The 141,027-nt window shown below is 50.0% G+C and overlaps 3 protein-coding genes and 1 pseudogene across 7 annotated transcripts; 2 read left to right on the top strand and 2 right to left on the bottom strand.

The window, feature by feature from the left end:
• The first annotated feature begins 365 nt into the window (after positions 1–365).
• On the top strand, positions 366–14,355 carry MFGE8 (milk fat globule EGF and factor V/VIII domain containing). The gene is made up of 9 exons (XM_007194352.3): positions 366–546; positions 3,250–3,378; positions 3,765–3,896; positions 6,101–6,282; positions 6,703–6,858; positions 7,553–7,697; positions 11,995–12,179; positions 13,297–13,452; positions 13,574–14,355. Exons 1-9 carry the CDS (start codon positions 474–476, stop codon positions 13,709–13,711), a joined length of 1,296 nt encoding a protein of 431 aa, XP_007194414.1. The 5' UTR covers positions 366–473; the 3' UTR covers positions 13,712–14,355.
• Positions 14,356–16,814: 2,459 nt separating this feature from the next.
• On the top strand, positions 16,815–33,443 carry HAPLN3 (hyaluronan and proteoglycan link protein 3). Of its 4 annotated transcripts, none has more exons than XM_057543195.1 (6): positions 16,815–16,861; positions 17,277–17,578; positions 27,737–28,105; positions 30,540–30,842; positions 31,754–32,009; positions 33,213–33,443. In XM_057543195.1, exons 1-6 carry the CDS (start codon positions 16,830–16,832, stop codon positions 33,295–33,297), a joined length of 1,347 nt encoding a protein of 448 aa, XP_057399178.1. In that variant the 5' UTR covers positions 16,815–16,829; the 3' UTR covers positions 33,298–33,443. The 4 variants fall into 4 exon arrangements, with proteins under 4 accessions (XP_057399178.1, XP_057399179.1, XP_007194415.1 ...); XM_007194353.2 differs by lacking the exon at positions 16,815–16,861 and adding an exon at positions 25,705–25,886 and having other exon boundaries at positions 17,447–17,578; XM_057543196.1 differs by having other exon boundaries at positions 31,754–33,443.
• An 883-nt stretch (positions 33,444–34,326) lies between these two features.
• Positions 34,327–97,481, bottom strand: ACAN (aggrecan). 2 transcript variants are annotated; one of them, XM_028161913.2, is made up of 18 exons: positions 97,094–97,481; positions 69,827–69,903; positions 67,698–68,081; positions 66,581–66,755; positions 65,140–65,267; positions 63,107–63,400; positions 61,703–62,107; positions 59,607–59,781; positions 58,981–59,108; positions 57,587–57,880; positions 55,580–55,795; positions 49,492–52,734; positions 41,510–41,623; positions 38,129–38,287; positions 37,622–37,704; positions 36,615–36,759; positions 35,621–35,803; positions 34,327–35,246 (listed from the first exon to the last, which is right to left on the bottom strand). In XM_028161913.2, the coding sequence occupies exons 2-18, from the start codon at positions 69,894–69,896 to the stop codon at positions 35,170–35,172; spliced, it is 6,273 nt and encodes a 2,090-aa protein (XP_028017714.1). In that variant the 5' UTR covers positions 69,897–69,903; positions 97,094–97,481; the 3' UTR covers positions 34,327–35,169. The 2 variants fall into 2 exon arrangements, with proteins under 2 accessions (XP_028017714.1, XP_057400008.1); XM_057544025.1 differs by lacking the exon at positions 41,510–41,623 and having other exon boundaries at positions 97,094–97,480.
• Positions 97,482–113,017: 15,536 nt separating this feature from the next.
• Positions 113,018–113,117, bottom strand: LOC114235561 (U6 spliceosomal RNA; annotated as a pseudogene).
• Positions 113,118–141,027: the final 27,910 nt, after the last annotated feature.

Below are 141,027 nucleotides of genomic sequence, written 5' to 3' on the forward strand. Positions count from 1 at the left end.
GCATGCTTGAGCCTGTTCCCGTAGCCTCGCACTAACGGTGCGCTAATAATTTGATACTTGCCAATCTGATAACTGAAACATGGTACTCGTAATTTGCGTTTTTCTTGTTATGAATAAGGTTTAGCATATTTTCTGAAGCCAACAGTTTAAAAAACAAAAAGCAAAGAACAAACAACTCCTTCTGAGCCCTTTCTAGCCCAGTCGACTCAAGACTCAGGGCCTGGTCACCAGCACCACGCGGGACGCCGGGCGTGGCCGGGGCTGGAGTGGGTGGCCGCGAAGCCCTCGGATCCCCCCCATTCCCTCCCAGCCGCGGAGCCCCGCCCCGAGTCCGCCTCTGGCGGGCCTGGGCGGAGCACGTGGCCCAGTGGGAGGTGCTGCGCTGGCTGATTTATTCCCGTCCAGGAGAAGGAGTGAGAACCGCCGGGTCTGAACAGCCCAAGCACCGGGTCTCGGGCCCGCATCCCCACACCATGCCGGGCACCCGTCTGCTGGCCGCGCTCTGCGGCGCGCTCCTCTGCGCCTCAGGACTCTTCGCCTTCTCCGGTGAGTCGATCGCGCCGCCCTCTCGCACTCGCCCCTCCTCTCCGCGCCGCTCGGAAGTTCGCCGCCGCGCCCTCCCTCTACTTCCACTGTTTACAAACTTGGTCAAAGAGCCGGCGCCGAGCGGAGGGGCGACCTCTCCGGCTGCGCCCGGGAGGGAGGCGGGGATGCTCTCGGCCTCTCCTGCTGTATCCGCGCCGGAGGGGTTTTGGCCGGTGATAGAGGCTTGAGCGCTGGGCGGGGACTCGGGACACTGGGTGACAGCCCAGCCTCCCCCAGGGATGTGGCTTACACAGAACAAAGGAATCCGCTGTGTAGGGCCTCTCTTTTCCCATCTGTAAAATGAGGCCACTGAACTGTGTCTGACTCGCGCGTTCCTTCCACCAGGAAGTTTCTAGGACTCTTGTACTGATAAGTCTTCTCCAGCCAACTTTCCCTGGTAACTCCCTTCCCAGCCCTGGCGGCTGGTCAGTTCGCTGGAATTTTATCCTCTGCTTAAAAGTAGGTGTCTGGTCAGATAAGCGAAGGGCTGGGGAGTCGGTGGAATGGAAGGGCCTCCAGGTGGGACCCCAGAGGGGGCGAGGAGCCTGGGGAGGGACTTGGAAAAGGGCTCCCTCCTGAGGTGGCAGCTCCTGACTACCCCCCTCCCCCTGCGGCCTTGGGCTGCTGCTTTATCTTCCTTGGTCCTCCTCCCCTGCCTAGGATACATCCTGCTGGCAGCTGGGCCTCCAGCAGGGTGGTCATGGGGATGCCCCATTTGCTTCACAGTGGGCTGAGGAAAGGGTGCCCACGGGGTGGGAGGAGATGGCAAAGACTCTTCAGGCACCCCCTCCATCATTTTCTCATAGAAATAGGATTGGCTGAAGCAAGTTGGGGGCGGGGGTGGGTCCCAGCTGAGCCCTGGCTCTGCCATCCGGTGCCAGTCTGACCCCCAGGCCTGGAGTGGAAGCCTAAGGCCACTCCAATCTCCCCCGAGACATGGAGAGCTGGCTGGGTCTTAAAAGTCCCTTGCCACTCCTCTCTGGCCCCAGAGCCTGAGCCCTGGCAAAATGTCCCTGGGGAACTCTCCCAAAGAGGGCAGGACCCTGAAATCCCAAAGGTGGTTTTGTGTAGGGTGACCTGGCTTTGTGGGAAGGGGGAAGTACCACAGCTGCAGTGCGCAGGTGAGTCAGTCAAGGGCCTGCCAGGTAAGGGAGACCTTTCCCTTTCCCTTTTTCCCACTCACCTGCTTTGCCCTGGAGCAGTACAGGGAGAGGGCACTTTGGGAGGGGGAGAGAGGGGAGTTGGACCTTGCCAGGTCAGAAGCCCAGGGCTCTGGCCATTCTCAAGCCTCTGCCGTGGCAGTGCCCGCCGCCTGTCAGGTCAGGGAGGGGATTAACCTGCTATTTAAAGCCAATGACTAATAGCTCATTGGGAGCCGCCTTAAGCTCCCGAGGCCCACGCTGAGGTGGAGCTCTGAGGCCTCCATCGCTCATTAACAGTGTTCCCTTCACTGGAGCCCCGGCCCAGGTCTCTGGGGCTTTGGGATCTCAGGAGGGCCTCCAGCCTGGGATGGCTTGACTCTGCAGGGAGGAAAAAAGATGTCTCATGTTTTACCCCAAATGACGGGTTTGGGTGTGGGGTCTGAGGCAGCCCTTCTGGGATGCTAAGGTCAGCTAGAAGGTGCTCCGCAGGCCTGGCTGACCTAGTGAGCTGAAGTTCACTCGAATCAAGGGATCGGGGACAGGCTAACAGTGCACATGTGTCAGCCAGGCCCCCAGCCAGAAGCTGTGATGTCCTCTCTAGCCCTCTTCCCACCTCTAGTCGTCCAGTTTTTCTCAAATCTGTCCTTCCTCCTCACCCCTTCGCCTGACTTCCTGTCTTACCAGGAGCCTGTGACAGCCTCCTTGATGCTCTCCTGGTTTCCTACCTCACCTGCTCCAGTCATATTTCCACACAGAGCCAGAGGGATCTTTGTGTAGCTACAGGATGCCTCCCCACCCTGGGCAGCCCATCCACATCTCTGCAGATGGCCTTTTCTTGACATTCTCCATCCCCAACTAAGAAATGGCTTCCCCACTCCCACCTCATGCTTGAGAATCTCTGACTTTTTTTCCTGGGGGACAATGGTGGGGAGACTAAAGGAAGGTTAAGAACCCTGTTCTGCAGGATGAAAAGTCTAAACTTGTCATTCTTAAGAGTCCCTACCAGTCTCCCTTTTCAGCAATGTCTTACTGTTCTCCAGCATACCATGTCCTCTGTGCTTCTGCTTTTCTGAAGAAAGTTCTTTCCTCATTCCCCAGCCCGACACCCTCCCACTCTGACTTTTTTTTTTTTTTGGCCATGCTGCAGGGCATGTGGGATCTTAGTTCCCTGACCAGGGATCGAACCTGTGCCCCCTGCATTGGAAGCACAGAGTCTTAACCACTGGACGGCCAGGGAAGTCCCTCCCTCTCTGACTTTTAAACTAGCTCAGATGTCCCCACCTCTGAAACTTCCTGCTCCCTGGCAGAAACCATCCTCCGGGGGCCCCTCATGCAGGCTTCTGTCAGAGCTCATGGTCCGTCTTCATTACGTGGTGACTTGTCCGCCTCTTTCCTCTGGCTTCTTGAGGCCTGGACTGCATCTGATTTCTCTGTCTCAGGGGCCCAGGACGTACATGGTAGTTGGCCCCCCAGATATTTACTCGATGAACGACTTGTTCCTGACTCAGAACTGTCATTGCAGGTGACTTCTGTGACTCCAGCCAGTGCCTGCATGGTGGGACCTGCTTGTTGGACCAGGACAGAAAACCCCCCTTCCACTGCCTCTGCCCTGAAGGCTTCACAGGCCTCATATGCAATGAGACTGAGAGAGGTACCCGCTCTGGGCCATGCCTGCTGCTTCCCACTGGCTCCCAGTTGCAGCCCAGGCTGCTGGGCTGAGCTCCTCCTGAAGTGGACACTGGTCCCCAGCACCCCTCCTGTTGCCCACCAGCTTTTCCCTGGAAGCTCCCAGGCCACTTGGGAAGCTGGGTGCTTCCTTCACTTGGGCTGACTCGCCTACCCGTGACCCTTCTTGGCTCCAGGCTGGCCCAGGCCCCATTGGGCAGATTGGGAGGGGGGAGGGACGAGATGGTTGGGGGAGGCGGGCAGTGGGCCGAGTTTGGGCGGAGGGTCCTTTTGGGCTTGGCCCATCTGCTGCTGCCTGTCCCCAGCTCCTTCCTGATCACCTGCCCATCTCACCTGCCTCCCTCTCCCCAGGTCCCTGTTTCCCAAATCCCTGCCACAGTGATGCCGAATGCCATGTGATTGACGACTTCCACCGAGGGGATGTCTTCACCCAGTACATCTGCAAGTGCCCTCATGGCTACACAGGCATCCACTGTGAGATCGGTGAGTATCTGGGGGTGCCTGTTCCAGGGGGCAGACCCTGAGCCACAGTCCTGGCAGCCCAGGCAGTGTGCCAGCCTTATTCCTGCGTCAGGGTGCACTGAGGCAGGGGACAGAGCCTCAGTTAGGCCAGGGTGGTGTGTGGGGAGGGGCGCGGGACCCTGTTGTCCCTCCCCAGGCTTCTTCCTGCCTGGCCCTCTCTCCTGGGACTGCAGGCCAGGCCTGATGTCCCTGCAGGGGAGTGAGGGCTGGTGGTAACCCCAGAGGTCGTGGGAGTGTTATTTTCTGTCACCATGAACCAGACACACAGCATTAGGGTAAAGTCTTGGCATTTTTCTACCAAGAGGGGAAAACCAACAGATTCTTAATCTTTTGGGGCCCAGGAGGTTAGTTAATAAGGTTTGAGCCTCAGGGTCCGACAGTTCTGGCCCAGGTTTGACCTCTGGCTTCATCACAGAGCTCTGGGAAGAGGGAGAGGCCTGGGCAGGCTGGGTCATCCCCTCACGGTCAGGTGCTCAGAGGCCCTGCGTGTGCAGAGGGGCTGACCCGCCTGGCCTGCTTGGTCATCCACGCGGCCACAGAACGGCGCTGGGCGGGTACCCGGCAGACCTGGCCAGCAATGTCTGTGCACGCCGTCTCCCTCCTGGCCTGGCTGGGGTCCCTCCCACAAACCAGGACTCTTCCTCACCTGCTGTGGGGCAGGCGAGGCCATGTCTAGGCGCAGGGGTGGGGGGAGTAGGGGTGGTGGTGCCAGTCGTCTGCAGTCCGGTGGGTCTGTCAGTGAGCACTGCGGGCAGGGGGCAAGCGGTCCTGCTGTCGGCAGATGTGGGGCTGGGCTCCAGGAGGAGGAGGGAGGGCAGGGCCAGCCCCGTGGGAGCCGGCTTCTGGGGGAGAGCAGATGAAGTGCCTGTGACGCCCTTCATCTTAGAGGAGACAGCCCCGAGGGCCTGGGCCCTGGGCCCTGGGCTGAGGCCCATGTGTCTGAGATACTGGGTGGAGGAATGCGGGGGAGCGGGGTCGCCAAGGCCCACGGAGCCCTGGGTGGGGCCAGGTGGGCCCACTAATTACCGTGCTGGGAGCCCAGGTAACCCTGGGTGTGCCTGAGTGGGGATTACTCATCTAGCCTCCTTCCGCTCCTCGGCCTGGGGTCTGTCCCAGGCTGGATATGGCAGCACCTGGGGCAGAAGGCAGGAGGCGACCACAAAGCTGGAGGAACACCCCCAGAGAGACCTTTGCAGCCCCTCCTTATCTGTTACATGGTGTGTTTCCTTGGAGCCCAGCAGGACCCCACAGGCCCAAAGAATGCACGTTTGGGGCCCTCTGGGTGTGGGCATGGGGGCTGTGAGGACAGAGCAGACCTGGGTTCAGGTCTCTGCTCAGCCAGTGGCCGGCTCTGATCTTGGGTGTATGGCCTCCCTTGTGCCTCACTCTCCCTGTGAGAATGTCAGACACCGAGCTCGGCGTGAGCCTGGGGTGTTGGAATAAGAGTGGATCTGTCCTGGGTTCTCTGCTTGGGAGCTGAGCCCCAGGCACACAGGCTCGGCCCCCAAGGACCACATCGCTTGGCCAGGGGCAGCTTCCCAGATGGCTGGGTCAGGACCAGTAGCTAGAAGGGGCAAAGGATATGAGGGAAAACAGAATGGCACTCACACCCCATCCAGAAAACTCCTGCCAGTGGGATTCTAGAAAACTCCAGGCAGATTTGCTTCTTGCTTTATGTGCAGTACGAGTACTGTTCATTGCTGTCTGAGGCATTGCTTCTTCCAAGACCATCCTCCTGGGGGAGCCAGGGACTGGGCTGGATGTGGTGGTCCTCCTGATGGGGCAGGGACACAAAGGAAGAGGAGGCCACGCTGGTATTCGCTCAGCAGCCCACCCCCCCCTTTGAATAATTGCTGCTCCATATCCTGTAAAAACGAGACCACCTACTGCAGCCTGGTGGGGGACATCAGCTGCCAGTCATGGCAGTACCATGAGTGCCGGCCTGCCCTAGAACCTTCTGGCAGCCCAGGGTCCCAACCCCCAGTGACTCTGCCCAGCCCCTCTCTTCCTCACTGTGCACCTTGTCTTGGTACCTCCTCCTTGGCCCTCATTGTCCCTTCATGGTCTCTGCTCTGGGTCCCCGGCAGAGGCCACACTGTCTTGTTCTTGTGTCCTCTGGGCCCCGCCTGCTCGGGTGGCCCTCTGACTGCCCCCTCCCCCCTCAGTCTGCATCTCGCCGCTGGGCATGGAGACGGGCGCTATCGCCGACTCCCAGATCTCCGCCTCGTCCATGCACTTTGGTTTCATGGGTTTGCAGCGCTGGGCCCCGGATCTGGCCCGCCTGCACCTCACGGGCATTGTCAACGCATGGACATCCAGCAACTACGATAGAAACCCCTGGATCCAGGTATGGAAGGGATGGCTCAGGGGTGCATAGCGTGATGGGAATGGAGAAGGCGGGATGAGTGCGCCTGCATTTGGGGGTCACCACGGGAGGGTTCATAACCGGGGTCCAGGTAGCATGGTAGCAGGTTCCCACGGGTGAAGTATCTTTAAGTAGAGGGCAGCTTTGGGGGGCCTGGAGTGCATGGGCAGGATGAGGGGGAGTGAACGCTAGGCTGTAGAGGGGCTCTTTGCACTGTACGAGGCCTCTGGAAGCTTGTCCTTGTGTGCTTCCCTGAGCACTGGGTCCAAAGCCTGGAGAGGGCCAGATGAGAAAGCCTCCCTTATTTGCCCTGCTTGGGCTGTTCTCCTTCTGGGCTGGGGGAGTGATGGGGGTGAAAAGAATCTGGGAGATAGGGGTTCTGTCCTTCCTGTCCTGGTCCAGGTGAACCTGATGCGGAAGATGCGGGTGACAGGCGTGGTGACGCAGGGTGCTAGCCGCGCAGGCAGTGCCGAGTACCTGAAGACTTTCAAGGTGGCCTACAGCACCAATGGGCGCAAGTTCCAGTTCATCCAGGGTGCAGGGGAGTCAGGAGATAAGGTGAGGTTTGTTGTGAGCCCTAAAGAAGGGCTGTGGTCAGCAACCCCTGGGGTTCCAGCGCTGTTTGAGGGCCCCCATTGAGGTGAGGGTGCCCTGGCTGATTGGCCATGAGGTGGGTTTTCAGGTGTATCTTGGTTTGAAGAAATTGGGAAACCCAGATTGTGCCCGTGCTCTGTGGTTAAAAGTAATAGCCCCACTTTATAGATAAGAATAGTGAGACTCAAAAAGGTTCAATGACTTGCTGAGAGTGGCGGTAGTGGTGGATATGGGATGCATTCAGAGCCGTCAGGGATACCATGTACAGTCATACAGGTTGTACACTGCTCAAGGGTGTCATTACTAAGTCAGCACCATTCACATCATGTTTGTGTACTTCTATCTGTGGGAAAATTGTTATAAAAAAGTCTTTTGAGAAAGGAGTACCTTTTCCTAATTTGCACAGAGGCACCCTATAGATCATAGGTGGCCCTGTGCGAAAGACAGGGGTTTATGCCCAGGCCCCGTGGTGACCAAGGAGGATCTGAAAAGGGGAATCTGTGTTGAGGGCTGTGGGGTGGTCAGAGGAAGGGCTGAGCCCCTCCTGGCTCTGCTAAGCCCACCTCTGCCTCCAGGCCCAAAGAGGAAGGGGAGACCACTCCAGGAAGTGGGACTGCCCACACTGACCCACTCCTCCAATCTGCCTCTTCCCTCCTAGATATTTATGGGTAATGTGGACAACAGCGGCCTGAAGGTCAACCTGTTTGAAACCCCTCTGGAGGTGCAGTATGTGAGACTGGTGCCCGTGATCTGCCACCGGGGCTGCACCCTTCGCTTTGAGCTCCTTGGCTGTGAGTTGAATGGTGAGTGCTGGAGGCTCTGTAATCCTCGGAGATGGCTCTCCCTGCCCCCTCTTTTCTCAGCCAAGCTGAGCTGAGTAGGGTGGCAGCAAGGCCCAGGAACCTGGGCTCTCACAGGAGATGGCCACGAGAGGGATCACCTGGCCATCAGCAGTCCTGCCCAGGTGTTTGCTCTTTGCTGGTTGGTAGAGGAAAAAAAGACACCACTTCAATTTTCAAAATATTTTCACTTACTCTGATCGGTTCCTTGAGCTTCTAGAACATGTAGCATTAGTTCTGTTTTGCAGATGTCAGTTCCACGAGGGCAAGGAGTTTGTTTTGTTCACTGCTGCATTCCCAGTGCCTATAACAGAGCCTGGCTCATAGGCACTCAATAAATATTGATGGATGAGTGAGTGAATGAATGAATGAGGAAAATGAGGCCCAGATAAATTGTTTATCAGGGGCACACAGCTGGTAGGTATTAAAAGATGGTCTGAATCCCCGGGCTTCTGACACCTACCCATCCACTGTTTCTACCTCCAGACCTGTAGCCTGCATTCAAGAGAAACATGGGGACTTCTAGGGTCATAGGGCTGGAGATAGTGCTTTTTTTTTTTAAAGATTTTTTTTGATGAGGACAATTTTTAAAGTTTTTATTGATTTTGTTACAGTATTGCTTCTGTTTTATGTTTTGGTTTTTTGGCTGAGAGGCATATGGGATCTTAGCTCCCTGACCAGGGATTGAACCTGTACCCCCTGCATTGGAAGGTGAAGTCTTAACCACTGGACCTCCAGGGAAGTCCCCTGGGGATGGTGATTCTTGTTGCCCTTTCCGGAGAGATTCTCAGATGGAGGGATGGGGGACCAGAAAGGGATAGGTTTCTGCTGAGTCATAAAAAAATCTCACCACTGGTGAGGTCAGGGTGCAGAGCTTGGGCTGAGGGCCTTGTCTCTGCCCAGCTCAGCCCAGCCTTGCCTTCTCTGAGGTCTGATGTTTCCCTCTTTTTGCAGCCACAGTGCCACCTGCTGGCCACCGGCAGAACTGTAGGGCTCACTAGGCAGAGCTGCAGAGCAGAGGTGGCTCTCTGTCTTTCTTGTCTTAACCCAAGACCCACCCTCTGCTCCCCCTTCCACCCTCTGTGGCACCTCTTTCTGTTATCCCGTTTTAGTTACTGCCCAATACCACTCAGAGCTCAGTTCAGTGACTGTCTGCGTTTAGTCTTTTTTTTAAGTATGAACTTGAGCCAACATATTCTTGCTCCCAGGGTCACTGCTTTTTGAGCCTAATTGTTCTTTTTAAAAAAAAGAAAAAAATTTATTTATTTATTTATTTTGGCTGTGCCAGGTCTTAGTTGCGGCACGCAGGATCCTTAGTTGCAGCATGCATGTGGGATCTAGTTCCCCGACCAGGGATCGAACCCAGGTCCCCTGCATGGGGAGCATGGAGCCTTAACCACAGGACCACCAGGGAAGTCCCCCAAGCCTAACTGTTTTAAGTGGGAAGTTAAAGACTTTGCCTTTTGCTAAAAGGAAATTCAGGCAGTTGGTAAAGGACAGAGACAGGTCTGGGGCCCCCCACCCTGGGCTCCTCTCCCTGGAGTCCCTCACTACTCACTGTCATAGTCTGAAGCCTTTGGCTAATTGCCGGCCTAGGCCTGTCACAGCCGGTTACCTCCAAGGCCAAGAGAGGGTGAGTCTGGCGAGCCGAGGAAGTGAAGTTTTTCTGTCTGCTTCCCTCAAGGACTGGACCATCTCCTTTCCCTTATAGGCATTCCGGTCACCTGGGGAGTGTTGGTGTGTGCCTGTGTGCACATGCGTGGGGCTGAGGTCTGGACATTTCTGGGTATGCCCTGCACCAGGATTCCTCTTCACCAGCAGGCAAGGTGTCCTTGGTGAATTGATTAGTTATTTAACTCAGTAGACATTTATTAAGATATTTATTAAGCTCCTTCTGAGTGCCTGGCTCTAGGGAGCAATATAGGTGAGATCCCTGACCTCATGGAAATTGCATTCTAATGAGGGAGGCTGATGTGAGACAACGAGCAAATAAAAGAAAGTTCAGATAGCAGTAAGAACTATGAAGGAAACATGAGAGGGAGATGTGATGAGGGTGACTTGGAGTGAAGAGAGGGAATGGCATGGGGACTGCTGTGTTGGGATGGCGTTTAAGTAGAGGCTGAATGATGGAGATCAAGACGTGTGAAGAACTTGGAAAGGGCATCCCAGGCAAGGAATTGACATATGCAAAGGCCCTGGGGCATGTAAAGGATAGAAGGGAGGCCAGTGGAGCTGGAGCCTAGAGAATGAGGGGGTAGCTTGGTGGGTGATGAGGCTGGAGAGGTGGGCAGAGACAGACCAGGCAGGGGCCATGTAGACCATTTTAAGGATTCAGGTCTTTATCCTGAGAACAAGGGGCAGCCATTGTGGAGGGAGTGCTAATAGGACATGATTAGAGTTGGGTCTAGAAGAGATCCCTTAGGCTGTATAGGGAGAATGGGGGCAGAGGGCCATTGTGAGTGAGGCGGGAGACATGTGGGAAGATAAGGTGGCTTGGATCAGGGTGGTGGAGTCAATGGATTGGGCAGATTAGAGCCTTCTACTAAAGTGAGCTCCATGGACCAGCAGGATGAGCATCACCTGGGAGCTTGTAGAAATGCAAACTCCCAGCCCCACCCTTGACTTTCTGAGACAGAATCCTCATATTAACAAGGTCCCCAGGTGAGCTGTGAGAAGCACTGCTCTGGCACCTCATTTTATAGATGGGGAGTCTGAGGACCAGAGAGGGGAGGGACTTCCCAGGGTCACATAGCGAGTGGTGGAGCTGACAGTCCTGCTCTCGGCTTGGTGCCCTGCCCAGTTGCATTTTATGTGGAAGGCTGTCTGACATGCCATAAGTGACGGGGGCATGAACTGCTGGAAGCAGATGATCTGTAGAAGGTTCCACCGTGGGCAAGTGATGCCTTGGCGTCCTCTGCAGAGTGCCCCAGGCTTGTGCCGGCCTCATGGCCCTCCAGGTCTGGAGCCGTGGGATGAGCCACCTCCCAGCCCAGCAGCCTCTCTTTGTGGGAGCAGGGTGGAGGTTACCTGGTGCACCACCGTCACGAGGAGATGGTACGATTGGTCGGCATCAGCACACTCTGGAGGCAAATTCTTTAGTGGCAAGGGAGCAAGCGTGTGGGGAGACAGTGAGGTAAAGCACTGGGTACTATAGTCAGCTCCCAGATGCAGCCATGACTTTCCAAGCCCACTCTCCCACTCCTGATTTTGCAAAGGGACAGGCAGTTGTGCAGTGGTGATTCTGCCACGTGTGAGACACGCCCTTCGTTCTTTTGGGAGTTTTATCTCCTGCCCGTTCCCAACTGTTCTGGCCACCTGCAGGTGCAGAACAGCCCGGCACATTCCTGAGTGTTTGGAGCAGGCCTGAGTGAAACCAAGGCCAGCTTCTCAGGTAGCCCTCCCAGGCCTCTCTGACAGCATGCCAGGTAGTGAGTGTGTGAAGGCCCTCTGGGAGGGGCTGTGGGGCAGGGATACAGGGTCGTTCCTGAGCCCCAGGAGTTCTGACTTTTCGGCTTCCACCTGCTAGAGAGCAGGAATGTTGTCCTGCTCATCGCTGGGTCACCACCAGGCAGGCCTTCACGGCTCTGGGTGGGTGCAGGAATGGTGGAGATAGTGTCACAGTGTGACATGGTAATTAGGAGTGTGTGTGTGTGTGAGACTTGCGCACAGTGCTTAATGTCTCCCAGCCTCAGTTTTCTCATCTGTGGAATGGGGTTACTAATATCCTCTTCGTTCCGGTTTTTGTGTGGTAGATTAAATGACTAAAGTCGGCACTGAGTCAGTGAGATGGTTGTTATTAGCACTCTTGACGGTTATCCCAGGACTCAGCGCTGTGAATAGCAGCTGTACTGTAGGAGTGACAGAGGAAGTGCTGTGAGTCCAGAGGAGGGAGAAGTCCCACCCAAGTGAGGTGGTCAGGGCAGGCTTCTTGGAGGAGGTGTCCCATGAGTCAGGCCTTGAAGGAGGGTGGAGGTGGTGGATCAGGGCCTGCCCTGGTGCAGAGGGAGAAGAGCAGTGGGTGATCTGTGCAGAGCAAGTGAGGGGCGCGGGGTGGGAGCTGAGATGAGGAGTAGGTGGGGCTGTCGGTAAGCAAATAGAACAGTTGGCCCTAAAAGGCGGAAGGATCTTCCGTCTGTTGTCCAAGAGGATACCAGAGGTCGGTCAGGAGCCACAGAGTTCTTTCCCCTTCACCACCTCACGCTCACACCCCTGGGAGGCTGTGGACCCCAGATCTGGGTGACAGCACCCCTCTTGTTGGCAGGATGCGCCGAGCCCCTAGGACTGAAGAACAACACCATCCCCAGCAAGCAGATCACAGCCTCCAGCTTCTACAAAACCTGGGGCCTCAGTGCCTTTAGCTGGTATCCCTCCTTTGCGCGGCTGGATAATCAGGGCAAGTTCAACGCCTGGACCGCCCAGACCAACAGTGCCTCTGAGTGGCTGCAGGTGGGTCAGGCTCCCCCTGGAGTGCAGGGCTGGGGTAGGCTGGCGTTGGGTGGGTTTGGGTGGGGCTGTTGGATCTATGACCCTGGCCCAACCCAGGCTTCTGCTCCCCAAGAGGGAGTTTCAGCACGGCCTTGTTTGTGTTCGGCTTTGCTCCTTCTTCCTATCATATCCCCACCTTTCTCCTGATTCTGTAACTCCAGAGGGGGGGATGGTAGGGGAGCTCAGTGATGCTTCCACCAAGGCCCCCAGCCCCAGGTGGTGAGTGTGTGTGTGTGTGTGTGTGTGTGTATGTGTGTGTGTGTGTGGTGTGTGTGTAGGGGTAGGGCCACCTCCATTGGCTGCCACAGGGTGATAAGGCTGAGCCCACGTACAGCAGGGCAGGACGGAGGAGGGACACTTCAGGATTTCTCTGCCTGCACTCAGAGGATGCTCTCTAACTTGCCGTCTGAGAACACACCATGTGACAGCCCTTGGATTTCATTGAAATTGGGAAGCACAGGAGAGTCATGGAAAACCAGAGCATCCACTCATTTTATAGATGAGGAAACTGGGTCCCGGCAGGGTGGGGATTTGCCTGGGGCTCACCCGCTTGTTGGCAGTGAGTTGGGTTTGCAGCCTGGGTCTTGGCACTGCCTGCCCAGGGGCAGCTGGCAGGCTCCCTGGGATGGGCAGGGAACTGGGGGGCAGGAGGGGCATCTCTAGGCCCCAACAAGCACATTAGCCTGTGGGGCTGGGTTCTGTGAGGAGCTGCCTGCCTTTGGAGTCCCTCAGGACCAATGTCAGGCTGTGGACAGCCCTGCAGGGGCCTCAGGAGCAGTTCATGTCCCTATAGGCTGTGGCCTCCCCTGTCCCTGTTCCTATCCTATGAGGAGTTGGCAGTGAGTTGGCTGGAGCCCAGGCTCTGAAATCTGAGCTTCATTGCAGCAAAGTGCTTAACAGTGTCTGACAAAGTAGGTGGGATTATTTATGCCCATTTTATAGATGGAAAACTGAGGCTCTGCCAAGTGAAGTAGTTTTCCCAAAACTAGATTGTATGCCCCAGTGTGTCTGCCTTTTCCCACCTTACTGGAGATGGTCCAAGCAAAGAAGATGGGGTGGATTTTTTTTTTTCCTGTAGATTGACCTGGGCTCTCAGAAGCGAGTGACCGGCATCATCACCCAGGGAGCCCGAGACTTTGGCCACATCCAGTATGTGGCAGCCTACAAGGTGGCCTATGGTGACGATGGTGTGAACTGGACTGAGTACAGGGACCAGGGCGCCGTGGAAAGCAAGGTGAGTGTGTGTCCAGCTGTCCTTCCCTCCCCACTCCAGGGGTGCCCTGCGAGTGGGATCTGGGGCCCTGAGGGGAGGAAGGCTGGCTCTGGGGCCCTCCTGACCCCCTCTCTGTCTCCAGATCTTCCCTGGCAACATGGACAATAATTCCCACAAGAAGAACATGTTTGAGGTGCCTTTCCTGGCTCGCTTTGTGCGCATCCTGCCTGTGGCCTGGCACAACCGCATCACCCTTCGCGTGGAGCTGCTGGGCTGTTAGTGGTAGGCCCGGCTGCAGTGACCGCAAGGGCCGTGGGGGCACCTGCCCCTTTCCTGGTCCTCCTGGCCTTCTGGGGACTTGCTGCCTTCTCCACCCGCCCTCCTGATTGTAGCTGGCCTGGGGGTGGGGGTTTCAGTCGTCTCTCCCTCCCTCCTTCCCTCCACCTCCTCCCTCCCTCCCTTCCTCCTCCCCCTCCCCCTCCCACATGCCCCTGGTGCCCACCCCTCATGCCATCCCATTTTCTTAGGCATGGTGGGAGTTGAGTAGGTCTGGGATGGACAGGGAAGGGCGAAGTAGGGCGCGTGGGTCCTCCCTAGCGCCTCTCCCACACCCCACATTCCCAAGGCCCTGGAGGAATAGGCCCTGAGGCCCCAAGCTGGAGAGTGCTGGTCTCCTGCCCCTCAGCCCTGGGGCATGATGCTGCCACTCTGCTGCTGCCACCTAGCCCCCCGACACTTCCCCCTCGTCTCCCTGGAGACCCCTCTTGACCCTCATCCTGAAGCCTAGAGAGAGACAGACGCGGGTGGGGTGGGTCTGTGGAGAGATGGGGGAGGAGGTGGCTGGGCCTGGGGGGCCCTCTGTGCTGGTTCTTCACCCCAGAGTACACAGGCAGCTTCCAAAATATATTTATATCACCCCCTGAACTCTCGCTGTGGTTCATCATTGCTCCGTCAAAATGGGCTTTGACTTGGGCTGGTGTTCCCACCCTGAGTCCTCCCCGAGCCCCAGCATTCTTGTGTCACCTGCCCGACTACAGAGAGGGAGGAGACTACTGGGGGGGGGGGGTTCCCACCAGAGGGGCCAGGACTCTTCCCCTCAATTCTCCTCCTCCAGACCCATGCAGCCCCAGGGCCATAGCTGCTGCCAGGTGAGTGCCCAGGGCGGGGCCTGTGCAGAGGCTGTCTTCACAAATGCCTTTGCTCCCTTCCCACGCCAGGAAGACAGGCAGAGGCTGCTGGTTTTCCTCTGCAGCAATTGCCATTTTCTCTGCAACTGGAGTGGTGGGCTGGAGAAACTATTAGAAACTCAGTGAACCTGGGCTGCTTTCAGAGCTGCAGGAACCCCAGGGCGGGGTGCAGTGTGGGATGGGAGGGGCCAGGGCTCTCCCAAGTGGGCGGGGCGTTTCTGGCCCAGCACACTGGTTCCTGAGAGGCCACTGGCAACTCCACTCCAGGGCTGGGAGGAGAGTTCCATGGGTACCCCTCTCCCCCCACCCCTCACATCATGCAGGGGCCATCAGGAAGTGGCCAGTGGGAGGCAGTGCAGGCCAGTGATCTGGAAGTGGGGCTTGCAGATAAAAGAGGGACTGACTAGCTGGGAAGGGGCATATGAAACCACCCTAGTATTCAACACCTTGGGACACAAGATGGATTTTCCGGAACAGACTTTGGGAGCCATGCCTTTGTACACATAGGCACCTCTAGGCAGCAGATCTGGCCATGTGGCTGCCAAAGGGAGGGTGTGGCATTGTTGGAAGTTCATCAGAGAAATTAGTCTGGAAGTGGCTCCCCCCCCAAGAGCTCCTGTTGCCAGGGCTTCCTGGCTGGGCAGGGATGGAATAAAAGGCCCAGGCTGTGGTCTCTGAATGAACTGGGTTTGTGGGGCTCCCCACCTCTGGGGGTCTGTTGGCTCACTCCTTCCTGTTTCAGAGCTCTCCTCCGTGGAGCTGCATGGGTTGGGTTTGAAGTCAGTCTTTCTGGGTGGTTGCTGGCTTTAGGACTCCCTCCTGGGAGCATTTCCTACCACCCAACCTGTTCAGGCCTCTCCTGGGGACTTAGCAGACAGTGGGAGAAACAGCTTTTCCCCTCCTGCATCTCTGCTCTTGGATGCCTCCCCAATAAGTAACTGCAGCTCGAGCCTTGTTAGAATGCAGGAGTCCCACTTGCAGAAGGGGAAACCAAGCGTCACTTCCAAGCATCACTTCCATCTGTCAATTTGTCCCTCTTTGTGGCGTTGAATATTTTCTGTGGGCCAGTCTCATTGGCTGGTTGGCTGGGTGGGTTGGTGTCACAAGCCCCCCACCCGGCCCAGGAGATCCAAGGTTACTATGGAATTGCCTAAGCCACCTCTCAGTCCCTTCTTCCTGCTCATCTTTGCAGCCTTGGATGTGTTGGCCATAGCCTTCTGAAAGTCCCCTTCCTGGGACCCTGGACCTGGGCCCCCTCCCTGCTGACCCCTTCTGTCTTTGGCTTCTCTCCCTGGGCAGCCCCCTCCACTTCCACAGTGTTCACTATCACCTCCACAAATTTACTTTTTTATTCCTGACTGCAGTCCCGAGAGCCACCTGCTGGCCAGCCCTGCCAGTGGCTGGGACATTAAACTTGCTTAGCTGTTACAAAACTGACCTTCTCTGATGTCCATCCCTCTCCCTACACGTGTGGCTGTCAGCACTGGCATCTGTTGACCCGCCTCTCCCAGGAGTCTAGATTCCTTTCCGTTCCTGGCTTAAATATAGTGGAGTGATTGGGAGTGCAAGGCCTCAAGTTGGAGAACCTGGGTTCAAATCTTGGCTCTGAGTGACCTTGGGCAATTTACTTAAATCTCTCTGGGTCTCAGTTCCCTATCTGTAAGGTGGAAATAATAGAACCGACTCCATGGCCTTGAGACTGATGGAGAGAATGTACATAAGCACTGATGTAAAGCCTGGCCCATCAGAGGCCTCAAAAACTTTGGTCATTGTTGTTAGGAAAGCTTGCAACTTTCCTAATTGGAACTCGTGTCCTATTTCCCCCTCCAATCTGTCCTGCATCCAGTGCACAGACTGGTCTCTCTTCCTTATGGAGGAACTTTCATTGGCTCCCTTTTGCTCATCAAGCTGGCATTCACTTTGTGCAATTTAGCCTTGTCCACCACAGCTCTTTGTGCTCTGATTTGCTCCTGGCTGTGTGTATGTAAAGCGTGCATGCATGTACACACACACACACACACACACAGAGGCTGTCAAGGTGTATTTAGGAAGAGGCTCTGGGTTCAGTGACCACTTGGCCAAGGCTGAAGGACCTCCATAGGCTTTGCTGCTGAGGAAACGAAGGGGCTGTCCAGGCCAGGCCTCCTGTTTGTCTGGAGGGGAAAGAAAACACCCTGTCCAAACAGAGGCATCCTGGGAGGTGGCTGCCGGATGGCTGTGCTGACAGATGTCAGGATTCTAAGGTAGGGTCACCCCTGTTGGAGGACCAGTCAGAAAGGCTTCTGACCGCCCCTGTGGGCTGCTGGGATCACCATCCCCCATCCTGTGCTCCCCCTCCTCCCAGGGCTCATTCAAACCCCACCTCCTAGATCCCTGAGCCTGACACTGAGTTAAGAGGCTGACTGGTGATTTCCTGACGGTCAAACTCAGGGGCAGGAGGGATGTCAGCGCCCCCTTGCCTTCTATAGGGGGAAAGGCGGGTATACAGAACGCTCACCCCTCCCTCTCCTGCAGGTGGGGGGCAGCCATAGTCCACCTGCAGTGTGGAGAGGGGCTCCTCCTGCTTAGTCCCAATGCTTTTGGTAAACCAGAGCGTTCTAATGAGCCCCTCCCTTTACGAACGCTCCTCTTCCATCCTCCCCCACTTCCCTCCCCCAGATGTGACAGCCTCAACTCCTGGATACTCCCTTCCCAGCGCGGCCAGCAGCTCTGCGGGTTGGGTGGTTTCCAGCCGAGTCTGGAGACAGCCCAAGTGTATAGCACCTCCTCCCTTTGGGCCCAGCCCGAGGGAGGGAAAGGGGCGTGTGTTCCTTTAAGGGGCTGGCCCGGCGGGAGCGCGGGGATTTGTTCGCCACCGCTTCCTTTCTGGCCATTCAAGATCCCCAAATCCGCCTGCTTCCTCGGACCCGGTCAGCCCGCAGCCTGGAGCGCTCGAGCCGTCGAGGAGCTGCCTGGGGACGGTACGTGGCTCAGAGGTGGCCGGGCTCCTGGGGCCCCCTGTGGGCCGGTTCCTCCTTTCCCGCTTTGGGTCTCCTGCAGGCCCCACGCCTCCCGGGGCAGGGTTGGGGAACCGGCCGGAGGAGTGAGCTGGGCACCGTGGGGCCGGAGCGGAGCTGGGTTGTGATCGCCAGAGCCGGTGGGGGGGGGGCTCCCCCGGCGCCAGTGGGTTGAGAGCAGCGCGGGGCGCGGGCTGACTTGCGTGGGACCCTTGTGCATAGACCCTTGTTCGCGAGGAGGCAAATGCCGAGGGAAACCAGTGGCCTCCGAGACCACCCGGGTCCCCTCTTTCCCACCGGGAGCCACCGGGTCCCTTCCCGTCTCATCCTGCCGCCGTCCTGCAGCCTCCAGCACAGCGCAACGCCCGTCAGGCTCTGCCCCGGGGCATCTGTCCGATGCTTCCGGGGTCCGCGGTAACCCTGGCAGGGGCTGGGGACAACTCTTGAGGCAGCGGGCAGGCGGACCTGCGCCTCTCGGCCTCTGCCGGCCTGCTCTGGCCATCCCAGGGCAAACGCAATGGCTGCCCGGGTTTCAGGTCCGGGTTCACTGGGGTTTCTGTCTTAGGGACAGCAGAGGGGCAGGGAGGGCGGAGGGTAGAGCCCTGGGTGGGAGATGGGATCGCTCAGGGAGGAATTTAGGGCTTTTGAGCAGCCAGGAAGGAAACAGCTCCGGGCACTTGGACCCAGCTCTGTCACCAGCTCTCTGGGTGGTCTCCAGCAGCCTGTGACCCGGTCTGGGCCTTGGCGTCCAGAGCTGACCTCCGGAGTTCCTTTGCCCTCTGCAGCGGGGGGAGGTGATTGAGAGGCGCCCTGGCCCCTTTCCCGCGGCCTTGCATGGGCCAGTGGGCTGGGAATGCTGGTAGGAAACACCTCCAGCTTCCACTTTCCGGGAACCGCAGGTTTCAAAGGCCCTTGTAAGCCTTGCCCAAACAGGGGGCACCGAAGTCAAATTCCTCTCGGGGAGCCGGGTCAGCTGGAGACCTGGGGGGCAATGCTGCCCTCTGCTGGTGTTTGGGAGACCTGTACTCCCCAGTTGTGTAGTCGGAGTGGTCCCGTGGAGCTCCGTGTTCCTTCCAAGTCAGGGCTCAGCTTATTCTGGTGTGTGGAGGGGTCCCAAGGCAAGTGGTGCTAGGAAAAGCAAGGGATGGGCCGTCAGGAGACCTGAATTTTCTCTAACCTATTTTCTGAAGATAAAGCCTTGGGTCTTCACCTCCCTTGGCCTCAGTTTCCCCAACAGTGGCTGCTTCTCTTCTAGACAATGAGACAGAACAATCTACTGAAATCTTGTGAGACTCACTTTGTAAACTGTTAACAGTAGTAATCATAGCTAATATTTTTTGAGTGCTTGCCCCCTCCAGGCAGTTTTCAAAGTGCTCAGTAGCCATTCTCTTCCTTAATCTTCACAAAAAGCTTTTCTGGTTGGTATTATTGTTGACTGCCACTTTACAGATGAGAAAACTGAGGCTCCAGGACTTTCCCAGCGACAGACTGTTAGTAAGTGGGTGGAACCAGAACTGATTCCAGGTGGCCAATCTGATTCTAGAGCCTGAAGCCTGTCACTATGTCTTCCGCCAATATGTATTAGCTACTATTTGTTGAGCACCTGCTATGTGTCAGGGGCTAAACAAAATTTATCTTTATAATTCTCACCACAGACCCATAGGGAGGTGCTACTATTATTATTTTTTACAGGGGAGGAAGTGGAGGCCCAGAGAGGTTGAGTAACTTGCCCAAGGTCACACAGCAGGATGCAGGTGTGTCCAGCCCTAATGCTGGGCCCAGACCTGTGTGCCCAAGTCTGGGTACCCCAAATCAGCTGGAGCCACTCACTGCCAAGGTGACTGGGCTGGACTTGAACATGGGCCTTCCAGCTGGTGACATCTCTGTGGTGGTCCTGAGGGGCTGATGGCCAGGGTAGCCAGCCTCAGGGAGCAGAGGCCGTCCATTGCTCCCCTTAGTGGTTGTGGTTGGGGATTAGCCCGGGGCAGGGCAGCAACTAGGCAGCAATTGCCACCCCTGATTCACACCCAGGACTCTGTTCTGTGTTTTAGCCTTGACATTCAGGGTGGTCCTTGTCCTCAGCCCCTGAGCCTGTTAGTATTCTGTTAGTATTCTCTGGAGACAAGGAAACTTCTGTTCAGATGAGTCAAATGACTTGCTCAGGGTCACTCCTCTTAAGGAGGGTTGTAGCTCCTGGACACAGGCTGATCTTTTCTTCAGACTCATTTTGTTTTTCCTGGCATCCCCCCACCTATTCTAAGGTTGCTTGACTGCTGGGTTGACATCCCAGAGGGATGTTAACCAGATCACACCTCTCCATTTGCAGCTGTGTTAATAAGCCAGGGAGTAAACCAAGGTGGGTGCTCAGACCGGAGAAGTAATGGAGAGAACTAGGGCTGTTTGTAGCTGGAAAGGAAGAACCAGGATGAGGACATGCACTTGACTGAGGTACGAAGATAGCCAGAATGATCCTTTTAGAATGTAAATCAGATTCCTGACACTCCTCTGTGGAAAACTCTTCCGTAACTTCCCTTCAGGGCTACAGCTTGGGACCTGTGACTGCTACTTGGACCTCATTTCCTGCCACCCTCCCTTTCTCTGTCTCTGGGCTCCAGCCTTACTGGCCTTCAAGCTGTTCCTGCCATAGGCTTTTGCCCTTGCTGTTCCCTCTTCTTGCAAAGCTTTTCCCTGGGATTTTCAAAGCTCATGCCTTCACTGCCCATCCCCTTCTCAGGGAGGCCTTCCTGACCCATCCTGTTGACAGGACCCCCCCCCCACCCCCTGCTTTATCCTCTTCTATCATGTGCCACATGTTCATTCACATCACATTATCCCACATCGTGTTTATTGTCCATCTCCCTCACTAGAGTGTAAACCCCACAAGGACCCCTGGTTTGTAATCCCAGTGCCTAGAACCATGCCTGGCACATGGTAAATGCATGATAAATATCTGTTGAGTGAATGCGGTCAAGTCCCAGCTCCTTCATCTATTACCTGGGTAACCTTGGCCAAGCAACCTAGCATTTCTGAACCTCAGTTTCCTGGTCTATACAATGGGGATAATAATTCTGACATTGTGAGGCCTATAAGCAATGATGTTCATGAAAGTGTGTTGACAAGTAGAAGGCAGCCCTTATGACAGATTGTTATGGAGATTGGCTAAAAAGAGTTCAACAGAGTCCTGCCTCTACCACCTCCAGGCCGTTTCACCTTTAGACAGTTGCTTCATGCCTCGGTGTGTCTGTTCACTTGTGGATTAATTGGGGAGAATGAAATTCTCCTTGCTGATCAGGGTGGGGGTGGGGAGCTCTTGGGAGGATCAAGGGAGCTGTTGGATGTGGAAGCCCTTTAAAAGCCAGGGAGAAAGTATGGTGCCCAGGCTCAAGGTTGTGAGTGTGTGCTGGGGTCTCTGAGGCTGGGAAAGGGTGCCTTGGAGACTTAACGCTCTGCGGTTCTGGAGGGCAGAACCCTGGTTCTGGAGACACCAGAAGGTGCAACGGTCTGTTCTGCCTCAGCACGTGTTTCTGAACTGTGAATTACCTCATCCATGGTTGGTAAGAACCCTGGGGGAACAACGTCAGTAAAACATGGAATCGCATTGGTCTGGTGGTGATTTGTTTCCAGCTCGCTAATGTATTGGAGTGACTGAAACAAGAGTTCTCACAATTACAGAGCAAACCTTAGCAATGTATGAATTCCTTATGATAAATGCTGCCAGTCCTGTAGAAAGTGCCTTTCTTTAGTACAGATGTCCCTCGCTATCCAAATGCTTGCTATTCACTGTCCAACACAGGAACCAACTAGATTTGAATAACACAGCATCCCTCCCTATCTGGATCCCCCAAATTCTCAATATCCAAACTCCTGCCATCCCAACTCAAAGATGCAATAGATTTGGTGACGGAGGAATGCCTGTACAGCTGGTTTAGCTGCTTAACAGAACTTAGCGTAAAGTTTTCTGATAAAAGTTGGAACCAGCTGAAGAAGTTACAAAGACATTTCCTCTGTGTTAAAACGAAACAAAACAAAACAAAACAAAACATTGAAGAAGGTGACTTCACCCTGTGTCAGATTTTTAATTTTGGTAAATCCATTGGAATTTACCAAAATTGGAATCCAATGCCCCCAAGGACCTGCATGTTGAAGGAAGAAGCACTTGCCCCAGTGGTGGGTGAAGTCTGCAGAGGACTGATTGATGGGATGTGGGTGCCAGTGTCAGTGGAGTGTTAACGATGCTGGGTTTTTTTTTTTTTTTTTTTTTTTTAGGATTGCTATTGTTTTTGTTAGTGCTCTGGTTGTAAAGTTGCATACGTTTTGAGTAGTCTGCCCCAAACTTATTTTTCCCCTAACCTTGTTATTTTTTAATGCATGATTTTACAAAAATACACATTTTTTTTTTTCCAGGCAGACAAAGATCACTTTGTGGCAGAAATGCCTGCATTTGCTCATCCTGGGGAAGCCGTTTCTCACTGGGGAGCATCTGTACTAGATGAGGTGCTGGAAAGAGGCTGGAAACGTTGCAGGTGGAGGCTGGGGAGCCCCTCTGCTCCAGGAGGCCCTGGGTGCCCAGGGACAGGGCGGACCCTGGGACATCCAGCCTCTCCATCCTCATTCCACTTTTCTCTGCATTCTAAACATGGAAACCCAAGGAAGGGAAAGGGAACTAACTCCTACGAGGACCTGCTCTGTGCCAGGCACTGGACCATGTGCTTTATACACGTCACTTTCCCTAGTTTGATATTGTGGTTCCAGGCTTTGGAGCTGGAGTGCGTTCAAATCCTGGCTTTGCTGTTTCCTAGCTGGATGACCTTGGGCAGATTATTTAATCTTTCTGGGCCTTGATTTTCCCATCTGTAAAATGGCGATACCAATAGGTCCCACCTCTAGAGGTTGTGGTGAGAATTAAGTGAGATAGTAAGGGCTCATTAAAGTCAGCTGTTAATATCTTTATGCTGATCATAGCAACCCTGTGGAGTTCTTTCTTAGGCCAAGTGTGGCTAAGCTGCGTTCATGAAGAGACTCAAATGTGGTGGCTTAAATACAATAGGACTTTGTTTTTCTCTCATGACACAGTGTAGGTGAGGGAGGTCCAGGGCTGGTGGGGTGGCTCTGTCATTAAGCCTGTGGTTTCCATCTCTGAGTCTAAGGTGGTTACTCTGGCTGCCAACAGGTTGGGGGAAAGAATACCAAGGAAAGCTTTCCCAGATTGTTTTCAGTGTAAGACCTGCATGTGTCATGTATTATTTTTGCTCACTCCCATTGGCCAGCACTGAGTCACATGGCCTCTCCTAGCTGCAAGGGAGGCTGGAAATACAGCCTTCAGCTGACTGGTCACACACTTATGTAGAACTCTCTCACTATGGGAGAAAAGTAGAACATATTAGTGAAAAATATACCATGGTGAGTTTTATGATCTCCATTTCACAAATGAGGAATCCTGCCTAGAACGACACAGCTATTAAGTAGTGGAGATGGGACTTGAACCCAGAGCTTCCTGCTCCAAACTTCTGGGTTTTTTTTCACATTTCCAAATTCTTTTCTTTTTTTATTAACTGCACAGCATACATATAACAGAAAAATGCATTATCAGGGGTCCAAACTTCTGTATTAGGTTGTTTGTGCTTAGGCTGCCCAGATCCAAGTCACCAAGAGGCTTTGTGGGTGTCACCCGGGGATTCCTCTTGGACAAGAAGCAAGGCTCACGGTGTCCTCCTGTTGTGCAAGGCACAGAGGGCAAGTCTGGGCCTTGGGCTCTCTGCAAAGGGGCCTAAGGGAACAGTGGATTCTATCCCTCAGCTTCCTTCACATCCATTCCTTCCTCCCCAGCAAGAGCTCCTAACTGTTCTGGAAACAAGAATGTTTCCTCCACAATCCCACCACCCTTACAGGCCAATGCATTTCTTTTCTTTTTCCTCCCTCCCTTCCTCTCCCTTTCTCTCCTTTTGCTGCTCCCTCCCCTTCTGGTTCCCATTCACAGGCATTCTTAGGGCCACACACTTACAATCATAGCAGAGTGGCAAGTCTATGTTCTGCCTTATCTATTCTAAATGATACCCTAAGCACTTTCCACGTTGCTGCATGATAATCATAGTCATACTTCCAAATGCCTGCTGTCAACTCTGGTCTTGCTGCCCTACTTTCCACTCAGCCCCCAGAGGGATGTTTCTAAGATGTAGGTCTGATCCTGTGGCTCCCCTGCTTAAAGCCATTACTGGCACCCTAGGGCTTTGGGGACAAAGGACAGGCTGCTGGGTCTGACACACAAGGGCATCTAGACTCTGGTCCTGCCGACCCCTCTCCCTTCCTTTCCCCTATATCAGCCAGGGCCTTGGCAGGAAGCAGAATTCACCCTAGATGTTTCCAATAAAGAGATTCTAATGATGTGATGACATTTAGAGAGGAGGGTAAAGGCAACAAACTAGGGAGTTGGGGTGCAGAGACAAGCAATGGCAGTCGGTGTCCCCCTGGCCTCGAGGGGAAAGGGGAGGAAAAAGTGTTACAGAGCCATGAGAGCGGTGTTGGGGAGAGCAGCCGCCCGGCCGAGCTGTGATCCTGACGGGACACGGGTACTACAGAGACACAACCTCTCTCCCCTCCTGCCCATCTCCTGTGTGTGCCTCCTGTTGGCTGAATCTAGCTGGAAGCCAGAGGGCCTGGGGGCCTGGGAGAAGTGATCAGTGCAGGGCAGAAAAGAGCAGAGATGGACCAGGGAGTGGGGGGGTCACAAATGGACAACTAGCAGCACACCCCAGCCCTCCACGTGCTCTCTGGCCTCTGCACCTTTGCACTTGCTGCGCCCCCTGCTGGGCAAACCCTGCTGTCCTTTTCCACCTGGCTACCTCCTGTGTCTTCAGTCTAGTTTTCTGTACCTTATCTTTGTACTCACCACACGATATCTCCTGCCTATGACTCTGCCCCTTCCCTGGACTGAGCTCCTCCAAGGTATGACCCAGCCTTTTAATCGTTGAGAGTACTCAGTAAATGGCAATGAGCAGGGCAGGGATGGGGGAAGGTGAGTGAGGCATTAGCTTCATGTGCAAATTTAAGGGAGGCGAGTGTGTGTGCAAAAAAAACTCAATAATCAAGATATAATATTTTGGGACTTCCCTGGTGGTGCAGTGGTTAAGAATCCGCCTGCCAATGCAGGGGACACGAGTTCGAGCCCTGGTCTGGGAAGATCCCACGCGCTGCGGAGCAACTTGGTCCATGCGCCACAACTACTGAGCCTGCGCTCTAGAGCCCACGAGTCACAACTACTGAAGCCCGCATGCCTAGAGCCCGTGTTCCGCAACAAGAGAAGCCACCACAATGAGAAGCCTGCACATTGCAACGAAGAGTAGCCCCCGCTCGCCGCAACTAGAGAAAGCCTGTGCGCAGCAACAAAGGCCCAACGCAGCCAAAAATAAAATAAAGTTTAAAAAGATATCATATTTTGATGCAATACAAAAAAATAGAATCAACAAACTACAGCCCATGGGCCAGCTGCCTATTTTATTTGCATGTCCACTGAACCTGGAATAGCCCCCCAGAAGTATTCTAGCATGGTATTAAATTTTTTTTTTTTTTTACCTTGACCCAGGATAAGAAATAATTTCACACTGTGACCCCCACCCCCCACCTCATCCCCACAGATGTTTCTGGACTGAAACAAAAGCTCTGCAGTGCAGGACTCATCTTCGCTAACCGTGAATGCAACCTGATGTTTTCTAGTCTAGTCTAGTCTCTTGGATGTCTTTAAAAAATGCTGCTCACAACTTTTCCAGTTCAATCCCGGTGTTTGAAAAATGGTGATACTGTCATCTCATCCTGCTTAATTTTCTCCATGGTCTTTTTGCTGCCTCCTAACTCCTGTTTAGGACTTGTTGGCTTGCTTGTTGCCCATCTTGCCTGCAGGGTGCAGTCCTCTGAGAGCAGGGACCTTGTCTAGCTCATCACCACTGTCTCCTTGGCCTCGAGAACGGTGCCTGGCACACAGAAGATGCTCTACAATTTCCTGTCGATCGAGTGAATGAGTGGGTGCTGGAACCCAGGGGTCCCCGGCCCCCCGCCTCAGGGCTTCCCTCACTGGCTTGTTTTTCTCCTCTTCCCAGTTTGCCCCAGCCCCCAGCCTTCCCCGGGACGCCTGGGTGCTGCCGCGTGCATGACGTCATGGACCTGCCGCTCCTGGTCCTGCTGCTTCCGCTGTGCTGCGTCTCGGGCCTGCCCTTCTACAATGGCTTCTACTACTCCAATAGTCCCAACGGCTGGAACGCGGGCAAGGGCCACGGCGAAGGTGGGTGGCCTCCTGGGTCGACTTCTGGCTCGGCCAGGTGACGAAGACCTCTCCTGGCCCCTGCTGTGATGTGCAGGTTCCAGGTTGGGACAGGGGCGAGGGTATGAAGCCAGCAGCCCCTCCCCCAGCTGTGCAGTGGTCCAGCCTCGTTTCTAAGACGAGCAGAAGAGGGGGTTCTGTTACTCCGTGTTTGCTGGCCCCTCAGATATGGCGCCAAGTGCACTGTAGGACAATCATTTTTGCTTTTTATACTTTCCCCAAAGTCCTGCCGGATTTTCCAAGATTCTGCTTAAATATGACCTCCCCAGGTCTCCCCAGTGGAAAGGGGGTTTGGGGTTAGGGAGATGTGAGTCTGAATCTCAGTTTTGCCACTTACTGGCTACGTGGCTTTGGGCAGGTGACTTTTTATCAGTGGTTTTACACACCTACTATGTGTCAGGCATGCTTCTAGGTGCCTTACATATGTTACCTCGTATGATCCTCACAGGAACCCTGGCATAGGCGAGGCCTTGTTAGGAGTAGCTGTTTTTCAGCATGAGCTCCTCTGCAGGGAGCCTCCCTGTCTGTCTCCTGCCTACCCCCGAGGCTACCCCCTGCCCCCACCCTGTGTACCTCTCGAGTCCAGACCCAAGGTCATGAGACCATGAGGCCCCTATAGAGGGGCTCATGTTAGAGATGGGCCAGCCTTAGCCCATAAGCCTGGTTCTTGTGGTGCATGGGAGGCTCTGTGTTTGTTTGTCCCCCTGAGCCCTGACTATAATCTCTAGAAGTCCTGGCCTCATCTCACCTGTGTTTCCGGGTGTTTGGGAAGAGTCGTGGTGGACAGTGGACAGAGAGTGAAGGGCAGGCTGTGGTCTCCTGTGGCCAGTGTGTTAGGGAAGGAGACTCAGGGGGATTAGAGTCCCAGCCACCCACCCATCTGGGGGTGCTCTTGCTGCCTGCTACACCAGTTTGCTTCTTTTTTTAAAAAAAATATTTTCTATTTTTAATCTTTTTTTATTTTTGGCTGCGTCGGGTCTTAGTTGTGGCACGTGGGATCTTCCTTGCAGTGCACGGGCTTCTCTCTAGTTGCGGCGCATGGGCTCCAGAGCGCATGGGCTCTGTAGCTGTGGTGCCCGGGCTTAGTTGCCCTGCGGCATGTGGGATCTTAGTTCCCCGACCAGGGATCGATCCGGTGTCCCCGGCATTGAAAGGCGGATTCTTTACCGCTGGACCACCAGGGAAGTCCTCCAGTTTGCTTCTTATACCGAACAAACCTAGTGGCTTAAGACAACAGCCATGTATTTTGCTCATGATTCCATTTTGGTCAGCGTTTTGGGCTGGGCTCCATCTCTTCAGTCTTGGCTGTGCTCACTTAATTGATCGTGCCTGAGGTTGGTAGGCAGATCAGCTGGGGGCTTGTTGGTCTAGGATGGCCTCGGCTGGGATGGCTTGTCTCTGCTCTCTGCATGTTCTCACCCAGCAGGTGAGACCAGCCTTGTTCTGATGGTGGTTGGCAAGGTTCCGGGAGAAAGAGTAGCCTCAGCAGGGCCTCCTGGAGCCTCGGCTCAGAGCAAGCACCACGGAACAGTCACTTCCACCACATTCATTTGGTCAAAGCAAGTGGCAGGGCCAGCAAGGATTCAAGGTGGCGGGGTGGGGTGGGGGGCATAGAGTCATCTCCTGATGGAAGGAGATGTAAAGTTGCGTTGCAGAGCGTGTGGATACAGGGATGGGTGCAGCACTGCGGTCATTCATGCAATCTAGAACTCCTGGGCCTGGCGGGAGCTGGGAGTGAGGGTGGGGTTGGCCTTTGCAGGGGTACAGACATGCTGCAGCAGGTCCCCATCTGCACCCGCCTCTCCCCCCAGGCATCTTCAATGGAGTGAAGCTGGTGGTAGAGACGCCTGAGGAGATCCTGTTCTCCTACCGTGGGGCCAACGTGACCCTGCCCTGCCGCTACCACTACGAGCCGGCCCTGGTCTCTCCTCGGCCCGTACGCATCAAATGGTGGAAACTGTCGGAGAATGGGGCCCCAGAGCAGGACGTGCTGGTGGCGATTGGGCTGAGGCACCGCGCCTTCGGAGACTACCGAGGCCGGGTGCATCTGTGGCAGGAGAGGGAGCGTGAAGTGTCACTGGAGATCCGGGACCTGAGGCTGGAGGACTATGGGCGCTACCGCTGCGAGGTCATTGATGGGCTGGAGGATGAGAGTGGCCTGGTGGAGCTGGAGCTGCGGGGTGAGACCCCAGTGGGGGCTGGGTCCTGGGAGCTACGGGAGGAGGGGCCTGAGAAAGCATCCAAACCTCTGTGCTTTCGGCAGATAAACATTTAATCCTCAGAACAACCTCAGGAGGAAGCTGCTCTTATTCTAACCCCTATTGTACAGCTGAAAAAACTGAGGCACAGAGAGGTCAAGTCACTTACCTAAGGTCACACAGCTCATAAATGGCCGAGTAGAGGTTTGACCTCAGGCAGTCAGGCTCCAGAATCCACTACTCTCTACTCCCTCTTGCTCACATCCTGTTCAGAGAGAGGGGGACAAGAGCGGGGCACACAGCTGATGGAGACAGAACTGAGATTCAAGCAGGGTTGGCAGGCAACACAAGCAAATGAGGCAGCCCAGGGTGAGTGATAGGGAGTGGTGGGGACTGGGGCACACTCCTGAGCCCTCATCCCATCTGAAAGGAGCCGCTCTATTCAGGCCCAGCCGATGATGCCACGTCAGAAGCAGGCCTAGTGCAGCCAGATTTTCTGATTTGAAAAGAGAAGCTTATATTTTTATGTGAAATCTAACTGAAAAAAAAAGCAAACCAGTGCTGTGCAAGCCAGCCAAACTCTACACACTAGATCTTATGTATGGGTCCCTGTTGTGATCTCTGCATGACTCCCACCTTCTCTGTCCCTAGGATGGGGCTGTGTGTCCTCATATATCTCCTACCTGTTAGGGAGGCAGCTGGGGGGTATGTAGAGAAGGGTGACCTGACTCAATGTCCTTCCCATCCCAGCTGTGGTACCCTAGGTCAGTGCTTCACCCCCAGAGCTGCAGTCCCCTCACATGTAAAATGAAGAACAAGGGTAGTTCCTCCTTTACCTCCTTCGAGGAGATGAGGATAGATGTGAGTCAAGGGCCTATCAATCAGTGCAGATCTTTGTCATCAGCAGCCGCATCCCCAGTCCACGTGGCTTAGGTGGTGGCCCAGTGGTGGCCCATGATGTTGGGGATGGTGGGGGATGGGAGGGAGCCTGTGAGAGCCATTTGTCTGGGGACCACAGAAGCAGCCTAGAGAAACAGGGAGCCCTCACCGTGTTCCTGCAGCTGGAAGGGCTGGGAATTTGGGACGGAACCAGGCATGAAATAAGCCCCCTGCAAACACACATGGAGGTTGTGCGCTGATTGTCGAGGCCCAGGGGCCTCTCTGCCCCCTCAACCTGGCTCTGCCCAGGGGCCTGGCTTCCTGAACCAGGTGATATTGGGGGTTTGGGGCCCAGATGTTCCCAGGCCCCTGGCCACAGGAAGGAGATTCTAAGGACTCCAGGCCCTGCTTCTAAACAATGCCAGTCCCAGGCACTAGGGACACAGCCTCTCCTTAAGGTTTCATCTGACTTGGTAGAGACTGGATCTAGGGTGTTTAAAAACTTTTTTATTATGATAAAGTTTCAAACATGAATGGTGACTTTTGAGGGAGCCTATGGTACCTACAAGCCCCTGGCACCACAAAGGGAAGCCCCCTGCCCAGGACCTCCCTGACCTTGAGCCTCCCCTTTATTAAGACCTTTTACCATCCCTCCTCTTCCCCTGAATTCCATCTGTCCCACATGGAAACTTGTATTCTCCTAAGAAGCTTCTACATTAATGTTAGTGTTAATGTAGATGATGAGATCTCAGCTACCGACAGGGAGAGCCAGAGCCCAGCAGTGCACCATCTCCTGTAGATGGCAGTACCTCCTCACTGGTGTCTTAGTTCAGGCTGCTGTAATAAAATACCACAGTGTGGGCAACATAAACAACAGCAGCAATTCATTTCTCGCATTTCTGGAGGCTGGAAGTCCCAGATCAGAGTGCCAGCATGGTCAAGTGAGGGCCCTCTGCTAAATTGCAGACTTCTCGCTGTGTCCTCACATGGTGGAAGGGGCTGGGGGTGGGGGGTGGTCTCTGGAGTCTCTTTTAAAAGGGCACTAACCCCATTCATGAGGACTCCACCCTCCTGACCTAATCACCTCCCAAAGACCCCACCTCCTAATACCATCACATTGGGTGTTAGGATTTAAACATCTGAATTTGGGGGAACACATCGAGACCATAGCACTGGGGTTCTTGCAACATCCCTGTGAATTAGGCCTTAGTCTCATTCTGTAGTTGGGGATATTAGTTAGCTGATTAATTCATTACCTTAACAAGCTAATAGTTTTCTGAGTACTGCTGTGTGCCAGTCTAGCTCTGGGAGGGAGGTGTAAAGCAGATATAGGCTCTGCCTCAGATTTGGATTTTGGATATTGGACAGGAGATGACAGGTTTATAGAGTTTTTCTGAAGGATTTTGTGTGTGTGTGTGTGTGTGTGTGTGTGTGTGTGTGTGTGTGTGTTGAGGGGAGCATCTGTCCCAGTAGGTTTGGGTCTCCAATCAGCTGGGCCCGGCCCACCCATTCAAGCTGCTTTTTCCTCCCTCCCCAGGTGTGGTCTTCCCTTACCAACACCCCCAAGGGCGCTACCAGTTCAACTTCCACGAGGCCCAGTGGGCCTGCGAGGAACAGGACGCGGTGGTGGCCTCCTTTGAGCAGCTGTTCCGGGCCTGGGAGGAAGGCCTGGACTGGTGCAACGCGGGCTGGCTGCAGGACGCCTCTGTGCAGTACCCCATCACGCAGGCCCGACACCCCTGCGGTGGCCTGGGCCTGGCACCTGGCGTGCGCAGCTACGGCCCACGCCACCGCCGCCTGCACCGCTATGATGTGTTCTGCTTTGCTGCTGCCCTCAGGGGTGAGTGGAATGGCTGAGCACAGGCCTGCGGGTGGAAGGGCAGCGTCTGGGGAGCTTTCAGACCTCTCTGCCCACCTTGCTGGCACCTTCATCTGGAGGTCTGGAGCACCCGCACATGTTGAAGCCATGTCCAGCTGAGTTTTTTTTTTTTTTTTTAAGTTTCCTGGTGTTCATTAGGGATGCTCTTTATTTTATTTATTTATTTTGGCCACGCCTTGCAGCATGTGGGATCTTAGCTCCCCAACCAGGGATTGAACCCATGCCCCCTGCATTGGGAGTGCGGAGTCTTAACTACTGGACCACCAGGGAAGTCCCCCAGCTGAGTTTTGAGTGCTTTGCTGCTGTTGCTTCACACCAATCATTGGTTTAGTCATTCATCAAACATTTCCTGAGTGCCCACTATGTGCTGGGGCCAAGGCTAGGCACTGGTCATCATAGACAAATAAAACACAATCTGTCCTCACAAAGGAGCTCATTTCATGGGAAGATAAATGAATAAAAACAAACTGGTTCCGTGCCATATCCCAAGCACTTAGAAAAGTGCCTGGCACATAGTAGGTGCTCAGTAAATGTCTGAGTGAATGAGAGACTCTGATTGGTCCAGCAGAGGTGGGGCACCAACCCAGGGTGTAATTAGGGAGGGCTAGGGTGGAGTACTGATATGACTGGAGGAACCCCAGCCCCATGGCAGATAGGATGGCACTCTTGGAGAGGGGATGAGGACTGGGAAGTTATCCCCCAACAGTATCCACTGCAGATGCCCACAGCCTGGCATTTCCCTAGGCTCAGAGAGCTGTCAGGTCTTTGGGGGCTGGTTGGTGGGGTCTGGATGGGCTGGCATTGCTCCAGGCCCTGTTGTCTTCTCTAGCTGCCCACTCCACTGCCCAGCTCTCACGCCCCACATCCCACAGGGGAGGTGTACTACCTGGAGCACCCTGAGAAGCTGACACTGGCAGAGGCAAAGGAGGCCTGCCAGGAAGACGATGCCCAGATCGCCAAGGTGGGCCAGCTCTTTGCCGCCTGGAAGTTCCACGGCCTGGACCGTTGCGACGCTGGTTGGCTGGCAGATGGCAGTGCCCGCTACCCTGTGGCTCACGCACGTCACAACTGTGGGTCCCTGGAGCCTGGGGTCCGAAGCTTCGGTTTCCCAGACCCACATAGCCGCAAGTATGGCGTCTATTGCTACCGACCGCGCTAGCGCCCAGGCTCCAGCTCTGTACTCACGCCTACCCCATCCCCTCACGGGCTGTATTTATTGAGTAGTTCATTTTCCCTTGCAGGTTGGGGCAATTTTCATTTTGTTTTTATACTTTTCAACTTAAAATTTTTTTAAATACTCTTTTTTTTGTAAATCGCACAGATCCCAAATCTTTCCTTTACTCAGGTAGACACCCCAAGGCTCTCCCCCTCCACGAATCCTCCTGCCCCTCTCCTCCAGGACATTTGAGGTTCATGGGCTCACGAGGGCTCTCTGCCATTGCTGAGTCCAGCGCCTTTCCCTGCCCCTGGGAGGCTGGCGCCCAGAGCTGGCAGTGGCACGAGATGCCAGGGCGTGGTGGCTGCAATCCTCCCTCCGCCTCAGCCTGAGGGAGGAGAGGGCATCCAGGGCGGCTCTGGAGCTGGGCTTTGGGCCTTGCAGCCTCCTGCCCTCTCGTGCTTCTTTGGCAAGCAGTTGGCCCTCATCAGCATGGCGGAGGAGCGAGGGCTGGAAGCGGGTCCCTGGCCTTCTGTGTGACATCCCAGGGAAGAGAGAGACTTTCCTCCACATTTTTTCCTTTTCTTAGTTCCAGAGAGTCCATATTTTGTTCTCATTTTTCCCTATTTGGGGAGCAGCCCTCAGGTGTGTGTACTTTTTTTGGACAATAAATGGTGCTGTGACCCCTTCCTCCACCCCGAGTCCCTGCTCTGGGTCTCACTCTTTATCTCATTCAGTCTTAGGGCCCAGCTCCCTGCCCAGTGGGAATGGGGGACAGTTCTGTCCCAGACTTCAAAGGTCGACTGGGTCTGTCCACTGGAGTGGGTGGGAAACGCCATGGGCTGCACCTTTGGGCTGCCTTGGTCTGGCCTTGCCTGCCCTGAGGACACCCTGCCTCGGGGGCTGGCCTAGCAGCTGGAGGCGCTGGCTCGCTCTCCCACCATTCCTACTCCCAGCTGTGAGTCTTTGTGGACATAGCACAAGAGTGGGAGATACCTCTCGGGAGACCAGAGGAAGCTGTGCCCTGCAGAGGATCTTGGAGACCAGCCCTCTCTGTGCCTCACCCTCTGTACCCCCACCCCCTCCATGTCAGCCTCAGGAAACCAGACCTTTTGCCTCTGCACAGGCACACCTCTGTCACCCACAGTCAGTAATTCACTCTATCCTTCACTCAGCCCAGTGCTTCTCAAAGTGTGGCCAGCACCACCAGCTTCACCTGGGAACGTGTTCGAAATGCAAATTTCTGGACCCCACCCCTGACCTGCTGAGTCAGAAACTCTGGAGTGGGACCCAGCACAAGCCCTCTCGATGCTGATGCAGGCTCAAGGTTGAAAACCACTGACACAGTCGTGTTCCCAGTGAATCAGTTAATTAATCAATAAATTGCATGATTATTGCGTTCCTACTATGTGACCATTGCTGCATCCTCTGCTTTTGTCCACTGATCCTTTCCAGAGCTGTAGATAACCTGGGTACACAAAAATATTCACCAACAAATACTCAACCACACACGTACACACCCAAAGAGACACTAGCAGACTCACACTGGCACACACTAACCAACACCCAGACACCTTCATAAACACAGAATCAATGCCCGCTGAGCAAGTGTGATGAGAGGGTGGCGCCGACCTGGCCTTCTAATGAGGAGGCTGGCGGAGGGTCACTGCCTGGCATGCACACTCCAGCTCGACTCAAGGTCTGTTGAGGGAAATCCATAAACAGTCGAAATCGTTTTCGTTGATATCCTACAGCCTACTTAAGGGCAGGATGCCCAGACCTTTGTGCTAGCGGCTAGCTAACCATTTGGCCTCAAAAATGTATACGCAAGATTCACTGTTCCTAGGCTGTCTGCAATTTTTTTCTTCCCTCTTATAAATCCTGATTTTGCTTCTGTTCTTAGACTCTACCAATCGACTCTTCCTATGTGAGCAAACAGTGTAAATCAAAGGACCAAACTCTGGATAGTGGCCAGATGTCTCACTTGAGTTGTACTTTGACAGCATGCCAACTGGCAAATCCATACACAGCACCTGTTGGCTGTCTCTCTCTCTCTCTCTCTCACACACACACACACAGAATCCATCATATGCACAGGTACACTTACGAAAATAAAGCACCACAAGTGTGACTGTCCCAGGCTTTCTGATCAGACAGGATTTACAAGAATTCGGGGTCATTTGATCAAAATGTGTCCCCACTGCCCCCATACCTAAGAGCCCCTTCAGTAGACCCTGGACCGTGGTTGCCTTCTCTTTAAATTAAGAAAAGAAGGGAAAAGAAAAGAAATAGATCTCTTCCAATGTCTTTATTATCATTATAATTATCATAATCTTTAGTTTTCAAAAATATAAATAGGTGCACGGAACCCTGGTGCCTGCACGGTCCCGGGGGTGGGGGAGGGAGGGGGGAGGGTTGGGCGGCACTCCCACCGGGAAGGAAATGCCCCCCGCCCAGCCCTGCCGAGATGGAGATCGACACCTGCTAGGGTGGCAGACCCGGGTGAGAGGAAGAGGGACCCTCGGAGGGAACCCGACCCCCACGCTTTGGAAGATCCCTCGATGGCTCTCTCCTGCCCGCTCACCTGCGGCCGGAAGCCACCCCCTCTCCCCCAGGCTTCTCCCCCGCACAGATGGTGCAGCCCTCCTACTCCGTCTCATCCCATACATTCAGCTGCGGTTCCGCACTCTTCATGCCCTCAGGCCTCTGCCCCGTCCTCCCTCCTCCCTAGCTCTCCCTGGAGGTGAAAGAACCAACGATTGCACTGCTCTTGGATAAGTCAGGAAACAAAAAATTACCTTCTTTATTTAACTTAACCCCTCGCCTTCTCCCCCTGTCCCTGCGCTGGTCCCTGGAAAGGCACAACGGGAGATTGAAGAAACGTCTCTAAACTCAGTCCACGGGTTACAATACGTTTGCTTTGCTTTGGCATTTGGGAGGAAAATTAGATGCAGTTTTGGCGATTTGAGGGGGTGGGTGGGTGCATACACAATGTGGGATTTATTTTTTTTCCTTCTTTAATGGAATTCCTTATATGACAGAAAGCGACAAGGAGAGGACACCATCCCTGTGGGATGTCAGCCTGGCAAGGCTCCTGGGCTCAGCATCCTGGGCACGTCCTGGAAGCTCCTCTCAGTGGGCCGTGCTGGGGCGGCTCCTCCGCAGGGGCCGTGAGCTCCGCTTCTGTAGTCTGCGCTTGTAGGTGGAGGCTGGGGTGAAAGGGAGATGGAAACATCTGGGTGAACCCTGGGAAGAGAGTGGGCCAACCCAGCCTCTCCCCGTCTTGCCCCTTCTCCGCTGGCTCCCCTCCCTGCAGAAACCATGGGCTCATGAAGGCAGCCTGAGGCTTTACCCACTTCTTGGTTTTGATTTTTCTTGGAACCACCTTGGGCTTCGGGGCTTCGGGGCTGGTGTTGAAAAGGAAAGTGGGCCACCCACTTTCATCTTCACCTTTTCAGTGCAAGTGAGCCCCCTCCCTGGGGGCAGCGGACATCTGTGATTGAGCCCAGGAACGGTGCAGACAGCGGGGGACAGGGAGGAGGACGTGTTGGCGGTATCTAATGCTGTGTGGGGCGATGCTCACGGTCTGTGCAGGTGATCCGAGGCTCCTCCCAGTGCCCGCTGGGCTGGCACCGGATGGTGGGCACATGGCGCTGGACAAAGCCCTCGGTGCACTGGTACCGCACCAGGGAATTGATCTCGTACCGGTCCTTCTTCTGCCCGAAGATCCTGGCGTGCTCCACCATGGGGGGCTCTCCGCAGGCCACTGAGGGGCAAACACCCTTCAGAAAGGGCTCTCAGAGGGTCTCCCGTGATGCCCCATGCTGGTCATGAGCCAGTATGGCCCCCTCTGGCTGTGAGGAGATGGGCTCAGAGCCCAAGGAAGGGGCACGGAGCCTGAACACCCAGCCGTGAGCCCTGACTGCTGGGGAAGGGGTGCTTTCATGCCGCACTAAGAATCTGGAAAACACTGGTTCTAACATTTGAGTTCCTCGATGATTTAGAGCAGCAGTAAGGGAGTAAAAGGGAGAAAGGTGGGGAAAGAGGGCGAGAGCCGGGCAGACTGTCTGTGACTTCTCTATGAAAACAGTGATGCAGGGGAAAGTGGGAACTAAAGGAGGCCTCGGGGGCAAGGGAGGGGAACGAGGCCAGGAGCAGGAACAGGTGGGGAGTGTACTACCCGCACCTAGATGTCCACAGACTTAAAGCTGATGATCAAGGCTGACAACTCCGACTCTGCGACTGATGGGCTTGGGAACCCCAGACAGGGAGGCTCCCAACCTATGTGTGATTGTGGGTGAATTTCTGTGCTGATATCCAAGGCACTGTACGTGTGGAGGGGGTCTGTCCTCCTGTGACCTTCACCCTCTCCCTGTCCCTAGTGGGCTGGCCCTTTCCATCAGCTCTGGGATGCTGGCATTGGGAGTGGCCCCCCCAGGTCAGCTCCAATCTGCTAGTTGGGCAGGTGAGGTGACCTCAACAGCCAGGAGTCCGGGTGACTCGCCCCAGGTCACACAGCAGGAGCCTGGAGTCTTGATTCTCTCCACGCTGCTTATCCCTCCCAGGCTGCTGCTTACCTGTGCCCTTTTTACACGTGAAGGGCAGCTGGTAATTGCAGGGAACGTCATTCCACTCGCCCTTCTCATGCCAGATCATCACCACGCAGTCCTCCCCAGTGGCAAAGAAGTTGTCAGGCTGGTTGGGGCGCCAGTTCTCAAATTGCTGTGGGTGGGAGTGGGGAAGGGGTGAGGAGGGGGCAGCAGCAGTACAGCTTGGCTGGACCCCTGCTTTCCCTCCCCACAAGCCCCTTCCTGGCGGTGGCGCAAAGACTGCTGGGAGTCTGGTCAGGGTTGTCCCAGGTGCCATGGAACCCACGAGCCCTCCAAAGAGCTGCTCACACCGCCTGGCTGTGGTCCTTGTCAGGAACTCAGAGCCCCCAGCACTCACAGTCCCTGTTAATGAGCTGACGACACTCTCCTCTTCCATATGGGCCAATGGGGCTGGTCACCCAGGCTGCCTGCTTGGGCAGGACTGGGAGGGAAACATATGGCTCCCAAGTCCAGACTCTGCCTTCCCAGGCTTCTCCCTCTAGCCTGACTCAGGGACAAACAAGTCCCCTTTCCTCTAATGTAACTGCTCCCCTCCCACATGACCCTGTTCATATTCGCCTCTTCCAGGGAGCCTTCCCTGAGGTCCTTTGCTGACCCCCATCATTTACTATGTGTACTGTTCAGCTGGCATCTATGTTGCTTTCTATCTGTCTGTCTGTCTTCTTGAGTGGACTCGAGTCCTCTGTGGGCAAGGAACCACTCTAAAGCTTCCATGTTCCCTTTTGGTGGTTTGCCTTCCTTCATTCATTGCCTTCCTCATCCCTCACCCTTCCTTTCATGCCATTATTCAGTTGTCCAGCTCTGGGCTGGTCTCTAAAGGGACAAGAACGAGACACAATCTCTGATCTCAGGGCTCCCGGTCCAGAAGCTGCTCAGTGAATGTTTGCATGTGATTTGAATGTGTCTCTCTCTGGGGGTCTTTATTCATCTCCTCTGGGCCGCCAACTATCCCGGGTGCCCCCAGCAGAACTCACCAAGGAGTGTCCATCTGACCAGCGGAAGTCTCCTTCGATGGTCTTGTCATTCAGGCCGATCCACTGATAGTCCTGAGCATTGTCTGGAGAGAGGACGTGGGTATGGGGCGCCCTGAAGGTGTCTGAGAAACTTGAGCTCGTAGAGACAGAGGGGATGGAGGGGTGGCAGGAGCTGGGAGGGCTCCTAGGAGCGTGACACCTGCCTCCAGGGTCCTGACAAGGGTCTTAGCACCTGCATGTTTGGAGTGCATTTGGACCATCTCCCTGAGCTGACATGGACTGATGACAGAGTCGGGGTTAATCCAGGGCTGACTCTGACAGACAGTGGGCTGTCCTGGGTGCAGCCAGAGCCCTTGGCCCCTCAGGCTGCGGAAATGCCCTTCCCTCCCTCCCTGCCCCCGGCCCCTGCCGCCTCACTGGGCCCAAGTCCGCTGACTGCTGCCAAGGGAGATCCTTCGCCCATGTGACCATTCTCCGCTTGGGCCCCTGAGGCCCGGCCGCACTCACTGTTGACAAACTCCTGCTCCTCAGGGGTGACGATGCTGCTCAGGTGGGACTGCTGCTTCCGGCACTGGCCCTCGGCGTCCACCCAGGTCGCCCGGTCGGGGAAGTGGCGGTAACAGTGGCCCTGGAACTTGGTCCAGCCCTTCTCACACAGCTTCTGGTCTGCAACACAGGTCAGGGGCTTGAGGAGAGGGCCTGGAGGCCGACTGGGGATGGCGTCTGCTGCCAGTCTCAGGGCAGGGATTCCTGCGTTCACCCTGCCTTCCGTGTCACTCCCCAAAGGAAGGGAGAGGCCCGACTGGATCGGGGCTCAAGTTGGAAGCCAAGAGGCCTGGCCCTGCCCCCTCCTGCCCCAGGAGCCTCTGGGAAATGCCAGGGACCCTTTCTTTTCCTGATATTGCCTCCCACCCCCAAAGCTTTTCTCCTGTTGAAGTCTGCTCTGTAGGGCTGGCAGAGCTCAGCAGCCAGGTAAAAAGATGTGGGAAGGTAGGAGGTGTTGAGGCTTAAGGAAAAACATGGCTCAGAGGCTCTGAGGGGCTCCAGGGAGAGAGGGAGCTGCGGGGAAGTGTGTGAAGGGGGCAGCAGCAGGCAGTGCTGGGGGCATGAAATGGAAACTTGGGTGGGGACAGAGGAGCAGAAATGTCTGCTTTGGGTCCAAAGAAGACACAGAACTCTAAGTCTATCCTATCTGAGCTGGCTCTAGCAGAGCACACGATACTGCCTCAGGGTCCACGACCCATGGACCCTGGCTTTTCATTTTATTTCTTGGTGGCAGATGAGAAGAGGGGAAGGGCTTCTCTCCTCCCAAGCCTACATTGGTAATGGATTCTGAGTGCAGCAGAAGGGACTGATGCGGATCTCTTGGAGCAGCCTAGAGGGACAGACAGAAGCAGGTGCGTGCTGGAACTGGCTCCTTCAGGCTTGGGAAAGCCATTAGGAGTGTGTCTTCCCAACTCGGCCTTTATTTTTTAATTTAATTTATTTATTTAACTATTTTTGGCCACTCCGTGCGGCATGCGGGATCTTAGTTCCCTGACCAGGGATTGAACTCGTGCCCCCTGCAGTGGAAGCACGGAGTCTTAACCACTGGACCGCCAGGGAAGACCCCCAACTCGGCCTTTAGTGACATTACATTGGTAGCTTTAACTGGCCCTCATGAGAGTGTTATACCCCAGAAATTGGCAGACGCTACAAATCAGGGATCCTCCTTCCTCTCTGAGAGTCAGTTGTTAAACATCTGCCAGCACAATACTGGACAGAGGGAATTCCAAGACCCTCTTTTCTTTCTTCCCCTCGTGCCTCACAGGTGAAGGGCTGTCCCTAGGGCCCTGGGGCTGAGTGTAGGGCCATGAACCCTTCAGGCTGTATGGCAGTCTCCCTGGTCTGGCTGTTCCAGGACGAAAGGACCAGTACCTGAAGGGAAGGATGCTTAAGCTGAAGGGGTGGATGCTGGGCAGGGTTGGAAGACAGACGCTTGGGCAGAGCAGAGAGAGAGAAGAGTTTGAGGCCAGCAGCCTTTGAAGAAAGAGGCAGCGCAGCAGGAAGGCTTAGGAGGATGCTGCCAGTCGCCTGCTGCCAGTGCCTTCCCCACGGGTTTGGAAAGAAAGGCAGAGAGACTTCAGAGGTAGCTGAGCACCTGAGGAGGCCAGAGGCATATCATCCCAGGGCTGATTGTGGGGTCCATTCTTGGGCCACCTGAGTGCCTGAGGGCTGAGCTGGGTGGGCAAAGCTGGAGGCAGCAGCTGTGCTGGGAGGGGCCAGGGCCATGCAGGATGGAGGCTCTGGGGCAAGAGCAACAGAATTCCAGGAAGGCTGCAAGAAGGAGCAGGGCCAGAGCCAAGGCTTGAAGCACCCTTGGGGTGGTGAGCGCTCAGGATTGGAGTAGGAGAAGAGATGCAGCCCTGCTCAGTTGGGCGCCCAGGCCCAGGGCCCAGTTCAGGGGCTCTGGCACCCTCTGTCTGCTCCATCAGAGTGCAGAGCCCTCTGCGGGCCTGGCCTCCACTCCAGCAGGGCACTTCCTCTCCCAGTCTGACACCCAAGAGCTGTTGTCTGCGTGGACATTCCATGCCCTTCTCCCTGTGGCAAATATTCTGACACCCTGGGGAGGAAATCCTTGTAATCCTCCACTCCCACCCCAGACAAGACCCCATGCACCAATTTCTTGGAGTCTTGGGGTGAAGGTGGAGAATGGGAGGCTGCAGGGAAGGAGGGTCCAGGCCAAGTCTTTTCTTCCAGAAGTTCCTCCACCAGTCTGTAACCTTGGCAGTGCCTCCAAGGAACATGCAATCCAAAACTACCTTCCCACTCTGATTAGGAGTTTCAGTTGCTGTCTGGAAGTTTCTGGGATGTCTAAATTGAGAGTTCATTGAAAATGGTTTTGAGCCCCTAAACACTTCCAGTTCTGCACAGACCATTGCTACTAGCAACTGCAAGCTCCATCTCCCCCTTTCTGAGTTGGGGTGGCCCTGAGATGGGGAGACTAGGAAACACTGAAGGTGAGAGGGCTGTGGGCTCAGTCTGGCCTCAGGAAGTTCCTGGCCCACAGCTCCCTTTGGCAGGGCCTGGCCCAGGTGCAGAAACTGAGGGGTTGGCAAGGCCCAAGAGAGGAAGCTCAGAGCCCTTGCAGCGAGGCTCTGTTCTCTCTGGCCAGCCTTTTGCCTTGCACAAGGGAGGGAGCAAGGAAGCATGGACCGGAGTGGCACTGACGTGGCAGCTGTCACGGTGGCAATGAGGACAAGGTGACATGCAGCTGTCCTTGTGCATGCATGACTTGAGCATGCTGGTGACACGGGAGCTCTCAGACAGACAGACCATAGCTCTTGCCAGAGAAGAAGAGGAAGGCAGCTTGACCAGTGTGGCACGGTGGCTCCCAAGGCCATGGAGGGGCCACCGAGGTCCCGTGGGCAATACGGCAGGCAGACACATGCCCATGGCCATGCTGGGAAGATCCGGGGCTCTCATCCGGAGCAAGAACCAATGACTCCCACCCATAGTGTCCTTCAAGACAAATGCATGGAATTGCCTCTGTCTTCTTAGTCTGATGCATGCACCAACTTTGCTGGTGGCATCTGGAAGCCCTGGAGCAGGTTAGTGTTTGAAAGGTGCCCCAGAGCCCCACCTTCCAAAGTGCAGGCTGGCCCGGCCTGCATGTCTCTTCTGCAGTCAGATCAGCCAGTGCCCCAGAGGAGGGTTTCCGCAGGGAACAGCAAGAGAAGGAGTGAGAATGAGTGGGGCCGACTTCTCACTTGTGGCCCCTGAAGGGGCTGTCTGGATGGATCTTGGGGGCCCCACAGGGCCTAGAACCTGTGGTTAGCAGGGAAGGATGAGGGAGGAAGAGGGGGGTGCAGCAGTTAGTAACATTAGCTGAAGCCGAGACGGTCGTACCGATCTCACACAGGTCCCCTTGGTAGCTGGGAAGGCATAAGCATGTGAAAGAGTCGATGGCGTCCACGCAGGTGGCTCCATTCAGACAAGGGCTTGCGAGGCACTCGTCAACGTCTGCAAGAAACCAAGGGCCACCATTAGGACTCCTGCCGGCAACTCCAGCTTCACAATTGCACTGCAGCTTCTTTAGGGGTGGCCAGCCCCGCTGCTCTCCAGAGCCCTGGATTTCCTAAGGACTGTTGCTGCTGCTGCTGCTGCCGCCATCGTGGAGTGCTGAGCCAAAGATCCAACAAGGGTTTTCTCGGATGTGTGTGGTTCTGGATGGGCAAGCTTGGAGCACTGGAGCCAGGTTTCCCAGTGGGTGAAGGGATCTGCTGCTTCTGAGGGCAAATGCCTACTGTGAGAGTGAGCTTGGAGTTCCTCCAGGACGTCTTCTCTTGTGAATATTTCAAGAGGCCTTGAGGTCTGAATTGGCTCTCAAACATGGCGGTGAGCAAGGACACTGGAATTCCAGTTCTTGAAGCTTGGTTCCACCTCTTTCTTTTCCTAGCTTCTTCTGTAGTTATGAACCAAGGAAAGAGGACAAGGCCGTGCAGTACTAGAACAAAGAAGCTAGAAGTGGTTCACAGAGTATAGGATCATGAGAAAATGGCAGTGTGGGATATCCGCATGAGACTTGTTAGATTTTTTTTTTTTTGGTTGCAGACACCTTCTTTGTCTTCAGTAAATAAGATTCTAGAGTATCTTATAAAGATGAAGCCAACATTGTTATCTTGGGGGAAGGGACAGAAACCCAGCCTAATATTTCCCCATGTAATCTCCTTCCAGTTTAAGGCCTCAGAAATGGACATCTCCAATGAGTCATGATTTCTAGAAGGGCTGCATCCTGGCCAGCGGGAGGCCAGTGTTTGAAGCCAGAGAGGCGTTTAGTAAGTGGCCATCCACCAGCACCAGCCTGGGATACTGGCAGGTCCCCATCAGCCTCTGTTCCCCAGAAGACTCTTCTTTCCTTCTGTTCTTCTGGTCCAGGATGTTCTTTGTGATCCAACTTCTTTGTGGGACTTACATTGGTAAGTCATTGGCCTTTGCCTCAAATTTTCATCCATTAGCCAAGGTGAGAACTGAAACTCCTAATCTGGTCTTTCTGCACTTTCAGAGAAGCCAGAGACCTACAGGATCCGTCTACTCTCTTTGTATTCGTTCTCCAAAAACACCGGCTGGGTTACTTCCTCTGGGAACATGATAAAAGGTATTGTGAAGCTCCTCTTCCCAGGGGATTAATAAAATTCTGGAATGAAAGGGTTCCACTGGCTTATGGGGGCAGCATGATACGTACAGCTATGTTCATACAACCTTCAGGACCTGGCGTGTCTGTGGGTGGTCTCCACGTAGGCAGCTCCCTGAATATGTTCCAGGACTTAGTTCTTACCTCTCATAAGAACAGACTAGATCTTAAAGTCAATCCTCTGATAAGAAGATAAAAGCACTTTCTTCTGGATCCTTTTCACTAGTGCATAGCCGATGTTATCTAGACCAGAGCTGGGTTTGTGCAATGGGAGGCCTGAAAATCTCAAGTCCTCAGGTATGTCTCTCTTCCCACGAAGTTCTTGACTTTATTTCAGGGAGTGTACACCATGGGCTAGAAACCAACAGTTCCAAGTTTGAAACTGTTCCAAGCAAAACCAAAATGCATGGAGGAACGGACTGAAATCCCAGCATGCACTTGGATTCCCAGCATGCACCAGGATTCCCAGCAGCAGCAGTAGCAGCAATAGGTCAGGCCGGTGGGCGGAAGCTGGGGGAGGTTCTCCTGCTTCAGAAAAGCTACTGTTGTCTTTCGTCCCTTAGCGTCATTATGGAAGATGGGAAGCACTGGGCAAGGGGGTATTAAGCAAATGTAGGCGCTAAAGCAGTTGTACAGAGCAGGGGACAGGAGTGGCCCGTGGGGAGAAGAGCCAGACATCAACCCTGGGGCCTCTGGCCAACCCACGTGGGAGAGGGCGGGAGGGCGGAGGCCCCGAGGGAGTTCGGGCCAGGTAGCTTCCGGTGGTACCAGAAGCTTATTTCACATCACTCGCCCCCGCAAGGCAGCATGAGGTCCGGGACAGTTTTCCTTTGGTGTTTGGCCAGGGCACAGGATCTGAGAAGTCTGCAGGGACTGAAACCCAAGGAACCAGGTTCCCGGGCTCAGAAGCTGTTTTATGCAGGGCCCTGGATTCACAGATGAGGAGGAAAGGAAGGGCCATAATCCTGAAGACCAGAGCCTGTGAGTGGCACTGGGGCAGCTTAGAGAGGCCTTCAGCAGTAGGGAGAGGGCTGAGCATCCTGTGTGGGGCCTTCTCAGGCTTGTGGTGCGTCCTCTCCCCTTCCACTGGCTGGAAGAGCCACTCTGGCCCTGATTTGCCCACCTCTTTCTGTGAAGGCAATTAGAACATTGCTTGTCTTCTGGAACCATGAGAAGGGTTGGGCTGGGCCCTGCTGTACTTTGGGTACCCCAGACAAGGTGACGGCAGATGGAGGACGGGAAGGGCTTTGGGCAACGGGCAGACGGTGTGAAAGAAGAGAGGAAAGAGAGGGATCCAATATCTCCCAAAAATCTTCTCTGAGCCAGACACTATGTCTCTCACACACTTATCCTCCCAGCGGCCCTATGGCATGGACGTCGCTGGGCCATTTTACAGATAAGAAAACAAATGAAGTGACCTGCCCATGCTGGTAAGTGGGGGAGACAGACTGGAGAAGATGGAGGAGAGAATTAGACCATGAGGATGAAAGCTGGGCCTCTGTTCCACATGGAGAGAGAGAGAGACACTGGAGTCCTGGATCTCAGCATCTCATTACCATTTCTGCTTCCCCAGCCAAGGGCTCACCGGTCATCACTAAGCAGGGACTTTGAGTCCTCTTCTCTCTACTCTAATCAAAAGGGATGGTTTGTTCCTGAACAAGGCCCTCTAGTGATATCTCTAACTTAAGGGAGAAAATAACTGAGAACCCTGGTAAAGGTGAGGGAAATAAAGTTACTTGCAAATAATCACTTTGGCGTCTGAATTGGAGACCACAGGTCTCCACCCTGAAGAGGTCTTGTCCAGCTGTTGTCTGGGTCAGAGCCCAGGATTTCCAAGTTAGAGCTTACTTTGTTCATAGAAAAGGTTGAATGAAGTGACAGCAGGCGCTTTTACTCAAGTGATACCCAACCAAAGGGGTTGCCACTCGTAAATAGCATGGTATGAATGGTACCCCTCAAGTTGTTCAGTGTACAACCTGTGCAGCTGTATGTGGTGACCCTGGACATGACTTTCCTGGACAAGGATAGGGGGACAATCTCCTCAAGAAGCACAGAGACAATTTCTTAGCTCAGTAGATGCTCTGCACCCTGCAAAGGCCTAAGATCAATCAGGATGAACAGAATTGAATACGTACACTCACTTTCTGGTGTATCACAATCGACAGAAGGATTACAAGAGCATATTTATCAGTTCCAATTTGCTTTAAAAACAAACATGATTAGATTAAAAGTATGTTATAGTTATTTATACTATCAAGTTGTTGATGTTATGTTTTTAAAGTTTGATCTTGAATGTAACTTTAATATCCTGCTAAATTCAATTAGTTGCCTGTTAAAATCTGCCCATGGACTTCTTGGTTAAGTCAAGTCAAGAAGGTGTAATTTGTATTTTCACTTGTAACCCTGTATTTTCACTTGCTTGGAAAGCACTTCCCCCCACCTCCCAGGGATAAGGTGTCACTGGAATTCAAATATCACCCCACTAGGGGGAGAGACAGGGTCAGGTCATCGATCAGAACCCCAAGCCCACAAAGTAAAAGATGTCAGTTAAACAGAAAAGAGGCTGATTAAATTTTAAGTTCATGCCCTTCTAACCAAGGAGTTTAGAGAAATCCAGGCAATGCCAGTGATTGGTGGGAAATTGGACGTGAGATCTGATCTCTCAAATTTAGCTGCCCATTAGAATCACTGTGGTAGTTAATCTTTAGATTAAAAAAAATTACCAACACCATCAGAGTCCCCCCCCCCCCCCCCCCCCCAGACCAAGTGAATCAGAATAGCTCAGGGCGGGGCCCAGGTATACTGCTTTTTAAAAACATCCCAGGTGATTCTAAGGAGTAACCAGGATTGAAACCTCAGAATCAGAAATCTAATCCCCACAGGAAGTACTGTATTAGCAATGGAGGTGGGGAGGATGCTTCTGCTTTTTAAGTGGATCCGAATAGGATAGTCCTGCTTTTTTTTTTTTTTTTGGCCACATTGCTAGGCATGCGGAATCTTAGTTCCCTGACCCCCTGCAGTGGGAAGCGCAGAGTCTTAACCACTGGACCGCCAGGGAAGTCCCCAGTCCTGCTTTTAATTGCTAAAGAATCTAAGTATTCATTAAACATATTTATTTTGATGTAAAGAGTAGAGATTAATAATTTATCAAGAACTTATTTAAGGAACGCTGACTAAACAAGATGGCACTGATCTATACGGTCTTTTAACAACCTGTGGTTCCCAGTTCTAGAGCCAGATGACAGGTGGGTGATCTGTGGATACTGGACACCTTCTGCAGTCCTTTTGGAAGCACCAAATCTTGAGCTTGAATTGAACAGGAGCGACTTGGGACACCAGGGGTAGAGTCATGGGCAATGAGACCCCAGATTTTGCATGTGGATGACTCTTACCACTTGCCCTTTAGAGATGACAAAGCTTTTTGTAATCAGTGGCTTGAGAGATGGGGAAGGGGAACTGGTCAGATGTACACAGACGATCTTAATCCTCATAGCAGTGTTTCTCAGCTCTGCCTGCACACTGGAGTCACTTGGGAGTTTAAAAAACCCCAGTGCCAAGGCCACAGGACCATTCCAATCAGAATCTGTGGGGGTGGGGCCCAGGCATCAGAATTTTTTAAAGCTGAGAACCACTACCTTTGACCCTATTTACAAATGAGGTAGTGAGGGCTTGTCTGTGAGTGTCTAGTTGGACCAACTCCAATTCTACAGCTATTCTTCATTCTGGTTCCCCTGAAGTCTGGCTTCTAGCTCTTTAAGACCGACAACCGGTTGTTATGTTCAAGAGAAGGCTTCTTATTTAACCGAGTGTGTTAAACAGCGAACACCTCAGTTCTTGATTGGACTTGCTCAGTGAAGTTAGGCAAATCACTTAACCTCTCTGTGCTGCAGTTTCAAATGGGGATGATTACCAAGCTCTCAGAGCTGCCTAGGAAGAAACTGTGGGAAAGAAAGCCCTTTGGAAATATACACCATTAGAGAAAAGTTGTCCTTATAGCAGATTAGTTAAGGCCCATTGTCACCTACTTCTAATTTCAGAGGTGCCAGGACATGAGGATTGCTGTGTGACTTCTGATACCAGTGTTACATTTTTGCTTCAAGCATCAGGTTGGGGAAGCAGTTGCTAAGAATGGAGAGAGGTGTCAGAAGATACCAAAAGAGGGCAAGGGGTCCTGGTGGCTGTCCCCACCCCGGAAGTCCTGTCGGGCTCTGAGTCTGTTCCTCGCTGACCCAGGCTGAGCTGGCCAACAGAGCTGAGCTCCACAACACTTCACCCAAGATGGGCCCCCTGCTGCTCTCCACCTGCACACCCAGACCCAGGGGGGGACGTGTCTGCACACCTGGCACGATGCCCCCCAGAGGCACTGCTCACGGGACAGACAGAGCCACTCCCACTGCCGACTGAAGACTTTGTGTGCTGGAAAGCGCACAAGGTCTCCCTAAGTTTTCATCAGGGGTGGGCTCTCCCAGGACAGAGCCAATGCTCTGCCTTCCCCTTGGGGGTGGACGACAGAGGGGTATGTCTATAGCCCCTGGGGTCACTATGGCTCAGTGGGAACACTGTCCCCTCGGTAGAAAGGCCAGGACCTTCCTAGGAGAGCCTACCTTCTCTGGCCACGGAGGCCCATAGTGTTCCCAGTCACGGCCCCCCACACGTGGGCAGAGGCTGACTCCAAATCGGGAGAGAGTGAATAGGTATTCACCCTAGTGCCTGTTTATATAAACATATATATTTCCTGTCTAAGTGCCAAGGATACAGCGTCTTTATATTATGAGTATATAATGTATTATGAGGTGTTATTTTGCATATATATTAATGTCTATAAACACAGAATGCTTCTTTGTGTATGATGTAAAGGTATTTTGCATGTGTCCTAGGTATGAAGCCCTTTTAGGGAAGGCCTTGGGTCTCTGATGCCTGACTTCAGACAGGGCGGGGCTAAGGGCCTGGGAGCAGCGCAGAGAGCTAACCCAAGAATCTGAGCGTGGAGGGGACTGGGCGTTTCTTTTCTCAAAGGTGGTGATGTTAATGAGCTGAGATGTCCTCATGGCCACAGGCCTCAAGGTGTTTAGGGAGCGACAGGTAGATTCTAATCATCTTGTTTTCAGGGCCACCTCCAATCAGAGGATCCCCCAGGCTCCTCACTCATCCCACAAGCTGCTTGGGCAAACAGGGGCCCCAGGGTGGTGGGTGCCCAGGGGTGGGGCACTGCTGGGTCACAGCTGACCTGCAGCCATGAATCCTGGAGCTGGGAGCTGGGACAAGCTCTGTCTGTGTCATCTCCTTCAGGGCAAGAAGGGGACCCAAACCCCACCCAGACGCAAGCGTGGAGGGGACCATAGGGGCTTTCCTGGAGGGCTCCACTCTGTATGATGCAAGACAGCCCCCATGGAGATTCTCTCCCGGGAACTGCGGGGCGTGACGGGGTCTCCTCAACACACGCCCTAGCTCAACATTTCTTTGAAGTCTCAAGTTTTATCTTCAAAATTCCAGCACGTTTTGCATTCTACTCATAAAACAATCATTGGCTTGACAAAAAAAAAAAACGAACTACTTCTCAGTTTAATTACTTGACTTTTTTCTCCTAAACCACCATGTAGACCGGACGCTCTAGAAAGACTGCTGTGTTTACCCTGTGCCTGCTACCCAGCACATCACCGTGTACTCTCCTTCCCAGTGTGAGAAGCCTGAGCCCCAACTGACTTTGGTTGCCTCCTCCCAACCCCTCTGCCTGCACCCCCATGGCCTATGAGGGTCTTACCTATGTCGCAGTGCTTGCCAGTGTGGCCGGGGGGGCACAGGCATATGACGTGTCCCTCCATCTCCTGGCAGGTCCCAGCACCGCAGGGCTCCTTGGCACAGGTGGTGGGGTCTGCAACCCCCAGGGAGAGGCTGAGCATCAAGAATGTAGCTGCCTGGGGTACAGCGCAGCCTCTACGACCTCGAGGGTGGGGCCTGAGGCCCCAGAAGCCCACAAGGCTGGTTCTGGGTCAACACGCTTCTGAGGTCTCTGTCCCTCCTGAGCCCCAGCATCTGGGAGCGGTTGGGGGCTCTCTGACTGGGGAAGGTCTCTCAGTACACAGGGGGAGGCAAGGGATTCCACACAAAAAGCAAAGGAAAATCATCAGCCTCTGGTGCCCAGTGCCAGGTTTGTGTCAAGGTGAGGCCATCACTATAGTACAGAGGATTCACCTGCACAGGGTGAGGGTGGGGAGGCAGGGTCTAAAGACAGGACACAGCCAAAATGACGCTTCATAGTTCCTTGAACTGTGCAGGTTTTCACCCTGCACAAAGCAAATACTGGGGCATAAATGTCATCAGTAGATTCATTCTCTCATCTCACACTCACTCCATGGAAAGGGGCATGAGCAGAATTTCCAGCACTATCTAAATAGTGCTTCTCGTGCCAAGTACAGACAGTTGAATTCACATATAAATGTTTGTGTCATGTAACTCCACTGTAACAGTAATCACGCATCTACAAGTGTGCACTGTGTGCAAAGTATGATGCTTGTTCTCTACATATTTATATCTTGCTTAATCTTCCTTGGTACTATTCCCATTCTACAGATGATGCTCAGAGAGGTTAAGAAACTTACTTGAGGCTGCACAGCTCATCTGTGCTCAGAACGTGAATCTACACGGCTACAGTCTGAACTACCCAAACCCATTTAAAGGAAAATAATCCCAACAATACCTGCCATGGTTGCCTCTGATTCATCTGTCCCTCCTGGAGAGGTTGGGATGGAAGCATCAGTTGGGGAGGTGGGTATTTCGGCTGTTTGGGTCTCTTCTCCTGAGTGCACGGGGCTTGAGGACTCGATTTCTGGATGCGCCTCTGCAGGGCTCTGGGTCTGCTGAGTCCACTTGGATTCCAGGATGGTGGTGCTGATGACAACATCCAACCCCGAGGTGTGACCAGACAGGTCTCTGCTGATTTCAGTCCTGTCTCCAGAAGCCACGGGAGTAGCCGAAGGTGAACCTGATGCCTCTGTGCCCACATCATAGGTGGTGGTTGACTCTCCACTCACTTCCGGGGCAGCCGAGCCCTCCCTGGGGCCTTCCTGAAAGGCTGAGGTGCTACCTCTCACTCCCAGGCCTGAGGCTCCCTCCAGATCAGCTTCATGGAAGGCGGAGGTGGTTTCACTCAGATCAGGGGACCTGGAAGTGCCTCCGCTGGCCTCGGGGGCAGCAGATGCTCCCACCTCAGCCTCAGGATAGGCGGACGTCTCGCTGCTAGATTCTGGGACTGATGATGCTTCTACCCCAGACCCGGGGAACCTTGGTGCATCTCCAGAGGCAGAGGCTTCTCCACTGGACTCAAAACGCTGGGGGGTGTATGTTACAGGGGGTCTTTGGCCCAGTTCCTGGGAAACAGTTGGTTCAGTAACACCCTCCACGAACTCAGAAGTGATTAAAGTAACTTCTGGAAGTCCTGAGGCCTCCCCACTTGTGCTCGTGGGTGCAGAGGATTCTCCGCTTACATCAGTGGTGCCAGAAAAGTCCCCACTAAAATATGGAGTACTTGATGGCTCTCCACTGGGCTCTACCAGTCCAGACTGAAGTCCACTTCGGTCCAAAAGTCCCGAATGGTCTCCGGACATGTCTGGTGCCCCAGAAGGGGCACCACTAAGTTCCAAAATGCCCGAAGGCCCTTCTCCTGCTTCTTGGGCTGTTGGAGCCTGGGTTACAGATTCCACCAAAGTTCTGTCTACAAGAGAGACAGTGGAGAAACCAGATGGAAGTCCACGGCCGTCATATTCTCCGGAGGGCAGGCTGCTCCCACTCTCAGCTCCAGAGGACTCGCCACTGACCTCAGCTACTCTGCTTGGCAGGCCACTGGATTCCGGAGGCTGGGGTGTAAACCCACTGGAGTCAATTACTCCAGAAGATAGTCCACTGACATCCACTATCCCAGATGTGCCTGAGAGATCTGCCTCTCCTGAAGGGAGGCCACTGAGTTCCACGGACCCTAAACCTTCTTCTTCTTTAAATGTAGTTGGGGTCACTTCAACCAAACTGGTGTCCACGAATGTAATGCCAGAAGATTCACCACTGCCACTCACAGCACTGGAAACCAGGTCAGGGATTCCGGATGTTGTCCCACTGAACCCTGGTAACCCTGATGGCTGCCCACTGAGATCAGGGATCCCGGACGTTTCTCCACTCAGGTCAGTTATGCCAAATGGTGGACCAATGCCAGAAAGAACTCCAGAAGCTTCTCCACTGATTTCTGGTTGTCCGGAGGACAGTCCACTAAGCTCAGTCACACCAGATGTTTCCCCAGAAAACCCTGATGGCCGCCCACTGACTTCGAAAAGCCCAGATGTTCCCCCACTAATGTCAGGAAACCCTGATGGCTGTCCACTGACACCAAAGAGTCCAGATGTTTCCCCACTGATGTCAGGAGACCCAGATGCCTGGCCACTGAGTTCAGCTCCTGAAGAGAGTCCGCTTGCTCCTCCACTAATGTCCAACTCACTGAAGGGCAGCCCAGATGTTTCTCCAGCACCACTGATGCCAATGGTTCCCCTTCCTTCTAGTTCACCTGCAGTGGTGGCTGTGACCACTTCCACCAATGTAGTATCCACTAGGGAGACAGTTGGGAACCCAGATGGAAGTCCACTGAAGTCAGGAAGGCCAGAAGATGGGCCACTTCCAAGGTCCACCCCAGAATACTCACCACTAAATCCAGAGGGAAGGCCACTTGCTTCTGGAGCTTGCCCACTTCCTAGAGTTCCAGAAGGTATTCTGCCAAGGTCCAAGACTCCAGAAGCTGACCCAATCAAGTCTTCTTTTCCAGAAGTCAACCCACTAAGATCCTCAGCTCCAGAAGCAGAGATCTCCAGACTTTCCCTTCCAGAAGGAAGTCCACTAAGGTCCCCTACTCCAGAAGCAGAGGTCTCTAGATGATCCTCACCTACAGAAGGAAGTCCACTGAGGTCCTCTACTCCAGAGACAGAGGTCTCTAGACCCTCTCCTCCAGAAGGAAGTCCACTGATGTCCCCTACTCCAGAGGCAGAGGCTTCTGGACCTTCTCCAGAAGGAAGCCCACTGAGGTCCCCTACCCCAGAGGCAGAGGTCTCTAGACCCTCTCTTCCAGAAGGAAGTCCACTAAGGTCCTCTACTCCAGAGGCAAAGGCTTCTGGACCTTCTCCAGAAGGAAGTCTGCTGAGATCCTCTATTCCAGAGGCAGAGGCTTCTGGACCTTCTCCAGAAGGAAGTCCACTGAGGTCCTCTCCTCCAGAAGGAAGTCCACTGAGGTCCCCTACTCCAGAGGCAGAGACTTCTGGACCTTCTCCAGAAGGAAGTCCACTGAGGTCCTCTACTCCAGAGACAGAGGTCTCTAGGTCCTCTCTTCCAGAAGGAAGTCCACTGATGTCCCCTACTCCAGAAGCAGAGACTTCTGGACCTTCTCCAGAAGGCAGTCCACTGAGGTCCCCTACTCCAGAGACAGAGCCCTCTGGGACCTCACCTCCAGAGGGCAACCTGTCAACTTCAGGAGTGCTGGTCCACGTAATTCTATCTTCATCTCCTGAAGCCAGTCCGCTTTCCACAGGCAGGCCTGAGACCACTGTAGAGGTGAGCCCACTGAAGTCAAGGTCTTCAGAGGGCAGTCCACTTGCAATTTCCCCTGAGGGCTGCCCACTGGACTCTAGGTGTCCTGAAATTTCTCCACTGCCTGTGAAGTCACCACTGACTTCAGGCACCCCAGATACCTCCCCAGAGCCTGGCAGCTCAGTCCTGCTGGGCACTGGAGCTGTAAGTGTGGATGGTTCCTCTGAGGGGAATGGCTCCTCTGAGGGGAATGGTTCTTCTGAGGGCAACGGCTTTTCTGAGGGCAATGGCTCCTCCGAGGCTGAGGGCACTTCCGTTGCAGAAGGGCCTTCTGTGCTCTCCTCTGTTGCTGCGCTAGTGGGAAGCCACGTAGGAGGGATCTCTGGAGGAAAGGAAGAAGAAAGATGAGGTGTGGATTTAGTAACTCTGCCCCATTTTAAGCTCATGCAGAGAAGCTGAACTCCATTCCTTCCACAGTAAAACTTTTCTCTCAAGAACTCAGAGATGTGTCCAGGCATTTGCTAATGGAACCTCGCACAGCCTCTTGGGAAGGATGGGGACCAGGAAACTCCCCACCACCCTCAGGCTATGCTTTGTGAGGCCCTCGGGGGCGCCATTCACACTAGTCACAGAATGTGGGGGACTGGCTGCCACTGAAGACAGCCAACGTCACCTTTCAAGTACTTCCACATTATTACCTCATTTATCTAAAACCATAATTTTTAAAGTGTGGTCTCCGGACCATCAGCACCAGCACCACCTGGGAGCTTGACAGAAAAGCGAATTCTCAGATCCTACCCCAGCTCCACTGACTTAGGAATTCTGGGGCGGGACATGGCACTATGTGTTTTAATAAGTTCTCCCTACCATGCTGATACTCCTTGAAAGTGGGAATTGTTCATCGGAACCCATCCCTCTGAGGCTGAGAGGGCCAGGTGATGTTTGCAAAAATACATCAACTTTTTCAATTCTCAGAGCCCTATTACAGAGGATTTGGAAAATATAGGAAAAAAAGAAAAGAAAAGACAACCCCACCATCCTAAATAATCATGGTTACATTATTTTCTTTCTGTCTTGTTTCCTTTGGCATTTAAAAATAACTAGCTGGCATTATACCTTGCATGTATTTTTGGGCTAATTTCCCAGGCAGAGAACATGAGCACAGAGGGTACTGGGTCCCAGTGGGCAGGTTTACAGCCTACTCTCACTTAAAGGAGAATCCTGGAGGGGGGTGGGGAGTTCGATATAGCAGTGGTGACATGCAAGACGATTTTAGATGGATATATACACACACACACACATACGTGTATTGGGTTGCCCAAAAGTTCGTTTGCGTTTTTCCGTAAGAGGCTATGGAAAAACCCGAATGAACTTTTTGGCCAACCATATATATATATATATATATATATATATACACACACACATATATATACATATATATATACATATATATGTATATATATACACATATATATATGTATACACACACACACAGCACATACCAGAAAATAGCCACTTACAGATATGATACAATGTTTCTCTTTGAAATACGTCTACCTTTCTTTTCAAAAGGAAGTCAATTTAAAGAAAAAGGTACAGAATTAACAGCAGTAGAGATGGTTCCCTGATAAGGCTCAAATCAGCGAGGTGGTGGGGAACTGAAGAAACATTGGAAAACATTTCTATGGGGCCACTGGAGTCCCCTCCCATGGATAACTCCCGTTAGTGGCTTCCCGAGTCCTGTGCCAAGCCACATACTCATGCCAAAGAGGACTTGGTTATTCTTGTCCTGGTGAAGGTCAAGGAAAGGGCCTCAAGCAGGTGTGGCTGCTGGGTGAGGTCTCGGGGTTAGAATCCCACCTGCTCCACTGATGCACCTTTACCTTCTGGTTTTGCATTTCCAGCACCCAGAGGAGCACTTGGTGTGGCCAGATTGCTTGGGAACTGTGCACTGAATGACTGGATAAATTATTGGGAAGCCTTGATATATTCCTTTCTTCAAATGCATGTACGCCTGGGCGAGCTGACTCTAAAAGGTGCACACAGGTTACTGTGCATTGCTCTAATTCAGCCTTACCCAAAGGGGGCCATGTTAAAAATGCTCCATGAAGGGGCTTCCCTGGTGGTGCAGTGGTTAAGAATCTACCTGCCAATGTAGGGGACATGGGTTCGAGCCCTGGTCTGGGAAGATCCCACATTGCTGCAGAGCAACTAAGCCCGTGCTCCACAACAACTGAGCCTGCGCTCTACAGCCCACGAGCCACAACTACTGAAGCCCGTGCACCTAGAGCCCGTGCTCTGCAACAAGAGAAGCCACCGCAATGAGAAGCCCTGAGAAGCCCACACACTGCAACGAAGAGCAGCCCCCACTCGCCACAACTAGAGAAAGCCCATGTACAGCAACGAAGACCCAATGCAGCCAAAATAAATAAATAAATAAATAAATAATAAACAAATAAATAATTTTTAAAAAAAAGAAAATGCTCCGTGAGAAAAAAAAAGACCCTGTGATCAGATTCATTTGGCACACACTGAATACATTGCCCCCCTCTGCCTTACATATTAGCATATTAGCATATCCAAGGCTCTGATAAGGTCTGCAGTAGGGGAAATCTGTATCTTCCTGTAAGCCAGGATTTCCCAAACCTTATGGCTACAAAACGCTTTTTCCAATAGGGTTTGGGGGTCTTCAGATTTCATCCCATCAAGTCCCATCTGATTTAATCATAACAGATGTTGCTCAGCAAGTTCTGACTGGGGACGCCTGGCCCAGAAGAGGGACACGGAAGGAGAAGCAGGGCAAGGAGACAGGTCACAGTCAGATTGCCCACAGCCACCCCCTCCCAGGCCCTTTCCCCTCTACTGGAACTCCTCCTGCAAGAGAGTTTTTAAGAGGTTAGAGAGGAGGCGTGTAAATGCAGGAGCACAGAGTGAGAGCCTTCTGACTGATACAGTGCTGGGCATTTGGGGTGTGTAGCTGGAAGACAGTGCGGAGAGAGAGAAAGACAGAGACAGAGAGAGAGGGAAAGAGGTGTGTTTTATGAACAAAGCTGCCCTTTCTCTCCCGAAGTTGCCCACAGCGGCACACTTAGCTAGTGTAAGGGCTGGGGAAACAGAGCACAAGTCCCAGGGAGAGACAACCCTGCCCTCCCCCCACCCAGGGCACACCCTAGGCTGCCAGGCGTGTGATGCATTGGGACGTGCCCCGGACCCCAAGCCACACAGACCTGGCAGTGGGGAAGTGCCCGCTGGCGTGTAGGCGGGCTCCCATTCCGTCTGGTTTTCTGGCTCAGTGGTGAATTCTGGGATTGCAGTCGTCTCCTCCCCAACAGGGACCGCAGCCACGCTGGGCCCCACTTCAGTAGCGATCCAGTCTTCCACCTCAGGGAGCTCTGTGGGTGCGCTACCCTCCTCTTCTCCTGGAGAGGGCGCCGCCGAGATGCCTAAAGGGCATGTGGGTGGTGAGGGTTCCTTCTTACCAGTGACCCGACCCAGGCTGGCCCTTCTTGAGGGGAACTACGGGATTCTGAGGTGGGCCAGGCCTGTGCACAAACCTTACTTGTCCTCGGCCTCCCACCGCCCCGCCCAGTCCAGTAGGATGGCTCTTGTCCTCAATTAATAAGAGCCTTTTGCATCAGCTGTATCGATATGTACACACCATCGGCACTTTATTTCAGGGTGGTCTGGGGCACCTCTTCTGCAGAATCTATTATACCTGCCAGGAGTTGTTTAAAGGTGTTATGTATATAAAATCACTTTATCCCACAATGGCCATGTGAAACAGATACTATTATCTCATTTACAGATAGGGAAACTAAGGCACAGAGTTACGTGACTTGTCCAGTGTCAGTGGCTTCTAAGTGATAGATCTAGTCTTTGGATCCAAGTATCTGGTGCCAGACTCTCTGCTCTCAAGTACTGCAATGATGCTGCCTTTCTTGGGGACAGAAATTATATTCCAAGTGTGTCTGGATCAAAATCAGGAGAGTGCTATTTAAAATGCATGAAGCCATCCTGGCACTGATGGCTGAAGGCAGGATTCATTGACTGGGGGTAATTGTTCTGGTTTAGTGGGCTCGATTGGGAAGGAAGCCAAACTTCTTGGCAGTTATATAAGAGGCTGAGTTTACAGAGGGTTGGGAATGGATGGTGGAGATGCATGGGAGGAATTTACTGGGAGGCTAACTGGCTTGGCTTCTACTTCCCAGAGCAGGGAGAAGGGTACTGGGGTAAGAGACTCATCAAATCCTCTGGGAGGGGATTGGCTTTCTTAGGCTGGCAGAGTGGGACTGAACTTTCTTTGAATTAGGTTTTAAAAGGGGACCTGAAAGTCTGGGAAACTTTAGGGCACTCAGGGTTTTTTAAAAATTAACTTTATTTTGAAATAATTACAGATTCACGGGCAGTTACAAATATACTGAGTTTTGATGTATAATATGTAAAATATGGCAAAAGCCATTACTACAATCTACATTCTAGGCAGTGCATCTAGACCCGTGGACCCTGTGAGAACTCATCCAATCAGAACCCAGCAAGGCCTTGGCCATGCCCTGGCCATGCCCACTGAGTTGTTTGATGACGTCACTCTCAGAACTCTGGTAACATGGCATCAAGTACCCAGCATGGGTCAATTTAAAATGTGAATTTTTGGTGCTTGGTGAAGAATAATAATTTGACTAAACTCATCACAGAAATATTTAGAAGGTGAAAATTTAACAAAGGTGGACAAATTAAAACAGTACATGTATATATATGTGTGTGTGTTATTTATTTATAATAATAAAGGTAACACTTATTGAGCATTTACTATGTCCTAGGCACTATGCCAAGCATTCTGTGTGCACTACCCTTGTTAATCCTTCCAGCAACTCTTTGAGGTAGGAACTATTGTATCACTATTTTATAGATGAAGCAGAGGAACGGAGAGGTTAAGTGACTTGCACAAGGTCACACAGCTACTAAGCAGCGGAGCCATGATTAAAATTCAGGTCTGCCTGATCTTAGAGCCCAAGTTCTTACTCATTTCTCTCTATGTGTCTCTGGGAGCATTTTAGAAGGATGTGCTTGCCTTGGGGTCAAAGCCTAAGGTCATGCTAGCTCCAGAGCTGCCCCTGCCCTGAAAAACTGACTTTTTCCTCTTTGCTGTGATGGATGGACGGAGGTCAGGAGGGGTGAGCCAGGGGAGTCACCACCCCAGACAGAAGGGGTGCCGGAGGAGAGGTGAAGGCACGTACCTCGGAAGCAGAAGGCGTGGTGCCGGGACAGCGGGTCCAGGAGGCCTGTCTGGTTGGGGTAGAGATAGACGGTTCTCACACCTGGCTTGTCCCCGCCGCAGGCAGGCCTTGGGGTGACGATGGGGTAGCGGAGGCTGCCGTCAGATAGCCAGCCGGCGTAGCACTTGTCCAGGCCTTGGCTCCAGGCAGCATAGAGCTGGCCCGTGGTGGCCAGTGTGGCGTTTTGGGATTCACAGAACTCCTGTGCTTCCTGGAAGGTGAACTGCTCCAGACGTGTGGCGAAGAACACCTCCCCTGGGGGCAGAGGCAGATGGCAGGTGTGACCCTCCACCCTCATGGCCAGAGCAGCCTCTGCTCACCCAGGGGCAGGGCAGCTGAACTAAGCGAGTTGGTGTCTCTCCATGGAAGGAACCTCCCCTCCTTCCCTCCTTTCCGGATTCTCCAGTCACACTTAGGCACCCCCTCCTCTGGCTAAGAGAAGAACTCCATTGGGTACCCTGTGCTCCCCTAAACCACAGCACTTAATCACTGAGCACTGAATGCTGTGGACCTGCCAACCCACCCGCCCCACTGTCATCCCCACCCTGTGAGCTCATCGAGGGCAGGAGGCGGGGCCTGTAGCCACTGTTGTGGGTTGGGGTCCCAATAACCAGAACAATACCCGGGTCTCTGTCTGATTTGGGGGAAGGAAGTTCACATTTACCGAAAACCTGCTTATACCAGACACTTTTCATGCACGTCTTATTTAATACTCAAAAAAGTCTCTGGCATAAGCATAAATCAGCCACATTTTATAGATGAGGAAACTGAGGCCTAGAGAGGTTAAGTAACTTGTCCAGTTCCCAAAACAAGTGAGTGGCAATGTTGAGATCTTTCCTGAATACGAGCATTTCCAAAATTGGGTTCACTGGAACGGTAATTTGGTGATTTTAATTGAAATGAAAAGAAATGAAATAAGACCAAACAAAGGGTCTGTGTTTAACTAAGCTTGGGCGATGCTTGGTTAAGCAGAGTTAAAGAGATTGTTTTTACTGCAGGACTTCTCAGAGCCTTTGATTTGTTCATGGGCATTGGGATTCTCCATGAGGCAGAAGGTATATATAATACTTTTTGGTGTAAGTAAATTAATTCATTTATCCATAGAACTTATTGCTTTTACAAGAAACCAATGCTCCCCTGCAATGCTGGGGAATCCACATGAACCATTTGGGAGGGAGAGGAGGGGCCTGACCTGAGAGACCAGCTGGGAAGCCCTTCTTTCTTAAACAGGATCCTTCCCCTGCTCCCCGCCCAGGTGGGAATGGGATTAGGTTGATGGTAATTCCCTCTTCTCTGTGTCACCCCGTCAGCCCCCTGCCTGTCTAGAGACCGAAATGTGAGAACGTGGTCTGTACCATCGAGTCTGTCCACGTAGCAGTAGACATCGTAGGTTTCTGATGGTGGTCGCACGCCATAGGTCCGGACCCCCGGGCTGCTGTCCTTGTCACCCACACACGGGGTCCGTGGGCTCACAATGGGGTATCTGCAGAGGAGGATGGGAGGGGCGGATGAAGGCCTGTTCTGGGAGCTGGGGATGCAGGGCCTCAGAGTGTGGCCGGCAGGTCACTTGGGGACTTGGGCAGGGTGTGTCTTCTGCTGTCCAGTGGGATTCAAACCAGGAAGGAACCTCTCATGCAGCACATTCCCTGTGTGGCTGGGAGAAGGGTCTGGGGGCCCCTGGGGGATTCCTGGCTTCAGAAGAAAGCCCATGGCATGGAAGGGCCAAGCTGGGGAGGACTGCGGGGCTTGACAAGGAGCACTCTCTATGTCTCTTCAGGTGAAATGTCCAAGGAGTTAATGTCACCTGAGGCCCATCCCCACTGTCTCAGAATATGCCTTGATTCTGAGGGAGAAATTAAGGGATTAGCCAGAAACCACTAATTAATGGGCATGCAGTGTGGTGGGTGCCCGCTCTGGCTCCCCAAGCCTGACCTCTCATGGTTGGGTTTGGGTTAAGAGGGGAGCCCAGCTAGTCTGTCACCTGACGGTCTGGTCCTGCAGCCAGCCGGCGTCACACTGCTCGTAGCCTGCTTCATAGGCGGCCTGGAGCTGTTTGGGTGAGGCGATGACGGCCCCGGTGCTCAGGCAGGCCTGCTGGGCCTCCTCAAAGGTCAGTGAGTAGCGGGAGGAGCCCGGGCGGTAGTGGAACACAACTCCTGGGTGGGGAGGAGAGGGAGAGAAGGAGAGACAGGTCAGGCTCAAGGCATGGACCAGGTGCCACAATGCCAGTGACCATGGTGCCTGGTTCTCAAGGCTCTGCAGGTGTGGAGGGAGCCCTGGCTCCTTGAGGAATGACCTCCCTTCATCCCCTCCTTCCTTTCCTACTCCCGATCTGATTCCTAGTCAAGCTAGTCCTCTCTGCTTGTTCAAACCACTCCTGAAAGCCACCTCCTTGAGAGAGTCTGATCTGATTCCTAGTCAAGCTAGTCCTCTCTGCTTGTTCAAACCACTCCTGAAAGCCACCTCCTTGAGAGAGCCTTCTAGGACTCTTCTGCCGTAAGTCTTCCCAACCCTCCTTTCTGGGTTCCCCACTCCTAGGCTGCTCTTTTTTCCCGTTACTCTTTAAAACAAATGCATTTTCTCTTGTTATGGAAAGAATAAACAATCATTACAGAGCATTTGGAAAATATAGAGAAGGATAAGGAAGAAATCAACCACTGCATTTCTTCCACTTGGCCCAGGTTCCAGGGTTCAGTGGGTGGGTGGTCCTCCTGAAAGTGGCTGCAAGAGTTTGTGTGGGTGCACCGGGTGTATTTCTGGGGAGTGAACTCATAGCTTTTGCCAGATTCCCAAAGGGTCTGGGGTCCACGTAGCTTATCCTGGAGCCCCTACTTACTCTGCCTCCCCCATTGAATTCAGCTGGACACACATTTGCTTTTGACACTCCCCTGGGTGACTGGCCAGTTTATGTCACAGCTGTGGATCTGAGTCCGCCCCTGTTCTTGTCCTGTTCTGGGTTAGATATTCATGTGTCCATTGGCACCTTCCCATGTGGTGGCCACGTGGAGAGAGTGAGGGTCTCTCCAGCCCTGGGCCAACCCTGGGACTCAGCTATTGTTGGTGTTACTCCAAAACTTCCAAACAATTCTTCCTTCTCAACATACTGTATTAATCTGGGCAATTCATGCTGAAATCTCACTTGGTGGCATCGTGGGTGTGATGGTGGATGGCAGTGTCCATTTGCCCCTCCTCCAGGAGGGGACACCACCAAGGTCCTTAAGGAGGCCACCCCAATATGTCCTTCCTGATCACAGACTTGAGTCTGGGGACCAGCTGGGCTTTATGTGATGTGACATCCCAATCATCCAGACACTTATTAAGCACCTAAAACACCATCATCCCAGAACTGGGGTGGCAAACGTTTTCTGAAAAGGGCCAGACAGAACACATTTTAGGCTTTGTGGGCTAAATGGTTTCTGCACAACTACTTAATCCTACCATGATAACTCTAAATGGCCACAGACAACATGTTACCAAATGGGTGTGGTTTTGTTCCAATCAAACTTTATTTGTGGACATTAAAATTTGAATTTTATATAATTTTCATTATATGTCACAAAATATTCTTCTTCTTTTGACTTTTCCCCTCAAGTATTTAAAAAGGTTCTTAACTCTTAGTTCATGGGCCATATAAAAACAGAGGATGGGCTGGATTCGGTCCACGGGCCAGTTTGCTGACCCCTGCCCGGGAGGGTCAGTGCTGTGAGAGGCCCAGGGGTCACCCAGTGCAGCCAATCTCAAGTGGTTCTATTCTGCGGAAGTGCCTGATGGGGCTAGGAGGGCCCCTGGGAAAAAGAGCCCCCATTCTCCATCACACTTCGCCTCTACCTGTTGATATATACCACCTATGACTTCATTGGAAGGAAATGCTTTGTGGCAAAAGAGCCATAGACACACAAAAGAGCGTGGGTATCACTGGTCTGGCCCATCCCCCTTGTTTCACAAATGAGGAGAGTCAAGTCTGAGAGGAGGGAGGCTTGTCCCAGGTCCCAGGTTAAGCTAAAGGTATAGAAGACCCCCAGGCCAAGCCCTTCCCACCTACCCCCGATGCAGCCCCCTGAGGGGGCGGGCACTTACCCCCTGGCAGTCGTGGCTGCCCAGGGACCTCGGTTGCACCTGGGGCTGCAGTCACCTGCACGACGAGGTCCTCGCTGGTGAAGGCTGTCGGAGCGCCCAGGCCAGATGTGGACTCCTCGGGAAAGGCCCAGGGCTGGGTAGCCTCTTCAGTCCTGTTCTCGGCCTCAGAGAAGGTGGTGGCCCCTACTTCGGGGGCAAAAGTGAAGGGCTCCTCGGGCTCCAGGGCGGTAGGGGTGACGTCAAAGACGGGTTTCACCGTGAGGATCACGCTGCCTCGGGCTTCACCCTCGGTGATGTTTCGGGGCAAAGGCAGCTCCACATCAGGCCAGGTCACCGTCTGGATGGTGATGTCCTCCTCACCACCCACCCCGAAGAAATCTTCTGGGATGTCCACAAAGTCTTCACCTGGGGCCGGGGGTTAAAGACAGGCATTATTGCTCAGCCTGGGGCTGGCTTGGGGGAGATGAGTAGCTGATCGTCTCCTCCTCTGCTAAGGAAGGAAAGCACCTACTGTGTGCCTGGTACCTGGCCAGGCCCATTGCAGGGGTCCTCAACGATTTGAGTATTTATTATAGGGGTGCCCACGGTTTCCAGACTGCAAGAGAATGCAGTCACCAGAGCACAAGACTGACCAATCAGCTCACTGCTTGTAAAGCCATCTTGTTCCAACATCCCTTCCTGATTAATGCCAGCCAGTTGTCTCCTTACCTATCTTGTGAGTATCTGTTGACCATCTGATGTTATAACTAGCCAACCGGACAATGTAAATCAGCTACAAAGAGAAATGGAAAAATCTTCCCAAGGATGCAGGGGCTCATGAAGTTGATGAAGGTGCCATGAGTCATGAACAAACGGCAGAAACAAGCCATTTAGTAATTAACAAAGAGAGCAACCATGAGGATGCTGGAACTTCAAACAGGGTGGTAGGAATATTGAAAGGTTAAGAGAAGTTTTGGGGGAAATCCTAATTATTTTTGCACAAGTAACCCTCTTCGTGTAAGATCAGGCTGTGGAAGTTAAACATGAAATGAGCTATGCTGTTGTGCTAGCACCAGTTTTGTCATAAAATTTACTCAACTCCAAATTATTCATTGTTTTTTTTTTCCCCTTCAATAATTAGCACTTAATTGTAAGTATAACCTAGACTGTGTAAAATATAAGATAAAAACATTTTTAAAAGTTTTAGTTCAGTTTTAGTTTTAGGGCTGGGTACGCTGCAGCCTCCAGTGCTTCTACCTTAGCTCCCCTAGGAACCCGTGAAAATAGGGGGTGCTAAGAAAAGGGGTTCAGGTACCCAGTGGCCCTTTGGAGGGGGTAGAAACCAGCCCCCCACTCTAAGATCTCATCCTCTGGGCCCCAATTTCGGTGGCACGATCCCCCTTCCAGCCTCCAGCCCAAGCGCACCTGTGTAGCAGATGGCGTCGTAGCGGGATGAGGGGTCGGGGTATCCCGTCTGGTTGGCGTGCAGGTAGACGGTCCTCACGCCCAAGAGATTGCCCCCGCAGTTGGGCCGGGCCTTGGAGATGGGGTAGCGCACGCTGCGGTCGGCCAGCCAGCCGGCGCTGCACATGTCCATGCCACTCTGCCAGGCCAGGTAGAGCTGGCCCGTGGTGGCCAGCCGGGCACCCAGCCGCCGGCACTCATTGGCTGCCTCCTGGAAGGTGAACCTCTCCGGGGATGTTGCATAAAAGACCTCGCCTGCGAAAGACACAGCCAGCAGGGTGAGGAGCTCCCTCCCACGCCTGCCCCGTGTCCCCAGGGAGATCCATGTGGTTCCTCGGGGTTTGGCCTCTAACTTCTCAAATCCCTGGTCCCACATGTCTGTATTTCAGATCCTGCCCTCCACTTCCTATGGGCTTTTAGGTGGGGTGATGTCAGTTTCCTAAAACAGGGACCAATAAAGAAGCTGCCAAAAAGACAAAGAAGTGAGGAAAGTGCAGAGCAAATGTGAGGCCCGGAAGGAAACTCCTGCCGGAAAGCATCTTCGCCCACACTTTGCTATGGAACTTCCTGCCACCGGGGCATCTCTCCTATGAGTCAAGCATTGCCCACTGGAACGATCCTTTTTTGTTTTTTTTTTAAACTGATTTTTTTAAAAAAATTTATTTATTTGGCTGCGCCAGGTCTTAGTTGCGGCACGTGAGATCTTTGTTGAGGCATGTGGGATCTAGTTCCCTGACCAGGGATCGAACCCACATCTCCTGCATTGGAGTGCAGAGTCTTAACCACTGGACCACCAGGGAAGTCGCTAGAGCAATCCTTTTTACAATTCCAAATTTTGATGGGAAAAGCAGGCATCAGACTTTGACCCTAATAGCAGTGTTTCCCAAATTGGGGTCTCTAGGCCCCGAAGTGTCCATAAGGGCAATGGTGGGGGCCTGTGGGCTCTTTTTTACTGTTTTTGAAAACCTAACAAGGTTGTGCTGCAGGGAGGGATAGGGTGGTGGGCATCGCTGCCTGGGGTTGTTCTGGTTGTCCCTGCTCAATGGCAGCTCTGGTTGGCCCTAATCAGTGTCTTTAATCAGCCCAAAGTGGGAACACAAATATTCGTTACTTAATCTACCGGCTTGGGCCCTGGGGTGAGAATGAGGAAAGGGGTCACGGTGGTGAGGAAGCTGCGGACGTTCCCTGCCTCACAGTGGGCCAGGTTGTCAGCCCTTCTCCTGCCTGGGTGCAGCCGTGATCTCGGGGTAGGGGTGGAGGTGCAGAGTTTGCAATGCCAAAATGGGTGAATGAGTGCTGATGGGGGAAGGGCTGTCATCCACTTGCCTGGGTAACTTGCTCAGCTCTGACTGTGACCAAACTTAACTCCCTTTACAAACCAGAGAAAGACTATAGGTTCCTTCTCGCTGCCCCTGGTGCTCTCCAGAACTAGCCCATTGGGGTGGCCTGGATAGGGCTGGGGGCTGGCAGCACAAAAGCTGAGAGAGGGTGGCTGGGAGGCCAGCTCTCCTGGGAATGACATTTCTGATAGGCTCCCCCTGGAGTGGCCTGGGTGGGAGGGGGTCCTTTGTGAGGGTGACAAGGCTGAGCTGGGCTTTAATTGTGCAGTGGAGCTTGGGACAGCGATGGGCTGGTCAAGCAGCAGGGGTCCTGGCTGGGAGGAAGAGTTGCAGGTGAGAGACCAGCTATAAATATTCTTGGGCCCAGTAATGGCCCAGTTTGCAGGTACCTGGGGCCACTGAGGCCCTCTCCAAAGTGGAGAGTGAGGGGGCCAGACCCTTCCTTCCTGAACTCTTCCCTCCCCCACCCACGCTGGGCATGATGAGCCTAGGGGTGGGGGAGGGGGGAGGGGCAGGGGCCGGGAGCAAGGGGGTGTTGAGGGTGTGATGACCTGGGTTAACGCCCTGCCCAGGAGGAGGCCCCTGTGATCCTGAGGGTCAGCAGGATGAAGGGGTTGGGGAGCCGGCTCTTGGGAGGGGCGTGGGTGGCCTCACCCTCCATCTCCTCTGCGAAGCAGTACACGTCATAGGTTTCATTGGTGTCACGGATGCCGTAGGTTCTTACGCCGGGAAACTCATCCTTGTCCCCATAGCAGCCTTCCCTTGGAGTGTGGATGGGGTACCTGCCAGGAACCCAAAGCAGGGATGTGACAGTCAGGGCATGGAGGGGGCCAGTGGCCCGTGCCGTTGTATCCTCCTCCCTTGTGGGAGGAAACGGTGACTTACTGATGTGTTTGCTGAGATCTGCCTAGATCTGTGGGCTACTTGTTTCTACAGCTTTTTCCCCAGCTTTATTAAGATATATGTTTTCACCGTTACTGGTGATTAAAGGAGGACCCCTTTACTGAATATTTATTGGTACCAAACATGTTCTATCAGGAGCTTGCAAATCTTTTCTATAAAAGGGCACATAGTAAATATGTTAGGTCTTACAGGGCATAGGGTCTTCATTGTGACCTTGCCATTGTAGTGTGAATGAAGCAACCACAGACAAAATAACAGGAGTGGCTGTGTTCCCATAAAACTTTGTTTACAGAAACAAGGGGTGGGTTGGATTTGACCCATGAGCCATAGTTTGCTGACCCCTGCTCTGTACCATTTGAGTCTCACATCAACCAAATGAGGTGCTATAACAACTCTATTTTAAACTGGAAGAAACTGGGGCCCAGAGAGGTTAAGCAATTTGTTCCAGGTCACACAGCTTCCAAGTGTTAGAGTTGGGATTTGAGCCCAGCTCTTTCTGAGGCTGAGGTGTGGGCTCTTGCACTATGCTAGGCTGTTGTCTTATCTTGCTTTAAAAAAAATGGCTAATGGGTTTTGTGTCCTAAGATCTTTTGCCTACCCCAAGATTACAAAGGTATTTCCCTTTGTTTTCTTCTTGTGGCTTTGTGGTTCTGGCTTTTGCATTTAGAGCTCTGATCCATCCCCAATGAATTGTCTCATCTTGCTTTTACAGGCTTGATCACACAATTGCAGTTCCTTGAACGCAGGGCTCTGACTGTCCTGCTGTGCAACCTATTCCTCAGCAGCTGTGCTCAGGGAAAAATGCACCAAGAAGCTTAATTTACGTACGTCTTGCCTTATTAAAGACAAACTGAATGTAAAGTGGTTTACAAAAATATATAAACAACAAAGTTTTAAAAAGATGTAAGTGAAGAAATCATGGCAAAGGGAAAAATGAGTAGGAAGAATAATCATGTGTAATTTGCATGGAGAAAATGCTCATGTAGCGCAAAGTTGTTAGTGGTCACTCACTCCACCGCAGGACAGAAGACCAAGGATTTGGGACAGGTCATCGGGGCCTGACCTAGAACTGGTCAAGGCATCCCTTCAGCCCCAGCTGAGGTTGGGCTCTGTGTCAGGCTGGCACCAGCTCAGTGCTGGTCAACGTTCCAGCCCATCATCCACCCTACTCCGATGGTGGCCTGGGGCTCACCTGACAGTCTGGTCTGCCAGCCAGCCGGCGTCGCACTGGTGGAAGCCGTCCTCATAGGCGGCCTGCAGCTGCTCGGGCGTGGCGATGATGGCGCTGTTCTGCAGGCAGGCCCGCTGCGCCCTGTCGAAGTCCAGGGTGTAGCGTGTGGAGATGGCTCTGTAATGGAACACGATGCCTGCAAGACACGACGGCAAGAGAGCAGGTCAGGCACAGCCTCCCGTCACCCAGGCCCTTGCAGAATTAGGGCAGGAGTCAAGGGGATGTAGAGACATCTGGTCGCGCCCCTAGCTGATGGATGGCTCCTGTCTCCACATTTGCATGTGGTCCTTTTGCCTTTCCTGGAACACCTCCGGTAACGGGGAGCTCACTACCTCACAAGGCATCTTTTTGGAAACCTGTGATATTTCTGATAATCAGAAAGTTCTTTGACTTGAACTAAAATCTGCCTCCTTATAATTTTTTCTTGTCATTCCAGGACCCTATATTTGCTTTGCAGAAAGAGACACTTAGAGCTCCATGCACCCTCAGCCCAGGGGCATCCTAGTGGGAATCCTGTTTAAGGCACAGACAGGAGTGGACCGTCTTTGGCAGAGTCTCCCAGCAGGAAAAATCTGGTGCTGACTGAAGTCCTAGAGCCAACCAAGGGCAACCATATTCCTTGGTCCATCTAGAGCAAGGGAACCAGGGAGTCCTCATCCCTTTCTTTGGCTTCTGGAACTGGAGGTGGGGGAGGGAAAAGACACCTGGGTAGAGAGTCAGGAGACTGCTCTGGCTCACTTCCAGGGAAACTTCAGGCAAGTCACTTAACCTCAGTTTGCTTGTCTGTAAAATGGGGATGATCACAAGGCAACCGAATCACAGGATTGATGGGAAGAATAGACTGTCATTTACGTGCAACTGTGGCCCTGAAGAATTTAATTCATTTAAATTCCAGAGAGAGTGATGTTACCAGCTCTGTGTTACAGGGGAAGCAACTGAAGTTAAGCAACTTGACTGAGGTGCAAACCATCAGGGGGAGGGGCCAGGATTTGAAAGCCAGACAGCCTGGCCCGAGAGAGGATGCCATTCTGGTTCTTCCTGCAGGTGAAGCAGGGCCCCTGTGGGACGAGGCTCTCACCTTTCACCACGACCTCCAGGGTGGCCTCGCTGTCCTCGATGCCATGTATCACCTCGCAGCGATAGATCCCAGAGTCATTGGAGCTCAGGTTCTGGATTTCCAGGGTGGCATCGCTGGGGATGGCCGGGTAGTTGGGTAGCGTGACCCTGTCTTGGTAGGCACTGTTAACCCGCACCTGCCCTTCAGTCGCCACCAGCAGCACCAGCTCCTTCTCCTTGGAAATACAGCTCCACTTGATTCTTGGGGTGAGGGGGGCGGTGGAGGGGGCGGTGGTCACGGGGTGCATGGGGTCGATGAAGTAGCAGGGGATGGTGAGGGAGCTCCCCAGGGGGACCCGCAGCGGGGACGGTTCAGGGATGCTGACACTCAGCGAGCTGTCAGGGTCTGTGCGGGAGACACGGGGGTGGGAGACAGACCTGTTAGTGCCCAGAGAGGACCACCCAGCCTCCCTGTCAGTGCTTCTGCAAATGACAAAGTCCCACGAGTGTGCTGGTGTCTATCCTGTGTCATATGGAATTCCCTTTCCAGAGCAGCTTTCCCAAGACCTCTGGTCTCTGTGCCTCAAGACAGGAACTATGGAGCCAGAAAGGGCTGCAGAGAAGGGCAGGGGAAGCTTCAGAGGGGAGACCACCTCTCTGTTTCTCAAACTGGGGTACCCAAAGCGATGCCAAGCCATAGGATAAACAGAACCCATCTTCCTGGAGTGACAGCTTGACTCAAAAATTGGTAAACAATTATCTGGGGATAGAAAAAATTATTATAGGGAGGAAAAAATATCCACACAACTTTTAAAGCTAAGATATAAAAATATCAAATACTTAAGGAGGTCTGCTTCAGGCTCCATCCTGACCTTGCAGAAGGATGGATCATTCTCTTCTGCTGTTGGGGGATCGGGAGCCTAGCTGGAGAAGCATCAGAGAGGATCAGACATTTAAGTCTGCAAAGGGTCAGACTGGGGTGGGGTGGGATATGATTAGACTCCACAAAAACACATGGAGAGCATTGATAGGGAAGATGCAGCGTGTCTGCCAAACCCCGTTAGAAGTCAAAGATCTTCCTGGAATTGGAAAGAAAGAGCCTTTGAAAAAATAGCACCTTTCATGGAGATTCATACATTTATTGAACCTTTTTTTCCAGGAGAACCTAGAGGTTGAAAATAAAAATGTTTCAGGTATTTGTGGGTGGCAGATACATAACAAGGCACGGAAAGGGGAGCCAGGAATGTTTGGGGTGAACTGTCACCTTTTGATGTCCTGGCTGGTCACCACCAGGCCCTTCACAGAAACCTCCCTCTGATACTCAGCCCTAGCACATGACACAGTGTGGTTTTAGTGGTGGTGGCTCTCTGGGGACAGCTGGAAGTGACAGCAGCGCCTGGCTCTAAAGTTTTTAAAGCTCTCAACTAACCCTCGTGAGCTGCGTGGCCTGTGTGGGCAAACCACCCCAGGTTACAGCCAGGGGTGGATATTTGTGGGTCCCAGAGCAAGAGTGCAGATGGAGACCCATGGACCATAGGTCTAAATAATTAAAAGCTATAAATCAAGCCAAAAGATTGTTCAGTAAAACATGTTCTATCTTCTTATTTGACAGTGATGCTTTTCAAAATGAAAAGCCAGATTCAAATTTAGAATTCTTGGATTCCTTAGAGTTTTGCATTGAGATGTGTTGGCCAAGCTGGAGGAGGGGAAATCAGGGCCCCTTCTCTTCCCACCACAGCTCTGCACTTTGAGGGGTCTGTGTGTACCCCAGCCCTCACATCCCAGCTCTGTCTACACTCAAACAGCCACCCCTTCCCCTCTCAGACTGGAGGCGTGGTTCCTCCATGGGAGGACGGACCCAGAGGAGCGAACCGTGCAGCCCTGGAAGTGACTTGGGTCCAGCTGGGCAGGGAATTCTGGGCATTCTGGGTACCCAGAGGGAGCATAGATCTGAGCGGACACATCTCACTGGCCCTACAGATTCCTCATTCTTTAGGGAGCTTTGGGGCTGGAGGAGGGTAAGAGGGGCCTCTAGAGTGATGGCCCAGAGTAAGCACCAGGGCCAGCAGGCCTAGGTTCGGTTCCCCCATCCCCAGAGTCCAGTCCCCGGTGCCTGCTGGGTAGACGAGACATGAGTGGGAAGGTCCTCACCTGAAACTTCTACTGAGATGGCTGCCGCGATGACCCTCAGAGTCACAAACACGAAGAGTAAAGTGGTCATAGTTCACCTGGAAGAGAGGAGTTATTCGGAGGTTCAGATACAGCGAGGTTGAGGGTCATGTGTCACATGTCAAGTGTGATAAACTCCTGGCCTGTGGATCTGAAATTGCATCAGGATAAGGAGGCTATACTGTATAAGCACAGGGAACTCTGTCGGTACTCTGTAATGACCTATATGGGAAAAGAATCTAAAAAAAGAGTGGATATATGTATACGTATAACTGATTCACTTTGCTGTACAGCAGAAACTAACGCAACATTGTAAATCAACTATACTCCAATAAAAGTGAAAAAGAAAAAAACGGTAAGGAAGCTGCACGTGACTCGAGAGATATCTTCTCCAAGAATCCCCTCCTCACAAAACCTTCACGGATTTCTCAGTTTAATTACTGGTATGAGGTTGGAAACCTCCTCCTACCTTGTCTAGGGAACCTCTCATCTTCTGACCAACAAAGGCTCATCCTAAAGGATCCCTGCAATGGTTGATTTTATGTCAACTTGACTGGGCTCAAATATTTGGTCAAACGTTATTCTGGGTGGGTCTATGAGGGTGTTTTGGGATGAGATTAACATTTTTTTTTAAGATTTTTTTTTCTTTGATGTGGACCAGTTTTTAGTCTTTACTGAATTTGTTACAATATTGCTTCTTCTTTTTATGTTTTGGTTTTTTGGCTGTGAGGCATGTGGGATCTTAGCTCCCCGACCGGGGATCGAACCCACACCCCCTGCATTGGAAGGCGAAGTCTTAAGCACTGGACTGTGAGGGAAGTCCCAAGGATGAGATTAACTTTTAAATTGGCAGACTGAGTAGAGCAGATTGCCCGGCTAATGGGGGTGAGCCTCGCCCAATCAGTTGAAGGCCTGAGTCAAACAAAATGGCTGAACCTCCCCCAAATAAGAGATCATTTCTCCTGCCTGATGACCTTCAAACTGCCTTCAGACTCGAACTGAAACATTGGTTCTTCCTGGGTCTCAAGGCTTCAGACTCAGGCTGGAACAACACCCTGGCTCTCCTGGGTCTCTAGCTTGCCAAAAACCTCAGTAATCATGTGAGCCAATTCCTTAGAATAAATCTCTTTCTATATGTATACACACATCCAAATGGTTCTATCTCTCTGGAGAACCCTGACTAACACAATTCCCCAGGCCCAGAAAATTGACATGAGTTACCCAACCTCCCTGATGAAATCTGGACCTGTCACCAATTTCAAATTCAGGAATCTTGTACGTTTTAGGATGGAGTATGCTCCAAGATTTGGGGCACAATTCAGGGGCCTGGTTCAAGTCAGGGGAAGGACGCTCACCCAGAGAGCTCTGTGGGATGGACAGATTAATAATTTAGGAGAGGAATGAGAGCCCAGGATCCCTGGAGCCCTCCTGCTGGCCCGAACAATGACTTCATGTGAATTAGAGAAACAAACTTTCCTTATTGCCATCTGCTGGAAAACTGTCACGCTAAGTACACTAATCTTTGAAGGGCATCCTTGCATTACTGGGACCCTGACTCCAAGTGGGCCAGTGCAGGTAGACCCCAAGAAGACCCATCTGAATTTGCAAGAGATCAACCAGAGCGGTGGTTCTCAACTTTGGCTGCACGTTGAGATCACCTGGGCTTCAGCCTGGTCCTCAGACGTTTTAAAAGCTCCCCAGAAGGTTCTAACGCGCAGCCAGGATGTGGCACTGCCAGCTAGAGGGTGTGCAGTCACACTGCTGACACCTGTGACTTGCACCCCATGACACGTGCCTGAGGATGTTTACTGAGCTGTTCTGTTGGATGGACCTGCATTGGCGCCTTCCCTGCCCTCCTCTCAGTCTGTGAGCGTTTTGTCTTGGTTTAATGAGTGTTTGCATGCTCCGCCGGAAGGAGGGAGGAAGCCTGGAACTAAAGACAAGAAGGGAGCTTTCAGAGGCTGAGAGTAATGCCCAACTGAGGCTGTGGCCAGTGTCCCTGACCTTGACTCTGTCAGCATCTGATGGCCCAGCAGCTGTCGCTATTGGCTCAGTCACCATCAGCTGGGGCCAGAGGATGTGAAGATGAGGGCCTCCCGTGGTCCCCATCTCTGGAATCTGTGCGGGAGGGGCGGGCAGGGCCCAGGACCCTGCGGACCCTCTTGGGTGACCCCAGTCTGTCGTTTGAGTGATCTTTCCACTGCTATCCTTCATTCATTCCACGTACATTGGGCACCTGAGGGATGAAGGGCCGTCTGTATGGGTGCTGCTGGGGGCCCAGAGATGGAGCCGTGAGGCATAAAATAAGTAGGAAGTCTGGGAAATCCCAAAGGCTTAAGAAGCAGCCCCTTGCTTCTCCTCAGGGATTTTTCTCCTTAGAGGCTGTCTTCAAAAAGAAAAATCTCTGGAGCTCCAGGTTCTGGCTCTCTCAGGTCCAGTGTGATCCGTCATGGCCAAGAAATATTCCCCCGGAGGCTAAAACGGTCAGGTGTCTCCTCCACTGTGAGCAGGGGGCTAGACTTGCGGGCCCCCCTCTTCCCAGAGCCTCAGGGAAACCGTGTCCAGACACAAGGCCGCCTGTTCTTCTTCCTTCAGAACACCCTTCACGGGGAAGTTCTGTGTATGTTTTCAGAGTTGTGCTTCTTTCCTCACTCTCTGAACAAGCCTGACATTGTCCGGGAGGCAATGGTTCTCTGTGGGGCTTGGGCCTGCTCTGTTTTTCTCCCTGGCCTCAGCCAGGAATGAAAAGGGCAGGGAGTGGGCATGGGGGAGGCGGGGTGTGGGCAGAGAAACTAATTTTATTTCTTCTTCTTTTTTTTAAGACAAACTTTGGGATAGAAGTATCGCAATAAATATGCTCTTGTATTTGTGTGTGTTTTCTGAGCTGTAAAGAAAATAGGGAGAAATTCCATTCTGTCTGGGTTCCAAGTGTCTCCAGGACTCACTGAGCCTTTATGTGAGGAGATGGACTTTGCCAGTCCCGTCAACAGGGAGGCCTTTCTCCATGGGAGGCAGAGTTAGGTGTGGTGAGGGGATTGGGTAGCTGGGACTGAGGAAGGGGGAAGGGGGTGTCTGAAATGGAGGGAAAGAGGAGCCTGGAGGGTGGGAAGTGGATGCTGGGTGAAGGCCGGGGTGTGTGAGTGGAGCTTCTGTGGGATCCGTGTGTGTGAGGTTGGGTTCATCATCAAGGAATCGGCTTTTTTAGGAGAGAATTATTAGGAGGCTTGATGGGAGAAAGTAAGCTTGCTAGTGCTTTGAACCTGACTGAGGCTGCATGTGTGTGTGTGTGTGTGTGTGTGAGAGAGAGAGAGAGAGAGAGAGAGAGAGAGAGAGAGAGACCCATAGCTGAACACAGGAAAACACTCCACCTCCCCATCAGCTAGACTCTGTCCCATGGTTGCCAATCCTGCTGGGCCTTTGACCTTTATTCCATCAGATTATGGGATTGAATGGGCAGCTTGCCTGCTTGCCCTGAATTCCTATTCCAGCAACGTGCAGTGGAGACCCCCAGACCCGGGTCCCAGTCCTGGCTTGGCCACCTCCTGCTTTAATGAAACAGGACCCACCTCCACTGCTGTTTCAGAGACCGAGTAGGATAATGTGCCAGGCAGGCCCCGCTTCTGGAGCACGGGGGCTGCGTCTCTGGCTTGGTACCCAACCCAGGGTCTGGCACTCAGCAGGCATCCATCAGCGCCACTCTCCTCCCACCTCCCTGGTGTCAGGCCTGGGTGAGCCCCTCAGAATGTGGGGACTGGAGAGAGTTTAGAGGTTACAGGGAGGCTTCTTGCCCTGGGATGAGGGTTGGACTAGATGACTTTCCATAAAGAATAAAACTGCGTTTGTTTCAAAAACAACATCACCACCCTACCAAACATTTGGAAAATAAGGAACTAGAGAAAATAAATCACCATAATCCTCAATCCTAATCCAACCGTTATTCGTGTTTTGATAGTTTTCTTTCTGGTCTTTTTCCTTAGGCATCTACTTGCGTTTCATGGAGTTGTAATCTTTTTGCATCCTATTTGCTTCTTCCACACAGCACGGTGGACCAAATGACTGCTTTTGGTTCCTTCAGAACTGATGGCTTTGGGGTTTTACAATCATGACCTCACTGCCGGAAATCCTTTCTATGTGGCCGGGACAGGTGGTCTTCAGCCTCTAATCGAACAGGAAGTGCTCATTCCTTCACGGGGTGACCCACCCATGGCTGCACAGCTCCAGTTGTGCTCAATATATTTCAAGACGGAGTCAAGGTGACCCACCCCTATTACAATTTCCACCCATGAGTTCTACCCTCAGGGACCACACTAAACAAGCCCACTCCTCTTTTATGGGACTCATGCCAGATCCTCAGGGGTCTAATCTGCTCTCCCATCTGCTGTTCTCCTATGGAGACATTCCTAGTTCCTTCAAATGTTCCTCATGTGGCTTCTTCTCCCTCCCTGGAGCCACAGAAGGTCAAAGCTGGGATAGACTTTAGTGAACATCAAGTCCAACTCTTCCATTTTACAGGTGAAGAGACTGAGGCCCAAGGAGGTAAGTGATTTGCTCAAGGCCACACAGTAAGCTGGAGATGGAGCCAGGACCAGCGTTCTGGTCCCGAGTTCTCAGGACTGGCTGTCTTAATGCCAGGTTCGTGAGCTCCACAAGGCGGTGACCGTGTCTGCTTGTTCCTCACTGTCTGCCTGACCCCCAGAAGAGTATCCAGCGGAGAGAGAGGGCAATTAGGAAATATCTACTGAATGAATTAATGAATGAATGAACAAATGGAAGCCCAAGCACCTTAGAAGTCACCTCCTTCAACCCCAGGCCTCTGAGGGAGGAGGGTTGGGCTGGAGGCCCACATTTGTTGAGCACCCATGAGGGGCACAGCCCTCTGAGGTAGACCATTTTGCAGTCAATAAATCTCAGCTAGAGATATATATTGCTTGCTTGTGATGCACACAGCAGTAATGATTAATGCTAGTGCATCAGTACAGTGTGTGACTTTGGGAAGGTCATAGTCCGGGTGCAGCCCAGGAGTGTGACCCCCTCAGGGTCTTCCCTTCCCAGGGCTCCAGCGAGAGCCAGTGCTTGAAATCGGTCACGATGGGAGTATTACACCATGGAAATCAGGAAACACTACAAACAAGGGCTTTTCTTTTTTTTCTTTCCTTTTTCGAGAGTAGGCTTAGCAGCACACTACTGGAAGTTACTAATATTAAATAAAGAAGGCGGCTGGCGGAAGGGTAATGAGCACTTCTCCTTTCCTAATGAAGCCTTATTCTTCCTTCATTTTGCTGTCCTGCATGAGTTCTGAAGCTGACCCTGAAACCGAGGCCAGTTTGCCAGCCTGAGGGCAGGGTGGGGTCACAGTCATCTCCATGTCATATTCCCAGGCCCAGCCTGACAGCCACATTAGTGTGGACTCAGCAAATGTTTGCTGGTTAAGTGAATGTATTCACTCCCCCTTCCCTGACCCTGCAGGGCCCCTGTGTCCTCCATGAAGCCTCATCAGGCCCTGCCCCTCAGTTCAGCTCTCCCAACTGTGACTGCCTGTACAGCCACTTTGGCACTTATTTTTCTCTGTTGTTTTACATATGTTAGCTTGGCCTCATCATGCAGACTGTGACCTCCTTAAAGTTAAAATCAAGCCTTAAGTGAAAAAAAAAAAAGTCCTCCTGTGTTAATTCACACAGTGCGGGTCAGGTGGGGAGTGGGTTGGGGGTCAGGAACGACAAAAAATGGTATTTGACACCTACTTGTTAAACGAATGGGTGGATGCTGGAATTTAGTAGACTGGTTGACCAGTAAGATTTGCCAGTACCCAAGGGGCTCTGTGTCTGTGACTTAACTCCTGAGGAGGGATTCAAGAGGACCAAGGTCAGCCATTCCCCTAGCCACCAGTCTCCAGCACATCATTTATTTGCAGGCTAAATTCCCAGTGGTGCCTCTTCTCTTACCACTCATGGATCTATGCATGCAAGTGGTGGCATATGCACTTGAGATTGGAGTTTTAAACCCAGCATAGGGGAAGTGGTAGGGATCCCACACCAAGGACACATCTGGCCAGAGTGATCCCAACTGCAGCTGCTAATTTTCCACATATTCTAAATAGACATGGTTGGGGGCGGTGTGCAAAAGGGGAGCCAGGAAACTGATTCCAGGAGAACATATGCAAGCCCTCAGTTTTCCTAACTGCAAACTGGAATCAGAATGCAAGCTTCACCCCAGGAACACTGTGAAGGTAATTTTCATGGAGGCTAATACTGTTTTTGTATTTCCTCCTCTTTCTCTTCTCTCCCTTTTCCGTATTCTCTCTCCATCTATATCTTTTTCTATATAGTTGATTTCCTTATTCTTATTGTGTTACTTGCTTGGTCATCACCAAAGCATAGTAAATTCTGCAAATGTTTTCCTGCTTTCTTGGCAATGAAGTGGGTCCTCTGAAAAAGGCAGCTGGCAGTGGGTGGGGGGCTGTAGATCGACCTTTCAAGCCCATAGTTTTGTCTAGGATTGGCCTCAAGCAGCACTGTGCTTAGACAGAAGGGCACAATGAGGTGGGGAGGAACGGTTTTCCTCTGAGTTGCTTATAGCCTAGCAGATGGAGACAAACCTATACCCAGAGATAGCAGACATCAGCGAGTGGGCGCTGGATCCTAACCTTGACCCTGCCTCTGAGCGTCAGTTTTTCCATCTTTGACATGGGGCAGAGTGGGAGAATTGTCCCTGGAGTTCTCTGAGATTCTAAATGCCAGCTCCACACAGTGCAGAAGAGAGACTCATTTGATACGGGGTCAGAGTGAGTCACATCTCACAGTCACATCACAGTCTCCCCCATGGTTAAGAACCAGCTCGTCTGTTACTTGCCCCTGCACCAAGATCAGCATTATCTGGGAAGGTCCAAGCCCACTTGGAAAGATGTCCCTTGTGCCCTCAATGTGCTGCAGAAGAAGTGAGGGGCAACAGGATGCAAAGAGGGGAGCTGTGAGGTTGTGGAGGTCCTGCCTAAGTCTCAGAGGAATTAGGGGAGGCTCTAAGGGGAGGAGCAAGGCTCAAGTGGTGGAATTGGGAGAAAAAATAAAGAAATCAAGAAATGATACAGGTCCAGATGTTGTCATACCTGGTATGTCTGCTAATGTGGCCATGGGCTTATCTCCCAGCAGTGCCCTTGGCTTGGGTCTGGCCCTGCACTTTCCCATCCTTCCTTTTGCTCACACAGTTTGTTCTTTCCAGAAGACTCTACATCTGTAGAACAGCTCTACATCGGACCTGATCATAGCCTTCTCTGAACGCAGTGCAAATACTACCTCCTGGGAACTTCCAGGTACCCTGGCCTGAAACCATCTCCTTTCTGCCCACGTTCTTGTCATTCCTTGTTGTTACCACCAATTAATTAACGAATACATCCCAGCTTGTGACTTCTTTCCCACCGCTGGTTTAAACTACCAGGCCAAGCACTTATGCAGGTGTGTGGGTGGGTGGATGGCTGGGTGGAATGGCGTGGGTGGAGGGCAGGGCTGTGTAGTGAGAAGAAGATGGCTTTGGAGTCACATAGATGCTGTTAAATTGCAGTCTTGATACTTATATGTGAACATAAAACCTTGGCCCAATTATTTAACCTCTTGAAGGATCGATTTCCTTACTTCTAAAGTGCTGATCAAATAGGATCCATCGCATAGGGCTTTCGTGGGGATTAAATGAGAGACAACTGTGTGGCTCTCAGTAAATTTTGTCTCCTTTCCTAAGTCTTGTCCAACTGAACCCTCCCTCATTGAGGAGGGAGAAGAGAACAGCTGCATCGTGTACACCCATCACGGCATTCAGTCTAGTGTAGACGCACTGAGCACCCACCGTGGTGGCCGAGGACAGGGCTCTGCACATAGTAGCTCCACAACCAACACGTGCTGACTTGATAAGAAGTTACACCCAAATACAGTTTATGGCTCGATCTAATTTAAATGATGCCCCATGCGGATGGTCTTTTGATCTGCAATGATAACAAACCATGGGACCCCCTCCCCCACCAACTTGGTTAACCTAGGCTCATTCCTGCATTCGCCCCAAGCCTGGGCACAGGATGTGGGTTCAAGTAAAATTCTGGACTGTAAGATCCTAATGCTGCTGGTGTCGCCTGCAGTGACACAAGACCTGTCACTTTCAGAGCTTCTCCATGTTCACTGACTGAGGGCAGCCCTCCCCGTTCCACCCTCAGGCAACAGTGAATATCTTACAGTCGGAATCAGCTTATACAGTGGTTTCAGGGACCCTCTGAAGACTACCTTTATGAAGGGTCTACTACGTGCCAGGAACTGTACTCTGATCATAATGGTACATAACGCCATGCTTAAAAAAACCTTTCAAACATTGGTTTTGTTATCCTCACTTTACAGATTGTGAGATGACTGCTCAGAGAGGTTAAGCAACTTGCCAAAAGTCACACAGACAGTAAGTGGCTGAACTCGGCTTGGAACCCAGGTCTTATGGCTATAAATTCCATGTTTCTTCTCAACATTCCCAGCCCCTCTACATTCATTAGTTTTACTCATTCATTCCACTCTTCAGTCAACAAACATATTTAACTTAAGGGGAAGATAGGGGATGTTCTCATTGAATTTCAGATCCAGAGGGTTTTAGGGATTGGTAGAGGGTAAAATGAATCCCTAATTAGTTCACCAGAGGGAAATCCACATTTACTCCAGCTCTGCCCAGGATTACAGAGCACATGGAATATGGGCAGGGCTGGGGGGATCTTGACAAAGATTAACACAGGGTCCAGTCTGGAGGAGGTGAATTCCCAAGTAAGAGTCCTGACCCACTCTTGGACCTTCCATCAGCAGGGAGGTCCCTGGCCAGAGCTCCGAGTCCTGTCTTTCCCTGCGTGCCTAGAAGTCCAATGGAGGAATGGCCCCTGCAGCCCAACATGGCGGCTCTTCCCCAAAGTCCTTCAGGCAAATTGCCTGAGGGGTCCAAAAAAAGATGGCCACTGCACAAATCCAATTCTGCTCTACTGGGCTGCAGGCAGTCCATGTTAACTTCCTTCCAGGGGTCTTCAGGGCTGGTTTTTAAAAGAGCTCCAATCAAGTCATTCTTGATTGAATGGGCCATGTCTCAGCCAGTGTCTGCAAAGGCATGAACATCACTTACTCATGAATAATTGGCCTCCTATCAGCCAACTCACCAGAAAAGTCAGTAGAGCCCTCCCTTGGGCTGGGTGTTCTGGACCTTCCTAATGTCCCACCCTGCCACGTGAGGACTCTTGCCTCCACCGGCTAGAAGAACTGTCCAACTCCTTGTAGGGAGAGGCAAGTCAAGGGAAGGAAGCCCTTACTGAATTTCAGCTTCAGACATCAGCCCATGAGCTATTTCTGCCAACGTCAATCTGTGGCCAAACTCACTGTCCTTACCAGGGCCCAGGAGGATGCTGGTCCCAAAACAAAAACAGCACTGGCCTTGGTTTGCTGAAGGTCTATGTAGGTTTGAAGGTAAAGGCCCTCCCTGCGGAGGTGGGTGATGGGAACAATGGGAAACTGGAAGGAGTAGACCCTGGTTCAGGGCACAGAGCACATAAAAGACTTCAGAAAACATCAATTTCTCCTCTCTCTGGCCTTTCTGTCGTGATTCCCTTCACCCACCAATAAAGGTCCTTGCTAGTAATAACTGTTTGACCTGGATCTATTGTGACAAGAGATATTCTGTTCTTCATCTTCTCTCTGGGGTCCACTTTGAACCCCATGCAATTTCCTCAAATGGCCTCTTCTCAGTTTCCAGGGAGACAATATGGTTGGGGAGAAGGTGGGTACCTTAAAAATACAAACTGAATTCGTACCGTTGACTCATCACTTGCTATCTGGGTGAGCTCAGGGAAGTTTCTTGGCAGCTCTGGCCAGAATATCCATGAATGAGGCCTCTGGAAATGGCTAATTTCCAGTTAGGAGGAGAGGCAGGGAATGATGATTGCCACGACAAATTGCTCTAAACTTCTAATTTCCTTTAAATCATCAAACAGAAGTCTTTATGTCCCCTGAGTAGTCTGATCCTGTTGGGTGGGGTGGCAGGAGGAGATGGAGGAAGGGAGCTTGTATCACACTGGAATCTTGAATGAGTCAGGGATGCTAAGCTCAGGTCAGGAGGGACAGCTAAAGCAAAAGGGATCTTGGCCTATATGTCATGGCAGAACAGGACGAATGTCCTTGGAATGAAGTCCAGCCCGTGCCCATGGCCTGTAAGTTCCTACATGATATGCCCTCGCTCCTGCTCACACCTCATCCTACCTCTATTCCCAGCCACATTCTAGTTGTTTCTTGAACATAAAAACGTGTTTCCCTCTAAGGGCTTTTGTACCTGCTCTTCCTTCTTCCTGGTATACTTTTCTGGATCTTTCCCTAGTTGGCCACTTTTCATCATTTCAGCCTCAGTTCAAAGGTCCCTTCCCTGACCACCCTGTTCCCTCACCCCTATCCAGTGCCTCCCTATCATGTCACCCTAGTATTGTTTATTTATATCATTATCATTATTAGAAATTATTGCCATGTACTGTTTGTTTGTTTATTGTCTGTTTCCCCTCCTAGAATATACACTCCATGAGGGCAGGGACTTTTGTCTGCTTCGCTTACTACTCTACAACACTTCAGGTGCCTGGAACAGTGCCTGTCACATAGCAGGTGTTCAACAAATATTTGCTGAATAAATGAATGAATGGTGCTTCATGAATGGGCAATGTTCTTTCTGGATTAAGTTTGGAAATGGAAGGAGTGTTAAGCTTAAGACTGATCATAACTGTTGCAAGTGATTTCAAAGCATTCTTGCCTCCGCAGTCCTGGAATATGTTAGAAGCTCTAGAAGGAAGGGTAACTCCAAATGCGGCTAACAGGGTAGCCTAGAGCATGCCATGGCCTCTGGAAAGATTCATCCACCCTCCTCTCCTGTTAAGAGAGGACCAGGAGTGGTCAGGATGGGCCCAGGGACCACCAAGCAGGGAGTGGTGGGTGACCCAGGAGATAGCATCCAGGGACAAAACAGAACTCAGAGTCATGCTGGCAGCCTGATGAAGGCTGCTTTTCTAAGGTGCTGGGAGTGAGCCAAGTCCAGAGCTGGGAAGGAAGGCCAGCCATGATGGAACTTCCTAGGGTGGGAAGGAAGCAGCCAAACCTGGCCCCGAAGCCAATGACTGGACCAGGGTGGGCACCAGAGGGAAGAATTCAGCTCAACACCACCAACCTTTCCCCATTATTCCCACCTCTCCCCACTCCCAATTGCAATTTCCTTGTAAAACCAGTTTAAAGTGGAGAGTGGTACATGGCAAGATTAATGGCTCCTGATTCACTCACCCGGGGACACTGAGCTTTGCCCTGCTCTCTTTGTGGAAAAAAACCTGGTACTTGGGACATGCCCCTTCCTGTTCTCAGCCTTCCATTCCAGCCCGGGCACTTTGGAGGTTTTCTCTGCATTAATTTCAGACGTTGGGTAAATATCAGACCTGGGAGTTTGGAAAAGAGTATCCTTCAGCCCAAACTTTCCATCAGGCACAAGCACCTTTCCTGGGGCAGGAATCTTGGGCCAAGAACTGAGTTCCCTCAACTTGGCGCTGACCACCAACCTGGCAGGACAGAGTGCTCCTTCCTGAAGGAGTTTGGGAAGGGGCTAGGGGACCCAGCATGACCCCTTGGTGACCTCTCTGGGTGGAAACTGAGCCCAGGTTTCAAAAATGATCTTCAGTAAAGGTTTCTAGAAGCCGAGGGTCCTTGCCAGAAAGGGCCACCAGGCATTTGGGGTTACAGCCAAATTCCTGAACAAAGCAGAGGGCCGGGTGCCTGGGATGCAGCTGAAAGGAAACAAGGGGCAACTAGCCCAACCCCTTAAACTCTAGAGGCAGATGCATGTTCTTGGAGTTTAGTCCTGGGGTCTAGTCATTTGGAATCAAACCTCATTCTTTTGACTCTAGTTTGCATGCCCTGCTTCCAGGACTGGGAAGACTTCATAGAGAACATCCACTTAGCTCCTTTTGGGTCATGCTTCTCTTTGAGAGCCAATGGGAGCTGTGGACCCGGCTCCCAGAAGGTAATCTCTAAGCCCTTATTTAGCTGGGGGCCTTGGGCCATGCTGGATAGTCTATGCTAACAGTGTGATTTACGGTGGGGGTCTTGGGTCATGTGATATCAACTTGACCTCTGGAGGGGCTGGAGACTAAGGTCAGCCATGTGGGTGGTCAGCCATGTCTATATGACCAACCTCCAGTGAAAACCCTGGACAGCCAGGCTCAAGTGATCTTTCCTGGCTGGCAACACTCTGTGCATGCTGTAACCCATTGTTGCTGGGAGAAGTAAGCATTGTCCACAAAATGCCCTGGGCGAGCACATCTGGATGCTCATGCCTGGTCTCTCTGGGACCCTGTCCTGCGTGCCCCTCTTCCCTTTGCTGATTTTGATCTGTATTCGTCTGCTGTAATAAACCGTAACTTGTGAGCATAGCAGCTTTGCTGAGTTCTTTGAGTTCTTCTAGTGAATTACTGGACCAGGAGGAGGTCTTGGAGACTTCCTGAAACTGCACATTTCTGCTCCATCAGGTTAGTTTGTCCTGCCCAGGGTGGTTCAGTGTGGATTGAGTAGACAGTGGACAAGCCCTGTTCTTCCCACAGCCGTCCTTCAGTGACACTGCTTTCCCTTCTTGGCGCATGTGCTCTGAAGAGCTGAGCCTTCTTTTTTTGGCCCTCATGTGGAAGGAATAATTGCCTTTCATCTGGAACAGTTCCAAGGACTTCTTGGCCCTCCTCCCTCTCTCGCTTCCTCTGTCAAACACCCACCACGTGGAAAACTCTGCAGCAGGTGATGAGGGGGATTTAAGGAAGGACCAGTGTGAATCCACCCCTGGGGCTCACTGTGGGAGATCAGACATGGGAATAAATCCTACAATACAAGAGGGGATCCTCTCTCAATGAGAGGGCTCCAGAAGCCACAATATAGAAATCAATCCTGTTGGGAGGACCTGAGAGAGCTTTGAAGAAGAGGTGGCTTTTGAGCTGAGCCTTGAAAGATGAGGACACTATGGGCATGTGGAGGTAGGGAGAGGGCATTCTAGGAGGAAGGGATCACATGAACAAAGGCATGGCGAAAGGAGTGGATCCAACTGGGATCCAATAAAGTGGATCCTTTATTTGAAGGATCAAATAAAGTTAGAAACAAAGCTGGGCCAGATTCTGAGGAACCTCCATGATTGGGCTAATGAGTTTGGCTTTATTCTGTAGGTGATGGGGGGCTCTTGGGGGTTTGGGGAATGACCCGATCTAAGGTGTGTGTCAGGAGGAAATCACAGCCCCCACTATCTCTGCTGGCTGATCCTTGCTCTGTGAAGTTCCCATGGTGATCAGGTCCACCTCCTCCATTACAGCAGGAGCACATGCTCCTAGAGCATTTGTCTGCCTCTGCAGGGAGATTTAACCCACTGGGGTGTACACTGGGCTTGCCCATCCTTGGGTCTCCCTCACCCACGAGCACCTACCATAACTACTTCCTCTAAAAATGGCTGTCTGTTGAAGGTTGAGCCCAGGCCGGGCATGGTGCGCAGCAGCAGTGTGAACAAACAAATCATGTCATTCAAGGCTCACAATCGTCCTGGGAGGGGCACCGTTACTAGTCCCATTTTTAGAAAGGATACCGAGGCTCAGCGTGGGTAAATGACTTACCGTAAATCCCACAGCCAGGGAGTGGCCGAGCCAGAATTCAAACCCAGTTTAGTCTGACTCCAAAACCAGTGCTCCTAACCAATTCTCTGCTTCCCATGCCCGTGCCAGGATGCTGAGGATGCAGCCTGTCACGGGTTTGGTCTTGTCACCCAAAGACCTTTGACAATCTGTGGCCTCAGCTTAAAAGCACGATTCAAAGAATGGACATTGGTTGTGTGCCTCCTACATGGGTAGGCTTTGCATTTTGACTTGAAGCACCAAGGCACCTCGGTGCTGTAGAATAACACCCCACGAGAGGCAGAGAGCTTGCTCTCTGAGCCCCTCACAGACCTCTCTGACTCCTGACTTGTTCGAGAATAGTCGGCGAAGAGGTGCAAACATCGACATGAGATGGTGTTGCCCCCACTCCGTTCCCGTTTCCTCCTTTTCCAGCTGTCCCTGGCGTGTCCCCAGTTCTCTGCCAGCTGTTCCTGGCTGTGTGACTGTGCCCTGCAAGGCTGTCAGGATTATGGTGCCCAGCAGCCTCCCGACAGGATGCCAGAGCAGCGAGCTTCATGAAAGCGCCTTCTAGGGATTCATGCCATCTGCTGCCTCCCAGCTGCTCCCAGTCAGGGTTTCTTCAACGACATTGTCCTCACAAGAAAGCTACCTTTCCCTTTTTAACAAACTGATCTCCTTTTTTAAAAAGCTGTGATAAAATACACATAACATTTACCATCTTAACTATTTTCAAGTTCATATATTTTACAGTTCAGTGGCATTAAGTGCATTCACATTGTTTCTTAGCCATCACCACTATCCATCTTTAGAACACTTTTCATCTTGCAAAACTGAAATTCTGTACCCATTAAACAATAACTCCCATTTCCCCTCCTCCCCCCTCCCCCAGCCCCTGGCAACCACCATTCTACTTTCCGTCTCTACGAACTGGACTACTGTCTTTCCTTTTGAGGAGGCAAATATATATCCGTAAGTGGAAAAATATCTAGAGATCTTTGCATGCTATTTCTATTGGACAGGTTCCATGTTTTTCTGGACTGTTTTGTATATCCAAGGAGGCCTTCACATACTCAGGGCTCTCCCGGGTACCACCTGGCCTCCAGCATCCTGGGACGCCTTCACATACCCCAGAGAGGAGCTGCATCTTCATGGGGTTGGGCTCTAAAGCCGCACACAAGATGGAAACCAGGTATGATCAAAACTCGCCTTGAAAATCTCTTAGGAAGGTGTCATGGCGGAGGCCCCCCACATTCTCTCCTAAAGATTTGAACACAATCATCTTTCTTCCATTACTGGGTGGGACTGTTGTTTGTTTATCTGAGCAGCAGATGAATTGCTTGTTAGGAGGGCCATGTTGGATGAGAAATACATGTCATGAAACACTAGATACAAGTGTGGTTCCTCAAAATGCTCTCACTCTGAGAGAAATGAGGGAACAGAGGCCAACTCTGGGAGCAGCAAATTTGAGCCCCGTGTCTCTGGCTCACTGGGAACACAGACCCATCAGCGGAATGCCTGCAGAATTTCTTACTAAAGCATGCTCTCTCCCAGTGACCGCCACTGCACTGTAGCTGAGCCTCCAACCCAGGAGAGCCTGATGCCAATTTCCCTTGATGGAAAAATTCACTCACAGCTGCACAATCAGCTGTACGAGGGCAAGGAACTAGGGCTCTCTGCATCACATGACGAGCAGACATCACTTTCTCCGACCTAGCTTGTAGGCTTTCCGGAAAGTCAGGGAAAACTTTTAATTTCTCCTTTTGTATTCCCTACTGTGTCCAATAGAGAGCCTGGCATGTAGAATAGTCCAATTATGGAAAACTATTTACTGACTTGGAAACATGTTCACCCTATATCATAAAGCTCAAAAAGCAAGTTGCAAAATAATATGTAGAATGCAATTCCATTCTGTTCTTACGTATACCTATTCACAGAAAAAAAGACCAGAAAAATATATAGAAATTTAACTCTGGTCATTGTTGGGAGGAGAGTTTACAGTAGATTTTAATTTTTTCCATTTTGAGCATTTTTATTTCCTAAACTTTCTATGCTGTTCTTTATTATTTTTTAAAGGAAAAATGTTTCTAAAGATAAAACGAAATTTTATATCCTTTAAAAAAATCTACATTCAAGACAATCGCACTAGAAAATAAGCTCCAGTCCTTCCAGGCCGTTAGGAGAACTGGAGTTTGTGGGTCAAAGCCAACGGACTCCCCAGTGACCAAGGTGACAGCCAATTAGGGTTGGTGTGGGGAGGTGGGGAGGAGTGTCTAAGGGAAGAAGGGAGGAGGGAGACAGTTCTCTATGTGTTAGGAGTCTTGGAAACCTGCTGGGAAACAGAATTTTCTTCTGTCACAGTGAGTGTTCAACAGACTCTGGGCCCAAGGTCTTTCCTGCTCACGGCTCCCTCTCCTGAAGGTGGCCCTGACTCTGAGCCAAGGAATCCCCATGAAGTTCAAGGGCATGGTGTGCAGGAATAAACAGGGCTTTACACACACCCCCTGAAGGACAGGCCCCAGACTGGGTAACAAGCCCCGGTGCTTCTCTTTCTTATGCTAGATGTCAGGGTCTGGTCTGGGAAATTCATCTTCTCTTGGGGCATAGTGCACGGAATAGCCAGGAAACCATGAACTTTATAATCAGATAGTCATGAGTGCAAGTCCTGACCCTACCACTTACCAACTTTGCCTCAGTTTCACTATCTATAAAATAGGGATAATTAGACCTACTTCATAGAGCTTCCTGCTGACTCAGCATGAAGTGTGTGTACATGGGGAGTTTGGTTCAGGTCATGGGAGGGCATTTATATCCTTTGTACTCAACTTGCCCAGTCTCTGGTTAGCTTACACGCACTGACCTATTGGAAGATATATCATTTATTTAATCTGCCTTCCCTGGTAGAACTTCCTTTATATCTTATAAATGAAGCATAGATCTAAAATATAACAGCAAGTCAATAAAGGATGCTATAGGCTGAATTTTGTCTCTCTCCCCACCCCAAAAGAGATGTTGAAGCTCTAACCCCCAGTGTCTGTGAATGTGACCTTATCTGGAAATAGAATCTTTGCAGATATAATCAAGTTAAGATGAGGTCATTACAATGGTACAGTAGGCTTGCTGCAGTTTCCAGGTGTGTCGGGAGACTTGTGCTAGCTTCAAGGTGGCAGGGAACATAAGGCTCTTGTTGCATCCCTCAGGTCCCTTCCTGCTCCAAACTTGTATGACTACCTTAAGAGCATAAGTGGGCAGGAAAGCAGCTGAGGAACTTCAGTTTGGGCAAGAGGAGGCAATCACATGATCATCCAACCCACTGCTACAAAACATCAGGTTCTGAGACACCAGGAATGGGCCCGGGGATATTCACGATGAACAGCTTCGAGAGTGTTTCGAGAGCACTTGCTCTGTGCTACATACCTTGATTTAGCCATGTTATCTTGCTTTATCCTCCCAATAAACTTATGAGGGGAGAGTCATTATACCCAATTTGCAGATAAGGAAACTGAGGTATGCAAGACTAATCAACTATGGCAAGGTCACACCGCTGGCGAATTGGTCAAACTGGGCCTGGAGCCCTTTGACCTGACTCCACCCCTGGAAGACAGTGGCCTGATGGATTTCTTGGTGAGTCCAAGTGCTAGATGTCATCAGGAAGGGAACTGGGAATAAAACGTAGGTGACAATGCGCTGGACTCTCCACCACAAAAGAAAGACAAGGTGGAGCTGGGGTTCAAGGAAGGCCCAGAGTGGGGGTGGCCTGAGAGGACAGGTGCAGAGCTGGGCAGGGGTAATGTTGCTCAGTGTGGACAGTGAAGGCGCAGAAGAGCTGCCCACTGAGGTCTTCAGAATCATGAATACGCTGAGCTCTGAGGCCAAGGAAACCTCGTCTTGTTCTCTGTCCTCTCCCCGGTGCCTGGCCTACCTCCTACCATGTCATGGGTAGTGCTGGGACCCTGCAGCTTGAAAGATGTACAGGAAATGAGATGAAAGATAGCCCATGGCCCATGTTGGGTGGCCCAATGATAGAATTTGAAGCTCCAAAGGTGGTAGAACTTAAAGATGTAAATTTATTTCTAGAAGCAGCTGCTCCCCAAGACATTCGAGTCATCATGAACTACTAAGGAAAGCTTGGAAGGGGAGTGGCCATTCCTCTCCTCAGCTGGGTCCCGCTGATGGCAGAATATCAGCTGGCCCAGGTGACTATGCAGAGTCCCTGGGCCCTGGCCGGGGTGGGATGGGGCTACTGAGGTGTCTGGGCCAGTGGGGACTGTTCTTAGACAGCGCCATGTTCAGGAGCTAGAGCACTGGGAGCTGGGAGACTGGGCCCTAGTTCCAGCTCTGACAGCCACACCTGTAGCCAGGACATACTCTTTTCTAGGTCCCAGCTTTCATATCTATGACAAGAGAAAGATGCACCACACGATGGCTTTCAAAAGACATAAAATCAGAGTTGTTCTCATAGAACCTGACACAGACCCTCACAATCACTGCCCCTCTCAACTCACTTCTGTGGCCCCTGAGGGGTGTCAGAGACACCCGCCCCCCATGCCGACTCCCTCTGGAGCATGGTTTTGAAAAGCACTGGATTGAAGTCACTCAGCAGACTTTGACTGAGCACCTACTGCATGCTAAGCATTTTCTAGGTGTTGGAGATAGAAGACGATCAAGACAGACAGGGCTCCTGTCCCATGCAGCTTTTGTTCTTGGAGGGGCTGGGAAGGGGGCAGACAACCACCAAGGAAAACAACCAAGCAGAAACTTTTAGATAGTGATAAGCTACAGAGAAAATGCAACAAAGGATTGCTGGGGCGTTGGGGTGGAGGTTTTCATCTTCTTGAAATTGGGGGGCCAATTTAAAGGCTTCACCGAGGAGGTGACATTTGGACCTGAATGACCAGAATGAACCAGCCACGCAAAGTCATGTGGGAAGGACATCCAGGCAGGGGAGACCACGCGGGCAAAGGCCCTGAGGTGGGAATGAAGTGGGAGGCCAGTGGCCGGAGGGTGGTGGGTGAGGGGAGAGTGAATCGTGGATGCTGAGACGGCGGGGAGACCAGCTCCTGAGGGCCTTGGGCCAAAGAAGGGGATTGGGCTTTATTCTTAGTGTGAGAGGACCACATCTCTACGGCCTTCTAAGAGCCTCTGCAATCCCCAGAGGGCTGAGGAGGGCGTAATTGCTGCCTGCAACTAAGGGTAGGTCATCCCACAGGGTACTTGCAGTGACTGAGGAGTAGTTCGGACTAGTTGCCAGTTTCCAGCCATCGAAGTTGCCTGAGCCTTATCTGGTGTATATAAGAGTCTTGCTGACCCCCGTGGGTAAAGCCCGGGCGCCCCCAGGCACTGAGAGGGCAGAGGGAACTCCTGAGAGAAGAGCGATGGAGGCCGAGGTGGGTCGAGGGGGCAGTAGGAGGCCAAGGCTCTGAGTCAGTGCTAGGAGCTTCCTTGACTAACAAAGCCACTCCAATCCCCAACCCGGCTACATAGCAGTCCTCTCCCCCAGGGATGGGTTTGAAGACAATCTAAGCAATCAGGTTCCCTCACACCAGGGGGACCCTGTCTCTTAAAACATCACCAAAGCAAGTTGCAGCAGAAGCCACTGCAGGCTGGGCTTAGGAAGCAAGTAGGAATCCCAGAATGAGGCTGCCCTAAGGGGAATTAAGGGCTGAGGAAGGGGCTGAAGAAGCCCCCTGGCTGGCCTGGGTGGGGGTGATGCCCACCGATGGAGTGGTGAGGACAGGGGACAGAGACAGGTAGGTAGGTAGGGCACTTCTTTGCTCAGCTCTGGGGCTGCCATTCCCCCCTGGGGATGCTACTCACTGAGACTTCTGGGAGACTGGTGCCCCCTGGAGTCGGACAGCCAGTAGCGCACACAGGGTTAGGCCTGCAGCCAATGGGGTAGGAGGGGTGTGTGTGGAGCCGGCAGGGCAGTCAGGTCTGGAGAGAGAAAGTGTTCCGAGGCAGGACTCAGCCAAGGAGCCAGGGCCCCACCCTCCGGAAAACCACACTGAATGTTCTACCTCTCTCCTCATTTTTCTTTTAAATCCAGGAAAATAAGGAACTAAAATGAGCTTCCAACATGACCAACCTTTAAACGGAAGGTAGCAGGTAGGAGGTGGGAAAGGAGAGGTGGGGTCCAGCCTCGCCCTGGCGGTGGAGAGGGCTTGTCGAGTCAGTGACTGCGTTTGAAGTTTAGGGTTTTAAGCTCTACTTGGTGGGGTCTCCCTTGTCCCGGGTTGGCCCTGGGGCCCTGGTGCAGCAGCCTCAATCCTGCTGCAGCATCAGACCTGGCTGACTGCCTAGATCAGCATCTCTAGACTGAGTCCCTCACTCTGCCCTAGGGAAGAAGAGTTCTCTGGTCACATTCAATGTGAGGAACTTGATGGAGATTTCCAATGCCCCTTAGCATATTGAGAAGTCCTGCAAGAAAGGGGCACTTTTTATTCTGTTTAACCCTTAGGGATGAGATCCTTTTTACATGCAATGCTATTGACATCCCTGGAAGGAATGTTCTACTTTGGGGAACCCTTGCCTAGCTTTTTCTGCCTCTTGGGACAAATGTACTTTAATCCAGGGTCAAGGACAATTGTGTTATGGAAGAAGGGCCCCTGTCTCAGGCAGGAGAGGGGAGGCAGGCTTCCACTTTCTCACTCCCGTAAAGGACAAAGGTGAGGCCAGAGGCTGTAGTTCTGTCTGCAGGGAAGGGAGGACAAGTCACCTTGAGAGGCAGGGCTAGAGGGAGGGGCTTAGAACCAAATGCAACAAGAGGAACTGTTTTGGCCTTTAAACTAGGGGTTCAGAATCAGGACTGCATTAGAATCACCTGGGGAGATCTTGAAAAACACAGATTACTAAACTGCCCCCCACTACTAACAATCTCTGGGGGCACATGAGGCCTGGGAACCCTTGTTTCTCAAAAGCTCCTTGAATGTTTCTGATTCTAGGGACAGAGGTTACCTCTGGTGACAGCCTTCCAGGCCCCTTTTTCAGCCCCTCGTAAAACCGGCAAACATCTGCTACATCCCTGAGTCATCCTAAAATCCAGGCGTTCCCCTGAACCATCTGAATAAGCAGGTCAAAGTGAGGGGAGGAGGAAGGGAGCACCCTTGATGGGGAAGGGAAGTAGCGGGGGGAAAGTCAGGGAAGATCCAGGGTTTGTTGGGGGAAATACCCCTACATATGACCCAGGGTGGTGGCCAGGACAAGGAAGCCCAGGTTTCCTGAGAGAGATGGGAGTCTGGGCTCCCTCCTTGCCTTGGACATTTCTCTTCTAAAGGGTTTTCTTCCCAAAAGCAACCCTGGGGCCAGCAAGGACCCTGGAAGGACAGAGTCAGAAGGTGGCCCAAGGGTGGGCAATGGGTGGTCCCAGGACAAAATGCGTCCACAGTTGGATGGGATGGCACAGTGTTTCTGTGACCTAGCGCCTCCTATTACTGGTTTGGATGTGACATATGAGGTGGCGGGAGGAGCCTCAGCAGCCTGGTTAAAGCTGTGGCTCTGCCAAGAGCAGCCTGTGCCCTCCCCGTCCAGGGCCCTCCCCTCTCTGGGACTCAGTCTCCTCACCTGCATGATGAAGGAGCCAGGTGACTTAAACGTCTCCTTAGTCCCCCTGTGCTCTAATGCTTCATGATTCTGAGAAGGCTCAAGGAAGTTTGCTGATTTCCCAAGTCCACCCATTTGGCTAGTGGCTTTCAGTTAGGCCTTAATTTGTTGTGATTTCAACTCCATGTGGTTGAGTAACGGTTCCATTTTAAAGAAAGGAAAATGGAGGTATTCAATGACGTGCCTGCACTGAGATAAGTCTCCAGGTTCCCGATCCTGATTTGGTCCTCTATTCAGCAGCTTCCTCAGTTCTGATGTCCCATTCCTACCTCCCTCCCCCCATGGGGATCCCGCTCTTGGGACTGTCACAGCTCAATGGCTGTATCTGCAGTTCCCTCTAGAGGGCGCTGCTGCCTGGTGCGGTAACCTGACCCTAGCAGGCACTGGGAACCTGAGGTCCTGGCTTCTAGCTTTCTTGGGAGAGAGTGGCAAAGTGGAGGATGCCTGTTTGGGTGTTGCTGGCCCTTTCCTTGTCAAGAATTGAAAGGAATTTAGAGTGCAGTGATCCACTGGTTTGTTCATTCATTCATTCAGACTGTCTGTGTCCAGCACTGGCTTGGGCACAATGCACACCAGATACAAAAGAGTCCTGCTTGGGCTTCACAGGCACCCCCAGAAGGCAGCTTCCTGGACAGTAATTTCTCACTGGATCTCGACCTGTGAGGGCAGGGCTTAGTATCTCCATTTTACAGATAAGGAACTGGAGGCTCAGAGAGGTGAAACAATTTCCCCACATCACACAGCCAGTCAGTGGCCAGTTCATGTGACTCCAAGTCAGTGCTCTTCCCCCTGCACACACTGGAGGATGCACACATTGGGCTTCTTGCTGAAGCTAACCCTTCTCCCATCTTCTCACCCCTTGCTGGGAGCTGTGTGTGTGAGGAGGAGCTGACCCTGCACCCCCAGAAGCAGAAGGCATTATTGTGGCAACCGTGTCCCAAACAGCAACCTTCTTTGACCTCATGATCACATGTCCGTACCTGCTGATACTGTAACTTTCCATAGTGGGCCCTTTAAAAACCTCAGATAATCCTAACAGCTGCTATTTTATTGTAGGTCTACTTTGTGTCAAGTCCTTTATTTGCTTTATCTTGAATTCTCTCAACTGTCCCACAAGCCCAATTTCACAGGTGCAGAAACTGAGGCTCAGAGAAGATGACTTGTCTAAGTGCTCATAGTTCGGATTTCAACCTGTATCTGGGCCACCAAAGTCCAAGTTCTCTCTACTTTACCTCTGTGCCCCTGGCTCTTTCTTCATTTGTTGTCTCCTCTTTACTGACTGCCAAACTCTCCCTTCTTGCCCTCCTACCCCCAGATTACCTTCCTGCTGTTACACACAGTTGGGCATGGCCTGACCCAATGACTAAATGAAGATCTGGAGCAGAGTTTCTTAATCTTGGCACTAGGGGCATTTTGGGCTGTATAATTCTCTCTTGTTGAGGAGAAGGCACTGTCCTGTGCATTGTAAATGTTTAGCAGCATCCCTGGTCTCTACCCACTAGATGCCAGTAGTATCGCTCCTCTGTTGTCCCACAGTGACAACAAAAATTGTCTACAGGCACGACCAAATGTTCCCTGGGGGGCAAAATAGCTCCCCAGTTGAGAACCACTGCTTTATAGAAATGAGGGGTCAGGGTCAAGTTGATTATAACCTGTCTTCCCCATTAGACCATGAGTGGCTGGAGGGCAGGAAGAGTGAATTGTTTTATTCACTGCTGTGTTACCCACACCTAGTGCCGTGCCTGGCATGTGACAAGTGCTGCTGAAAGAAGAATGAACGAATGAATGAATGAATGAATGAGTAGTTTCCACGGACATGGTATGTTTCAGGATGAGGGCCTGAAGGCCTAGGTTCCCTTCCAGATCCTCACGGACCTGCACTGGGCTGGCCTGGAGCACAATACCTTTTCCTCTCTAGGCCTTGGTCCCCTTTGCCATCTCCTAAATAAGGATCCTCACTGGCCCTGAAGCCCTGGACATCTGTGGTCTGGGAACTGCCATGTTCTACCTCAGAGGCCCAGAGTCCAGGGGTTGAGGAGAGGGGCCGTCTCCCCGGCTGGACATTGAGATCTGCCCAGTCTTGAGTTTCTCCTTCCTCCTCTTGCTCCTCAAGTCAAATCAATTACAGAGAGACGGGAAGTGCCCTCCCTCCCTCCTGCCCCAAGACCGTATGCAGCAGAGGTGGCTCCTTTTTTGGGTGTGTGTCTTAAAAGGAAAAACATGTAACCTCAAAGGTAACCAAATATCCAAATCACGGTGCCCAGCATCACACACCCCAAATCCACCTATTCATGAGTTTAACAAAAAGCTTCTTTAGGATACACTGTAAGGCCATTGAGAGGGAGAAAAGTCGCCTCTTACACGCCCAGGCCAGCCCACAGGGCCGCCCTCCCAGCACACACATACACACACTCATACACACACACATACTCGGCCGCTTACAAGAAGGCTCTGAGTTTTTAAAAGTAAACTCTACGTTTCCGTTCTTGCCCTGGATTCAACTTTTGAAAAAAGGAACCGTTTTACCGTTTTCCCTACAAATTCTCGTCTCTCTGGTCCTCCCTTTGCCTCAATCCCGCTCCCTCCCTCTACCCTTACCCTTGCCCACCCCCAGCAGCCCATCCTCTGCAGTCTCCACTCCAGCTCCCACCGTGCCCAGGGGCCCAGACCCCCTGCCAGGGATGGGGTTGTCCTGTTAGGTCAGGGGAAGGAGAGCAGCCGCCCCAGGGGAGATGCCACACAGACAGCCCACCCTTTGCCCCCTGGAACAGGGCTTTCTTAAGGAAGGAGGGTGGTAGTAAAGCTCCCATCAGGACCCAAAGCATGGCCCAGAGGCAGCCTGGTGACAGCAGGAGAGGACGGCTCCCAGCTCCCATTTCAAGATGTGTTCCCATCCACAGAACCCCTTTACCAGGGCAGTCCATTAGCCCTGTCCCTTCTCCTGCTCCACTTGTAAGCAGGCATGCCCTCTTCCTTGAACTTGCCCTTCACTCCCACCTCCAGCTTCCGTCCCTCGCTGCCTCTACTCCCATGATACTTAAGGGTTTTGTTCCTATAGGGGCAGCAAGGATGCCCCGGTGCCCGCCAGCTGGAGCCGCGAGGCAGGAATTTCTCAGAGACAGAAATATCACCAGGATCAGAGTCTTTCAAGTTCTTTTGACCACAACCCGCAGTAAGAAATACATTATACAAATAACAAATTTGTGTCTATTTGTGTGTATACATATATATTATCAACATATATATACTTATGTAGACCTGCATAAGTATGTATCAGAAAGAAAAGTTTCCAGAAGCAATACTTACCTTTACGACATGGGAGGCACTATGAGATTATTCTTTCCTATTTCATTAAACCTCCACGAAATTGGTTTCAAAACCGGCAGTTGGACCACTCCTGTTCTAGATGTTCATGTGGGAGTGGACTAAAAATGACACTCCGAACAGGGTCCTGCGGGTCCTGCGGGCTTCCCCTGGCTCAGCTGAGGTCTTCCTAGTATCCAACAAGAAGGACCTTGGGGAGACCAAGTTCTAGAAGGGATCATTAAAAAAATCCACACCAAAAGTTGGACACACGGTCTTTTACTAAGACAGAACTGGGACCCCAAAGGGGCCTAGAAACCTTGACAAAGGGGCCTAGGAAACCTTGACAAAGTCATGTAGCTAGTAGTTGGCCGAGCCGGGATTTGAACCCAGGTCTGCCTTGGCCGGCAGGCTGCCCACCCACATGGCTCTTCCCCACCAGCTCAGCAGGTGAGCTCTCTCTTGGACTCCCTCTCCGACTGGGGGGTCTGACAGGCCATTCTGGGTCTGTGAGGATGGAGAGTGCCCCATCTTGGCAGGCAGGGGTACAGGCTGCGTGGGATAGGAGTGTGTGTGTGAGAGGGTGACAGGGGCAAAACGTGTGCCTGGGTGTGAGGAAGGGCGTGGGGACAGGTGTGGCTCACACCAGACAGCTCAGGAGCTCACCCCTCAAGCGCACAGACTTCCTCTAAAGAAGCAAGAATATACACTGTTTTCCCCTCTGGATTCTTTGCTCTTGTGTTGATCATAGGGCTTTCAGATAATAAAGGAAGAATGCCAATTTAAGTATGATTTTCACTGAAAATTCTAGGAAAGAAAAACGTCTACTTAAGATTAAAATCAGTAATAATAATAATATCGAACAGCTTTGAGTATTTGTCCAGTGGCAGGCATTGTGCTAAGAGCTTTGCTTGGGTCACATCACAGCTTCCGTTTATTGAGGACCCGCTATGGGCCAGCACTGAGCACAGAGCCTGGCACCTAGGTGGTGCTTAGTAGATGTCAGAGAATGAATGAATGAATATACCAGGCGTTTAGCTAGAAACTGCACAGAAATACATCTAATTTAAACACAGCTTGATGTAACCTGAGGAATTCCAGCATTTCTCTGAGAGAGACTTTCTTCCTTTTGATAATTCCTCCATCCAAAACTTCTTAAACTGGAGAGATCTTTTGTTCTGTAATTTTTTCTTTCAGGTTAGAAGCGTCTCCCCAACCCCACACTCCCACCCCTAACAAGCCTTTGGGTTTCCCCCCCCATTGCTTTTCCATTCCTGAGTAGTCTCTTCCTGGCTCAGTGACTGACAGGCCAACGCGCCAACATGGATCTTCACAGAGCCTCCTAAGCCCCTTTGCCCCTTCTCCTTGGCAGTCCAGAAGGCAAGGAAGAGAGAGGAGGATTTGATCCCAGACCTCCAGACACTTCAATCAGGACTAGTGATCAACTATGGCCTCAGAAAACCTAGATTCTAGTCCTACCCCTACCCCTAAGTCACAGTGCAACCTTTAGTGAATCATCACACCGTTCTAGGTTCACTTTCACTTAGCATGAGATGAGATGAATGTGTTTCAGACTGTCAGCTACCCGCCCACGGCAGCATCCAGGAACCAAAATGCCACACTAACCCAGTTCAGCTTTGCATCTTCCTCCCTTCCCTCCTGGTAGCCAGCCACCCCCGCAGAACTGGAATTTACGCATCAATCAACATACAGAGACCTGGGCTCCTTAGTGGTGAAACCCTAGAAGAACCCCATCAGAACCCCGCTATGACTGCAAGGAGGAGAATGATGAAAAAGTTTGGGTTGGATCCTGTCCCCCAATAGGAGATGACTCTCACCCCTACAGTTTGCTGTAGCCTAGAATGTGGGTTCCATTGGCATTGACAACTGCCTACCCAACCCCAGGGGTAGAAAGGGTTCCTGCTCCACCATCACTGGCTTCTTCGGCAGAGGGATCCAGAGATGGAAAGGCAACCCATGGCCATGTGTCCTCCCCTCCCCTCCTCTTCCTTGAGAAATGCCCCTTCTTGGTGGCATGTTCAGAGCGCTGCTCTTGTCTCCCTTGCTGGCAGCTCAGGAGCCCTGTCCCAAGCTCTGCCAATTCCTCCTGGCTTTCCCCCACCCCTCCGGGTGCCCAGTGGCCATGGAAGTGGGACCAAAGGGTTCTCTCAGCCTCTACTTAGGCACCTGCTGGGTATCTGACACACTGCCGTGTCCTTTCGTTTATTCCTCAGCCACTCTGCTGCTGAAGAGGCCTCCTCCTTCCCCACTGACAGAGGGCAGGCCAAGGCTCAGGAAGATGAAGCAACTCCCCCAGCTCAAAAATAGCACAGCGGGATTTGGACCCACAGTTTCCTGACTCCGGAGCTGCTACTCTGTCCACTATGGCTCCTCCCAGACCCTGGGGCTTGAAAAGTGGGTCCCTTAATTCTGGGGACCAGGAGACAAGAGCCCCTCCTCACGTGTCCCTTCGCCCCATTCACTCTGAGTCTGCAACAGCCAGAAAGTTTGCTCAAGTCCACTGCGGACGCAGCCGCGGGATGTCGGGGGCCCCCAGCACACACCTCCCCGGGGGGTGGGGGGAGACGGAGGCAGCGCAGCCTCCAGCACAGAGGGGGCAGCCGCAGCACCGCTCCCGGCTCGCCGGGCGCCCTGGGAGAGCCTCTCTCTGGAGGGCAGGAGACGGTTACCTTGAAGAGTTGGGCTCCCTTCTCCAAGAACTTCAGTCCCGTACACTTGGCGAGGCGGCGGGGTCTCCTGGGGCCAGGAGGCCCGGGTCTCGCCGCGCAGAGGGGGAGACGCTCTGGGAGGGCGCTGCGCACCCCTCCTCCTGCCGGCGTCCTGTCCGCAGGTCCCCTCGGGCGGTGGCCGCAGCGGCAGCGTCTGGGTTGCGGAGTCCCGGCCGGCCTAGGGAAGGGACACTGAAAGGCGCCCGGAGCCCCCTGGCACCCGTGTCAGATGCCGGCCGGCGAGGGTGCTGAGAGAGAGACTTGAGCAGCGCCGCGCGCGTCCTCAGCTCTGCGAGGCCCCTCTGGAGCAGCGGGAAGGTAGGTGGGCAGGCGGGCACGGCGCGCGGTGACACATACATAGGGGCGGGCGGGGGAGGGGAAGGCCCAGGAGGGGGGCGGGAGGGGGCGAGCGCGAAGGGAAACCCCACCCCCGGGGGACCCGAGGGGCGGCCGACAAGGGGAGGGGAAGGCAGAGGCGTCTGGAGCGCGCTGGTCCCCAGCCCCGGACCGGCGCGCGGCTAGGGAAGCCGCCGGGCGCGCAGGGCGCGAGAGGAGCGCTCCCCGCCGCGGCGCGGCCCCGGCAGCCCCGGCGCCCGCGGGAGGACGGCGGCGCGGGAAGGGCTGGAGGGCCCGCGTCTGCAATGCGGTCGGCCGCTCCGCAGTCGGAGGGGCCCGGGAGGGCTGTACCCGCACTGGCAGCCCCTGCGGGCCCGGCTCCGCAGCCGCCGCGGCCGGACAGGGCTGTCCGGCGCCTGCGCGGGGGTCTGCAGCTGACGCCCCTCAAGATGCGATCGGGAGGGGCGCGGCCCCCTGCTCCCAGGCCGCAGTTCGGAAGGACCTTCCTGAAGAGCTGGCTGAAAGTTTTTGGGGATGGGGTGCGGCGAGATGGCAGGGGAGTGCGGAGCGGGGCTGGGGGTGGCGGTGGGGAGGAAGTTAGAGGACAGCGGGGAGGCGTGCTGGGGGCTGGGAGCCTCAAGACCAAAGGCTGAGGGTTTTCAAAATCTAGGAGAGACCAAGGACATCTCAAATGAAGCAGGAATTCTCCAGTAGCTGCAGAGACCACCCTCAATTTTGTTTCCACGCAAAAGAATAAAAGAACTAACAGGTTTTGAAGACCTTCTGAGCTGGTTGCTTAATACACATTAATGTCTCATTTAGTTTTCTCAAAGAGCCCAATGAGGTAAATATACGTAAATATTACAACTAATCTCCCCTTGCAAAAAAAAAAAAAAAAAAAAGATGTGAAAACTGAGGCTCAGAGGGTAATGGAGTTACCACTAAAAGGTGGGGTTTGAATTCAAACCCAAGGTCATACTCTCTGCTGCTACACAAGCTTCTGGTTCAACCTTAGCACTTTGGGGGACCCAGGCTGGCTGGTGACCTTCAGGGTCCTTATGGAGGAAGCTGCTGGTGACTGACACTAGGATTTAGTGGCCTTGGTCAGTGTAGTAGAAGCCGCTAGACCCCTCATTGGGCGGGGACTGAATGGAGAAGGACAAGAAGTGGGATCTCTGCGGGCTGCGCATTACAGAGATAACAGACCCAGCTTTTCCTTGGTTAAAAGGAACCAGAGTGCCTCACTTTCCCCAGCGTGAGTCCTCTGGAAATGTGTGGGTATTTTACTGGCCATCTCTCCTGCGGGGCAGGACTGGCCCTGGTCCAGCACATTCTCTGGAGCTGCCCCCCACCCCTTCCCTGCACAGGACAGTGAAGCCTAGGGAGGGCGTGTTGCCCACTCCACCCGCTGGTCCGGGGAGCTGGGGTTAAGGTGTTCCATTGGTTGGCGGTTCTGGCTTCACCAGTGTTCTACCTGAGTCTGTTGGCTTCTCCAAGTCAGGTCTCTAAGTTGCAGAGCACTTTGGGCACTGCTGACAGGACAGTGACCAGAGCCCCTTAGGCGGAAACAGCGACTTTCAAAGAAATGGGATGAAATCTTATTAGTTACTGGCCCTAATGTCAGGACCAGGGGAAATGACCCTTCTAGAAAAAAACAATCTTTAAAATTCCAACAGGACGGTCATGAATTCTCATGTCAGTATTCATTCATCAGATGCTCTTGGTGAGAACAAACCGCACCCTCACCTGTGAAATGGGGCCATATCTGACATATATCCCAGGACACGTGGGGTTAGTGAAGGACAATTCAATTCAAGGACAAATATTAATTAGGTAATTAATCTTTGTAATGAAGGGAGTGAATGTTTATTGATCATCTAGTTTGTAACGAAACTAAGAAGCATATAATAGGCACCTATTGTGTGCCAGACACTGCTTGATACCACGGCCTGGCAGGTGGCTCTTATTCCCATTTTACACACTAAGAAACTGAGACTAAGAGTCCACCCAGGTAGTGAATGAGTGCAGGTTGGCATGACTCCACACTGCCTACCTTTACAGGCTGCAGAAAACCCAGCATGATGGGAAAACATTTGGATACTTTAAAGACTATGTTGAGAGAATCAAAGGACATGAGTGTCTGAAAGCCCTTGGTGGCATATGGACGTTCCCCTATTCAATGCAGGAGTCTACACAAGGGAACTCCTTGTGTAGTATTTCTGATCCTGGTCATCTCTCCTCTGCTCAAATACTTTGTAGCTGCCCACTGCCTTTTCCAGGCTACCTGACCTGGTCTGCTGTCATGGGCAAGTTCTAACCTCTCACTGCTCAAGAGTAGTCTACAGACTAGCACAGTCAGCCAGGAGCTTGTTGGAAATGCAGACTCTCAGGCCCACCCCAGACTCAGAATCTGCATTTTAATAAGATCCCCCAGGTGTTTTCTATACCTGCTGATGTTTGAGAAGCACTGTGCTGGCATTGTTTAGCAGGTTTACTCATTACAGAACAAGAGAATCTCTGAACTAGGAAGGGCTCTTAGGGAATGTTGAGGACAACTTTTTCTGGGTCTTCACTCAGCCTGGGACTGAGTTCTAGGGCAGGGCACTGGAGACAGCCCTCCTAGGATGCCATGGTCCATATCCCGGTAATTATGGCTGTGTGTCACATCACCCCAAAACTTACTGGCTTAAGAGTCATTTACTATCTCTCATGGTTTCTATGGGTCAGGAATTTGGGAGACGCTCGCCCAGGCAGTTCTGGCTTGGGCTGTCTCATGGGGTTGCAGTCAGATGTCAGCTGCAGCCCCATCATCTGAAGGCTAGACCGAGGCTTGAGGATCCAGGTCGAAGGTGGCTTACTCACATGGCTGGCGAGTCGGTGTTTGCTATTGGCCGGTGGCTTCAGATCTTCTCCATACAGGGCCTGCTGGTGGAGCTGCCTCATGGCATGACACCTGGCTTCCACCACAGTGAGTGATACAAGAGCCCAAGGGGAAGCCACAATGCTTTTATGTCCTAGCTTTGGAAGTCACACATGGTCATGTCCACTGTAGTCTATTGGTCACATAGGGCCAGCCCTGTATTAGTGTGGGAAGGGACATACAAGGGTGTGAATACCAGGGCATGGGGATCGCCAAGAGGCATCTTGGAGGCTGGCTTCTACTCTCCATTAAACTGACTGTTAGAGGATGGCCAGTCTCCCAGTCCATCTAACTGTATCATCATGTTATTGTCCCTTACATGGTGATACCATGTAAATGCCTCACTAAGTCCAAGTGTAAGGTGTTTTCAGAATTCCTCTGAAGCATCTTTCCAATACCCCTATATGAGTAAGTGGTCTAGCCTGCTCTCTGGGACAACACATCTGTCTCAATTTCCGTAGAGGACAGGCTTCATTTAGCCCAAGGGGCTTTTCATATCATCCATCTATGCCTATCCTCACAGCAGAATGCCCTCAGGTCCTTCAAATATTTCCCAAAGGAGCTTCCTTCTGGCTTCCTCACTCTCTGGAAACTCCTGTTTGTGGATGCCCCTCAAATGTGTAATTCCCAGCATTGGATGCCCAAGCTCAGCCGTGGACTGACCAGGGCAGAGCCAAGACAACCTTTCCCTCTCACCATTTGGGCATTCTGCTCCTACTGGCGCCACCAAAGATTGGTGAGTCTTTGAGCTTATGCTTTTGGTTGATATTGAAACTTGTGGACAGTTGAAACCATCAAATTGTTTTCATGCTGGCCACCACAAAAGGGCTTCCTGTGTATCTCAAGCAACAAAACAGAGTTGAGGAGGGGGAAGTTCCCTGTATGTTCAAGAGCATTGGATGTGAATCCCATGTCTGGCACAGAGATCTTGGGCAAGTTTTGTAACCTCTCTGGGTCTTGGTGTTCTCATCTGAAAAATGGAGCTACCTTATGGAATTGTTGTGAGAATTAGAATGAGCTAGATGTCAGCACCTAGCAAATGATCTGGCTCGAGGTGCAAGGTGGTTAGTTTTCTTCCCTGCTGCCCTTCTTTGCAGTTTAATGTCCCTGAATAAGTGCATTCTCTTCTGTATGCTGGTTTCTGGGTTTGTAAAGAAGCTAAAAATACCTCATAGGAGTTTGGCAATGATTAATACTATATGTAATGTGTGTAGAAAACGCTGTGATCCTTTCTGGAAGCAAAGGGCCATAGAAACATGATAGAGAAAAGCCTTCTTATTGCAGAACTGGGCCGGGGAGTGGAGTCTTCTGAGAACTAGTGGAACATTTGAAAAGTGCCATTTTATTTCTTTAACACCGTGCGAATGACAAACTCAGAGGGAAATGTTCTAATAATAAAGAGCATGGAGTATGTTAATGAAACACAATTCCACACAGGACTGTGTGGAATAATGATGTACAGTAACAGGAAAGTGCTGTGTCATTTAAGACATAGAAGTTGAAGGGCACGTTTAAGGAAACGTTCATTTCTTGAAGATTCAGTTTGATTTTTTTTCCCCCGAATTCATCGCAGATTCTATTTTCAATAAACCCCGCCATTTATAAAAGAGGAAATCAGGGCAAGCATTTTACTCGTGACTCACTTGTGTTTTTTGTTTGTCTGTTTGTTTTGTTTTGTTTTAATTTTTTGGCCGTGCTGCGCGGCATGCGGGATCTTAAGTTTCCTGGTCAGGGATCGAACCCGTGACCCCTGCAGTGGAAGTGTGGAGTATTAACCACTGGACTGCCAGGGAAGTCCCTCAGTTGTGTTTTATCACCGAGAACATGCAGGGAGTGATGCCAAGTGGGGTGTTACCATGTTGGTTTCTACCGTCATAGTCGTCATCATTATCATCATGTCACCAATTACAAAAACACTTTTCAAGCAGGTCTGGGGTAAGAAGAGGTGTAGAAGGATGCTTCGCTAGGTAACTTCAGGCCCCAAAGCTCTTGAAAGCCTCCCCATCTTTTCTCTTCCCCACACTGCATCCTATGGGGCACCTCCCACACCCGGGCCTGAGCTGGCTTTTCTCTGCTTTTCCCTTTATTCCAGCCATCAGAGTCTTTGAGGACTGAGCGCCCAGCCCTTGTCACACTGGGCTTGATGTTTTCGTTTTCTTTCACTGATAAACAGTGTGTCATTCTGGAAAATTTTTCCTAGATTTTTACACATTATAGTACAGATACAAAATATGTATAAAATGAACAAATATGGTACCCCACAAGCAAATGCTTGCTAGAAATGAAATATAGAGGGACAGACAGCAACTCCATAGTTTGAAAATGATCTGCTAAGACACAGGCATGACTTTTCCCCACAAAACTTGGTACTCATTTGATATATGGTGCTGGAGAATAGTCATCTTGACATTTTCGTTGTTCCTCTTGATCTATTTGGTTTTTTAATGTGTATTCTTTCAAGAGGAGAAAACCCAGAATATATAAGAAAACTCAGAATATGAGAAAAAGTCTTATTTAAGTAGATTGTCTTTTATTCTTAGGACATTTACTTGTTAGCATTTTAATCTTGAATGAGTCATAAAAATAGGCATTAAAAATGCTGGAGGGTTCTCGGACTGGTCTCAAAAATCCCAAGTTTAAAAAAATGGGATTTCAGTTTCTTCATGGGCTAGCACAGCTTCATCATCGTGGTAATATTTATTGGTTTGTTTACTTGTTATTTATAATATTTATTATTGTGGTAAAATATAAGGAACATAAAATTCATCATTTTAACAGTTTTTAGTGTTTAGTTCAGTGGTATTAAGTACATGCACATTGTTGTGCATCCATCCCCACCAACCATCTCCAAAACTCTTTCATCTTCACAAACTGAAACTCTGTACCCATTAAATAGTAAACTCCCCATGCCCTCTCTCCCTCCAGCGCCTGGCAACCACCACTCTACTTTCTGTCTCTGAGTTTAACTACTCTAGGTACCTCATATAACTGTAATCACACAGTATTAGTCCTTTACTGACAGCTTGTTCATTTAGCCTAATGTCTTTAAGGTTCATCCACATTGTAGCAGGCGTCAGAATTTTCTTTATTTCACAGTAATATTTACTGGGTACTTACCATGTGCCAGGCCCTGTGCTAAGTGCTTTGTTAAACCTCACAATGATCCTGTGAGGTCTTGTTGCCTCCATTTCACTGATGAAGAAACTGAGGACAGGGAAGTTTAGTAAGCTGCTCAAGTTCATGTGGTCGCTACATGGTAGAACCAGGCATCTAATCCAGGCCACCTGGCTTCAGAGCTCTCACACTTAAAGAATATGTCAATATCAGTCATTTATTGAGCACCTGTGTGCTTGGTACCAGGCTAGGCATTGTACCATTGTCCCCCCTCCCTTTCTTTCTTTTGATATATAATTTACGTAGAATAAAGTGCATCTTAAGTATGCAATTTATTCTATGTAATTTTTTTACATCGACAAACACCATTCTAATCACAACCAAATCAGGATGTAGAACATTTTCAGCTCTTTAGAAGGTTCCCTTGTGCGTGTTCTAGTGAGTACACCGTCTCCTGCCCCCTTCCCCCCTCGGCCCCCGCCCCAGGAAGATCACTGTTCTAACCTCACTGACAGACCAGTTCTGTCTATTTTTTTACTTGATAGAAATGTGATCTTCACATGAGCACTCTTTTTTGTCTGGCTTCTTTCACTCAAACCAGAGGCAAACTGGAGAGGGTGTGGCCCACCCAAAGGGACAGCCACTAGCCAGCTCCAACTAAATGTCGCCATTCAGGAGTTCAGGCTCAATGTTGCTGGGTCATGTAGTAGTAGTAGTATTAGTAATAGTAGTTATTATTGTTGTTTTCTTTGAGAAGCCAAATATCTAGATTTTTATGGAATATCAAATTATGATTAATTTGAAAAGTTATAGTACATGTCAAAACACTGAAGGATAAGCAAAATTCATCTATGGGTGGTTGGATAAATACTATGGTGATGGCAGTGAGAATGGACAGGAAAGGACATCTGAAAGGAAGAATCAGAGACACTGGATCTTGAGAGAGAGAGAGAGAAGCGAGAATGAAGAATGGCCTCGGGACTTCCCTGTTGGTCCAGTGGTTAAGACCCCATGGGGAACTTAAAAAAAGAAAAAAAAAAAAAAAAAAGGAATGGCCTCACCCTTCTGAAGCTGAATGCCTGGGAATGGGGAGTCCCTGTCAAGAGCCGGGCAGTCGGGAAGGGCAGCTGGCTTGGGGAGAAAAGACAGGGAGTCCCCTTTGTAGCCAAGTTGGGTTTTCCGAGGTGGAGGGACATCCAGAGGGAGGTGGCCAGCAGGTGGAGAGGAATGTGGGGCTGGGGCTTGGGGAAATAAATGCTCAGTCTGAGATTCCACACGTCTGCTTTTAATATAAGATCAGGGAACATTAAATTCCAGTCAACAAATGCTAAAATATACTTTAATTTCATACTGTAACTAATTAAGGGAGAGAATAGAAGGGCAGAAAAGGGGGAGGAAGAGAGGCTGTTGGAGAGAAATGCAAGGATGCGCAGAAACAGGAAAGGAATGCCAGAGACCCTGACGCACCAAGGAAAAGCGATGCATGTAAGGGGGTTCTAGAGAAAAAGAAATGTGGACAAGTATCAAGCGGTGAGCTTCCATCAGCCGTAGACAAAACTAGGGTTTGATTGCATGACAGCTGCATCTTGTGGCTATTAGGACTTTGTAGCTAATGAATTTTTAAATTCATTTTTTGAATGACTATTGCATTTTTGCATCTATAAGCACAAATACAATATGAATCTGATGCTTCGTGGCACTTACTCCTAGGCCCAAATAAATGAGATCAACAGCTATGACCTTCTTATATACTCTGGCCAGATCTCACCATGGAACCATGGCATCAAGTCCACCTTAGGTCCCAGATCAAATCAGAAGTCCAGCCCTGCAAAAGTCACCCCAGCCTTCCTGAGGATCCCTGGCTTAATAAGGGCATGCGTAGTTCAGGCTAGAAGTTCTCCACAGAGTTGTGTCAGAGCCAGTTTAACCTTTGAGAGATGAAGAAAAGAGACATGGTAAAATTCATTCAGCTTAGGGGGTGGTGTCGTTTAATTGTTGTTCTTTCTTGCCTCCCATCTTCCACAATTGAAGGAATAGGACCATTGAGTCCCACTATTGTGCCTACAGAGTAAAATGGTCGACCAGGTCCTAAGTTGTGTGTGTGTGTGTGTGTGTGTGTGTATGCGTGTGTGTGTATGTGTGTGTGTGTCAAAGGAATAGTAGCCATACAGCTACCAAAGGGACACTTACAATTTAATTCAGAAACAGAAAATTGACAAATGAGAGTGACTTAAAGCCATAATAAGCAAATATGTATATATGAGAAAATTAATACTCAATAAAACTCCCTGATTGAGAGGTGATAAATGACAGATGCAGAGGAGAGAATGGTTAGCATTGAGTGGGGTGAATCAGGGAAGACTAAGAGGGCAAGGAAAGTCTATGAATTATCTGGGGGATAAATAAATAGAAATTACACTGGAGGGTCAGAGGGCTTCCTCCCCAAGTACCCTCAGTCTGCAAATCAGTTGTTGCCTGTGCCCAGGTGAGCTGGGTCCCACTGCCTGTCCAAATCTCACACCCGTAAATTTTCTCCCCATCACTGGCCCCTCTGCATGCCTTAGATGGAAACGTGGCTTTTCCAGAGTCAAAAGCCAGAGCACAAGGCCCCTATTCACCCCGCTGGGTTTGAAATTCTCCTCTGAAATTCCTTTAACTGCAAACGCCTTCTCCCAAGTACACTGTGCATCTTTTCAAATTTCAGACATAAACAGCCGTGTAGCCCCACCTGGCAACCCCCTCTCGCCCTCCTGATAAAAATAGCAAGGGCTGAGGTGGGGAAAGCCGTGGGCACAGTGGGGTTTTGTGGATCAGCTGTTTGCACGAGTGTTCCTGACCCCTCTGCCTATTTTGGGAAGGGGTTTCTCTCAGGGGAGCTTGGAGCTGGATTCTTGGGGGATTTGTCATCCCTGGCACCTTGGCCCCTTCCATTCTGGGCCCAAGACGCATCTCTGTGGTTGTGTGTTTAACTCTGTGTCCCAGGGAGAAACACCTTTACCTGTGGTTATTGGCTTGGGTGTCAACTCTGGTGACTGTGGGGGATGGAAAAAGTGGTGGCAAGAAGTGCGGGGAAGCAGCTCATTTGCAGAAGCCACTGGTGTGAAAACTGTCACCAGGCCCCCAAGGCAGGCACCATGACCCCACGAGCAGGTGAAGGGCTTTTAGAGGTAACAAGCTCTTACCTTGTACACTTGGTTCCGCTGTATGGGACAGGGGTGAGTGAGCAGTGCAGGGCGAACTGGCAAGTTCCCTGAGCTTGGCCGTATGAGACCTGTTCTAGGTCCAGCTGTACTGTTTACCAACAATGTGACCTTGGACCTCAGTTTCCTCCTCAGTAAAAGAGGAATTGCAATATTCCCATAGAAAGATGCAGATGGGATCCTGCTGCTTCTCTGCTTACAACCATCCAGTGGCTTCTGGTTGCATTCAGGACACCACGGCCAACAGAGCTTGAGCGACCTGGCCCTGCCTTTCTCACCTCATCTACCCACGAGTCACCTTACTCTTCCCCTCTGTGTTTTGGCTCCATTTCATCTTCAGGTTGTACTTTATTATTTTTTTTTATAGATTGATTTATTTTTGGCTGCGTTGGGTCTTTGTTGCTGCACGCGGGCTTTCTCTAGCTGCGGTGAGCAGGGGCTACTCGTCATTGCTGTGTGCAGGCTTCTCACTGCGGTGGCTTCTTTTGCTGCCAAGCACAGGCTCTAGGCATGCGGGCTTCAGTAGTTGTGGCGCGTGGGCTCAGTAGTTGTGGCACACGGGCTTAGTTGCTCTGCGGCATGCGGGATCTTCCCAGACCAGGGCTCGAACCCATGTCCCCTGCATTGGTAGGCGGGTTCTTAACCACTGCACCACCAGGGAAGTCCCTCAGATTGTACTTTAAATATCAGAGAGGCCTTGTCTGACCACCCAACTTCTCTGCCTCCCCCAGTTTCTATTACGGCATCTCATTCCTTCCCTTCCCGGTCTAGACCACGCCTTGCTGGTGTGTATTTTGAGCTGTTTACTTGTGTAGTGTCCACTGCCCTCTCTTACCAGACTCTGAGCTTCAGGAGGGTAGGGACACATATTGTCAGCTCCCATCTCAGTGTGGGGCGTTGCAGCCTCCCAATCGATATTTGTTGAATGAATGAGTAGGTCTAGTTTGCTCTCCTTTGTATCTGCTGTGTCTGGCACATTTAGAGAATCTAGAAGTGAATCATAATAACTCACATGCATTGAGCACTCTGTGTTAGGCACTGTTCTAAGCATTTTATGTGTAGTAACTCATTTAGTAACCATAGTAATCTTACTGTTTGTTAATGGCCCTCACAATTTATTCCTGTTTTACAAAAAAGAAACTGAGGCCCGGAGAGGTCAAGCCCCTTGCTGCAAATCATAGCTAGTGAACGGCAGAGCAGAGACTCAATGCCAGACAATTAGGTCCCAGAGATTGTGCCTTTAACCTCTCACCATCCTGCTTGAATGAGGAGTGAGTGAAGGAGAGCAACTAGCTCATTGCAGGGGCTCATAAACATTCATGTATCCTTTCCCCCTCCCTGTCCACTTAGTTGAAAGGGTCAAATTAGAGCTATATAAGACAGTAAAGATGTGTAAGGTATATAATCTCTAAGGGTGGGTAGGGTAAGGCCTCTGTACCGATCAGCCAGCCTCTATCAGCCAGGAGAATTTCCTGGGCATGGTGGGGTTAGGAGAAGTCTAAATGACAGGAGAGAAGGGTGATGACAGGAGAGAAGGGTGATGACAGGCCAAGGCCATGGGCTGAGGCTTGAGCTGGCAAGAATGGGGAGCAAAAAAGACTAGAAGCTACAAATCGCATGAGATAGCAAGTTAGACAATTGATGGGAGAAGAGGAGTACCGCTAGGATGCATTAGGACGTGAAGCTGAAGATGATGACCCAGCAGGGCCGTCAAGTCAGGACCCACAGATGGGAGTTCTCCTTTTCCAAGATGAAACCACAGAAGATGTAAAGTTAGTTTTTCTTTAGTCAAACCTGGCAAGAAGTGTTCGAGCTCCGGAGTCTGACGTCAGACGTCAGTTCATACGTCATGGTTCAACTTCTGCCATTTGCTTGGCAGCCTCAAGTTTGCCACCTGTAGCTGCCTAACCCTGACTCTAACACTGAACCAGAATCTACCAAATCCGGAAGAGCTGGCATCTTTGACTCAGAGAAGATTATAGATTTGGAGTCTTCAAGCTGGGCAGGATTCTGTGACATCCTTACTCTTTCATTGTGTTAGGACTGAGGTGTTGACTTGGACCCCAAATTAAAAGTGGATGATGGGGAAGCAAAGCAGCATGGGTCACTGGGAATAGTGATGTTGACCTTGTGCTGTGCTGGTTGGCCTTTGGCCCACGTTTCAGTCAGGATAGGCTGGGTTATGCTTCAGTAACAACAGTCCCCAAATCTCAGTGAGTTGAAATAACAAAGATTTAGTTCTTGCCCACGTCCACTGTGGATACTTGGGAGCTTTGCACCAGGTTGTCATCCTCCAGGTCAGGCTGATGGAACAGCCACCATCTGGAACATTGCAGGTTTCCATGGCAGAGGGGGAAAGAGAGCCCTGGAATGTTGTGTATCAGTAGTTAAATGCTCCAGCCCAGAACTGGCACATGTCACTTCTGGTTACAACTTACTGGCTAGAACTAGTCATGTGACCCCATCCAGCTACTGTGGGAGAGGAAGTGTAATCCTATGTGCCAGGTGGATGAAAAGCTGGAATATTGTGAAAGGCATGGTTACTGTCTCTAGTCAGTGTCTCAGTGGTCGGATAAGGTTTGGGTTCCACCTGGCTATTTCGGTTACTGGGATCCCTTCTTTAGGGATCAGAATATCTCCCAGAGTAGGTAAGGGTGATATGGTGCATGGGGGGCTGGGGGTGCAGCCTGGATGGCCCCATTATTGGATCCTTGTTGCCAGAACAGCCTTCATACTCTGACAAGGGTCTTGGACATTTGGTGGAACCCCATTTAGTGCCCATTTGCCTGTGGTCTAGACCCACTGTTCTGGAAAGAAAGGAGGGCAGCCTCCTCCTTGTGTTCCTTACCTGGGCATTTGGGACCTGGAGGCCCCACTTAAGATGTGTTCAAGTCTTTGACACAAGGTGGTGGGTTCAGTGTGCTTGCCAGGGTGAGGGCTGCTCTTCACTCTAGGATTGTTAGCTCTGCAGAACGCCCCTTTCCTTCCCCATGGCTTTCTTCCTTGTCTTCTGGGACCAGATCTTGGAGGCCACTTGGCTCTCCAAAAGGTGGAGGCATCACTGGAGTTGGTTGTGGTCTTGCCAGCTGTTCCCATTTGGGGACCTCTTGCAGGCTTATCTGCTCAGCTGGTCAGTGAGGAGCTCTGATGACACCTAAAAATGATACAAACAAGGAATGATCATAAGAAAAGAATGGAGCATCTTGTGCGGTGAGAGCAGGGATGCAGGGAGGCACACCTGGAGCCACAGGGCTCCGCTTTCCTAGTCGCAGCTTGGCCCTGGCTCCAGGAAGCCTGTCCTTCCTCACTCAGCAAAGGAGGGAGAAGCTTCCTGGCTTATTGGGGCAAGGGGAGGATATAGGCTAAGAGATTCCAAGCTGTCTCCTTAGGCAAGGCACACAGAACAAAATCCAAGGGTTTGTGCTGGGACTAAGGCCTGAGAAGCCTCAAATTGCTTCATTTTTGGTCCAGGGAAGCCATGGGGCCTTGGCCTGGGTCCATCCGTGAGAATCTAGGAGTTGAAATACTGTGGCCTAGGAAGAGCCAGGAATGGGGAGTGGAGGTGGGGATCAGGAGCCAGGTCATAGGAGAAGGCCTAACCATCCATAGCACCCCTGCGCTATGTAAGATAGGGCTCACCTGGAGGCAGGTAAAGGCTTCATGAGGAACCAGAGCTAGAGCAGATGCAGGAAGGGACCAATGATTCAAGTCAAAGAAGTAGAGCCCTGGGAACATGAACGCCTGGCTGGAGCTGTGGATTGGAACCTGGGGTGGAGGAGTCAAGAGAAGGGACAACCAAGCAGCTTGTCTACAACAGGGGCCTTATTGAAGGTCATGTCTTGTCGTTGGGGCTTTGTTGGTGAAGAATCTAGGGAAGGCATTGGCATGACTGGCACATGGCATAGCGTGGGCAAAAGACAGGAGGCAGAATAGAATGCCTGGAGAGGCCACCCTGAGTAAGCTTGACTCGAATGGGGAAGGGGCCAAGAGGACCCAGGACACACTAAGGGGTTCTGAGCAAGAGGAAACTGGCATTGATATTTCTGCATGTAAAAACCCTGCCCCATTGTCAGGGCCCAGCTCAAATGCTACCCCATCTAGAGAGTTCTACCATAATCTAGGGTCAAAATATACCTTCTTCTATGATTCTGTATCTGTCAGTTCTTGTCATAGGTGCCTTGTGCTCGAGTTAGTTACGGCTGTCTCTCCCAACAGCCTGATCTCCCTGTGGACAGGACCCCACCGCAGGGGACTCCCAGCTCAGCACCTGGCTCTCAGGTATCTGAGAAGCCAAGGGGAAGGTAGCAGGACTTGGTGGGTCCTTTCCCCATCTTCCAGAGTGCTGCTTCTCCAGGGACGTTCCAGGACCACCTGCCTTCCAGGTACTTGGACTGTTTGTTTAGAATTCACCCCAGACTTGCCAAATCTGTCTTTCCAAGGTTGGTCCCCCAAATCTTCACTTTTTTGCTTTCTTTTAAAATTACTGTTAGGACTTCCCTGGCTGTCTAGTGGCTAAGACTTTGCCTTCCAGTGCAGGGGGTGCGGGTTGGATCCCTGGTCAGGGAGCTAAGATCCCACATGGCTCGTGGCCAAAAAACCAGAACACAAAACAGAAACAATATTGTAACAAATTCAATGAAGACTTTAAAAATGGTCCACATCAAAAAAAATTAATGTTAATGAAGCATAATTTATGTATAACAAAATGTACCCATTGTAATAAAGTTTGATGAGTTTTGGTAAATTTACACAGTCATGTAACCATCATCTCCATCATGATATAGAGCATTTATTTCACACCAGAAAGTTCTCTTTTGCCCCTTTGCAGTCAATCAACTACCCCACTTGGCTCCAGATGACCACTTCTATTTGTTTCCAGAGATTCGTTCCAGAATTTCATATAAATGGAAACATGTGATGTGGTAGGTTGAATGGTAGTCCCAAAGATGTGTCCTAATCCTTGGAACCTGTAAATGTTACCTTATTTGGAAAAAGTGTCTCTGCAGATGGGATTAAGTTAATGATTTTGAGATGAGGAAATACTTCTGGATTATCTGGGTGGGTCCTAAGTGCCATCACAAATGTTTTTATAAGAGAGAAGTAGAGGAAGATTGAACACCACACACACACAGGGGGAAATCAGTGTGAAGACGGAGGCAAAGATTAGAGTGATGTGGCCATAAGCCAAGGAATACTGGCAGCCACCAGAAGCTGGAAGAGACAAGGAATGGAATCTCTCCCAGAGCCTCCAAAGGGAGTGCAGCCATGCTGACATCTCGATTTCAGTCTTCTGGCATCCAGAACTCTGAGAGAATAAATTTCTGTTGTTTTAAGCCACCAAGGTTGTGGTAATTTTTCACAGCAGCTCTAGGAAATTAATGCATGTAGTATGCAATTTTTTGTGTCTAATTTCTTTTGCTCAGCTTGATTTTAATATTCCTCCATGATGTTTGTGTTCATAGTTCATTTTTCTTATTTTTAGTAGTATTTCACTGTATGGCTAGTCCACAGTTTGTTTATTCATTTTACCTATTGATGAATATTTGAATAGTTTCTAGATTCAGAGTATTATGAATAAAGCTGTTATGAACAAGTTTGTGTGTGTGTGTGTGTGTGTGTGTGTGTGTGTGTGTATGTGTGTATACATGTATTTTATTTCTCTTGGGCAAATATCAAGGGGTGGAATTCTTGGGTTATACTATAAGTATATGTTTAACTTAATAGGAAACTATCAAGTTCTTTCCCAAAGTGGTTGTACCATTTTGGATTCCCATGAACAATGTACGAGAGTTCCAGTTACTTCACGTTCTCACCAACACTTGATTTTGTCAGTCTTTTATTTATTATATATGTATATGTATATATAATAAATAAAAATATATAATTCAACTTTAATTAAAAAGTTATGATCTATATATTATATATAATCGATAATAAATATACATATTTATACTAGAGTTAGTTATAGGTTATATTTAATAAACATATATGTACTATATATAATAAATATACTGAATATATGTAGTACACACATAAATTCCGAAAAACACTTACTTGTTAAAAGAATGCTTCTTTTTTTCCAAAAAAAAAAAAGTTAAAAAGTTCATGATAAGTAATGTACAAAGGTGTACATTAGTACACCTAGGGAACGTGTAGTAGTTTTAACTATAGAAATATCTAAATATGAACCAAATGATATTTAGTGTAAAGTGTAGATATTTAGTGAAGTGTAAAGTTGTAGACTTGAAATCTTTCATTTTTATTTTCTTAAATTTTGTGTTAAAAACCAACATAATTCTTCAAATGTTATGGTCAAAAAATATGGAATGCTTCCCAAATTTGCATGCCATCCTTTCACAGGGGCTGTGCTAATCTCTGTATCATTCCAATTTTTGTACATCAGTCTTTCAGATTTTAGTTATTTAAATGAATGTATAGAGGTACTTCACTGTGGTTTCAATTTGCATCTCCCTAAATAAGCATTTTTTGGTGTGCTTATTGGTCATTTGTATATCTTTCTGAAATGCCTGTGCAAATCTTTTGCCCATTGTGTGTGTAGGAGGTGTTGTTTAATTTCTTAGTGAACTTTAAGAGTTCTTACTGAACTTTACAAGTCGTTTGTTGAATATAAATATTGCAAATATTTTCTCCCAGTCTATGGCTTTCCTTTTCATTTCCTTGACAGTGAATTTCAAAGAGTGGAAGTCTTTAATTTTGATAAAGTTCAGATTTCCAGTTTTTTCCCTGTAGAGTTAGTGTTTTTTGCGTCCCACCTAAGAAATCTTTGCCTACCAAGGTCAGAAAGATATTCTCCTGTTTTCTTCCAGAAGTTTTATAGTTTTAACTTTTATGTTTAGGTCTGTGACACATCTTGAGTTATTTTTTGTGTGATGTGAGGTAAGAGCTAAGATTAACTTTTTTTCTTACAGATATTCAGATTTTTCAGCACCATTTGTTGAAAAGACTAGTCTATCCCCGTTGAATTACTTTGGCCCTTTTGTTGAAAATCAGCTTGTAGGTTGTTTACCCATTCATCCATGGACGGGTCATGTGTTTTTGAAGCTACTTGATGATATTACTTTTTAGATTTCTTTTCCCAAATGGTTTGTGGTTCAAATCTGCATTTTTACCGAGCACCTTTGGTGATTCTTGTACTGGCTAAAGTATGAGACCCTTGGATCATAGGGCATTGGTTCCTAATTAGGAATAGAAATGATAATCACCCAATGCCAGGGCTCCACCTTCAAAGGGCCTGATTTAGCAGGTCTAGAGTAAGCCCCCAGAAGAAAACTTCCCCGACTAAGAGCTATTGATTCTTTGCTTAAGAACAATGGATACATCCTCTCCTTTTCATTCGTGTGTTCCTTAGACACATAACGACTGGCTCTTCTGCTGGGCTCTGGTGTGCCTCAGTGAACAAGGTTTGTTTGAACAAGCAAACAGGCCAGTGCAGCCCCGTGTGTGCAGATGGGTCCGACAGAGCCTTGTGGGAAGAGTGGGTGAATCTGGTGGTCCTGGGTGCCACTGTGGATGCTGCAGTTTGGGGATACAGGGAGCCTCTCTTTGTCCTGCAAAGACCCCCATGAGGCCTAGCTACACCCCCGTGCTGGTTAGAGTCTGAGCGTGAATTCCTTCTTGAGGTTAAGACTGCATGTCACGTTCCTTACACTTGTGAACTTTCTGGCTTTGTCTTGGGACGGCTACGTCACGCTGTCTCCAAGTGCTCTGTCCCTAGTGGAAAGTTTTGGTCTCTGGAGCTGCTGAGAGAAGGCAGCTCTGTTGGGTCTGGTGGATTCTGTGACTGCTGAGCTGTCCGCATAACTTGGTCTCGGTCCACCCTGCCCTGTTTGTTTGCCGTCTGGGTTGCTTCTCCTAGTAGGGTTGACTGTCCCTCTTGCCCAATTTCACACCAGACCTGAAGCCATTTGGCCTTTCTTCCCCACCTCCTCCACCTGATCAGTGCTTCTGGGCACGTTGTCCAGCCTGATTGCTCAAAATGTGCAAACCCAGCTCAATAGACCGGGCACCCAGGCCCTGGAGGCATTAACCAAGCTCAGCGTTACATGGTTTCCCTTCTGGTCTGGGCTAGAGCCCTGCAGTTCTGTAAGGAGAGGGGAGCCTGTTTGCTGTTCCATAGAATGGTCCAGAAACTCCAGCAACTGGCTGTTGCCCTGGAAGTGGAGGTAGCCTGGGTGCTGGGGCACAGCTGCTTTAGCTCTGAAATTGGTCAGAAGCAGTGGTTCTCAGCCCTGGCTGCACACAGGTATCACCTGGAGAACTTTGAAAGCTCCTGGAGCCCTGGCTCTATCCCAGAGCAATTCAGCCAGGATCTCTGGAGGTGGGATCCGGGGTTCCAGTATCTGTAAAGTTCCCCAGGTGATTCCAACACACTGCTAAGTGTGAGAGCAGCTGCTCTATCTAAAAAGACAGCACCATTGAGACGAGGTGAGGCAGAGTTGGGGGGTCTGGAGCCAACCTTAGTCGACATGCCTCCCTGGATGAAACATGGCACAGTCTATTTTGTTTTTGATTAAAATTATAGGGGTATCACCCCACTTTCTTTTTTTAAAAAGTATTTAATTAATTAATTAACTTATTTATTTTTGGCTGTGTTGGGTCTTAGTTGCAACATGCGGGATCTTCGTTGCGGCATGCAGGATCTTTTGTTGCGGCTCGAGGGCTTCTCTCTAGTTGTGGTGTGCGGGCTCCAGGGCACGTGGGCTCTGTAGTTGTGGCGCGCTGGCCTAGTTGCCCCGCGGCATGTGGGAACTTAGTTCCCTGACCAGGGATCGAACCCTTGTCCCCTGCATTGGAAGGTGGATTCTTTACCACTGGACCACCAGGGAAGTCCCTTCCCCCACTTTCTTTAAATTTCTATTTCAGCTGTAACTGATGCTCTTCCAGTGTCCACCCTAAGATCACCTTTTGGGTGCAAAACATACTCCCTCGGGCTGGGGAACAGGCTGCAAAGGGCATAGGCTTTGTTTGGCTCTGTGTTTTCAGTCCTTTGCATGCTGCCATGATACCGCAGGTTGGTGATTACTGGCGGAGCAGGGCAGTGACTCAGGAGAGCTGGTTGGTCTAGGGGCTTTAGGCTCATTCTTTAGGCTTCTCCTGTCCCACCTCACGACTCAGCCCTGATTCTCATCTTGGGCGTGTCATCCCCACAAACCCCCAGTCCAAGCATCCTGCTTTCCTACCACGATGCCTTCTCCTTCCGGCCACCCTTGGCCCCCATCCTGCTACATCCTCAGTGGGATCTCGCCTTTCTTCTAGTCTTCACCCTCTCCTTCCCTCTTACTCAACCTATCATTTCAGTAACTCTCTTGCCAGCCCCCTACACTCCTGCACCCATCCTGTATTTTATAGAGAAAATTGAAGCTGTAGATTAAAATTCTGCAACTTCCAAACCCAGCAGTGTCCTCACTCATCCTTCCCCTGACCTTCCTGTTGCCATAGTGGAACCTCCTTCCCCCTCTCTGAGGCCAATCCTCCAGCTCACCTCGGAGACCCCATGCATCCCCCAACCCCACTATCTTCTCAGGACCTCCCATTGGTGATCCCTTCTCTCTTTTGTATTTTCAACCACAGGCTTTCACCTCCATCAGCTTTGGCTGATGTTACCTGTTAACTCCCATGTAACCAAATCTGTTGGATTTTGTACTCTCTGTTTGACTGACCTCCTGACCTGTCAACAGCGGGAGGCACAGCTGACCACTCCCTTCTTCAGGTCCCCCCCTCCCTGCTCTCTCCTGACTTCCTTCCACCTCTCTGTTCACTCCTCCTCAGTCTTCTTTGTAGACTCATTCTTTTCTCACAAGCCATTAAATGTAGACATTCCCCAAGCTGGGTCCTAGGTGCCGTTATCCTTCTGTTCAAAGCCAGTTACAAACTGTTCAAAATTCATTCTTTTGCTTGTGGATGTCCAGCTTTCCTAATACCATTTGTTGAAGCGACTGTCCTGTTTTCATGGAATGGCCTCCACTGCATGGCACCCTTGTTGAAAATCATTTGCCCATATATTCAAGGGCTTATTTCTGGGGTCTCTATTCTAGTCCATTAGTCTATATATCTATCTTTATGACAGTGCCAAACTGTTTTGCTTATTATAGCTGTGTCATAGGTTCCTCTTTGTCACTTTAAAAAACATTTAGTTTTTGTTTTTTCACAGATGTCTGTGTGTGTCTGTGTGTGAATACAGCTTAAAGAGTCAGTTATACTTTAAGGCTTCTTACTCTACCTCTCAAATCAGACCCTGCCTCTCTTTGTTTTTTGCTCCCTGGAGGCAACCACTTCAATTCTTTTATCTTTTTCATTTGGAATTCATCTCTATATCCTTAAGTAATATGAACATAATGATACTTCTTGGTTTTTAGGTTCTAGGCATTACCTATTGACTTCTCATTGTGTTGGAAATGAAGATTTAGCTCTCTTTCACCACCATCTCCCCAAATGTGCACACTTTCTGTCCCCATCATCCTCCTGGTAGAGTTAAATCATAATTTTGGACAAGTCAGTAAGAGCATTACTATGACAGTGGAAATGTGCTTCACAGCTGAGCCATGTAGAATACTGTCGTATATTTTCTTTTCTTACAGAACTTCTTATTTTCCCTCGACTTAAGAATATTTTTATTTGTTTGCTACATTTTCTATGTATGTATCATTCATTCAACCCCAGAGGGTGCCTGGGAGCTCCCTTAGCACAACTCTGCTGAACATGAGGAAACCTGTAATTTGGGGATGGGTCACATATCCCTGAACAGGACACCTTCCTTTGCTAGCAAGAGGCTTGTCCACTGAGAGGTGATTGGAGTTTCCTTCTGTATAGAAGGTGCTGGGCTAGGGTGACAGGGATGGATGTGACAGTATTTTGCACACCAGGTACTTACACTTGAGTAAGAGAGATGGTATTGAGGCAGTCATTCCAGTTTGAGGCAAACTTTGATGAGAAGAATAAGGGCAACTGCAAATTTGAGAGAGGACAGGTTAGGAACAATTATTTCTAAGTAGAAGATGCAGGGAAGGCTTTAGCAGGGAGGTGGTATTTAAGCTGAATTAAGATTTCAATGGGAAAGGTTAGTGGTGCAGAGAGAATGACATTTAGGTGCAGGGAAAAGGAGGAAGCAAATGTACAGAGATTGGAAAGTGTACTGTGGGTTCAGGGAAAGATGGGCGGCCCAGTGCGGCTATGATGGGGGATGAGTGGGGATGCATCAGACAAAGGAGAGCTAATTCTGTGCTAGGACTGGGTTCAGTCTTTTATAGGCACCAAACTAGTAGTTCTCAAAATGTTATCACCTGGGAATTTGTTAGAAATGAAAATTCTTGAGGCCCACTCAGACTCATGGAATCAAAAACTCTGGGAGTGGGGCCCAACAATCTGTGTTTTAACAAGCCCTCTAGATGGTTCTGATGCATGCTAATGATTGAGAACCATTACCCCATCCAATTTGATGCTTACAACAACGCCATAGCCGGGCACTCATTATCCCCATTGTACAGATGGGGAAGCTGTCTCAGAGTGAGAAGGTAACTTACCCAAGGTCCGGAGGGATGCTGGAGCTGGCTTGCACTGCCTCTTGGGAGCAAATTATAAGCATCTCTTCCCAACTCTAAATTTAGTGATGCCATATTGGTAGTTTGAAACTGGCCATAGTGGAAGTATTAACACCATGGAAACTGGCAGATGCCACAAATCAGGGCGTCAAGCCCACCCCGAGAGCCAGTTGTTAAACATTCACCAGCATAGCACTCTCAGGGCATTCGGTTGGTAAGTGGTTGGTAGGCCTGGGTCTTGAACCCTGACAGCCTGGCTCCTAAGTGCATGCTCTTAACCACTAGGTTAAACTTATTCTGAAAGTCTGGAAAGATGGTCTGGGGCCACAATGTGGAAATCTTTTAAGTGCATGGTAAAAATTGGGGCTTTATTCTGTATACACTGGATTTTTCAGAATTTTGAATGGGTAAGTGATAGGATTGTATGTTTAGGCAGGAGAACTAAATTGTTGGCTGTGGCTTTTCACTTTGCAAATATGGTGAAAAGATGGGATGAGGGGGTGTTGTATGGAAAGTCAAAATACATAGTTGCACTCCATAGAGAAGGGCCTCCACAGCCAGGGGGTTGCCCATTCACAGAAGAGGTCATGAAGCACTGCAGAGCAGAGGCCTCGTGCCCCACAAAGCCTTCTTGTTCTACAGGAGAAAGGTCCCCTGTCTCTCACTCCAACCGTCTGCCACAGCGTGGACTGGCCTTAACGCAGCCCTGCTGGCCAGAGGTGCCTCAGGAGTCCCTGGTCCAGGTCATCATTCACTCGGCAGCCACTGTAGCAGACCAAGTGGTCACTTACCCACCTCCACTCCTCCTTCCTCAGGGAACCTCGAGGGTTTTCAGGCCCCCTTCACATCAAGGCAGCTGTGTGCCTCTGGGAAGGGTGGACAACGCTTGGATCCCAGAGGGTGAATCCTGATTGGGTTTAAACCAGCAGTTCTCAGGACTGTTAAAAATTGAGGACCTCTAACGAGATTTTGTTTATGTGTTTTATCAATTGATTTTACCAGATTAGAAATTAAAGCTGAGAATTTAAAAATTATTTATTAATTCATTTAAAAAATAGCAGTAGAGGACTTCCCTGGTGGCACAGTGGTTAAGAATCTGCCTGCCAATGCAGGGGACATGGGTTCGAGCCCTGGTCCGGGAAGATCCCACATGCCGCGGAGCAACTAAGCCCGTGTGCCACAACTATTAAGCCTGTGCTCTAGAGCCGGTGAGCCACAACTACTGAGCCCACGTGCCACAACTACTGAAGCCCACGTGCCTAGAGCCCCTGCTCCGCAACAAGAGAAGCCACCGCAATGAGAAGCCTGCACACCACAACGAAGAGTAGCCCCTGCTCGCCACAACTAGCGGAAACCTGTGCGCAGCAGCGAAGACCCAGTTGAGCCAAAAATAAATAAATAAATAAATTTATAAAAACAAACAACAAAGAAACCCCCACTCTGTTATTAAAAAAAAAAAAAGTAGACCCATTACATGTTAACATATTTTTAATAACAAATTAGTATATTTTCTAACACAAAAATATTTCATGGGACTATCTAGTTGTAAAAGAGGAGTATTCATGTGTTGTATAGTTGAAACTTGCTAAGAGAGTAAATCTCACCACACACACACAAAAGATAGCTGTGTGAGTTAATGGATGTGCTAATTAGCTTGGTTGTGATAATCATTTCACAATGTAACACCTGTATCAAAATATCATGTTGTACAACCTAATGTATACAATTTTTATTTGTCAGTCATACCTCAATCAGGCTGGGGGAGAAAGGAAAGAAAGAAAAAAGGAGTATTTGAATAGCTCTTTCATATAATTGGATATTTTTCTTTGATACTACACCAAAACTCAACGAGAGGTAGTTTTGAAAAAGTTAGTTGTAATTTGCTATCTGAAATGAGGTCAAAGAACTTTTCATACCCTGTTGCAGGAAAATCTATTGGTGTACCTTGTGCTTTGGGTGGATCATCTACCCATCTGTGATATTTGGAAAATACTGGTTTACTGAGTATGCACATACTCCAAATGTTGACACATTTTGTTACACAGCGTAAAAAATAAAATCATATTTGTTAACATCACCACCAAAAAGCTTTTATTGGGAAGCTGCCAAAGTCATGATGTCAGACACAAGTTTTCCAAAATTTGAATTTTCGTTTGAAAGGTTGAATTTCGTCATTGGCCACAAACACTGTCAGTTGTTTTCCTTGAAATGACAGGCTCACTTTGTTCATTTTCGAGAAAATGTCTGCCAGATACACAAGTTTGAATAACTATAGTTTGGCAATTGTTGTTCCACGTAAAAATAATGTTCTCTGAAAAAAGTGGCTAGTTTAGTTTACAACTCAATTGTACAAATGCTTTTTCTCTAGACAACCATTTTCATACATCAGACATGCTGTTTGCTTTTATGCTTTATGCATAATTTTCATTTCATCACAGGATATTAAAATATCATGTTAAAAAAGATATGTTTAGGTGTTGAGATTTTATAAAATTAATAATTCTTACTGCTTCATCAAGGACATCCTAAAGTGAAACTGGCTTTTTTTTTAACTGGGAGAGCATGATACCAAAGTATACAATGATACTACTGTTTGCCACTGCTTGGGTGCTAAGACCTCAGCAGTTTAACCCACCACTGCTTTTGCTTCACCAGTGCAAATGTCAACATGGTTGATAAACCTTAAGATAAACCGTAAGATTCAAAAAATGTTCTTCAACACTGAATATTTCAGCACCACTCGTCTGTTGCCGAGCATTCACATAAAAGATATTCTTTGATGATTAGCTAGTGCTGATCTTGAACAAATACAAACAAAGCAGCTGACACAGCCACCCCTGTGCATTTGTCCATTTATAAGACAAATGTACAATTCTGCCAACGAGAGATCAATTCAGTCTTCATGTTGACAAGTAAATTGTTAATTCAACCAGTTGTCGTATCACTGGGAAATGGCAGTGCTGTGATTTTTTTTTTTTTTACTGAGTTTTCATTCAGTAGGCATTCAGCAGTGTCCACTGGACAAGACTTTTCTTAGTCTTTCGATTAATGCAGTTTGATGACTTATTCTGTCAGATGCTTCTGTGGCTTTTTCACTTCTAGTTGGAAGAGCTGTAACAAACCATTTCTGGCTTTTTAACAGCTCATAACGTCTGCGTTTAAAACATTTAAAATATTTAATTCCTTTTTCTTTAAACTCTGGTTTTAAAATGATGCCACAACTCAAATGGCCCCATCAGGGCTGGAACAGGGGCGAGGCAAGCGAGAGCCGAGGGCACAGGGTATAAGGAGGTGCCCACTCTGCCTCCCTGCACTTGCAGGAGCCTGAGCGCGAGTGCCTCCTGACGTTCTGCACCCTGGGAACCTCACTAGCCTCCGCCTAGAACTGGCTCTGGGCACCATAACGCCATTCAGAAATGTTCTGTTGCATAAGGCACAATGAGGTAAATAATTAATTTCTGTAAAGCTGAGGGAGAGATTGCTTTCATCCTATTTTTGCTTCTTGTTCACGGTTCCTCCCAATTTCTCTGGAGTAGATTCCTCCTATCAGTAGTCAGCCAACTCTCTGACATATCACTTTCATCTTCTTCAGGATCTTTAGATTTAGCGATGGGTTGAGAAAGTGAGTCTTCTAAGCACCCCTTTTAAAGCTAATGATTGACTCTTAAATGTAAGAATATATATATTATAAATAAATTTATAAATTTCAGAATAAGATACTATTAAATTCTAAAGTAAGAGTTTGAGATCCAATTTAAAAATTAAGAAAAGTTTTTGAACGTTTAGCGAATAGTATTTCAAAACGAGCAACAAATTGTACTTCTTACATTTCTGTGTAGGTGCAAAAGAAACTTTGGGATTTCAAAATAATGGTTTGTTGGATGATAATGAGGTCACAGAATACAGCAGGTATAACTAAAGATAGCCAATAAAAGCACAGTAGAAGTACTGAGAACAAACTGAGTTAATCTCTGAAAATACATGTATTGATATTTATGCCCTAAGCTTACTTTTCTTAGAAAATTCTAGAAAACAGAGGAATACACACGTATACATTTCATGAACTGTCTGACATTATATATCGTTATATATCATGTAGCCTCCGGAAAAATCTACTATATACTCAGGGAAGAATGAACATGAACAAGACATATGAAGTCTTATATTGTTATGAAAATTGTTTTTAGTCTTACAGACCCATTTAAAGGGGTCCCACATGCCGCAGAGCAACTAAGCCTGTGCGCCACAGCTACTGAGCCTGTGCTCTAGAGCCCTCGAGCCACAACTACTGAGCCCGCGTGCCATAACTACTGAAGCCTGCGTGCCACAACTACTGAGCCCACACGCCACAGCTACTGAAGCCCGCACACCTAGACCCCGTGCTCTGCAACAAGAGAAGACACTGCAATGAGAGGCCCGTGCACCGCAACGAAGACCCAATGCAGCCAAAAATAAGAATAAAAATAAAATAAAATAATTTTTAAAAAAGGATCACATTTGAAGAACCGCTGGTCTAAGATAATGTTAGTCCCCTTGCCAGTGATTGGTTTAGGCATAGTTATGTGACATAATTCTGGCCAGTGAAACATGAAGAGAATTCTGCTGGGTGGTTTCTGGGAAGGTTTCCTAGTCCTTAAGAGAGAAATGCAAGAGATAATCTCTTCCTCTACTGGACATTGTTGGGATTGAATGTAATGCCTGGAACTGTTCCAGACATTTCATGCCTTTGAATTTTGCTGATTCGTGTCTTCCTTTCACACTCCATATCGAATATGTCAGAAAATTCCATTAGCTCTCCTGTTAAAATATATCCAGCATCTGACCTTCTTCTACCACCTCCACACTCCCCACTCCAGTCCAAGGCACCATCATTTCTCACTTGGATTATTGTAACAGTTTCTTAATTTTTCTGTCCCCCTTGCTCCCCATGTTGTTCACAGGCAGCCAGGGTAAGTCTTTTTTTTTTTTTTTTTCTCCTTCAGGATAAGTCTTTTAAAAAGAAATCCAGATCATGTCACTCTTCTGGTCAAAACCTTTTGATGGCTATCCTTCTCTCAGGATAAAGGCCCAAGTCCTTACTATGACCACAAGGATGTACCTGACCTGGCTCCCAGATACCTCTCCCTGCTGCCCTGTCCCTTCCTTACTCATTCCATCTTCCCTGGTTGCCCTCTGCTCCTCAAACAAGCCAAGCATGCTCTTGTCCCAAGGCCTTTGTCTAGTGCTCTTCTAGATGTCTGCATGGCTTAGTTCTAACTAATGCTCCCTTAGTTCTTTTAGGCATTTGCACAGAGACGCCTTCCCATTACCCCCAGCCCCACCTGACACCTCCTACCCCTTTTATCCTGCTTAATTTTTTTCCATGGCATTTTCATCTTTGACATATTACACAGGAATTTGTTTGTTGCCTATTTCCCCCCACCATAATGCAAGTTCCATGAGGGCTTTGCTTTGTTCAGCACTGTAACCTCATCACCTATAAAAGTACTTGGTACTTAGTAGTGATCGTTAAATAAGATTTCCAGAAAGATAGAAAAAAGTGTATGGAAAAGAGGAAATAGTGAGTACGAATTTCATAGACTTGAAAGAAATAAATTGAATTTTAAAGTTCATAGAGTATTAAATGGGGCACATTGACTCAAGACAAACAAATACTCAAGTTAGAGGCATTACAGAGAAGTCTCAGAACACCAAACACAGGAGAAAATTCTGAAAGTTTACTTTCAGAAAAAGCAGAAGAAAAAGCAGATCATGTACAAATATAAGAATTATACTGACATCAGATTTCTCATCAGGAAGCAATGAGGCATGGGAAAGAAGGACTTGTAAATAACTTACTAAGATTTGTCATTCTCTAAAAATAAAATTTTAAATAAAGGGATAAAAATTGTTTGTGACAATCAAGAACAAATTCTGGGTGATACCAGTGTGGCAGGGTGAGGATGATGTTGAGGAGATGTAGAGACTGGAAAGAGGTGAGTGAGTGCCAAGGGAAAAGAAATTGACAATGAAAAGTAAACGTAAGTATCATACTTAAAAAGTTAGGGGAAACAACTAGAAGAATAAAAATAGAATATACAACTTTCAATCTAGCATAAGAAAATCTGATTCATGCAATGGAAAGTAGAACAAAGAGAGAAAACACATAGAATAAATACAAAATAAGAAGGTAAATACAGTAAAACACAAAGTGAGATGGCTGAAATAAGTCCCAATATACCAGCAATTAAAATAAATGTGAGTTAAACTCACTGATCAGATTGGATGACAAAGTGAAAACAAAACAAGATTAAGCAATATGTTGTCTTCCAGAGACTGTGACAGATAAAGTGTTATTCCTAACCCCTTTTTCCTTGTTGCTTTTCTTTATAGAGGTTGAAACATTAAATTGTTACCCTCGTAATCTCCATTCCAAGTGAAGTGGCCTTGGGACCCAGTTCTATGCCATGAGACATAAGTGGAAGTCAGCTCGACCGAATTTTCACAAAAAGCAACAGAAAACCCACATAAACCAATAAAAAAAAATTAGAGTAGTAACCAAACACTTCCCTACATCAAAAAGCCCTAAGATCAGTTAATTATATGAACCATTTAAGGGACAAATAATCCCTATCTTATACAAGTTTTCCAGAAAATAGGAATGAAATGAATAAAATGATTTCATGAGGTTAGCATAATCTTGATTTCAAAACTGATAAAAGACATCACAAGAAAAGAAAATTATAAGCCTGTTTAATTTATAAACATAACTGTGAAAATCCTAAGTGAGACATTAATTGAACTAATCTAAATATGTATTTTTTAAAAATCACAATGAAGTAGAGTTTATCCCAGGAAAGCAAGAATGGCTCAGCATCAGGGAAAAAAGTCAATGCAATTCACCATGTTAATGAATAGAGGAGAAAAAACACACCAAAGACAAAGAGACAATCTTATCTGTTTTGTGCAATAGATATATACATGATTTTTGATAAAGTGCACACCTAATTATGACTTTTAAAATTCTTAGAAAATTAAGAATGGACAGAAACTCCCTTGATAAAGGATATCTACCAAAAATATCATACTTAAAGAGAAATTTTACAGGCATTCCTTTCATAATAGGAATTAGACAAGGATGCTTGCTATTTGACACAGCAATTTAGGTGCTGTGAGTGCAATAAGACAAGAAAAGAAAATAATAGGGAGAACAATTAGGAGGGAAGAATTAAAACAGTCATCATTTATAAATAAGATGATCAATTACATAAAAACCCAGCAGAATCAACAAACCTCTGGCACTACTAAGACAGTTGAACAGATCTACCAGATTCAAGATCAACTTGAAAAAAATCAGCAACATTTCTGTACTCCAGGAAAAACCAACCAGAAAATGGGATAACATTTGCAATAGTAACAAAAATTTTAATGACAAAAAAATGCTTGAGATATTTATAAATACAATTTTAAAATTAAGATCTTAAATGAATACATGAATAAATGAAGAGATAGACTCATGCTATCCAATCCATAGCCACTAGCTACATGTGAGCACTTAAAATGTGGCTAGTTCCAATTGAAATGTGGCATAAGTGTAAACACTGAATTTCAAAGACTTATTTCAAAGACTTAGTATAACAAAAGAATGTAAAGGATTTCATTAGTTTCTTTATATTGATCACATGTTGAAATGATGATATTTTGGATATATTGGGTTAAATTAATTTCACCTATTTCTTTTTACTTCTTAAAAAAATATTGCTACTAAATTGTTAAAATTACATATGTGGCTCACATTATATTTCTGTTTCACAGTGGTAGATCATGATTATGGATGGTATAACTTAACACAGTAATGATGTAAATTGTCCTTTAATTAATCTATATCCAATGCAATTCCAATCACAATTCCAGCAGAGGTGTGTGTGTGTGTGTGTGTGTGTGTGTGTAACTTAGAAAAATGGTTAAGAAAAGATATTAAGGGGCAATTTACAGAAAGTGGAACCTGAACTTTTTGAAGAGATACTTTACCTCAGTAGCCATAAGAAAAATAATTTTAAAAAGCAATAGCATTTTGAATGCAAATATTGGCAATCATTAGAAAGTTGAATAATATCAAGTGCTGGTCAGATGGTGAGGAAACCAGGAACCCTTGATGCCTTATTGGTGAAAGTGTAAACTGGTTACAGGCATTCAGGAAACCAATCCAGCAATGCTTAGTGACCAAGTGAATGTGTATCTTGCAAGTCAGCAATCCAAATCCTGGACATGTAAGTCCCAGAATTTCTTGCAAAGATCCATAAAGGGACATGTACATGGCAGTCCATCATTACATTATTTGTGGTAGCTAGGAGTTGGAGACAGCCCAGGTATCCATCAACAGGCAAATGGACCAAGGTGGTGGGGGTGTGTGGTGGGTTGTTATGCAGTACTGGTCGTATGTAGAAGGGCTAAATAGCAACACTATACACTTTCCAAATATAGGACCACGATGAAAAAGTTAGAAATAGAGTGAATCTCTAACAGTACCGCTTACAGAAATTAAAATCACAAACACTTACCATAGTATTATCTTTTCAAAGGTGCATACATATAAAAAATGCATATTAAACAAATTTGAATGCAGTTGTCAATGGAGAAGCTTGGGAGTGAGGATCTGGGGAGAAGAGGAAGAAATGGAAGCAAGAGAAAGTGGCCATGTGGGGACAAGGATGCGTATAATCTTCTTTTGGCTACTTGAAACCCTAAAATAAAACAAAATAGTAAAATAAAACAAAATAGTAAAATAAAATAAAATGATAAAAATTTAACCAAGGTGCATAATTATTTGACAGGATCAGGAAAACAGTTCCTTGTCTTCTGGGGAAAGCGCTCTGCCCCACGTTGCTCCCGAGAACCCACTTTTTTTAAAGAGGCCTTTCCTGTGGCCTCACAGTATACCAGGCCTGTGTGAGGCTCCTGGAAGCCTGCGTGGAGAGTGCAGAACAAACTGAAACCCAGTTTCAGTTTGAAACAAACTCTTTCCCCTGAGCGGGTGGACTGCTTCCCTGGTCAGGCCTGGGAGGCACCTTGGCCAGGCGGGCAGATTGCGAAACACAGCGGGGTCTCTGTGCAGGCCTGAGGTAACCCAACAGGAGCAAGGCTGCTCCTCCTGGGCCGCAGAGAATGGACTTCTCTGTGTGCGCTTGTTTGCTTTGGTTTCGAGCTAAAAAAAAATGATTTCACACATAATTAGGGCTGTGGCAGCGAGATTGTGCTCGAGGTGCTTTTACTGGAAATATCAAGAGGAGGGACAAGGCAGGGCTGTGTTCCTCTTCCAGCAGGGGCTGGAAGCAGGAGGAGAAGCCCCAGGCTGCATGGATGGGACAACAGGCAGTGTTCAGGGCAGAGAGGCAGCTTTCACGGAGGCAGGCCCAGCTGTGAGGGGCTGAGGTCGGCTGTGGAGGTGGCAGTGTGTGGGCTGTGTGGTGCGTGCCCGGGGTGTGGTGGGGTGAGGACTGTGCGGCCCCCCAGCCCTGCCTCTCCTTTCCCATCTCCCAGCTGCCTGTGGAGGAGGACAGGCGGCCTCACAGGAGGAAGAGGTGGGGGGGAGCAGGCAAGGGGTGAGAAGGAGGCAGGGACGAGAGGTGCAGGCCACAGGAGAGGCTGAAGGGATGGGGAGACAGATGCCACCGCACACTTCCACTTGAGTCTGCACAGCCCACGTGCCCGACCCCGAGCTGGCCCCGTGGGAGCAGCCTGGCACCGTGGAACCAGCCCTAAGCCAGGCGCCGGGTGACCTGGCTTCCAGTCCTGACTCTGCCTATGACTGGAGGGGTCTCTGGACCTTTCTGGGCCTCACATGGATTCTCCATCCCATTAGGGCTGGACCCTCAACCTTTTGCAGGATGACAGCTCGTTTAAAAAAATATGTTTTGGAAACACCAAATACCATATCTCCCTCTCGGAGATTCACAGTGCACATTGTGTATTAAAGGCTGTGAGGGAGGAGTCCTGTAGAAAAATAAAACCCTGTTTCACTTGGAATTTGTGTAACAGAGCACTTTCCAAAACATTTAATTATAGGGACCCCCCTGCTCTATTTTGCATAATGTCTATTAACATCGTGTGTATTCAGTTACTTTTGATGAGTAATAAACCAAGTCAAAACTTAGTGGCATAAAACAACCATTTTATTATGCTCCCAGATTCTGTGGGTCAGAAACTCGAACAGAACACAGGAGGGATGGCTTGTCTCTTCTCCATGCTGTTTGGGGCCTTGTCTGAAAGGCCTTGAAGGCTGAGGGTAACTATGGCTGGAGGCTGTCTTCACTCATGCGCCTGGCAGTTGAGGCTGGCTGTGGCTGGGACCTCAGCCAGGGCTGGGAGCTGGAACACCTCTGCGTGTCTCATCCACGTGCCTTGGGCTTAGCGGCCTCTGGGTAGTCGGACTTCTTACCTGGTGGCTTAGGGCTCCCAGGTGAGTGTTCCAAGAGGCCCATGCAGCAGCTACATGTCTTTTATGACAGCCCTGGGTGTCAAGGTCACATTAAGAAGAGCAAGTGGGGGCTTCTCTGGTGGCGCAGTGGTTGAGAATCTGCCTGCCCATGCAGGGGACACGGGTTCGAGCCCTGGTCTGGGAAGATCCCACATGCCGCGGAGCAACTGAGCCCGTGAGCCACAATTACTGAGCCTGCGCCTCTGGAGCCTGTGCTCCGCAACAAGAGAGGCTGCGATAGTGAGAGGCCCGCGCACCGTGATGAAGAGTGGCCCCCGCTTGCCGCAACTAGAGAAAGCCCTTGCACAGAAACGAAGACTCAACACAGCCATAAATAAATAAAAATAAAATAAATTTAAAGCTGCAGTCTCTATAAAAAAAATTAAAAAAAAAAAAAAAGAAGAGCAAGTGGGATGGGAGAGACTGCTGTGACCACATTGGGAAATTACACTGCCGCACTCTGAGAAATGCTGGGTTAAAGCTCTGAGGACTTTGAAGGACCTTTTGAAATTCCACCAGGGCTCTGTCCTCTGGGTCCTGCACCCCTACTCGCTCTCACACTCAGGGCCAAACTTCCAGGTCCCGCCCTCCATGCTGCCCCTGGCCTGGCTCCTCCCTGCCCTGCAGCCCCACGTGGCCCCGGAGAGCATCACAGGCTAGAGAAAGCCCACAAGGGGTGCGATTTCACTCAGGTCAGTAGGACCCACAGTTTCCTTGTTGTTCTGATTCTGAAGTCCCTTTGGGTTGACGGCTCATTTCTTCCTTTTAAGACAGGTTTTGTTACCAACTCTCCTGAGTCAGTTTCCAACAGGGTCCTTCTTCTGGTGTCGCTCGGGGCAATAGAATGAGACTGAGTTAAGTTCAGAAGTAAAGGAAAGCAGCTTTATTCTTTGATCAAAGAATAGAGAGGTGCGAGCTCGCACTCTAGAGTTCATGCTATCCCTGAAAAGCTTTTGGCAGGGCTGCTTTATAGGGCTTTTGTCGGCGGAAAGGAGGTTGGAGTTCCAGCACATGGCCAAATGCTGCCATCTTGAATTGAGGTATTGTGCACAGAGTTTTTGCACACCGCCCATGGAGCTGAAGTGTTGGGTGTGGCCATTTCACACTAGGAACTCTGGTCTGAAGTGCCAGGTGCCAGGCCTCTGCACGCTGTACCCTGTGACTAGACTAAGCACACACACACACAAAAAGGTTAGACTTTATTTTATTACCCAGATTCTTTGTTTTTTCACTGAGAATTGTTAATGGACTTTGCCGGTGACAGTTTGGTTGGGAAGCTTTGGGGAGGACAGGATTGACCAAGCCCTTCTGGAAGGCCTGTCTTGTATCTGCTTCTGGGAGACCATTTCTCTCTGACCACCCCATATTTTTTGTCCAGTTTTCCCCACTTCTAAAGCCACATCCTTTCCCACAAAATTCTCTTTTTCCAAACCAGTCAACCCAGATACAGCTATAGTGGCCAGAGTACTCTATGTCAGTTAATTAGTGCAGAGAACACTGAGCACACAAGAGGAGAAGGCAGCTTGGAGTCGAAGGATGAATGGAGGTTAGCTGGGTGGCGGTGGGGGGGAGGCAGGGGGAGGAGGAGAATCTTCCAGATGCAGAGAATGGCCCCTGGAAAGATGCTGGGGAACAAGGAGCATGCCAGGCGCTTGGACATGGTCTGTCAGTGGGTGCACAGAACTGCCGTGGAGGGAATGTGAGATGAAGCTCTTGGAATCAACCATCCGAGTGAGGTTTTGTAGATCTTGTTCAAGTCTTTGGATTTTATCCCAAGAGTAATCAGAGGGAAGGTTTTAGAGAGGGAGGGGACTTGATGATTTTCATTTTGGAAAGACCCCTCTGGCTGTTGCTGGAGGATGGACGTGAGCGTGAATGTGGACAGCTGCGAGGTTGTTGCAGTGTTGACGTGGAGATGGAGAGAAGTGGATGGCTTGGGCAGATGTTTAGGAGGCAGGGCCTGGCTTCGGCACCTGTGTGGTGCTTTTTCTATGAGAGGGAGCCCTGGAGAAGGACGAGCTTCAGCTGAGAAGATGAGAGTTTGCATCTGGGAATGGTGACTTTGGGCTACCTCTGAGATGTAGTTTTCAAGGAGGTAGTTGGATATGAGGGTCTGAAGTTCAGAGAAGAGGCTGGGGCTAGGTACACAAACCTGGGAGTCAGCTCCCTGTAAACGGAGCTGTGGAGAGGACGATCTTGCCTGGGAAAGCGTACGGAGGGTGGTGGCAGGGACCCGGCGATGCAGAGGTGCCTAGTGATATGTAAGAATTCTAGGTTAAGAACTTTAGCAAAATCCTGGGTGTCTCCAACTTATCAAAATCCAGATGGGGCCAACTGAGCCTCTGTCTTTCTTCTGGTGCTTGAGATGGCCCAGTCTCCCCAAGGAGTCTCTGCCCCTCCCCTTCTATGGAGAGAGAGGACAAGGTGTAAGGTGAGAGCTTCTTGGGATTGAAAGATCGAGAGAGATCTGGGCCTCTTCTGTGTTTTTGGAGACTTCTGCTATATTAAAAATAAACAAATTCCAGAACATAGTTATAGAAACTGTGGCAAATTTTTAAAACTTTTTATTTGGAAATAATTCCAAACTTACAGACAGCATACAAAAATAAAACTGGTACAAACATACCTATAACCCTTTACCCAGATTCACCTCCTGTTACCATCTTACCCATTTGCTTTATCATTTGCTTCCCCCCTTTTCTCTCCTTTGTCATCTCTCTCTCTCTCTATCTATCTATCCATCTATCACCTATCTATCTATTTTCTTTTCTGAGCCATTCAAGGGTAAGTTATATATTGGGCTGGCCAAAAAATTCATCCGGGCTTTCTGCTCCATCATATGGGAAAACTCGAACAAAGTTTTTGGCCAACCCACTACCTTTTGGCTCTTTACCCCTACACAGTTCAGTGTGTATTTCCTAAGAATAGGAATATTCTTGTACATAACCATAGTACAGTTATAAACTTCATTAATTTAACATTGATACAATACTTTTATAAAATCTACTGTATTCCAATTTTTTCAGTTAACCCAATAATGTTCTTAATAACATTTTCCCCCCTCCCATATAGGATCCAGCCTAGGGTCAAGGCCTAAATGTCATGTCTCTTTAGCTTTCTTTAATCTGGAACATTCCACAGCTTTCTTTGTCATGCATGACATTGGCGTTTTTGAAGGAATACAGCTTGCCCTCCCCTTCTTTTAATTGAATGTGCCTCACTTTGTGTTTGCCTAATGTTTCTTGATGATTAGACTGGTGTTTGTATTCTTGGCTGGAATACTGCACAGGTGATAATATGTCCTTCCTCAGCATATCACATGTGGAGGTACATGATACCCCTCTGTCTCTCATTGATGATGCTAATTTTGATCCCTCAGTCTAGGTGTTCTCTAACTTGTTCATTGTAGTATAATTATTTTCTCCCTTGCAACTATGGGGAACACTTTAAGACCGTGTAAATATCCTGTTCCTCATCAAAATTTCCCCCTGGATTCAGCATCCACTAATGCTTCTTGCCTGTCTTTACCATCATGGCGGCAAAATGATGATTTTCCAGTTCCCGTACTCCCACCACATTTAGTAGTTGACTCTCATATTGTATTTTAACCAAGAGTCCTTCCTGCCCCCTACTTATTTATGTACCTATTTATTATCAGCATGGACATGAATTCCCATTTTTTCCCAATGGTTTATAATTCATGACTACTTGATTGTAACACACTGTACTTAATTACTTTGATGCTCAGATTGTTCTAGATTTAGTCAGTGGCTGGTCCTTCAAGCTGGGTCCCCTGTCCTTTTGACACGTGCCCATCATTTTTTGAGCACTTACTTTCCAGCATAACAAGATGTGCCAGGCTCATCTTGTACCAACCCTGCCCCAGGCCTGGAACGAGACTTTTCTTTAAGGAACCTTGATTCTTTTAGTGGAGAAGAATATTAGAGACCAAGATCTGAGCATTAGGCATGCTCATTGCTACTAGGGTGGCTTTGCTTCTTGAAGTTGTGGTGTATTTAAAATATTGACATAAATTGATGTTTTTATAAAAATGCAATATAGTAGAATTGAGCTACTTGCAAGTGAATAATGGGATTTATAAAACCATATTATTTCACAGTGCTTGGTGGCTCTGTCCTGGGACATTGAAACCAAGTGATGATCATCCTTTCCCATCCATCCTGGCAGCTGATATCTGTGACTGTACACAAAAACCTTACTGGGGAGAATTTCAAAAGTCTGAGTTTGAAACACTTTGTGAAATTTGAAGTTCAAGCCAAATGACCCTTCTCTGCTGCACCCCGGGTCCCCCATTCCATCCACCTCCTTATTACAGGGTTAACATTTGAATAGTATTGGTTACAAAAGTACCTCTTCAGCTGCAAATGCCTGGTATTGTTTACCTGAGGAAAAAGCTCCTCTCTGTGACCTTATTGCCCTGGCCTAGGGCTGACCACAGATGTTGACCTTCCCCCAGTTGGGCACCTCAGTCCATCTGGTCTCCCAACAGTAGGCCTTTCTTTGGCTCCTCTGAGCTTTCCCCTTTTTCCTATAAACGGTTGTAAAGCATGCTGTGCCTCCTGAGCTGAGCCCAATCAACACCAGCGAAAAGCTCAGATCGGCTCTGATGCCAAAGATGGGCATAGTCTTGTGTTTTGAGAAAAAACACTCATGCTTAATCTTTTTATTATTGTAGCCTATTCTGTGTTTAAAGCTGTGGCCTCACCCTCTGACCCATAGTACCCTGGGTCTCTGAGCTGCAGATCTTCTGGAGGTTTCCCAAGGAGATTGGGGCCACTATACCCCAGGATGCCCTGTAGGCCTTACCCCACCAGGGAGAGGTTGGATATTGGGTCTTGAGGATTGGAGCCTTGGGGCTCGGGAGGAAGGTGCTTAAGCAGCCTGTCACAAGTCAATCCAAGAAGCCTTTATTGAATTAGAGCCCCCTGCAAGGGCCTGTCCTGCCTCAAGGAGCCTCAGTTTTGTGGGGAAACTGGCTCAACCAACGGGAATACAGTAGGCTGTGGCTTCTGCTTCGGAGAGAGAGCAATTGCTGTGTCAATCCAAAGAAGAGAGCATTTCCTTCAGCTAGGAGGAGGCTTTCTGAAGGGGGTGGCCTGCCAGTGGGACTGTGAAGGATGAGGAAGAGGATGAAGTGAGGGGAAGGAGAACGGGGAGGTGAGGCTGGAGGCAAGCCTCGCCTCCACACACCCGGCTCCTCCCCAGAGTCTCCCTTGCTGGCTTCTGCTGAGGCTTCGAGGCCTGGTTTTAAATAGGGAGTATGTGGGACAGAGCAGCCAGATGGCTGAGGGAACTGAAATCCTCCCGTTGTGGGTACTCGCTGGCACCTGGGACAGGGCCTATGTTCTGCGAGCGTCCACTGCCCAACACAGTGACCTTGGGGTGAATTCAAAGTCAGGAGTCCCAGGAGAGCATTTGCCACCACTCACCTCTGTAGGGCAGACATCAGGAGAGGAGTCCTTACAAGGATGGGATTGAGGTGGGAGCAGGCCAGAAAGGACATTTCTCCCCTGGATACATACCCAGCTGATTCAGGAAAAGGAATAATTGATCAGTCTGAGGAGGGGAGCTGCTCAGAAAGCTCAGAAAGCTGCTCAGAAGCTGAAAACGACTTCTTGTCTTCAGTCTGGTTTAAGAGTAGGCCTGTCCGGGACAAGGCTCTGAGAACATGAGTTTGTTTCTTTTCAACCCTGCTTCCACCTCAGGGCCTTTGCACCTGCTGGCTCTTCTTCTTGGATTACCCTTTCACTGAACACACACCCTCCCTCCTTCATTCCCCTCCAAGATCTTTCTCATCTGTTACTTTTTCAGTCAGCCTTCCCTGACTTCCCTGCAAAAAACTGCAGCACATTTCCATACTGGTATTTCCTCTTCCTTACTCTATTTTTCTCCATTGCAATTATTGACACTTGACACGCCACATATTTCATTTACTTATTTTGTTAATTGTCTGTCTCTTCTTCTTTCCCTGCTGCACACAATAGAATGTAAGCTCCATGAAGGCAGGAATATTTGTCTGTTTTGTCCACTGCTTTATGCCTAGTGCCTAGATCAGTATTTGGCCCATATTAGGTCCCCAATAAATATTTGTTGATAGACATAGAACCTCTTTGAGCAAAAAGGCCAGGCTGACTTGTCTGAGCATTGCATTCAGCAGCAGCATCTGGGTGACAATGTGATCTAGGGAGTGTGGGTGGCCTCAGCAACCTTGGCAAAAGATCTCAGGAGAAAACACAGCAGAAAGTCTCTTTCCTGGTCGTTGATGCTTAACACTCAATAAATTTCCATCTTGCCCACTTGTGAGAGGTTTTTGCAAATTAAGCTGTGTTGTGCGGCATCCCCCATCCTCCCTGAATGATGCTGGGTGGTGGGATGCTTTGGCTGGCCTTGTGCTTCTTGTCAGAGCCCATTGTCTCAAGGGGGGGGTTCTTTTTCCTGCAGAATGGATGCTTTGCATCCTCAAATTTGGGCACAGATTTTACAGGTAAGCCACAGCTCTTAGGTAGAACAGGAGACTTTCCTTAACTCTAGACTTATTTATTCCACTGCCTACTTGACATCTCCACTTGGGTGTCTAATTGGCATCTCAGTATATGGTGTCCAAAAATGAGCTCCTGATCCTCTCTCACAAATCCGCACCTTCTAGAATCTTCCCCATCTCCATTAGAGGTAACTTCATCCTTCCAGTATCTGAGGCATGAAATCTTGGAGTCAACTTTGACACCTCTTTCTTCCACACCTCATCTTTAATATGTCAGGAAATCTTTTTGACTCTGTCTTCAAAATGTATCCAGAATCCAACCACTTCTCACCACTTCCATCATTACCACCGTGGTCCCCACCATTATCATGTTCCCTTTGAGTTACTGCCAACAGCCTCCTAACAGGTCTCTCTTCTTCTATTTTGTCCCCCTTTAGTCTTCACATGGAAGCCAGTATTAAAACCCACGTCAGATCATGACATTTCTCTACTCAAAACCATTTATCATCTCCCCCCTTCACTGGCTCTACTTTCCTTCTCTGTCTTCATCTCCATTACTCTCTTCCTTACTCCATTCCAGCTGCTCTGGCCTCCATGATGTTCCTGGAATATACCAGGCACACACCTGCCACAGGGCCTTTGCATGTGTTGTTGCTCAGAGTTCTGCCTCCATTGCTCACCCTCTCTCTTTTGAGATTTGCATTCAAATACCACCTACTCAGATCACTCTGTCTAAAATCCAACTCTCCTCTAAATACTACATTCCCCCTTTCTTTGCTTTATTTTCTACTTTGCATTTATTACTAACATACTACATATTTTTTACTTTTTTCTCTTGTTTATTGTCTATCTCCACTACTAGAATAAAAGCTTTCTAGTGTCTTAGTCTGTTTGGGCTGCCAGAACAAACTACCATAGGTTGGGTGGCTTAAACAACAAACGTTTGTTTCTCACAGTTCTGGAGGCTGGGAAGTCCAAGATCAAGGCATTGGCAGATTCTGTGTCTGGTGAGGACCTGCTTCCTGGTTCATAGATGGCTATCTTTTTGTAGTGTCCTCACATGGCAGAAGGGGCAAGGGAGTTATCTGGAGTTATCTGGCACTAATCACTTTCACGAGGGTTCCACCCTCATGACCTAAGCACCTCCCAAGGGTCCCACCTCCTAACACCCATCCCCTTAGGGGTTATGATTTCAACATATACATCCTATATTTTGGGGGACACAGACATTCAGTCTATAGCGCTGAGTATTTTAGTCTGGTTTCGCAGAAGCAGACCCTGAGGTGAGGATTTGTGGGCAAGTGATTTATTAAGAAAATTCTCCCAGGAGAAACAAGTGGGGGAGGCGGGGGGTGGGGCGCAGGGGGGAGTGGTGGATATCAACTCCTGGGCACTTCCTGCTTTGCAGCAGTGAGTAGTTTGTAGGGGAAATGTCTCCAGCAGCCCAGAGCAGCCCTCTGAAGAACACAGATGCAAGCCTTTAAAAGCAAAGCACATAGAAGCTGGAGAGGACTCACAGACCAAATAAAGGGGATCCGAGGTAGAGCATTTATAGTGTCAGCTATAATGGGCAAAGGATCCATTCAGATCCCTGGCCTGCACTCGCCCTCCCCCCATGTTAATTTGTCTTCGTTATCTGTCTTCATTCATTGGGTACAAGGGGCTTACACAAAAATACAAGACCATTTCCGGAAGGATACACAAGAAAATGACAACAGTGACCACCTCTTGGGCCTGAGAGAGAAGAGTCGGGGGAATTTTGCTTTTTACATTTATCCCCTTTGTCACTGTTGGAATATTTGCCAAGAACACGTCCTTGAACTATGGTTTAAAAACCCACGTGTGTTTTACACTCAGCCCTTCATTGTTTTCTTTCTCAAGCACCTTCTAAATGGGAGGGTCTGTGCCATGCCGTGTGAGGACACAAGGATGCTGCCTGGTCCGGGAGGTAGGCAGAGCTGTGACAAAGGCTCCAATGACAAGAGTCCAGATAAGGTCACAAATGAGGCAACAAATCCTCCCAATGGAAGGCAAAGCGGAGAAGTGAGGAGGGTCTCACAGAAGAAATGGAGCTGGGAGTGGGTCTAGAAGCAAGAACCCCATTTAGCTCAAGATAAGGGCTGAGTTTATATCCTCTCTGTTCCTGGCACCGGGCTGGGCCTGGAGGTTTGGGCCCCTGGACCCGGGTAAATGCGGGAAGTGTGTGGTTGACTGAGGGAACTCAGCCCAAGCTCAGGCCCACAGGCAGTAAGGAGCTGCTTTGCGAGGAAAAGCAGGAACAAGCTAGGGCCAGGCTGTGAAGAGTGCTGACCAGGATAAATGGTTGTGACTTAAACAGCGTGTGGCAACCTTTTCTACACAGGGAAAGACCCTGTGCAGTCACAATAATTTGGAAGGGGGTGAAGAGGGCATTTTAAATTCCCACTTCATACCTGATGACATATTCCAGTCCTTCTTGGACCTCATTTGCCCTCACTGTGCACCACAAAATGATATCCCGTCTTGAGTTCTGTAATCATTTTATGTGTCTTGGTAACAATAATAATGATCAAAATTTCTTCACATGCCTTTTATTAATATACCTGATACCTAGTGAGTTAGTGCCATGTGCCAAGTTTACAGATGAAGGACCCCACAGCTTAGATTGTTTTGGAAAGTGGGGCAACTGGTCCTGAGATCAGGTCTTATGACCTCACACACCCTGGGTTCTGGCTGTTATGACACAGTTGTCTCCTGCCTGGGCTGATAGTAACTTGGAAACAGGATCCATATTTCATGCTTTCAAAATCCTGTGGTATAAAAGAACATGCAAATTTCAATCCACAAAATCCAACGTGCAAAAAAAAAGAGTAACTTTATCTTTTTGAGACTAATCTCTGCTCTAAGTCCTGATTCCCCTTCATGGTGGAAACACTCTCAGTCATCCTGTGGTTTCTCTCACTTCCCCCTTGGGTTGTGGTGTCAAGGGGCTGGGGTTAGGGCAGCGACACATTCCTATGTCATTCCTGTCCCCGTATGAGCGACCCTTCAGGTTGGATAACTCTCCTTGTCCTTCAGGGCCATCCTGGCACACATAGGTGCCTGCCTGCTCTGCTGGGCCACGGGAACTTGGTGGTCTTACTGAGACCCGCCTGCCTGCACACCCCACCCAGATATTTCTACTTTGGGTTGTTGCCGTCTCTCCACCGCTCTCAGATTTTCTGAACCCATCTGGCTCTGTCACCCCCATTTTACCAGGGGTGGGGCAGAACAGGCTCCACTGCCCGTGGACACACCTGCATTTCAATGCTCTTCACTTCCCATCCAGTCTCTTACCCGTAATCATGGGCCTCATCCAGCCCTGGGCTCCAAGCCTTGCTTTGACATTGAACATTCTCCCAAACTGATTGCCTCTGCTAAAATCCTTCCCATTACCTCTAGGGCCTCAACTCAGAAGCCAGGAAAAGACTCATTTTCTTATTTTCCTCTATCATTCTGCTTCATTATCCCTTCTCTGAGGCAAAAGATCCCACATGCTATGTCTGCTGGAATAGGGAAAGGGCCATGGGGTCCAAAGAAATACAAGATTCAAAGGAAAAAAACCACAGTTGACATTTCAAAATATTATATAAGCGCAGTGGCAATATGCTCATCCCATAGTAAAATTTCCTGATTTTATTGATTATAAATTGAGCCAACATGTGTTGTGATAAACCAGCCTGGAGGCAGAATGCTTGGGTTTGGATGCCAGCTCTGCCACTTACTTGCTGTGTGACCTGGCACAAGTTACCTACCCTATCTGTGCCTCATTTCCCTCATGTTTGAAATGGGAACAACAGTAACTTTATAGAGATGTTACAAGGATTAAATAAGCAAATGTGTGGAAACTGGCACATAATAAATGCTTAATAAACATTATTCTTATGGGGTGTTGGGTCCTTGGGCTCACTTACAGCCTTGGAAACGCACTCGGAAGATGATTCAAAGCCTAAAGTTTGGGATGATATCCTGATACTGTCTGGCTTAGTGCCTCCCCTGCCCTCTGCATATATCTCTAATAGCTCTCATCAGGAGATTAAAGCTGCCACTTTTTTGGGTCATGTAACAGGCACTGTGGTTTGGCGTGGAAAATAAAGTCCCTCTGGGGACATATAACTTCATATTCACCAGTATTTATATGAAGGAAGATGAAGTATTTACGATAAGAAATCAAATTGATTTGCTTTCCCAAAGCATAAACCATAGGAATCCAAATACAATGAAGATGAACAGAAAGGATCTATATCCTAGAGGCAGCCTGTACCTTAGAAATTGTCCACTTAGTTCTTCCTGTATTAAAGAATAGGAGGTCTGGGATGGGAGAAGAGGGAGGGGATTTGCTCAGGATCACACTGGCCAGTAGTAGAGCTGGATCTAGAACCAGGTAGGTGATCTGCTTTCCATTTATGGCTCTGACTTTATCCAGTCACCCCAGTTCTCCAGGATGCTCCAGGAAAGGCACACATCTTGGGCAGGCCTTTTCCTCTATATCCCTTTGTACCTTCCTCCCCTGACAAACTGAATGTAAAGAAACCCTGAGGTCCATTTACCTCCCAGCCTCAGAGCCTAGGGCCACTCTTAGCATAACTCCCAGACTGTGGGCCCTGGGGCAACTCATTTTCTTTCTCTAAGCATTAAATCATTTCTCCTTTGAAAATGCATAATGCAGCGTGACCTACTGACTTTGAAGTGTAGTGAGGATCAGGATGTGATAATGTAGGCCAAAGTGCTTAGAGTTTAAATGGACATAAATAAGAAGCAGGCATGGCTGGCCCCTCCCTCGGATGTGTGGACTCTACCATGCCTTTGAGACATTAGCAATCAATATACACAAGGACTGCTCTGCCTGTTATAAAAGCCTTGCGAACATGTATCTAGGACACCCAAATCACTAAGTCCACAGTTCCTGCCCCTGTAGGAAGAGCAATCGATGGCAGTAACCAAAGACTGAGCCATGGGGGCCTCTACCCAAAAACCCCCCTTCTGTCCAAATTTGCACACTTTGGTGTCAGTGTTTCTTAACTAGAGACCACTAGATGAGGCTGGATCTTAGCCAGAAGGTCCTGATTTAGTCTTTAACGAAGCGGGCCCTTGGCTCCTTGTTTCTAAAAATCTGCAGGCTGCTTTAGAACACCTTCGCCCCACTCCCAGACCCACAGGACTGGTTGTGTCACTCCAGGGGGATCCCCAGGCTGCAACCTGCACCTCTCTCTCCATTAGACTGATTTCCAGATTGTATTTTGATTGTCTGCTTAGAGTTTGGGGCTGTGAAATTAGAGCTCGGCAGTAGGTTCAAGCATTTCTTCTGGGTAACTTTGAGGTCCTCTGAACTTCTGTGCCCAAGGAGTCACTAAAGAGGAAATGAACCCTAACCCTCATCATAGATATAGGGACTGGTGCACTTTAAAACAGACAAACAACTTTAGAGTTTTTTTTTCCCCCCCTGATTACAAAAGCAATAATACATGCTTATTATGGAAATCTGGGGAAATATAGGAAAGGACAAAGTCAAAAAGTAAAAATCATTTGTAATCTCACTTAAATCTCACTTTGGTATATTTTCTCAGTTTTTTTTTTTAAAGCATGTATATGCGTTTCATATATTTCAGGGGTGTGCTGTTAAGAAAGTTCTCAAAAAAATTCCTGGTTTATAGCATTAGCCAATATCTATCTTATAAATACTCCACCATGATTGATTTTAAGCAACCAATAGTTTAACAAGTGACTTTCAAAATTTTTGAAGACGTAACAATTGGCCTATGCAAGCCAGTAAGAGTCAGCTCCAGCATAC

This window comes from Balaenoptera acutorostrata, chromosome 3, assembly GCF_949987535.1.
Source record: "Balaenoptera acutorostrata chromosome 3, mBalAcu1.1, whole genome shotgun sequence".
In the NCBI taxonomy this organism is placed as follows: domain Eukaryota; kingdom Metazoa; phylum Chordata; class Mammalia; order Artiodactyla; family Balaenopteridae; genus Balaenoptera; species Balaenoptera acutorostrata.

Excerpts from the sequence above, each read along its gene's own strand:
- HAPLN3 (XM_057543195.1), top strand. The coding sequence starts at position 16,830 with ATGGCTGTGCTGACAGATGTCAGGATTCTAAG. Across the intron at positions 30,843-31,753 it reads CTTTGCTGCTGCCCTCAGGG|GGGAGGTGTACTACCTGGAG; the intron begins GTGAGTGGAATG and ends CACATCCCACAG. Across the intron at positions 32,010-33,212 it reads CCAGACCCACATAGCCGCAA|CCCAGTGCTTCTCAAAGTGT; the intron begins GTATGGCGTCTA and ends TCCTTCACTCAG.
- MFGE8 (XM_007194352.3), top strand. The coding sequence starts at position 474 with ATGCCGGGCACCCGTCTGCTGGCCGCGCTCTGCGGCGCGCTCCTCTGC. Across the intron at positions 6,859-7,552 it reads CAGGGGAGTCAGGAGATAAG|ATATTTATGGGTAATGTGGA; the intron begins GTGAGGTTTGTT and ends CTTCCCTCCTAG. Across the intron at positions 7,698-11,994 it reads CCTTGGCTGTGAGTTGAATG|GATGCGCCGAGCCCCTAGGA; the intron begins GTGAGTGCTGGA and ends TCTTGTTGGCAG.
- ACAN (XM_028161913.2), bottom strand. The coding sequence starts at position 69,896 with ATGACCACTTTACTCTTCGTGTTTGTGACTCTGAGGGTCATCGCGGCA. Across the intron at positions 63,401-65,139 it reads CTTCGCAGAGGAGATGGAGG|GCGAGGTCTTTTATGCAACA; the intron begins GTGAGGCCACCC and ends TGTCTTTCGCAG. Across the intron at positions 35,247-35,620 it reads TCGGATCACCTGCACAGACC|CCTCCACCTACAAGCGCAGA; the intron begins GTGAGCATCGCC and ends CTTTCACCCCAG.